Source organism: Haemorhous mexicanus, chromosome Z, assembly GCF_027477595.1.
Source record: "Haemorhous mexicanus isolate bHaeMex1 chromosome Z, bHaeMex1.pri, whole genome shotgun sequence".
In the NCBI taxonomy this organism is placed as follows: Eukaryota; Metazoa; Chordata; class Aves; order Passeriformes; family Fringillidae; genus Haemorhous; species Haemorhous mexicanus.
Window position 1 is genome coordinate 35,296,062 of NC_082381.1, and position 144,179 is coordinate 35,440,240.

Here is a 144,179-nt window from a genome sequence, read left to right on the forward strand (position 1 = left end):
GTTTGCATCCTAAGCAGCAAAAGTCTGACAGATGGAAACTTGATTTATAGTCATAACTTCTGAGAACAAAGAAGTTGAGAAAAAGATGTCTTTAATTCCCCTGTTATTTCAAAATTTAAAAACCAAAAATACCTGACTTTTTAAATCTGTTGTCTGAGAGGGAGGTTATGGTTTGTTTCAAAAGTAAATGCGTGAATTGGGATTTTTGAAAAATACATTCCTTTGACCTAATAGAGGACAAAATATTTTTTGCTCATTCCTAGTCATTTACCCTACTAGGGTAGATAGGATAATCAAAATACTATGTGCTGTAAGGAGAGGAGAGGCTTAGTGTTTTCTGCATAAAAAATTCTTTAAAGAGCATGTTTGGTAATAGAGTCTTTTCAAGACTCCCATGCTTGTCCTTTACCCTCCTATAAGAACACAACTATCCTTTGTATCGAAATACATGCTGGAGATCTTTTGGTTTTTCATTAGAATGCAGAGAATACTGGATCAGGGGTAAACAATCTCCACAGATAGCCATCTGAATATTTTAAGGGGTTGTGATTGTATGCGTGGAGCCTATAGGTGGTCCACATATTGCTGGGCAGTGCCAGCCTGTGCAGTGCTCAGTCAGGCTGCTGAGATAAGTCACTGGAGGAGACAGAGCTCAGCCAGCAGGCAGTGGAGCTTATGCTTTCCTTCAAGTAACAAGTAGCTAGGGCTATGTACTAGAAATTGTCCTGAAATGCAGTAGAAACAAGATTTTGGGGTTTTCTTTACAAAAATAGTTGCAGATGTGACATAGTCTCGAAGAGGAGTTGAAGAAGCTATGCTGTGAACTTCTGTTAAGTACCAAGATAACCTCTAGTGGCAGATTGCTAAAAGGCTCCTGTCACAGAGGTTTTCAGCATGGAAGTGGCATAGTTATTTTACCAGTAGAAATAACCTCAGAAAAAAGTGCTGAAAGTTTCCTTATGGCATTTAGTCTGCTGTGGAAAATATATGTGGAATATTTTAGTGCCAGTCTTGCAAGACAAGTCTTGTTGGGTATTCCAGAGAGTCTTTCTGAGGTTGGTGTGGCATTGACTTCTAGGATAACAATCTCTCTGTCAGTCTTTCCTTTAAAAATGTTGGGGACATTACTCTCAGCTTTACCTGGGGCTTGATTAGTCATAGACTATTTATTCTCTTTCCAGCATACAAAGCTAAAGCTTCAAATTCACTTCCTTCCTTCCTTCAGGATGTTACATTTAAAAAAAAGAAAAAAATTGGTCCTCTGGCTATTTTGTCATGTTACTTGGAATGCAAAATATAATGACTGTTGCCTTTTTCTCTAATGACTTCCTCTTGTATTAAGGATTTCTTTGAATTTCCTGGTGACATCAAACCAGCAACAGAACACTGGTTATGTAGCAATAGGCTTCCTAAGCCTATTCAATTTTTTCCCAATTTATGGCATGACCTCTTAAGCACACCAAAGACTAGGTCCTTGAAAAAAAAACAGATAAAAAGATACTTTAGGAAACTTCAGGAAAAATATTTTAGAAATAATTTAATTTATTACCCTAGTAGTACAAATCTTTTTAGTAGTAGCGCTTAAGCAGTGCTCTGTGCAATCTAATTTTAAATCCCAAGACCAGGATAACAAATTCCTCTTTTACTGCTGTATGACTTGGGAAATGCCCACCATCAGTTGTCACTCCTATGGTGCAATGCTTTGTTATATAAAGAAAAATAATTAATATGGGAATCTCCTCATATTTGAAGGGAAACTTCTGCCTATCAATGATATGCAGAAGCACGATAATTTTTCCATAGGTCACCTGTGCTTGAAGTCAGCTACAGTCTTCTCAGTTTCTGGAAATTAGTAGTAGTAGTCTATTAATAGACTATTAATGTCCTGAGGAAGAGGCACAACACTGAATGACGTAAGCTGTGGTTTGGGCCATCCTTTCAGAGATGCTGGAGCCTTGGAGCAGCACAGGACTCTTCTCCATCCTGAATCTTGCAATCTCTGCAGCTCTCAGACCTTCCTTGAGTTTTCTGTATGTGCCTTTCCAGTCATTCCCTACTCCAAGCAGCTGGATGCTTTTGTTTCTCCTCATTCCAAACCTGAGCTCTGCCTGGCTGCAGCCACTGCAGGGGCCCAGTTGTTGGCTGTGCTCACATTGCTCACAACTGGCATGAAGGTACAGAGAGAAGCAAACTACTCTGTGGGCAGCTTGAGCCTTTCTAGTAAACAAGGGGAGCAGAAGAAGGAGGTGCAAGATGTTAGCCATGTATGAATGTTTCATACAAAGGACTGCCTGCAAAGTGAGAAGTAGGTTGAAAACAGAAATGCTGGTAAAGATGCTGACAGCAGTTAAATTTATGAGGAGGAGAAGTCTGCATGAATGAGAGAGGGTATGGAGGAGAAGAGAGCAGGGTAGAGGTGACTCAGGCCTAAGCATGTGACTTAACCTGTGGGACAAGACAGATGAGGGCTCAGATAGTGTTTCCTCCTTTCTGCCTCCCTGTCTGAGTGCTGAGTCCTGAACTCTTTTCTGTAGCAGCTGCTAAGGAAATGACAGTGCAAAACAGAAACCTGAGTGCTTCTGAGTTTTGTTACAGCAGTACTCTTTTAAAAAGAGTGGAAGGAAAATGATAGAGAAATATGCTTTTTTTAGCAGTGTGCCTGGCTCTGAAGCCTGCACCCTATCTCAATATGTGTTTTATCAGACAGATATTTCAGGATCAGCAGCTCTTTCTTATTTTACTGTTAGATCAACTTTCTCCTAAGTTCTTGTTAAACTTGTCCTTTTGCTTTTTTTTCTTATTTGCCCCAGTTTGCCTCTGTTTCCCTATAAGGGAATATCTTAGAAATAAATGCTCTGTTTTACATGTAGCCATAGTAAATCTGCTTAGATGGAATTTGTGACTTCCTTTTCCTCTGTATAGAAATGGAAACTGTGCTGCTCCTTTCATAATAACCCATGGCCTTGTACTTGCATGCACTTTCAATTTACTATTGCTGATACAAGAAATCTTTCAGCTGCTTAACTGCTCAGGTTCCTCTGACTTTTCAACATATTTTCTCTGCACCTTATCAAGAAAAGTGTTTTTATTATCAGTAGCAAGGAAAACAATTTCATGCCTGTAGTCTTTTTAATGAACGGAATTTCTTATTCTTCTTTCACTATTTCTTGGGCTCCAGCCTGTTAAGTATTCCAGAACTATCCAGAAATAGCATTACTATTTTGAAATTAATATTTTATACCTTCCCAGTTTTTACAGATATGGAATTTGACTAAAGACATCAAAAATTTGAGACAAACATCAGAATATTTTCTTCGTTGATCTGTCTCTAGAATTCCCAGTTGTCTATGTGAGAATGAAGGCTGCATTGTTTTTAAAAAATAAATAAAGTGCCTTTATGTCCCATCCTCCTTTGTACTCCTTGTTTCTATGTGGTGAAGTCTTCTTAGCTCAGTAATTTTGCTCATTTACCTTTCTTAGATGTTTATATGTTCTCAGGGTTTAATCTTCTTTTAAAGTTGCCAAAAGTAAGTATCCTTAAGATCTTCATGGATATTCATAAGCATTTTCTATTGCTTATGGATTTAAACAAAACCTTAAAGAAATCTTATTCTACGGTAATACCAACAATTTGAGTAGTTTTGTTTCATCAGGAATCTGTTTCTCTACAGTGTTGTAGAGAAATTAATCCAGATCCGGAGTTCCAGGTAGGAACAAAACAATACAAGGTTTTTATAACAAAGCCATTAGGTGTGATATTGAATAGGATCGGTTTATGAGCTGCTGTGTTAGTAGACAAGATAAGAGTTACAGAGTTTTATAATAGGACCTTGTGGTGGTTTGTGGGCTGGTGTCATAAGCAAAGGAAATATTGGCTTACTAGGTCATCAAGGTGATGCTTCTAAGCATCTCTCTAAGAAAGTGTTTAAGTCTACACATGGGAAAAAAGGGCTGTAAGAACTGCAGGAAAACTCTGCTAGGCTCTATGTGAGCACTTTAAATAGCAAGACAACTTCTTTCAGAGATTTGTGCAATCCATGACAAAAAGTGGTGGTGTGGATAGGATGGAAAGAATTATATGTGCATAGATGTATGGCCTTAAAGTAATCAGTTAAACCAGATGACACGGCCAGGGCATGGAAAAACACTTTTTGTCACATTTGGCTTGTGAAACGGCAAATTTAAAGTGCAGTAAAATTTGACTTAGCCTGTTACTTAGCTAGACAGGGTCGGGGATAGGGAGTGTATGGGGCAGAAGGGGAGCTGAGCAAAAAGGAGAGTGACTTGGAATCAGTTGTAGCTTGAGTAACTGTCATCTCCAGTTGGCTGTGCCCTATGGCTAATACGAGTCCTCTCAGGCAAGTGTCCAACGCAAAGGGATGACCAAAGCCCTTCAGGAACACACAGGAACAGTTTTCAAGATCTTAAGTCATGGCTGCAGAGCCAGCTTGCACAAGTGAAGATCTGAATGTGTTGAAGACCTGTAAGCTTACAAGAGTAGGTGTTGAGCAGCATTAGTATACCTTTCAAATAAGCATCATGGACTGGGGGACCATCTGTCTCCTTCTGTGCTTCCCTCACACCTTTGAAGATGTGAATGGAAAAAGGAATAACTTTTCATTTTGGGTGCTAGGATATTTCTGATATGTTCATTTGATTGTTATGCACAAAGGTCAAGATGGCATCTCTCAGATCTTCCTGCAATCCCTCTATGACGGTTGAGCAATGAAGATGAAGACTAAAATTTCAGCACTTACGTGGTGGATCCTAAATTTTAGTGCTGCTGTTTCCTAACCTGTGCCTTATGGTGAGCTTTAAAGGAAATTCAACTATGTGGATAGAAATAATAATAATGTGGTACAAGATAAATAAAAGAAAAAGAAAAACTGTCTTTTGTTCTGGAGAGTCCTGCATCACCCACCTAGCCTCCTTCCTGAATGAATGAAGAGATAGGAAAAATAATTTTCTTTATTTCATGTTCATTGAACTATCAAAATGAAACTGTATCATAGTCATTTCTCCCAAAATGATGCACAATAATTTTAATAACTTATTGAATAAAGAAAAACAAAAAAAAAGTTGGCTCACAGAACTGTTCTGCAATTGAGTTATTTACTGTGATATAAAACAGAATAGAAGTCTTAGAGGTGCAATCAATTCTGTACTGAATACTTTGGAAAAGCTGGTTAGTATCACCTTCTGCAGTGCTTAGCTTGGTTTTCAAGTACTGACCAGTCCTGAGACTACTGACTATTCTATGAGACAAGATCAGTGGTACTGGTGACTTGGTTGCCATGAAAAGAAGAGTAACCCAGTAAGAGATGATAATGAAACATTGGAAAACAGAAAAAAAAAGTTTAAGCATTGTGAGAAAATTTCTAGAAGCACTAAACGAACACTTATAAGTGAAGCGACCTACTTAGAGCTGAATTATGCTGTGGGATTTGAATGGTGCTCATTTTCAGGCTACAGATGTGGGAAAACAGACATTTCAGGTACCTGAATTAGTATTTGCCTTCATGATACCTGAATTTACAGTATGTGGAGTGTCATAACATCCAAAGGCAAATTGTCATCAGAGAGGCTAAAAACTGTCATAAATAATCAGTATGCTGTAGGAAAAATCTAGAAATTCAGTGTTCTCTATGAAAAAAAATAACTGGGAACCATGTAATTATTCTTGTCTCTAGGTGACTGTCAGTTTCCAATTAGAGAGGAAAAAGTTTTCATGCAAAAATATTTTGTTATCTCCCTAACTAGAAAAAAATTAACTTTACATAGTCTACAACTACTGTTGTAAGTAGTGTGAAATGATAATTTACTGAGAACTTCTAATAAAAAGAGAGAATCTCCCCTGAGACTTCTGGAACATAGATTAAAGAGAGCAACAGAAGGACACAATCTCAAAGCTTAAAATAGCTGAAATAAAATGAGCACCACTGCTTAACCCTGGGGTAAAAGAGGAGATTGAAAAGTCTAGGATTTCACCAGGGAGCTAACACTCCTAAGAGCCAGGAACAAGTGTTGAGGGTGTTAAGAAGGTTGGCAGGACTATGCCTGCATCAGCCCACATACAAACCCATCACATCCCAACAAGAGAGTGATGTAGGGCTGGACAGAGTGATCAGGGATGGCCAAGGGGTCTGTGGTCACCACAGCTGCACCACGGAGGGGGATGCTCCCGGCACAGCCAGGAAGCCAAGCCAGCAAGTCGAAGACAGCCAGGGTCTGCCTAAGCTGTCAGGCAGCTCCCAAGCTAGGAAGGTAGAAGTGGTCAGTAAGTCATTGCACAGCTCACTCTTCTTTCTCTCTTGGAAAACTTTGCGTTTTCCCAACAGCTCCATTCAAGGTTGCACCATGGCAGGGATGACCTTGAATGCAGGCATCTAAACACTTGTGGCAGAGGGGGACAACATTTGAGACATTGACTTTAACAGTGCCAGGCCATAAAGTTGTGGTTACTTTCTCCTCAGTATAAATAACAATCTTGTGTTAACTAATGTTAAAGTAGAAGGCTCAAGAAAAAGTAATGGGTACAGTTACAAAACCAAAAATGAGTGGAGAGATATTTATTGAAGATGTTAGAGTTGTTTATCTCCCAATAACTTTGCATGTACTCCACATGGAACAGAATTTACTCATGAGTGTATGGTTCATTGCCTTACAAACATCTCTTCCATCTTTGACTGCTGCTTTCACAATTATAAATGATGAACCTTGGAAAATATTCCTCTGGCCTGAATGGCGTAACGTTCCTGTTCTTACACTTTCAAAGAAAGCGCCGACCCAAAATGCGGCTGCGATGCAAACATTGTTCTGACTGAAGCCCACTCTCTTGTGACCCTCTAAACAGCGGTCCAAGGTCCCTGTCAGCTCTCCTGGGACCAGCAATGTGGGACTCTCAGAGACAGCAAACCCTCAGGCTCTCTGTACTTGGAGGAGTGCTGAAACATGACCTGCCCTGGGTCAATACTCACTCCTCAAGGCCTGATCCTTCTCCTGCTGGGACATGCAAAAGCATCCAAAGAGAGAATTTCACTGACCTCTGAGGGGAATTTTTCACAGGTTACCTTGCCTGCAGTGTCTATTTCTGCCTGTGCACATGCCCCTGTGCATATGCTACAGCAAATCTGAGAGAAATGCTGCTTTCTTAGATGCTTAAGTACCGTGGATATCAAAGTAAGTTAGGCCTGTAAGTAAGGTTAAGTTCTAGTTATAAACTTACTTAAATTCTGCTAAGTGTTGGGTTTTTTTCTAAATTGTAAAGATAAGTTATAAGCCAAGCTAGATGCTGCTGAGTGTCCTTCTGTTAAGTTGCAAAGTTTGACACTGAAGTAATGGTTATAACTTAGGTTAAATGCTGTTAAGTGTTATTCCTCTGTTATATTGTTAAGCTAAAAATTAATTTAGAAGCTAACTTGGGTGTCTGTTAAGTGTTTTTGCTATGTTAAATTTCTTGGCTTAAGGTATAAATGAAGTTAAAGTACTGCTAGTTTGAGTGTTGTAAGCTTTTAGGCCATGTTCCTTTTTATCCTTGCCTGCTCTGTCTTTTGACACACATGCCCACACCCATACACACACTCCTAAAAACACACACCCACCCCCCTACATAGTTCTCAGTTCATTTCTGTTTGATTGCCTGGATGTTGTTTGGGTTATTGTTACTCACTTTCCCTTGTGCATTAGCTGTCCTGTAAGCAGCAAAATCAATCTTGCCAACAATCTTGTTGTGCTTTGTCACTTAAATATCAAATCTGCTGTTTGCTCGTGACCTTAGCAAAGATTTTTTAAGCAATCTCAAACATTCTAATCTGTAACAACTTTTAAGCCTAACTCTGGATTTATGCAGTCTAATATGGGAAAAGACAAATGTTTGGATATCAAGTCACCTCAGTTTTTAATATCTGAACATCTGGGAGGTCTATAAGCAATTCTAAACAATTTTTCAGGGCAGACTAGAAGCTGAACTGGGAAAAGATCAGCACTAGTCTCTGGATGGGGTGAATCTGTACCGGACAGTGCAGGCCAGGAAGCTGTTTATATAGAGGTGTGTGATAAGGACCTCAGCCTTGGGCTTGTTCCCTGTTAAATTGATGAAACTTAGCATGGGGCTTGCTTTTACCTGTCTCCTAGGGGATTTTGTTCTTAAAAGGCAATAGTAGTTTCTCATAGAAATAACAACGGTAAATAAAAGCAAAGGAGAAGAGATGGGAGTGTGCCAAAAAACAAGCAGAAACTATATTTATGGAGATGGAAAAAAGTGGGTCTGAGTTGGTTTTTAGTTTTGTTTTTCTTTTTCATTTGTTGTTTTTTCTGCTTTGTGTTTGGTCTTTTTTTTTTAATTTTTTTTTTTCCTGCTGGGGAAGAAGATGAATTGCGGCAGATTTCAAAGTTAAAGGCTATATCTTCAAGGAAAAAGATATATGTCTACCTTATTTGCACGTAGAAATCATTTCCCTACAAGCTTACAGGTGTCTGACTCCTTTTGGCATGTATTTCCACATGTGTTCTATTCTGACCACATATATATCCTCTCAGTGGTTCTGAGAGTTATTCCATGCATTATCCATGGAATCTGTAGAAAGTTATGGAAAATTGCCCCAGTAGTTTGCTGTCTGCAACCACATTCTACATGTGGCAGGTGAAGAAGAAAACAAAACCAAGACCAAACAAAAATACACAAACAATAACAACATCAAAACTACAATTTTAAAAATCTCTGGCTTTTATTTGTCTCCTTTTTTCAAAAGCATAAGTTGAGGGAGGGAAAAGTCATTAAAAAATGCTTGTTTCCTTCAGACTTTTGTGCTATATTCAACCACACTTTATTTGCATATTGAATAAACATTATCAGTAGTTTTTATTCTAGATGCTACTTATCTTGCATTTTTGAGACTTTTGGGACTAACTAAAGTGAGGAAAGGCAATGCTTTAAAGTAGTAGACTGATAGTATTTGATTTATTTCTGCAGCTTCTCAATTAACAGATGAAACAAAGATTCTCAGAATGAGTTTGTGAAGACTATATAACAAATGTGCTCGGCAATATTAAAAATCATGCTAATTTTATGGTTGCTATCTTGGCCTTTTGGGGGATTTTTTTGATGGATCTGATCTTGAATTTCTGAATTTGTATGAGGCTGAAATGTGCAGTCTCGAAAAATCCTCATGACTACTTGGAAACGCATTCAAGAAGCTAGTTTTTTAGCTATAAGTTTTTGAGTCAAAACCAATGCCAAAGTTACTTGCTCTGTAATCACTGTGATGCTTTAAAAACAGCTGCAGAGCAACTCTTTTTTATCAAAGAAAAATTAATAACTACTAGCCAGTCGTGGTCAATACAGCATGTGGAAGAGTTGATGGCAGTGTGCGGAAAGGCAGTTTTGGTTCATTTTTGCAGCGGTGTGGTGGGTACCTTTTAGAGCAATTCACTGAAAAGGCAGGTCAGAGTATGGTATGAGAGCAGATGAGATGATTTTGTTAAAGGAAAATGGGTATGATGGTATGGGAAGCAATATAGAAATGATCAAACTAAGGACAGCTTTCAATAACACTGGATAAGGTGTAGTAGTGACAGACCGCAGAATCCAGTGCTGCTGGCAGCTGGATTCCTGTCTATATAGATCAGATTTTGAAAGCAGAATCTTGCCCAAAAAATGTGAAAAATTTGAAATGTATGACGGAACTGGATTTTAACGTGTGCATTATTAAAAAAATATAATCCTTACAACTGTTTTCTTCTGGAATGCAAGCATGAGTGGTGTGTGGACAACTCATTGTTTATACATAAAGAGCTGCATTGTTTGAAAATTTAGCATTGTATGGTAAAAGTTTCTACTCCAGATGGAAATTGGAGTAATATAGAAAGTTTAATTTGAAAGATGAGATAGCTCAGAGTAGCTGCATTTATATGCCAGCAAATTGCAGAAATTTGTGTTTTCTAAAGTACAGTGCACATTTTTAATAAGCAAAAAATGGAATGTTTGCTATGCAAAAATCTTTTGCTACATAGTTCACATGCTAAAATGATACGTGTCAGCTTGCTTAAGAAACTTCCACCAATTGGTAATGTAATATTACATATTTCTTAAGATTTTTTTTTAGATTTTTAAATAAATAATTCCCACTATCTTAATACAGCAATTGGGGGAAAGAAGTGGAATGACAGTTTTCTATTCCTCCTATTCAGCAAAAAACCTATTTCTTCACACAACAAAAGGGCAAAGAAGCCATGTCCCAGATAACATTTGATTTTTCTCTTGTGCTATATGAAAATGAACAGCAAAGCAGCAAATGCCCGATCCAAGTCAACAGCCCTTGGAAAGTTCTCCAGATTAATCTAACTCTCCTTCCTAGACAAACCTCAGAAGCTGAAGAAATGAAAGTCCCCAAATGGGCACTTAATTCACTGGAATGATTGCAAGCATTTCTCATCGAGTGTTTTCAGAGATTTCTGACATGTTCTGAAAACAGAACTGAAATTACAATAATTTGATGCCTAGGGGCTGCAGTGCAGCAGAGCTGAACAAATATGTAAGAAGGAATACCCCTTCCCTGAAGCAGATATAATTTGTGAATTATACATCCTCCAATATGTCCTGATTTCTGTTTTTTAGCACCCCTGGGATCCCACGCAGACCGCACAAGATGATTGGCATGCGGTTTTACAGGGTGAGTGAGAAGATATATATGCTCTTCATGGATTTCCCCACCTGCCACCCCCATTCAAACATGAACAAATTCTGAGGGAATTCATCAGGCTTTCCTGCTTTATGCCCTGGCACTCTGGCTTAGCCTTGCGAAAGAAAACAGGCAGGGAGGGCAGGAGAGTGGCTGCTCAGGGCATTTGGGAGTGGGCAGCTCTGAAAGAAAGCAGAAAATCAACTGCAGAAGGGGTAGCATAGTGCATCCTCCAGATAAATTTGTGATACGAATACTTTATATGCCTCTGGTTCAAAAATTGTTTTGTTTTTATGACAGTCTTTGTCAGGGAGAACCTGCTGACAAAGGCAGGAAGAGGGAAATATGTATCTGCATGATGGCTCAAGCAATGACCAAGAAGCAGCACCCTGAGCTTTAATGTATCTCCCGAGCCAAGGGAGGAGGGGTGTTCCAAGAGTCATCACACAGCTCTTTCTCACAACAAAATTGTTAACACAGGAATTTCACCCAAGACTGCACTGTGGCAGAGCCAGCCATAGACATAGGCAACTAAACCCTGAAAAGCAGCATGGAAGATTGCAGTGTCCCCTTCTCACAGGGCCCTGGCATCCTACAGCATTTAAAAACATACTTGCCTCAGTTAACTCATAAATTTAAATAGCTCTAGGCTCATGGAACTATTAATATGATATTTCATGGGTTCTCTTTTATAATCGTCTTCCTACCAACTGGACTTCAGATTATGGACCAGGAAAACACTGCAAATAGCAATGTATCAAGCAAGATGTTAAAGTTGATTTCTTTCAAATGTTTAGTTAGAAGTAAGCAGAACAATCACGTGTTATGAAATTACATTCTCAAAAGAAAATTACTACTGTAACTGCAGAAAGTAAAAGTAATGGAAAACTCTTAACCTTGTCTTGGGTGACTGCCTTGATCCCAGTATAACATGCCACCAGTGGAGATCTGTGATTTCTTCTCCCCCTTCCTGTTGAGTCTGGTCTCCAGTTTCAAGAATTAATGTGGCAGCCACACAGTCTTCCTCCGAAACCTTCCCTTTCTTACCTCCTTCTGGCACTACTTATTCTAGCAAACCAAACAACAGAAAGGGATGAAACAGAGCAGCTGCAGTGATGGGGGTGGAGGCTCTATGGGGGTATGTGAAAGAGGCAACACTTTCTCTTGGCCCTAATGCTGTGCTATCATATCCACTCAGTTTGGTACCATGCGAGTTTGAGACACCTACATTGGCAGAAAAGTGCAGTATTGTGTGAACTGAGTGTGAAATGCTGTGAATTGTTCAGATGAGACATCTTGTAAATGGAGAAAACAGCTCTCAAGTTATACTCAAAGTATCTTGACAGTTCCCAAGGGTGAACTTGGGACCATCTTTTAGTTTCCTCTCTCCTCCCCTCCCTTTTCAACCTCATATAGTACCAAAATGACCAAGAAAGCAGAAAAGTCAGGGTTTAGAAGCACACTAAACTGACTGCTCTGAGTTTGAAGGGATGAATTCAGATTTGACCTGAACTGGTCAAGAACAAAATATGCCTCTTTTCCTTTACAAGTGTGCTGCCTATTACTATTTGGTTGTGGTTTTTTTAGCTTTGGGTTTTGTGGTGAAACAAGTTGGATTCCTTAGACCTGTAAAAGTGACATCTTCCCATAAATCCATCCAGGAGCAGATGCAGCTCTCATGTTGGTGAGCCAGCCCTCCTCCTGTCACGTGTGACAAAGGACAGGTGGGAGGCTGCCAGCATGGGTACAGACAGCAGGCCAACCTCTCCCCTGAGGAGTTCTGCAGGTCTAGTTGGGTGCCCTCCTTCTGGCTGGAGGGACAAAAAGGCTGGGGAGCTTATGAGAGTTGCAGGGAGGGAGCTAAGCACTCTCAAAGTGTTTCTGTGCCATCCGCTCCAATCGAGAGCTGCAGTTTTTACAAGCTGTAAAAGAGTAGAGGAAGGATTAATGCTGGAGTCATGGGGGCTGTGCAGACCTACAGCAGTTTGTTCATATTCCTTTTAAGTGCTGTCCTCTTGAACATACCAAACTGGGGTAAGGCCCAAAACTGCCAATTTGCCCTACCCAAATACAGCTAAACCAACTTTTACAAATATGGCAAAATTTGTGCAGCCCTTTTATGCTCACATGATTTTTTTTTTTCTGAACAAAAATTTGTTGCTTAGGCTATAGATGGCTTTATATTCTCTGGGTGTTTTTTTTTTTTTTAATAAGTTATACAGCTCCATTTGCTCTATATGTGCCAGGAGTTACAGAAGAGAGAAGCCATGTCAGATGAGCTAGCTAATGTTCAGAGTGAAACAGCTGCTCTTGGCTTGGTCTTCCTGAGATCTGGTGCAGTGTGTCTCTGCAGATGTCTTACTAAGGAGTTCTGACCTTCTTTCCTAATTCCTCCAGTTTAGATTTTGAACACTCTTTTGTAAAAGTGGATTACTTGCCAGTACTACAAAGCTAATATAATGTTTTATGAGTAAAAAATTCTCTATTTGTATTAATCACATATCTGAAAACTCCTGAAAAGTAATGCATGCTGTGATTCTGTGTGAATCTTTTGTGGCAGCAACCAGAAAAAAAAATGCTCAGAATCCAGCAATCCTTTTGAGAGGTTTATAGTTGCCTGTTTTCAACTCCTTGGGGAAAAGCAACATTTGGGGAATTTCTTGACTCTGTCCTCTGTAGCCTAGGGAATGGAATACAGGGTGGTTTAACTTGCATTGTAAGCAATCCTAGGTTTTTAAAAATAGATCAAGTGTTGTCTCCCTGATAGTTAGTTACTGGGTTGGTTGCTTCAGTCCCTTCCCAGTGAGAGGGATGTTATCAGGGCTTGAAAGTCTGGTGGGTTAGCAAGAAATCAAGAGATAAATGAGCTCTCTGACCCAGAAAGTTTTAAAAATTGCTTTGACCCTTGTATCAAGAGAATCCATTCTGGAGCCTGGAAAAAGCTCTCTGCAAGGAGCTGGCAGTTTAAAAACACCGAAGCCGAACTCCTCAGGCACAGCTGCTCATTACAGGCTATTTTGTTTCACAGTCTTGCCTCCAATACAGTTCAAGTTTCATGGTGATTTCAACAAGCCCTTACAAACAGCTGCTGCATTTTAACAGAAGACTCCTGCTTTCTTAGGCTGCTGAGCTTTCCCTCAGAGCAACTGACAGAATGGCTAATTAAAAAAAAAAAATACAACAAAAAAAACCAAAACCACAACATGGTGTTTCATCATTTCATTTTCCGAATATGAATTTGGGACCAGTCTAAGATAATTGAACTTCCTCTTATGACACTGGGATTGACAGTATTTATAGCAACCTAATTTGAGTTTTCCCTTCCCCAAATGGATATGCTGTTAATGCTAAGTTTAAAGAAGTACTTGGATCTCCCACCAGGCTCAGTTTTCTAGTCCAGAAGACTGTTGTAAGTGGTTTTCAGGAAGCTGCTGGAAGACAACCTTGTGCTCTCAGTAATAAGTTTGCTCATGTTCAACTGCTCATGGAATTTCAGACTATTGGCAGAAATTAATGTCTGCTGCAGGAATGTGGATTTGTGAAGTCAAAAGTTATTTTTAGGTGCTTCTCATGGCTGTGCTCTGAATAGCAGGAAAAGTTCTTGCACCTTATGATTATGAACATACCCTCACTTTTCATATCCACCTCTGCCTCCCCAAACTTCATGAAAAAAGAGTTAGGCTTCCTCAGTATAGGAATTTTCAGATTCCATGTTTGTATTCTCAAGTCTTTCATTGTATGCAACAAAAGACCTGCCTACAGGTATGAGAAAAGATAAAACAACACTTGGTCAACAGGATTTCCTGTCATAGGTTGAAGACAGTTCAGAAAATGGTCACAGTACCATCAGCTGGATTATTTTAATGAGCCTCTTCATCTCCCTTAGCTTTTCAACACCCCTTTACCTTCAGCTGTGACCATAGTTTCAGACAAATGAGTCATGATGACATTTGATGACCTCAATCATAAAACAGGAGATTTTCATGGATTCTTCCCAAACCTATAAAAGGCATTTTATATAGTAGTAAAGAAAAATAATTCCAGATTGTTCAGTATTTTGTGGGCAAAAAGACAGAATTTTATTAAAAAGATTAAATCTTTACAGCTCCTCAATTTTCTGACTGAAAGCAGCAGCCACGCTGTTTTATTCAATTTTCTTGAGTGTGTCCACATTCAAACAGGAGAGTGAAATGGCTGTTATCAATGGTTTAATGATAGCCAGCAAAATCTTGATACTCCAGAAAATTTCCACGAACTGTCCTGCCAGATGGTCCTTAATTCTACTTCTGTGGCTTTTCAGGGAAAGGATGCTGAGAGCTGTAGCCAAAACAAAACTTGAAGGTTTTGTCTAAGCTTCATGACATGGCCAGAGGAAAAGGATCAAGCTGTATTACTCACTCCTCTGATCGGTTATTTCGTTTATTTCTTTGTTGTTGATGTGAAGGCTGCAGCTTACACCAGTACAAGGCAGTTCACCCATGTGGAAGCCATGTTAATTAGATAACCCAAGCACCAGAATCTGTGCTGCTCAACAGGAGTATCCACTGAAATCCCACATCTGTGGAGAACTCCGGCAGTTTCCTATGAAGATGCTGCTCATGCCAGAAACACTGCTATTATGCAAGACAACAAAATCCAGTTAATTTGTCCCTCCCACACACCCAGCTGTTGTTGGGCACATGTCTGTAAGTGCACACAGTATTCCTGCAGACTGTTCAACATTGTCTTTCTGACAGCAATAAGTTTAAACCAAAGCCCTTACTTGCATCAGCCTCCGATCAGATCTCTAAAGAAGCAAGATAGAATTGCATAGGGCTGAGGCTGTATTTCTGCTTTGTGGTAAGAAAGAATTGACTCATTATGTGTTTCCTACTGTAGCTGCCTGCTGTGAAGCTGTGAAAGGCTTAACACTTAACATGGATCCTCCACTATTTAGTGGTACTGGGGAAAAAAAAAATCTAGTTTATGCCAGAAGACAGTTCCCAAAGGAGATCAGTGCCAGGGCAGCCAGAGATGAATTTTTATTCCAGTGTCATCATGGTGAGAAATATCATTGCTCAAAAAAATTTAGACTAAGTTAGTTATTTGTTTAGTAAGTTAGAATAGCATCCAGTAAAAAGTATCTATTTTAAAATACATGACCTTTGCACTAGTCTAAGAAATATAATATTTCTTACCCATACTTTTTGAGGTGCAATTTCAGAATTGTATGCTAAGATGAATCTCCTTTGGTTTTGCTCTATTCCTTTTCCTTGCCTCCTCCTTCTCCAAGGTCTCATATCTGAAAGCACTCAGTTACCTTTTTCTTCATTATCTCATATAGGAAGCACAGAGAAAAAAGAAGACCTCTTTAAAGATTTTGGTCCGTATCTCTTCTGAACCAAAGAGTTTAGGAGCTAAAAATACACTGCTTTTTATTTTTAATGGGATTCTCTTAAATTTAAAAGAAGTTTTTGGTTGAATTCTTGCAATTTTGAAAGAAATAAGTTTGGGATACCATATTCAATACTGGTGCCAGGCACTAAAGAGGACAAGTTGAGTGTCTCCAGAGATATGTGATACTGTCTGAAGCTGCCTGTGACACCAACATACCAGGGGATAGGAGGCCAAAAGAGAAACAAGCACACTTATTCCCTGGTTTTGTTTGCTATCACTGGATCTTCACATTAATTCTTGGTTGTAGTCAGCCTTGCATCTTGCTCTCCAGTTGCCAAAGTACAGCTTCGTATGAGAAGCAGAGGGCTGCTCTCTACAGGGGAGGCTGCACTTTATTTTGCAGTAGGATACTTGAATTTTTTTTTGCAATAGGATACTTAAAATTCTTGCTTAGTGTGTACATATTTTCCTTTTAGCATTAACATATTTAAAAAAATACCCCAATGATTCTGCAACACAAATGGATTTGATTATATCATCTTGGCTTTCAACCACATTTGAGAGAAACTCCATTTCACTGTCAGAGAATACAGTAATTATGGCCAAACTATTTATTTTCATGTCTAATTTCACCTTATCACTAAGGTCTGAATTTTTCCCTTTGTTTTCTGTTACTCTTCACTCAGGTGTTTACCTCCAAGATTCATCGAAGTGAGTGGAAGGATAGCTGATCTTTCCTCTTCCTGCAACTAATCTTGATAGCAGACAGAAGAAAGCTCCCATTTCAAGAGATCATGCAAGACAATGTCTGTCTTCCTTATGAACTGTAGTACTAAGCAACCCTGCCTCTTGCAGTGCTGGATGTCCTGGATATATTTTGGAGAAAAAAAATAACAACAAACCACCATCCACCCTATCCCTTCCTATTTTCTTTTCTACATCTCTATGAAGTGAGATGCATACAGTGCCTCAAGGAAAATGTAACATATTTAAGAGAATAGAGACTCAGTATCTGCAAACACAATAACAGATGATGCAATCACAGCCCCAATTTAGGTTTTTGGAGGGTGCAGTCAATTTTGTTGAAGCTGATCAAATTAGACAATGGTATTTTTGTTTACAAAATAGGCAGCAGTTTCACTTGTTCCCAAAACAAATATAATAATTAGTTTAAACAGGCAGTGTGTTCAGAATTCCGGGGGGGGGGGGGGGGGTGTTGGGGCTGTTTTTTTGTTTACAAATATTACTATAGGTGAAGTATCAGGAAGTTTGATCAAAGTTAATGCATTCTCGAAGCTCTAAAACTAAGCTGGCTATTTCTGTACTGGTGTATGGATTTAGGAACTATATCTGGAGTCTTTAAAGGCCGGAATAAAGAAGCTAATATTTCTCCTCAAACTTACACCAAGAAATGTGTAAACACATAACTGTGTACAAAGACTAATACTAACGTCTGCTAACAGCATTAAAAATTTGAAATTTATTTACGGTGTTTAGGAAAATCAAGGTGTACTATATATTCACCAAGAATTTGGTTTATGTATTGGCATCCCTCTAAAATTATTTTTTGCATACCATCATCCAGTGATTTTTTCTTTTTTCAATCCATGGCAAATAAAAGCTGGACAGGTGTTCAGCTTTAATGAACTGGGCTCTTTAGTAAAAGCTATTGTGGAAAGAAAGTCCTAAAGAGGAAACTTGAGAACTAATGTGCCAAAGTAATATTTAAAGGCTTATATTTCCAGTGAAGAAATAATGCTAACTCTTTTTGGAAGACAAATTTTGGTCTGTTTTAGTTGCTGCATGTATGAATGTAATGTACATCCTATGGATTGGAGTAACACATGATTAGTGACTAAGAACTGTGGACTTACTCTGCAAAATAGTAAGTCATGGGTATGACAGCCAATATGTGCAAAAAAGGTTGAGAATTAGTAGTAATACCTGTACATTTTTTTCAGTTATGTGTGTGCAATAAAATATCTGAATACATAGTTATTAAAGACATGTTTATTTAATATAAGTGTGTAGGAGGCAACTACTGTGGTGTGGGCTTTCTTCTCCTATGAAAGCAAAAATTTGGAGTTATCTGGTAGAGTGGAGATGAGGGGAGAAGAAATTAAAGTCTTTGCAATTGTTGTTGTTAGGCTAAAGACAGCTGCACAATTTATATCCCTTTCATTACCTAGCCTTCATATATTTTGTGATTCTGGGATCTCTAGGCAGGGTGGGTTGAGATGTTATACCATACCAGTGAGCATACACACACTGGAAAACAGAATGGATAGCTAATATCGCATTATATGGAGAAGAAATTAAAGCATCAGGGGCAAATGTGGGCTGAGAGGCTAAGGGCTTCTTTATTTGTACATGAACAAATGTTGGTTTACTTCTGTATTTAGGTGGCCAGGTAACTCTTGTCTGAAAAGCTGTATTATAAAGTATTCAGGGTCTGATGTATTCCAGATACTGTAGACTCCAGCTCCCAAGGAGCTGACAGTACTTTCTAAGTAGTTATGCATAAAGCACATATTAGAAATTTATAGGCATAAAATTTCCTTTTTTCACTTCTCCACCTGCACCTCCCAGCTGCCTCTGAAAAGTGAGCATGCACATCTTCACCACAGGTCAGCCAGGAGATTTAATTAGCAAATGTTTGTGTGTGGAAGGAGCCTTGGGGAGACCTCCATCTGAGGATTCTTTGCAGTTGTAGGGGGACCGTATTTTGTTACTCAGGCAACTACCAATAACTGCAACAGCAAACTAGCTAGCTAGTTTTGGTAGAGGTTGCTACCAATCTCTACCAAAGCACTTATATACTGTGTACAGTATATAAAGTGTTTAGAACTGGGTCTTTAAAGCAGGGAGGCGTGCAGGGTCATAAAATTATTCAGTCCCTCCTTTCTTCTTAAAAGTGTTGCCTAATTTCAGAAAAAAACCCTAATATTGTAGCAGAAAATTAAAACTAAATATTTTTTTAATGCTTCTAGGATCTTAGCAGCTGGACAAAGAGAGGATCTGTTACTACACTGCTTGTGGAAGAGCCATTGCAGTGGCAACACCCTTGCAAGAGCTGGATCATCAGAGAGTTTCTGTAGGGCAACCAATTTTATGGTTCCTCCACTCAAGGAAATCTGTCAGTATTTGTGAATTTTTTGGAGGGTGTTGAGTGATATGTTTGAAGAAAGGTAGATGGGTTGGATTTTGGGGTTTTGTAGAGGGTTTGGGATCTTTCCTCTCTCTCTCTCTCTCTCTTTTTTAATATTTTTTATTATTATTTAAGAAAACAGTGGGATCATCCTGACTGTTTTAGAATCTTGCACCAACTTTCTTGCAACAGAAGACATATTTTAGTCTTTTAGACCAGTTTGCAACAACCAAGCTAAAAACAACTCTTGAAGCTTGGTGAAGTTACCTGGTGTGCAGATCCAGCTATGCATGAGCTGAAAGAATTCTGAGGTTTAGAAGCATCTGTGAGAGCTCCCACTTGATTAAGCTGACATTCAGCATCTATTCATCTGCAAGACCCAGCTATGACCAGAAGTCTCCTTCTTTTTTTGTCTCAGAGCTATACTAAAACTTGCAAGTATTTGTAAGGAAGATCCAAACAGCACAAAAAGATTTTCCAATATCATTCTTGTCTAAATGGAAACATCATCACAGACTCCTCTCTTTCCTTTTCCACCTTCATCTGTTGCTACAAGCATTTTTGTATTTGCCTCTGTGGAATTCTCCACGGAAGTTTGCCACTTGTTTGGTCTCTGGCTGCCTTCTGTCAGGGGGAAATAACTGTGCAAGACTGTAAGGACTGAAGCTCCTTCAGTGAAACTTACCAAGCAAAGAGAGAAATTGCAGAAACTCTCAGGAATTTAGGAACAGAAGAAAAATAGTAAAGATTAAAAATTCTGGTAAATTCATTTTAGAAATACATTATTTTCATCTTAAATCTTGCAAACAACTTGTCTACAGCATTAGCTTTTTATTTAGCTTTCTTAATGCTCGATAGAAAACAGCCTTCAAATTTTTATGGTCTTTGCTACCCATCCAGGTCAGTTGCTGTGACCAAGAAAGTTATACTGGCTGCACAGAGAGACCTCAAACCTTGAAATAAATGTAATAAGGAAAGTGAAAGGAAAACTACATAAAGAGCAGCATAAAAATCCAAAGTCTTAATGAAAGTGTTCAGATTTTTTTGCACTATAACTTGATAGAGCTGCAGAAGATACTTTGCACAAAAGATATCATGGGCCAAAGGCAATATCTCAATATAATGTAAAAATTGTACTAATAAAACTAATACACTGGCTTAGCAACTTTTTTTAATAAACACACCCAACCCAACTCTGCCCCCACCTGCAAAAAAAAAAAACCCAAAAAAACCCCTCAAAACTCTGAAAATAAAAACAAGAAAGAAAGGCAGGAACTGTCATGACAAAAGCTTTGGTTATATGAGAGTTGTGCACTTCCTTGTTTATCCTCTGTGACCCTGACTGCCAAAGTTGTGTCAAGGATATGCAGGCAATGTATCTGAAAGGTTATGTCTTCTTGAAATGTGATATGCAGATTCCACATGCCTAGCAGACAGCTGCCAAAAGATTGCTGGTAGAAGTCCTGGTAGGGCAGCAGGGTGCCTGTGAACTTAGGGGTCCACTCTAGATTGAAACCTTGAAATTCCATGATAGTTTCACATGGCAAACTTGGTCGATGTGTTTCCCCCATGCTTTTAAACTTGTATGGACTGAAGTGCATTCGAGAGAGAGTAGGAATTGTCTCACTGTGTTTGGTGACACCCTAAACAGAAGACAACCCCAATCTTTTCTAACCAGAGTAAACTTATCTTGCCTCATTGTCATTACAGATCGACAATACTAGTAATAAAGAAATAAAGTATTAAAGAAAACAGAAAAGAGTGTATTGCACCTATTGATTTCAAGAGCCTGTTGCTTTAATATGCTGCCTTCTGTTTAATTCTCTGATGGATGTCACATAATTTGAAGCGGAGTGACCAAAGTAACCGCAAAGATGAACATATTTGTGTGAATAAACAAACAAAATCTGGATAAGTATTTGTTTGTGACTGAAGTGGAGGAAATACCTAATAAACACTTTACATTAAATAAAGAAAAAATATGTTAAGGGAAAAAAGTAAGTTGCACTTAAATATTAGAAAGCAAAAGCACAGAACTTGATGGGGCAAGTGGTGAAACTGCCAGACTTTAATTCTGGCTCCTTATGGGATTAGTCTCCCAAGTGCCGAATTATTCCATTATTTCTGGAAAAAAAAATTTTGTTCATTCTTTCTGTTATAGAAGAACTTTTAAAGTAATTATATTTTCCTTTCCTCTTCTAAAAATGCTGTAGGCTATTTTTTAACACCTCTTCCTTTCCCACAAAACCAGACTGGGGACAGGACAAGCTCAGGACTAACTTCACATGAGGTATTTAACAATGGCATTAGCTCTCAAACAGTGTCTGGCCCTTGCATCATTGACCTGCTCTCTGCCTGGTTTGCTTCCAAACCCCGCAAGAAACAGCTTCATGTTTTCTTGGTATTGTTACACTTGCACAGTGTTGCCTGATTGCAGAAGTTCAGACTGTCTCTGACTCACAGAGGAAGAAGCTATGCACCAAGCTGCCCAGGGTTCTTCCCAGACAATAAGGCAAGAAAGAGGCTGTAGGAAACTACACACTTATGGCTTTCAACAGGGAACTGAGCCCCGTTTTCCTGCTTTCTCAAGGAGAGCATCCTGTCACTGAAAGAATGAAGTTGACGAATGGATAGCTATTATAGCATGTATCTGTAAAGGAGCAGGAGAAGAAATTTGCTTGCTGGTACTTGCTCTAAGTGTCTTTATATTTCAATCCTCTGTGGACACAGAGAAAATTAGGCAACTAAACCTTCCAGAAATGAAAAGTATCTTTTTCCTACTAACGTCATTGCTACCCTGCTTTGGCACTAATTCAAATGTTCCTTCCCCCCTCAGCTGCCTGAAAAAAAAAGGAAATGTCTATTTACAGGTGGGCATGATGTACATCCATCCCTGATGGGTTAGAAATCAAATCTCAGTGAAAAGAGTGGCATTTCCAATAAATTACTTTGGATAAATAACTTCATTGTTCTCAGAGACTTCCAGTCCATATGAGAGTTCTCTAGCAGAAATGCCAGGGCTTACAACATAAACAATTTATTTCTATCTAGATTTTCTGACAAATAACTTCTTGGAAGTTATTTGGAGCAATAGTACACATGGAGGGAAGCTTCTGGCTCTCTTAAGTGAATTAAACAGAGTCATGGGAAAATGTTTCTTCATTCACAAAATCAAATCACCACACTCTTTGCTGGGCTCATTTGTGCAGCTGCTTTGTACCCAGCTATGCTGCTTGGCCTTTTGCATTTCTCATGCACTCAGTTGAACTGAACCAGAGCTGTTCAAAAAAGTGTGAAACTTGAGATGTGTGAGGTGTGCTACTCTGTAGCTCCTACAGAGCAAATCACATTAGTCACAGGGCGTAGAACTTCATACCCTGGATTGTTCATTCAAATACCTCCAGCGAGTCTCTGGCCACTTCATACACACATAAGAAATATTTTCTCCAATTTTTTTTTTTTTTGGTGTAGTCCATTATGAATATTGTATACTACAGCTGCAGATCTTTGAGCAGAAATCTGGGGAAGTAGAGGTTCACAGGAGTGAAATGTGGGGAACAAAGAGATGCGAGTCTCTGGCCACTTCATACACACATAAGAAATATTTTCTCCAATTTTTTTTTTTTTTGGTGTAGTCCATTATGAATATTGTATACTACAGCTGCAGATCTTTGAGCAGAAATCTGGGGAAGTAGAGGTTCACAGGACTGAAATGTGGGGAACAAAGAGATGCCCTTGTGCTGCTACCAGACACCAGACTCTTGCATGGTCTGCAGATGTGGCCTATTTCCTCTCCATGGCAGATGTGGGCACAACCTTCAAGGGACAATCCAGATGTATCCATAGCCCACTAACAGAGAGGCTGAGAATCAAACCCTCTCTGTCCTGTTTTTGCCTCTCTGAAATTCATTGCAAAAATTATTTGAAAAGCCTACCTGCTTTTCTGTCCATCTCCCTTCTGTTTCCCTGCAACTGAAAAGAGTGTCTGCAATTCTGGAAATGCATATATATTCATACTGCTGTATTACAGTAATTGCTTCAAATTGAACATAAGTACAGCTGAATTACTAAATGCATTTTAAAGGCTGGATAAAACAGGGTGTAAAGACAGGAAATATAACCCTGAATATATAGGCTCTGGAAAAGCAATCTCTTTCTTATGTTCAATTTTTGTGTTCATTTTTATGCACCTGATAACTGAAAAAATATGACCTAAATTCCTACTACTGTGCTTTTGATAACTGAACAGCTTCCTCCTTGTGTAGACTGCAACTGAAAAGTCTGAAAGGAAAGAAACTTCTCCAGCTGTTCTTCCATTATTTTCCAAAGTTGCTTGAGAAATCAAGAAAGGGCTTCTTCTCTGCACACCTGACTGGGGGTGATGTCCTGAGCTCAGTGTAAGGTGTTACAGTACGGCTGACCAGGTGAATTCAATGGTCAGAGATGTTTTCTGTCCAGTCTGTGGAACTGGCTGGGCAGCAGGGCCAGCTGAGTGGCCTCAAAACAGTGCAAGGGTCCTGAGCTCTGCAGCAAGAAGTGCTTTCAAGAATGTTGAAACATCCGGAATTGTGATGTGTTTGATCCACCACTACTAGCTACACTGACTGAAAGCTCTGTTTCAAAGAAAGCCAGTGAAACTAGGTGGCTTGCTAGCACATTTCAGCCTTGGGACTATTTTCTGAACTTGAGTGGTTAGGAGTCAATCTACAAGTCTTTTGTCTCATAATCATGCAGCACAGGTGAGATTGAACTCCAGCCAGCACAGATGGGGCTAACCGACATATCTTCTGCCATTTTATGCCTCTCTGTTGCGTTTTCGTTTGGTTGGTGTGGGATTTTTTATGGGTTTTTTTTTGTTGCTGTTGTTTTGGGGTCTTTTGGTTTCTTTTGTGTTTTTATTTTTTAATTATTTTTTAAAGTAGATTTAATTTTAACTAACTACTGAGAAGCCAAGATTACAAATCTCATTGCCAAGCCAGAACACTTTCTAATGTTTATTCCCCTTGAATTCTGATAACAGAAGCTGGCGGAGTGTTGTTGGTTTCTATCTTGAAAGCAGGTCATTGTCATACAGAGTTCCTGCTGAGTGCATTGTCCTTGCCCACAGTGGAGAAGCAGACCCTGTGCTTTCTTCACAGGGTAGCACAGCCTGTCACAATGAGTCACACCTTATCACGTTTAGAATGTGACAAGAAAAGGGTTTTTCAGTCCAGTAGACCATTTAAGAAACAGAAGAATACAGTGCTACAGTGGTGTGGGAGGAAGAGCAGAGGTTACACGCTGCTGCCCCACTGGGGGACCAAGGCCACCTCCAGGTTGGGTGCTGTTATCTGCTCTCTCCAGTAACAGGCACTGGGCCAGTGGCCTCTCAGGTGCCCCAGGGCCACCTCCTTTCAGATCAGTCTGGGCACTTTTGCACCAGGGACACGGAGAGAGGCAACCACAGTTCTCAGTGCACAGCAGCTGCAGGAGAAACAAGCACAGAGCAAAAGGCTGAGGATGTGCTACAACAACGGAGGGGGTGGCATGCAGCCTTCCGAGGCCTCTTACCCAAAGTGCATTCATCTGTGCTAAATGTTAGGGGGGAAAAAAAAAAAAATGGAGCTCTAATTGTTACTACTATACTACCTAGGGTGCCATACTATTTGAAGCTGCCAGTTAAATTAAAGAGTGGTTCCAAGATAGATTTCTTGTTCTCCTACATGCATGTCCTGTTCATGTGATTATCCTAACTCCTCCATCAGGAAAACTGATCTGCCACATTTCATTTTGTGCAGACTTGTGGTACTGAGCACAAGTGATATTTTGTAAGTTTCAAACTATTCCTGAGATATATTTTTTGTTTAATTTTTGCTTGAAACCATTTGAAACCTCATCTCTTGCAATTTAAATTAGCCTATGGAGGCTAGGAGCTTTTTAAGAGAATAGTCTAGCACAATCTCTTTCAGATCTCCACATTTCTATTAGAGTTCTTTGTTAAAAAAAAACTCCTGCTTTATTTCTGTATTTCTTTGTATTTATTTCTGTATTTTTGTGATGATCACTCTTGATATTACTCACATTTGGAGAACTTCTCCATATAAGGTGATAACCAGGTATTAAACACATACAATGTATCCCTATAGTTAATTTTCAGGAAATATAATTGCACAGTCACTTACACTTCATTGATCCCTATGAACTTCATACCTGGAGTGAGGCTTCACTCAATCCTTTTCTAAGCTCTGAATCCAACATTTTAACTCCATTATTATTGCTGGTGCTATATGATGGCTGGTCATTTATTTGGACTGAAGATGCTTTTTTGTTCAGAGACCTACTTTGCTGTAATCCACACAGGAGAATATGCATGTCCTCTTTAGACTCAAGGTACTTTGAAATTCAGGTTAGAAAGGGAACAGTAGGTCAGAATAGGCAAAGTCTTAAAGTAGAACCTTTTAATCTAACTAAAAGCTTGTAGCTCACTTCATGTATAATTGAAAACAGTATAGGTTATCCTCAATATTTGAAGACACTAATGGATTTAAGTGAATCAGAATGAAAGGGAAGTCAGCACAAAGCTTCAGTTCTCCATCTAATTTTGTTACTTGCCATGCTAATTTGCAACATGTTCAAGACTGTAGTTTATGTTTTTCTTTTCACTGACACTGTGTTGCATGTCCTTCAATGTGCAGCAAAGCTTTCCAATCCTCTGCAGAGGAATCTTCTTCACAAAAAGCCTGAAATTTATTTATCTATTAGATCTTCAGCTATATCACTGTAACAAAGTCTAATACATGGCAGTAGGGTGATGCTAATTCTGGTAACTGCCTCCATTTTAGGATGTCTACATACCCTAGTCCAGACCACACTGCCACCTGCTCCAACCATGTGCTGTACTGTCCAGCTGCAATTCTTGGCAGGGAACCAAGTGTCTGCATTGGGCTTGATGTTGTGGTAAGCTGTAAGTCTTGAGCAGAGTTGCATAAATTATCACAATCCTCCTCTCCTATTTAATATTATCATCTTGCACACCAGGCTGCTCTTGAGAGACAGGAATTATTTGCTCAGTGCTGTGCTAACTCCCTCTGTAGTGAGAGAAACCTAATTTTTCTGGAGTGAATAAAACCCTGTGGTTTCTGGACCAAAGTTGATGTGCAGTGAGGTACTCAGGCAAGTTGGAGCTAACCCTATGTGCTCCTGACTGCAAAGCATCTTCTAAGGATCTCTTTTCCTTTATTATCTCAGTCATGGAGAGAGACAAGATCTTACAGATACCCCTTAAAAGGGTTCAGAATAAAAAGGCTAATATACATTATAGCTTAGTTTTCTTTGAATTTGTGCCAACAGATCTAGGACCACATTTGCAAGCCCTAATTGACAGCTGTAGGTTAATTTTATTATGCACATGTAAGGTTCTGTGGACATTAATTTCCACACACACAAATGGCTGGCTTTGAGTGCGTGTAAGATCCACCCCAGAACTTCTCAGATATGGCAGTGCTCTTCCCAGGCTGGGGCAGGCTTGGACCTGGGTAGCCAGGAATGCTGACTAAAATTTGTGTCCATTTCTACCTGAGCATTTAGATACGCTGATGGAGAGGTGGAATTCTGAAAATATCATATATAAGAGTTAGCTCCTTTCTACCTTCCCCTCTATTTCACTGCTTGTGACCCCTTTATAATTATTTTGTCACCCCTTAATATTATTAATAAAAGAACAAAAAGACTTTAAGGACTTTGATTTTAAAAGAAGAATGGAAATGAACAAAAAGTTTGACAGATGGTAAGAACACACTTATTAATCAGAAAACCTTCTGTGGATAAAGCCTAGTAAGAATTTTTCATAACTGTTAGTTGGGGGAAAAGAGTTTACAAACAATTTTAACTTTTAGTATTGATAAGGGTTACAGATTTTATTCTGAATTTTAGACACATTGAACACCTTTTATTCTTTTATGCTTAGATATGCTCTTAATGTGTGGCATATCAGCTTGAATGTTTACATATGATCTGACATGGAAAGAGTCTTACAATTTGAAAAACAGTATACTTATCACTTATGTTTGCTCTAATGATGACAGTGATTCCAAACTCAGTCTGGGGAGCCATAGTTTTGAAAAAGCTCACAAGGTATGAACCTCCAGAAGGCATTTAGAGCTCCTAAGCTGGATGCCAAACTTTTAGATGGCAAATCTCTTTCCATATAAGATACATCCTTATGGAACAGCAGGAGGTAAAGAAAAGCTGAGTTGCACAAGTCTGTCTGGAAAGATATGCAGGCTTAAAATACATAATGATTTACAGAATAGAAAATTGCAGAGTATTTGCAAGCATAAAATATATGAACATACTATTGTGATTCTGCAAAAAATGTGAATATAAGTAAAAAGTACTATTTAAATCAATGCATTTAATTTCAAGCATGGTGAACAGGTCTATTTGTGACCTTACATCTCAGTCCTTCTGAGCAAGGTATCTCTGCTCGGTGTCTTTAAAAAAGCAGACTAGCAAAAAGACTCCCAAGAAACTTATAAATGGAATCAGTGTCTGGAATGTAGTGAAAAGGAGTTTAACAGCAACTGAAAGCAGAATTTTCCTACTGGTGAAACTAAGGCAAGAGGTGCATGAAGCTTTACAATTGTAATATGGTAAATATGCCATATGCTTTGAGAAAGACTCCTTGTCATTTGTAAACAATCTTTACAAGAAAAGTCTACATTTAAATACACAGTTTCCACGATCTGTCATAATGATATGTTTTCCTTTTGGTGATTATATATGTTGACAATGATAGAGCTAAAGCTTTGGAACTAAACATTCAGTAATGGAATTTGTGATACTACAAAAGTCAGACAAGGGAAGACTAAAAGGAGTCTAGTGTCAAGAGTAAGAAAATCAAACCAAGAGTGCTTTGTGCTCTCCTGAATAAAAGTTTATATCAGTCCTTTCATGTAGTGTATCCCCATGCAGCACCTTAGTGCTGAAATCAGATAGTACAAGAAAAAAATCATACATGCTGAAAATACAGATAAAATATCTGTAGTGATCTTGAAGGTATATTAAGATGTAGAACTGGAGTATAACATGGTGACATCATTTGCTTTAAAAAGAAAAGAAAGGAATCCAAAATAATTTGGCAGGTTGTTACAGAATGCTACTGATGGAAATAAACCTGATGAATCTCACCATTGCATAAAGCTGTGGCAATAATATTATGTTCAGGCCTCCGAGTCCTAGTGAGTAAAAGAAATGGAGAGGTCAAAGATTGACAGCTGCTCTTTCACAACAGAAATAGCCAGCACAATACTTGTAGCTGGATCTTAATTAAAATTGACAGATTGACAAAAATTTTCAAAGTGGAGCTACAGTTCTTTAAAAACCCAGTTGTGCAAAAAATGGGTGTTATACATATATTAAAAAGATGTAAACAATGAAAGAGCTAGTTCAAGCTGACAGGAGAAAAAGGAATGTATTCAAGCTACAGAAAGTGTATTTCACATTCAATGTCAAGAAGAATATTCTAAACTAAATGCAAAAAAAGATTTCTAAATCTTGACTATTAAATTCCAATATTATTAATCACTACTGGCCTTATGACCACTCATAATCTCATCTAGTTAAGGACTGCACTAGAAAAGTATTAGGACTATATAATATCTGTCTTTTCCTTTGAAAATGATCTCCATAAAAACAAAAGCAGAACTGCAAATACTATGCATACTGCTTGTTATTTCCAGTCACAAAATACCACAGTCTGTAAATAAGGCACGCCAAAGGCATGCAACTGTCCTGCTCTAGGGGGAAAAATACTGAAGTCATCATCTTTCTCAAGGACATAAAAAATTGGAGAAATTATTGACCTTTTAATAAGCATGCAATACTTCTGGATGTCACTTATACATTCATCATTTATACATTCGTAACACCAGAAAAGGAAGAACCTTTAATCTGAATAGGCTTAAAGTGTCTGCTGTTTTTCAGATTATGTATTTGGTTTAGGGAATTCTGATTATTGGAAAGCTCTTCTGTCTTGCACAGAAGGGCTCTGCTCTGACTTCCTGCATTACTCTTTCCTGCTTGTCCTTGCTGACCAGAAGTCACAGTGTTTCATGGAGCAATGTGCATTTCCTCACTTCCTTCAATGAGCAAGCTGGTTACCTCTAGGCAGACATAGAAACAGTCAGCCATGTCTACTTGTTTAGCTACAGATGTCACCCTTGGCTGTAAACTGGGGGAGAGGCAGACTGGACTGGCACATTTCGTAAATAGCAAGTACTAAAAAATGTCTCATAAAGTCCAATAATTTCCTGTTTATAACTAGGAATTGTTAAAGCAAGTTGCACGTACTGAGCATTTAAACTTACCTAGTTTTGCTATTCTGGATCATAAACTAGGAGAAATGTCAAAATCTTTTCACCAGTGCCTACTGGTGACTATGCTTTGTGATTTGTTTGGTTTTGGGTTGGTTTTTGGTTTTTTTTTTTTTTTTTTTTTGTTTTCCTTTGATAAAGTAGGAGACCTTATTTTTATGCATGAAAATAAAGATAGATACCCTTCTGTTGTAACTCCAGTCTACAGCTGGCTTTTTGCAGGAGATTTTGGAAATATTGCTAGAAGTGTTTTGCTAAGCTTGACTGCATAGCAGGAACCATGGGGATTGCCCAAAAAAACCGTATACAGAACACTGCGCTGCCATCACACAACCGTGTGTACTGTAAGTCTGTGTCTCAGTCATTCACTCCAGAAACACAAAGAAAGGAGTGGAGAAAGTAGCAACCTAACACTTTCAAAACCCAAATAGCATTATTAGGAGACTTCTGGGTGAAAGTGATGCTTTTGATCTGGACAAACATACCTGGCATTGTTATGAAACTCTGGAAGAGCAAACAGGACTTTGCCTGTGCTTTTTGCATGCCAGTAGCTTTACGAATAGTCAGTTTAAAAGATCATTGCTATGGGCATTGCATAAATAATTTTATATACATAAATACATATGTATATATCTATTATCTATGTGAGTGTGTGTGTGTACCAATGCATGTTAAATAAAAGCCCTAACAATATTTTAAAAACCCATAGCTTACTCTGAGACTTATTTTCTAGGATAAACTATATTTTTAATTAATCACTTCAGAAATCAAAGCCGTTCATGACCTTTTAAAATGACTATACATACACAGCACACTGTTAGATTAATATTGGTTTTTTTCCCCCTCCACTGCAAGCAAAGTTTGACAGTTAGCTTTCATATTTAGAAATAATTATTAAGCTTCAATTTAGTTTCTTAAAAGTTCATAATTAGGTCTTTTGATTGTGATCTTTTTTTTGGTAGTTAGGTCAAAGTAATCAAGTAACTATGTGCAGAAATTAACATTTTTATTATATTAGATTATGTATTGTAGTAGTAAAGCTTGTTTGAAGTGCATGAATAAAAAGTGAAATTACAGGAAGAACAATCTAATATAGCAATACTAGGTGCATTCACTGTGCATCTGAGAGGAGGAGGGGGGAAAAAAAGAAGAGTTTTCACTCATTTTGGCCTAAAATGTGTTCAGGTTTCCAGGATTCTGACATCAGAACCCAGATAACGCTGGCTAGAACCATAGGGCTTTACAATAAAAGCTAAAATATTGACCATATGATGGCAAAAAGTCTTTATTTTGCGGTTAACTTATTCTCTTCTAGCTACTCTCTGATGAAGTTGGTGGTGCTGTGGAGGATGATCTCCTTCTTCTTGACAAAGATCGTGATCGTTCAGCACTGTAGGCAACATGCTTATCGTAATTTTGGATCTGAGCCTCGAGGAATTCCCTCTGTTGCTGGCTGATTGTCTGGCTAATCAGTCCAGGAAGAGCTTGAATGCTACCAATTAAAGTTTCCAGTTTAGTTTCCAGAGTAACAATTCTCTTCTCAAAATCTTCACTTCTTTCATTTAAGTCAGAAATCATATCATACATGATGTTTTGAGTCTGAAAGTAAAAGGATGTAAGTAAAGGTTTAGAGAGACCTTACACGTATTGTAACAAGTAGCACAACTGTATAAGGATTTGTAAAACAGGATATGAGTATTATAACAATATCTAATTTTGTGAAATAATTTTCCCTGTAGATTAAGTTACAGTAGACTAAACTTTCTACTAGATTTTTTGAGCAGAAACAAATGGCTTTTAGTAGCACTTTAGATGTCGAAGTTGAAATCAATTAAAGACCAGGCCCTTTTTGGAAATTCAGATGTTTGGGAGTGTACCAGGCTAAGCTTTTTGAACAGTCAGTGTAAGCCACCAAGGGACTGAAGGCTCCACTGATGTATTCCATCCTTAATTGTTCTTGATTCTGGTTTAAAATACCTTCATTCTTCTAAGCAGAGCACAAATGTTGTTCACTGGCTTGCCCCTTAAACTTGGCAGATTTTCTTGAATTGGCAGTAAGAGGAGTTGAGTGGATTGTTTTTGAAAAGTATTCAAGGAGTAAAAGCTCAATTCTATGCTTTTTTTCTTTTGCACTCTTCAATCTATCTGGCCTTTACAAAACACTGCTGGAATACACCAAATATATAGAGTGTACTTTAAAATGACACAATGGTCAGTAAAAATGTAATCTGAAATGTGTTGTTTCATAGAGATGTGGTTAAAACATAATGGCTGAATCTCTGCCTCTTATAGATTGAGGCTTCAGATCATTTAAACTAGAGTCAAAACTGGATGTAATTCAGTAGAAAAATCAGTTGAAATTTCTGAACCATCCAAAGGAGAGGAAAATTAATTGACTGACTGCCTGCCAATTCAGTATCAAGTGTGTTATAACCTATTGCTCTGCCTCCTGTTTCAGGATGCTAGCATAACCCTTGAAAGCGAAGTAGTCTACGCAAAATAGTATATTAAAAGTCAGTATTAGTTGCCAGAAGCATTAGACTGAACTGTATTTTCACCTGAAGTTGTCACGTAGTTCTGTAAAGCAAGAGGGGAATGAACACTGAAGAGTTTAATCTTTGCTTTGATGCACTTGACATCAAGGAGGATTTTGAGGTAAATGAAGAGGTGTACAAGAAACCCTTAAGAAGAGCCCATCAATGATTCTAATGTAGCCTCAAATTAAGCTCACAGTTACTGTTAAATAATATTAAGTTCTAATGAGAAATCCAAAATGCTATCAGCTCAGACCTCTAGTTATTACATATTTATGAAAAATTCTAGCAACAATAAACAAGCAGCTCACAACTCTTTTACCTCAACTTGAATGGTTTAAAAAAGATTTGAAAATCCTTATGATATATTGGCAAAGTAGGCAGTTATTATTCATTATAAAAACTTAAATAAACGCAGAGCTAAATGTACTTGTCCAAAGTTACTGCTGCATAAGACAACAGGAACAGGAATCCAGAACTTCTAACTCCAGTCTAGAGGCTATTTACTATGGTCTGTCATGGCACAGTCACTGTCACCACATAATAAATTCTTCTTACTACACAGCACTACACCACTACAGCCCACTCACAGTTCAGCATTTGCCATGACCTCTGCAGTCAGCTCAGGAGCTCTCAGGATCAGCCTCTCAACTGTGAAGTCTTTTTCAAATGTACAAAAAAATAAATAAATATGGCACATTCAAACTTTTATCAGGATACTTTTTCAAGATGCAGGGGCTACCACAAAACACACACATAGTTTCATCTGCTATATGCAACACCTTATTAACAATATTTGCACATATAATGCATAACATTTTCACTTAAAAACTGTTCATTTTGAAAGGATGAATGTTGAAACAACAGTAACTGCCTACTAACCTTTGCCAGGTCCACCAAAGTGTTGGCTTGATCATTCAGTTTCCTTTGTTCCATTTTTACACTTCTTAATCTAAAAAGTGGAATTTTAAGTCAGATTTTTTTTTTTTTTGTGAGGTCATACTAGGATTTCTAGAGAGCATGCACAAAACTGACAAGAGCAAATAACTGCATGGACAATGCCTTGACTACTTTGTGTAGAGTCAGAATCTTTCATGTGCCTGCTACAATGAGAAGCATGCTTCTTCAACACCGCAAAAAAGGAAAGAGCAAGGAAATGTGATGTCCTTGAGAATACCATTTGCCATGGTCAAAGTTGAATTCAATAAAGAAGATAACAATTTATCCAGACTACATGAAAGAAAGCCAAAACATTCCTCAAAGCCTCAGTATCGTGACAAGTAGATATAGGAAGAAACACAGAACAACAGTTTTTTGTCATTATTGTTGTAGTAATCAAGAATCTTCCCATGCCTACATGACTAGATACAGGTATTAGCCCTGTTCTGTCGGAAATGGATTGGGTTAGCAGGTGTTGGAACCTGATGAACATACAGTGATAAGTGAGTTTCTCCTTACTTTAAACGGAACTTCCATCAGACCAGCAGCTAAATAAGCAACATGCTTGCCAATACATTTGGTTTTTTTGGATAATTTGTGAATCTAAATATGATGGCATTTTAAATTTACTATTTAAACTATAGCATTGAAAAACTATGAAAGAAGCAGCAAGGGTATATTTTTTTCTTTGATGTGTACCTATCTGCATTATTGTTGGTTATGCACATTTTTTTGCAAGACACATGACCCTTCTTATACATTCTCTGATACGAACCCATGTTTTCCGGATTGACTACGAGAGGAGTTGTTTGTAGATTTGATTTTCACAAACAGGCAATTTCTCCCTTAAGTATGATTCATTTGTTCCACATCTCATAATAGATCTATACCTGGATTCTCAATGACTTTTCTGGCTGTTCTAGAGCAGGAAATAGGGTTTTGCAAAACCAAGGTATCAATTTATAAACAATGTGCGATAAGATACCACTTCGGTCTACAGTGTGCCAAGGGCCAACCACAGTAACAATTTGGTTAGCTGTCAAATGGAAGTGAGTTTGGCAGCATTTCGTGACATGTGGGTTGCAAATGCATTCTCTGCTCATTTCTCACTGATGGTATTAATTAGAAAGGTAGTTTAAAGAAAACCCTCTTGAAGGTATTCCAAAACCAGAATGTTTCTTTCATCTCTTTAGTTGACAAGCATTTCCTTTCATATCTAGGCTAACCGGTATGAGAAAGTAAATTGTGCAGAGTGAAATATCATTTAAAAATATCTTTAAAATATAAATGGAAATAACTCTGTTAAGGTAGAAATGAACTGATCACATAAAACTGGCATTCCAGGAGCTTGTTACTGGAATGCCATATGCTCTTCTTCCCCTGAAAGCTTCTCTCAGAACACAACATAAATGCAGACGGTAGGAGTCATGTTTTCAGAGGCTACAAGGTGGAGTTTTTCTAAAGCAAAAAGGGAGTCTCCAAGGTACAGAATTGTATCATCACAATGTCAGAACAATTATTCAAAGGAAATTATTTCACTGGAGAAAGAAAACCCCAGAGGTTTGGTGACCATTCTTTCAAATAATGCGCAGAAGATGTGTTTTCTGCTTTTCTTAAGATTCATTGACTCATCTGTTTGACAATCAGTATTTTAGTTTTAAAATTCCAGGAAGTTCATTATTATTGTAGTATCAGTTGACGCCAACATGATAATTCTTCATAGTAACCAACCCAAAACCTACCACAGGCTGTAAGAATGTATAGATATGGCAAGTCTTTAGCTGCAGCAGCCAGATTTAAAGAAAACCAACAGACTTTCTTAGTATAATTCATTAAGATAAAATTTTGATTTTATGAACTTCACTTATCACAGAAAAAGATCATGATTCTGGATCGCATTTCCATGGCAGCAATCAGACCACTGAAATTCACAAATAAAAACTCTATTTTTTGCATGCAGACAGTGGTAAATTCTGCAAGTTTAGAAAGGAAGAGCTTATACAACTTACTTCCGAGCTCTATTTTCATTTTGTTGAAAAAAAGACAAAACAAAAGAAAACAAAGTGTAAAATATACTAAAACAACCAAATGAGCACAGTGGGCTCGATTCAGCAGGTGGAGAGTCCTAGGGAGCTGCTACTTTTGATCAGTAGCTGCCTGAGGAGGAGCCTACCTCGCATTTATGATGAAGGAATCTGACATATCTTCAAGCCTTCCCATTAAAATCTGTAGATTTTTTTATTCATACAATACATAACATGCCTTTTTATGATTTCATCTTCATCTTATCTAAAGTGTATGAGAAGCAGAACAGCCAGACCAGCTGAACACAGTTCAGAGCTATGACCATGACTGTTATCACGATCTGGTCTGGTTCCTTTTATGAAATTACTCCTGAAATACCACTCTTTTTATTTTTGTCTCCTGTGAAATGGTTGAAGGTGAAGGAGGGGGATCAAACAAAACTTAAGGCTCTGGAAAGATGGAAAACTGTAAGTCACTTGAGAAAAAGTGCAAAGATGGAAAGGGATGAAAAATTAATTTGCATCCATCTAATCAGCTACAGGAGGAAAGCAAACTGCTAGTGGAATATTTTTATTTATGGTGCCTTCTTCAGCATATTGGAAAAATTATGTTTGGCTTGTTTTTGTTGTTTTTTTTTTTTCCTGAATACAAAAGTTTTGGGGCTGTATGTGAAGTGGTAAAAGACAGAGAGAAATTATTAAGATAGTTGTGCAATCTAGCTGTCACACCTAGGAAAAAATTATGGATGCCACCTTCTTCCCTCCACCTGATTAATTAATTTTTAAGGGAGATGCAGAACACACTTTATATCCTGAAAAGTTCTTCTCGGCTTGAGTGATAAAAAAAGCTGGAGATCGAGCCTGCTGTGCTTTTTAGATTCTTTTCTGAACATATGTGCTCATACACACACAGACACACAAACACACACACACACACACACAATAAATAGTAAAGTTAAAATGTTAAGAAACAATCTTTGCAATCAAGGATTCAAGTCCAGTAAGGAGGCACATGACATGCTATCCTCTCCCCAGAACCCCTGTCACTCCACATCCCAATCCTTTAAGCTAAGCAGGATGGCCAAACTGCTATATAAAAATACACTTTTTATATTCACATAAAAATGCCTCAACTTCTGTGGTCATTTTAGTCCTCAAAATACCTCCACATGTATCTCCACAAATGACACAGTAACATTTAAACCTGCAATTTTGCTAAATGTAATACAGTAATCAAGATTTACAGAATATTTCATAGCTTAAGCTTAGCTACCTACTGCTTTAAAACATTGCTATGAAAGAGAGAATGATTGTTAGTCTAAATTTACTAATAGGAAATGAGTAAACCTGGCCTTTCCTTCCTGTCTTTCCTGTAAGATGCTACATAGATGTTCTTTTCATCATGGATGCTTCCCTCACATCTCTTCATTGGTTTCTCAGGCACAGGCCTAGACTCAGAAGTTATGAAGCCATCAGCTTGAAACTGAACTTAATTTGTCTACTTCTTCCCTGCAACTCACGGGAGCTATCTTCATAGGCTGGACAAGTTGCTGCCTCAGGCTGAATGGGGATAACAAATAGAACAAACAGACCTTGACCATTCCTCAAAATAATTCTGGTTCCTGAGGACAAAACTCTAAGGTTTTTTTCCCTCTCATGTAGTTCAGGAATAGTAACCATTGTGCAATTCTGCTCATTTTGATGGGCTTTATAACAAATACATACTGCAAATTTTAGATAAATACTTGTAGCTTGGCAATACCATGGCACAGCTTAATCCTACTACCAGTTTTAGGTCTCAGGCTTGTTTTCAGATTCTCAAGTAGAGGGGAAGAACTCATTTGAATAATGCCAGAGGTGCTCAGTGGTCTCAACTACTGGCATACACTCCCATTTTCTAGAACTGATGGCAAGGGTTATAGCTGACATACCAACATTACCAATATTTGATCATATGCACTGAGAATATACAGTGGAGAGAGGCAACTAAACACTGGTGTGCCATGAAATTACACTTGATGAATATCCTTTTCATTAAACACTACATATAAACTCTCTTCTATCATGTCATTGTGATTTTAAAATATTAAAACTTCTACAAAGAAAATGTTGTTTTTTTTTTTAATTTCCTTCTGTCTATTGTAGCTCACATCTTCCTACCAGGAAGAAAATGCATTAAAAAAAGATAGTCTCAATGGCATAGAACAAAAAACGTCTTAGATAACTCAAGAAGCATGGGAAACTTCCAAAAAACATGGACCAGTTTATATGGACATAAACTGCCAATGTACCATTTTATTATACTGTAAACAGATAATACAGTAAATGGTTATATTTGTCTTACTCTGAAAGAAAATCAACCTCCAGAACAATCTTCTATGAAGGGAAGGGAATGGTATGGGGAGAGGAGGGAGGGGGCGGGATGGCACTAAGAGTGACTGAGAGAGAAGGAAACTAACAGAAAACACCTTGGGAGGAAAAAGAAAGCAAAATAGTACTTACTGATGAATAGCTTGCAAGAATTTGCGTTGATGTTTCCTTACTTTTGCATGGTCTATTTTTTTAACCAGCTTTGTGTTTTTATAAATTAACCATGTTTCCCTGAGTACATTGGCCGCTGCATTTTTCACCTGTTTAATAAAAGAAAAACACCAAGCTGACAAAAGTAGTATTACATTATGTTTTTACTTTTCTGTTATTAATTCCTCCAAAAGCTTTTGAAATGCTGTCTTAACTGTGGGAAGTGAGTACCTCAGGAAGCTGAAGCACTGAGGGAAGAAAGCTACTGGATTAAGGGGATTGCTGAGCAGTTTCCTTTTTATATAGATGTGATGTTCAGATCAAATATTTTTGCATCCAGGAATAATTTTCCCTCTTCAAAGACCTGTAACACCTGTTTGGTGTTTATGGCAATATAAATTACAGTGAGGAAATACTAATGCATTATCTGTATGTGTATTCAATAGGACCATAACATTTCTCCCTTTCTTGTTCTATGGTTAGCACTTAATTCTTTTAGCAATTGAATTAACAGTCTTTTAAACTTCCAGAGCTGTTTGAGCACTTTGTCCATTTTTTTTTTTTTCTGGGGGTGGCATTTACTTCTTATACTTGTTTCTTTTTTAACATTCTCCAAGAAGATGAAAAAATATGTTGTCAATTAATGTGGGCAGAGTTCTATTTAAAAAGTGCTTTGACTCTTTTTTTAAATTCAGCTTTCTATAAAATATTAAGAGTACCTACAGTTTCCTTTTTAGACCCTCCAAAATTTTCAAGACTGCTTAAAAACATATGAATAATTTGAATGCAATGTTGATTAATGGCTGAATGACTACGTTACTTGGAAAGAAAAATTGTCCTAATTATTAAACTTTATTTTCTCTCCCTCCTGATTTACATCATGCCAGTAACTGCAGTGTCAGAGCTAAGTCAGTGGTTAAGACATTGCAGGAATGTCATGCAATAGCTTGGCCCAGCAACAGGCTCCCCCACCTTGCACCTGTAAGTGCTGGAGAACCTTTTCCTGTCTTCCCTGAAAGCACAACCATGGTTTAGAGACCTCCTCACAATCCCTAAGTAGCCCTCGCATTTCCAAAAGGTACGGCCATCATCAGGCTGTGAGTAAAGACCCCCAGCATCTGCATGATTTGTGATCTGATGTGCATCTTGGATTTGTTTGCTTGCCTCACTTTTCATGTGCTTTGAGCTTCATGAGCTTAAAGCTCTGAAAACATCACTTGAATAAAGTATTAGACTAACACTGAGATTTATATGAAGAATAGATGAACAAAATAAACTTCAAAAGGCATAAATAAAGACTAGACTCAAAATCTGGCCAATCTCTGAGACACATTTTGGGCTCGGCTGTCAGATAACACTAGAAAAGTAACTGTGTTATGGAAGGAGAAATTATTTCCTGTGGTCTAGTATCAACAACACCTTAACTGACTGCAATAGGAACGTAAATCCACAAGCTCAGAGAGACACCTCGTCAGACACCATTTATACCTATATAAGAACTCTCTTCCCACTCGTTCTTAGTCCTTCCCTGCTGTGACTCCTTAGAGGAGACACAGGTTGTTAGTGGTGAGCAGCACAGAAATGAGAGCCAGCAGAGCCAGAGCAGTGCTGAGAAACACAGCATGTGGGGACAGGACAGGGCTCTCTGCAGCAAAGGGAGCCTGCAGTGCTGCATGGAGCTGTGCTGCGGCAGCCATCCTCCTCCCGGCCTGGAGCAGAACTACTGTCTCCATCTCAGGCACTGACATCCCTCTGCACCCACCACTAAGGAGAAACTCTGCTGAGTTGTGATTATAAGCACCTTTGTCTTCACATTGGCTCTTCTCAATAATGAAGACTGAAGAAGTTGAGTGGACTGTACAGCTACTACTCATTTTCTTTTCCCCTCAACACTGACCTGTTTAATTTCAGCAAAGGATTTGTATTGCCTTGTTTGTTGCATTTTCTTTGATTTAAAATATTTCTGTCAATACCAATGATTACTATTTTGTAAAAAATAGTCTCTTCTAAAAATAACATATACAAATATCTTCCAGGGTCCTTCAGTGCTGTATGCCACTAAATAAACCATATGTTGTGTACAAAAAGCAGCTGGAAAGACTGCCTCATTGTTATTGTTCCTATGTTGTCAACATTTGAAAACATATGTTGTTTTCTTAAGAACATCTCTCATAACTTGAAATTTTTTGTTTTTATCTGTTATTTCACCTATTTTAGCTACAAAAAAATGTATTTTCATATGCCACACAAAACTTTTGGTTTAATACTATAGTAGAGTTTCACAGCATTTAACTGCTAATTAACACCAAATACCTTCCAGTCACAAGGGCCCTCTATACAATACTCTATACAAATTCTTAAAATTTGCTGACGACTTGCAGTTGCCCTCAATTTGAAGAAAAACTCGAGGCATCTCATTTCAAATCTTTCAAAATAATAGCCATGATTAAGTTCAGCAAGGACACCAAGCAGAAGACTACTTAAAAACCAATGCATAAATAAATTAATACACAGTATTCCTTTTCAGTTGTGAATATAAAGTGTGACTTACTCTTTTAGTTAGCTGGGTGTCCATCATGAAATTATGCACATGTTTTTCAGCTTTGGTAAGTTCTAACTTCCTTGCCACCACAGCTACCACCAGTGCAGTGCACCCAGCACCCTGAAAACAATAAAACAAACCCCCAAGATGTTAACTACTGCATTTTGCAGAGTTTTTAGAGGAAATGTCTCCTTTCCTGTAGAAGTATGGCAGGCATCAGGTGATTCATCCCAGGTAAATACAGTGAACATACTACAGCTGTTTCATTTCAGAGTATTATGACAAGTCAGTATTTACAGGCTGGTAAACTATTAAGGCACCAAAATAATTAGTGAGCACCATCACCCAAAAGTTCTGGTGTTTTGGTTTTTTTTTCTCTGCAGGGGTTGAACATTTCCCATTTCTAATGCATAAACAAAGGGGGTGATAAAAACAACTTTTAAAACCCAGTAACAGAGTACCCTGTTCTCAAAAATTTTCTCAAGGTTATAACAACTGCTAAAGAGGAAATAAGATTAGATTAGTATTTAGCACACACACACACACACAAAAGAGAAGTTTCTTAGGACTTTCTGCAGGGGCTAAAAATAATAGCAAAATTAGTATTTACTCACTTTAGTGTATTTTCCTCTTGTTCTGAGTCCTTAAGTGATCTTTTCCTATATTATTTCTGCTTATCTTATTACCACATAAAATAGAACACATACACAGGACTATATTTTCAAAACTTGGAAAGAGACAATACCAATTTTCTAATTCACGCTGTGTATATGCATGCACATGCATGTATACACACTGACATGCATGTGCACAACAGGCAAATTCCAGAAGGTGCCTGTCTCTTTGGAATGACAGCGGCTTTAGCAGCATAACAAACACAAATGCTTCTTTATGGGGCAGGTGAAAAAGAAAGGAGGTTAAAATGAGTCAGGTAATAAGCAGTGTCAGTTTTATACATCTAGAGGTATCATTACCTTTACACTATTTATAAATTCTGCTGCTTTAATATTTTGTTTTAATAAACAAATTCTTACATCTTCTTTTTTAAAAAAGTATAAACATCTCATTAAATATACAAGGCTACATTTAACTAGCAGGTTCATTCCAATCTAGCTCTTATTCACTTGTGTCAGTTACTCTTCAATATAAAGAAATCTCTCATTGCTTCTCTTTGAAGCTTAGCACATTTTGATTCACAGAGCTTTCTTCTACTCATTCTGTATTTCTCCCAAAAATTTATTCTCTATCCCCTGCATCTATAACTGCTTTATCCTCTCCAGAAAATCCAGAAGAAATCTCAGAATTTAGCTTTCAAAATACAAAATCCATTAATAAAAACATAGAGACTGCAAAATAATTTAACTCAATGGAAACCCTTTTTCCACACAGAGTCCTTAAAAAACTGGATCTTGTCTCTCTGTGTACTTACTGAGGCATACAATGAATTCTGTGAAAGCCTTGAATTAATAATTTTTCCATTTCCCTGGCAGACTGTTCCAAAAAACCCGCCCAATCCTCCTCTCATTTTCTCCAATTAGCTCTCGATTCCATCCTCAACAGCTCTCAGCATTCCTTCAAATGAGTCCCTCACAGTTTTGCTGCATTTCCTGCTTCCTTCCTGTCCTCGATATTAAGCCTTTGTTTTTCTCACCTCTGTTGTCTTGTGATGATGGAAGTTCATGGGAATTTACTTGAAGTTTTGCTCTCTCCATGAGTCAAAATGGTGCTAATAGTTCTCTTCCTTCTCTAGACCCCATTAACAGTTAAAAAGAGAGAATACAGCCCAAACAGCTTGAGGCTAAGCACTTCAGAAGGCCACTAAGCCTCCACTGGGAAGAGGACAAGGCAGAAGATGCTCTAACACATCCTACCCCCTCCAGAAAACAGACAGTTTTCTTTAGGTCTTCTTCCTGTCGAGGAAAATGCTAATATGCAGAAGACTACTCTGTAGGCAAATAAATTAATAAATTACCCCACCCAACAGCAAGGAAATGAAGATAAAAGCAGACATCTTTTGGTTCAGTATGTCAGGAAAACCAGGGCCAGCTGTTGATTTAATGACATAACCAGAGTTCTGCCTGCTCACAGCAAGAAAGCTAGAATGAAAATGAGCTTATCAATACAGACCCCACTGGCAAAGAAACAACTATTTAAGCCAATTTACTGGGGGAGAAAAATACTAGATGACTCTTTCCCAATCCCCCTCAAGAAGGTTAGAGGAATAGTAGCAGGCAAAAGAGCTTGCTTTAAAGCAAAATCATTCCAGCCTTTGTGATTAAGGCATTTTCAATGTGGCACAGCAGCTGCAAGGGCCAAATGATGTCAAAAGTAAAAGTTTTATGTCTCACATAAAATATACTGCCTGTGATGTCACAATACTGTAACTGGTGAGCTGTGACAACCACCTCTATGGTGTATATGCACTGCTATCTTCCTCATCTCCAGAACAGCTTATTGTGATGGCAAGGTACTCTAAATTCAGTTTAAGCCTCTTGGTTTTGTGATATATGATGGGATCTCAGGACATGAACATGAGCTCTTTTAGTGTTTCTTCAGAAGTATGAAGTATTATCCTATCTGCATGTTTACATTTCACAGTACTGTGAAGGAAAAACAATCACTCATAGCAGCTTACAACAATGACTAAAATTCCACTTAACCGACAACCTAATTATGCTAATTAATATTTTATGTTACAGCAACCTGCAGTATTACATGGCTCCCCCAAAGAGCTCAGCATCCTTAAAAATACTCATAAAGTGAGAATTATTTAAAATTGCAGAAATTAAATGGAGGAAATACAGTTGCTTTAAAAAATGGTAGCATTGCGTGCATGATACTTGACATGATTTTTGAATATGCTGACTCATAGGAAAATCAGTAGGTCAGTTTATACGTCCAGTTTGTTTTATCAGTACTACAGCAATGTATCAGCTACTTATTTATTAAAATTACTCAAACTTAGTAAGAGCACTAATAATTATTTCATCTGTAGGAGGGATTTTCTAGAGAATAAAATTCTACAAAGTCTTATATGTGATTACTGTATTAACTTTCAACATCATTATTTTTATCCAGTTTTGAAGTAAATAATAAAATAAATCATTGCTTCAAGCTCTTGTTAAGGAGAATTATATGTAAGATGAAGAAAATTTAAAAGGCAGGATGGTATATATTTTCAGGTATCAAAGCATTAATTGATTCTATCTGGAATTCACACTCCTTAATCAGCGGCCTGACCACCTCCTGCATTACAGAGTTATCACAGTGTGTTTTGCCTTGGTAAGCAGCCTGGTTTTAAGGGCACTCAGGACAGAAATTATTACAACACATGCAGTGTAAGCAAATTGATCAAGCCAAGGCTAAGGTCTGACTACATTGTTTATCTGCTCCACTTAGTGGAAACAGGTAATAACAGAATTAGCCACTCATTAATTTGATGGTGTTCAAGTACTCTATGATCAAATATTTGCCAGCAACCACCCGTTTTAAAAGCTGATTCTGATACCTGAATTCTTCTGTTTTCCAGAAAGCATGTACAAGCTGAATGAAATTATCTACTAAAGCGTGGGAAGCTCTTAAAGATCACAGATTGAAGAATAGGCAAGATTAGGACTCCGCTGATGAGCTGAGCAATGCCTATTTCCTGTTTGCAAGGATCAGAAGATGAAGCACATGAATTTAATCCTGAACACACATTATTTCTTGCTTGATATGAAGTGTAGCATATTTGTCTAAAGTAAAAGCAAGAAGTCTAAAAATAAAAAAATATCCACAGTCTTCCAGCTGAGCAAATCAACAAACTCAGGACTTCACAGTGGCATCAGATCTCTGATGGTGATGTAGAATTTGCACTTATGAGCAGTACAGCCTTTAGCATCAGGTTCACAATCATTTACACAGGACAGAACTTGCCTTGATTGTCAATCTATTTAGCTATTGTCCCTTATGAAAACAATTTGATGTGACTGCATCAACTTGAGGACATTTGTTGTATCTTTAATTCTAAATACGCTGCTCCTGTTAAGGACAAAGAATGGCACCTAAAGGTCAAATGCTCATGCAAGTCTGTGAAAGCCATTCTCCTCTCTAGCCCTCTTTGATGCCTAGAATCCAAAGTGAGTTTCCCTGATAGAAATGTAAGTAGAAGTGTACGTTAGCATTTTACTCATAAATGGTTAGGCAGTTTTTAAACACTAGTAGGATAATAATTTTCTGTTACATAAACCTAAATGATGACTGATACACCTAAAAAAATGAGTGGAAGGATGGATTAAATCGAGGGGGAAAAAATAATGTCATCAGGTATTAATGTCAAGCCCATGTTATTTGAAAAGGGAAAGAAAAGAAAAATGAAATTAATTGTATTTTAAATTATGCTTTAAATTTAGCAACTGAACATGACATAAATTTAGCTTAAACATGACTCTCAGAAGAAAGCATAACTATTACTTGGTGTTGCCTTTCATTTTACTTACATGCATCATAAATTGCAACTTTCCCTATTATCTGCACAGTCTCTCCTCTTGGCACTTAGTTCTGAATTATTGCAAGCCTCCTTTCAACTGCTTTAACAAAGCAAACTATGCCTTAGACACATCAGACATCGCTGCAATGGTTATTTTCTTTGCCTGTCATTCTAAAAATATTACTCTGCCCTGGGTTGATGTAGTCCCTTCTCTACGGCACCGTATACAGAACATTTGCCCTCAGTTGCAGTATTTTATGACTCCTCATGGATTTCAGTTCTAACAAGATCTTTCAGACAAGATTCTTTGCATCACCTATTTACTTAATAAAAGCTCCCAAGAAACATATAAATCTAATATATAGTTTTCTTTGAAAACCTTCCCCTTCTTTGTTTAGGATTTTATTTACTACGAAGCCTAGCAAAACCAGTGAAGGTACATCAGATTCTGGTATGCCAAGATGACTTCTACTATCCTACATAATTCCTCCTGGTTTCCCATTCTATTTGCTCTATGAGAATGCTAAACTTGTCAGTAATTTGGGCTATGTATTTCTATTCTCTTTAAACAGCACTGGTATCAATAGGATGAGTAGTCCTGAAGGGCTACAGGAACATAAATAAGAATTTAAAAAGGTGGTAGGCCTGTATTACCCAGTTACAGCATGTACATCATACTAGACCTGACTTTCCCTTTCTCTTCCTTGTCAAAGTCACTCATCAATACACTTACTACATGCCAGCTGAGATGCCTTTTGCAGTCCAACCACAACCCCCTGTCCTCTTCACTTTTGCAATCCACACTGAGCTTTCTGCTGATATCAGCAGAATCACCATATCAAAGCTGGCTAACTAGAAGTTACTACAGAGGATTTTGCATTACAGTAAACCACACCTGACACAGCCATTGCAGCTGGAGGGAAAAAGCTGGTGTTTCCCACAGCACAGAACAAAAATGTGGCTATGGAATCTGGATCAAGACCATGCCTTTACTACCACTCACAAGTGCTAAGACTGAAGGTTCACACTGCTGCAAGACAGTGATTGCAAAACTGCAGGGTTCAGAGTTCAAGGGCAGTCTAGCATGTACATTTAGCATTCTCATTAAGGCCCAGTTTTACTGACAGCCAGAGAAGTGCTTTCAACTCTTCAACCAAGGGTTTATCTAAGGCAAATAAAGCTTTGCACTGGCTGCATTTTCAGTTAGAACTGAAAGCAGCATTGGGTCAGTAAAGAAACCCTGTAGTCCTCTAAGTAAATCCCTCAGGCATTGTCACTTGGTTCTTTTTTTGATAAGGTTCCAAAATATCTTTACAAGACTACAGTGAATTGAGTCACTCCTGCAACCACCTGGAGGGTGCTGCTGGTGAGAAGGGAAGCAACACTGTGCATCAGTGTCTCTGTTGAAAGTCATCTGGCATCTTTGGTTTACTGGACTGGAAGTGAAGTGCAGTCTTAAGTGGTCACAAAAATGTCCTGCTATACTTGCCTGTAGCTGAAAGAAGGCAGTTGCCACATTTCTTGCTCACTTCTCTTGGGATCCACTGAGGGAGAGAGAAGGTGCGCTTTGCAGACATATGGTTCTGGTGGGAAATTTAGCTCTGCACCAGAAAAGGCACAACATTCCTCCTGCTGCTCTGCATAAAATGAAAATCCTGTAAGAATTTAAACAGGCATTTTGTTCATTTGGCTCTCTCAAAGGTGGACATACATGACCACCAGGGAAGGTGCAAAAAAATTTTTAAAAAATGTTGCTTGAAGTAAAAAAAAACCTCTCCAAAACAACACAGACAGAAGCTAGGGAAGTGGGACTGTATAAATGTGGGTTTGTATTTGTCATTGCTTACTGGGAGAGATGCATAACCTTGCAAGACTGAAATAAAATGAGTAATAGGACAATAACTACATTATGTCACCAAAGGGTGACCTAAAAAAACGTTCACATGATTTATACTTTCATGTATTCAATATTTGCCTGGCTACTATTGTCTTCAGTGGCTTTTGTCTGTATCACATCTAGAATTTTATTGCAGCATTTAAATTTCTGATCTATATAAGAGCAGATGAGGTTTGTTTACTTCTAATTAGTCCAAAGGTTTTTAGCAATGTTGTGAAAATAAAAATTATGAAGACCATTAAAATGTTATATATAAATGTGAAATTGATTAAATAGTGTCACACATAAGAATGGGTGAAGTAAACTTCTTGAGAAATGAAAGCTGGGTACTAGGAGAGACATCTGGCACAGCACAGGACATAATGATTTATAACATGAAGACAGTATTTCTTCTACAGGGGAACCTATAAAGGACTGTAGTGTAAATGCATGTAGTGTTAATGACTGTAGACTGTCAGAGAACCCTGACAATTGAATATACCCTGATGACTGGGCTTCTGATAAACCTTCAGTGGTCATAACAGCTAAAACATCCCTGGACAGATTATCCCAAAATGCATAAAAAACTTTTTGCTGGGCAGGGGAAGTCCAATTTCCTTAAATGAGCAGGATTAACAACCTATAAGGCTGATGGGAAACATCATTTCAATAATTCAGGATGAAAGCTACCAGTGATATTCTTGTTCCTCACCTGTTTTGTAAATACAAAAGTTTCATAATACGTGTAAAAGCATGCAAAAACTGCTGTATTAAATCTAAGGCTATTGCAAATGAAATTACATGTTCTCAGATCAAAGAAGTTTTGCTGCAATAGTCATCAGCTCAAGTCATACCTATGTAAACATTGACACCATGAGACAACTGCCTCTCACTCCAGCCAGGAACTAACTGCCTCTGAATTTACCGAAATGCATGAATAACTAGACCTTAGTGGGAAAAAGTTTCTGTGGCCTCTGACACTTCAAAAACTTCCCTGATCTACTGGTACAAACCAAAGACCTTCTGAAGAAATTTTTTCCCCTTAATTTTTCTAGTTATGAAAGATGGTAAAACCTTTCAAGAGGTGTTGTTTACTCAAATGGAGTAGAACCTCTGCCATTGATTCGCTTTTCAGATTAATGCCCTCTCAACCACTACTTCAGGGATAATGCTTTAAAGCTTTTCAACCTGATTTTGATAATTTATGATTCCATACTTCAGCTAAAAATTTCATTCCAACATGCCACGGACATAAAATAATCCCAAAATACCTTTCCCCCCTAAAGAAGTTACCATTTTTGTAATTTGTTGTGCTGGAACAACAATAGTAGAGGAGCCGACAAATTTCTCAGCAGCCCATCTTTTAATAGCTCCACCCCTTAGAACGCAGGTATCATTAACTGTCTTCTCATAAAATTGCTGCTCAATACATTGTCTCCTTAGGTTGTACTATCATAGAAGGAACAAACACAGTCTGTTCTAAATCCTGATGTCATATTTATTACTGAATTATCAGAATCTATTGAATTATATTCTAGCCTATATCTGAGACATGGACCCAAGAGGCTATCAATTCACATGAAAACTTTTCATATTTTCTGTACTCTCAGAGTAGTAAAAACTGAACAGTGTTCTAGATGTTTGAGATATCTTCTTATCCACAGAATGATGCACCACAGTGCTTTAACTTGAATTGATCATACCTTTTCAGCTTTTTAAGTGTAATTCAATACATTTCTATATTTTATAAACCATTGTTTCTCTGACACACTACACAATTAAACAATGTGAACAAAAGTTTTCATAAAATCACACATTTTAGACATTATTATGCACAATTATTTATGACCTTTTTGTACACTATCCATAAACTTCAATAAAATAATTTCCATATTTCCTCAAATCTTATGTTCACCTTCCTTTTTTCTCTTTTTCAGGACTCATCCCAGAAGACATGCAGACAATGTAAACTCTGCAGTTAGAATCTACTTGTTTATCACCTCTTTTTTCTTACAATCTAACAAATTATAATTTTAAAAAAGAATACAGTTCAGATTTTGCTACCAACAAAAATAAGGCAGTTAGAAACTGCTACTCGAAGTGCCATGTTCCTATTTTAGATAGTTCTCTATATTTGTTGGTAAGACTAAGCCATCTACAATTACCATTTGCACAAACATCACAATTAAGCCTTAGATGAAGAGTCCTCTGTTCTTAAACCAGAAACACTTCATCCTCATCACTTTTTTCATGACTCATAGCAAAGAAACCGTGATTGTTTAGAAGTAAATGCAGACTTCCAAAGGACATTAAAACCTTCATAATGAGAAGATTTAAAATGAGATCTTATTAAATTTTGATTCACCATTTGGAACTACAGAAACTATTGTTCTTAAAGCCAGATTGTACACCCTGACTTCATTGCAACTCCTCTAATGAGAATACTTATCTACATGAGTGGTCTTCAAATACTGCAGCTAAAATTTGCCACTTAAAATTTTCACAAGGAAAAACTCAAATCTTGTCCACAGCTATTGCATACATTTAAGAAACTTTCCTTATTTATTTGGTTCTTTCCTAGGCCTAACAATCTCCTTGAAGTCCATTTCAACAAGAGAAGCAATTAAAATATAATTTCCATATTAGCAAAGCAGACACCTGGAGCAACATCTATTTCATTTAAAGGCAACTTCATTGAGCTGCACCCAACCAACTGCATCCTGCAACAGGACAATTGCAATTCATCCATTTTATTTGCAGCAACATAGGTTCGGCCTACGTGTCTTCTTCTAACTGTTGGTGGTTGGCTTTGCAGGAAGATTCTGCATCATAAACTTTGAATCATACAATAAAAGCATCACCTCACCACATATTGCTGGATCTAAAAGGGAAAATGTCCTTCTTAAAACTCGCAACAGGTCCTTGTATTTGCAGTCAGAAGAATTGATTGCCATTGTTTTATCTTGTGTAACTGTAAAAGCTTAGAAGAGTCTGCTAAAGTTTTCCATCTCACAGTCCATAATCATGCATCTTTCCATATCTTCTCATACTCCTCCTCACCAATTTCTACAGACCTTCTTTAAATTTTTGCTATCATTAATCTCCTTATAAAGCAGGGAAAATTTTGCAAACCTCTCCAAGGCCCTAGATGCAAGAAGCCATTAAGAAAGTGGAAGTGCTGCCTACACAAGCAGTTCCACTTAGAAGCCAGACGAGGAAAGTGTTCCACTGTAGCTGAGATCACCTTGCTGATGAGCACCTGAGAGATCTGCCTGGGTGGGTATTGACAACCAGGCATGGCAGCTTCAGTATGCACAAAACACATGCAAATACAGTACACCATCAAGCTGCATGGCATGGCAAAGATGCCACAGGTCTCCCTATTTCCCCTCTATCCTGTTCTGAGAACAGTGACAGCATCTGTATGTGTATCCATCCAAGACACTCTTCCAGACCTACCTAACGTACACAGGGGGCAGAGGAATCATGTGCTCTCGATTTATAGCCCACTTGGCCCACAGTCTGCCACTGCTCCCTAGTAAAGTCTCATTGGAAAAATACAGATTGGCAATAGAGTTGAGGCATCCAGTTCAGTTTCACTTGCTTGACTGTAAAAGATCTCACATTGACTTCTTTTCGTAACATGCTTTATCAGTATTTTTATGAAAGTTTCATATATTTAAGAGCTTTGCAAGATCAAAATGTAATTTTTTTTTTTTTTTATTGTTTGCCTTTTTTATTCATAGGGGTTTTTGTGGTTTTTTTTTTTTTTTTTTTTGTGGGTCTTTTTTTTTCCCAATTTCTCTAATACAATAATCAAACTTCTTTGCTATCTTACTCTCAACAATTCTCAAGACATTTTTCCTTTTGGTATAATCTGAACATGTGTAAAGATTTTCCTATTTTTCAGCAGTGTGCATCTGTAGAGTCTAAAAGATGTCACTTTACATCAGTGACCTAAGAAGGCAGTAGTTACAATGTCAATCACCAACACAACTTGGTGCCGCCAGCAGATTGCACAAAGTCCACTTCTAAGGCAGGAGTACAAGGCAGGGCTCAGCCTGAGCTCTCCCATTTCCATTGTACAGAAAGCAAATCATGAGGCAGAAGTAGGACGATAGACATGGCACCAGGGTTTTTCCTTCACAGGGATCAAGACACCAAAGTAGGTTTCCCTGGGCTACCAGTTCCACAAAGCCAATATTAATTCTTCAGTGGTCTGTTTAACTACTCTTATATTCACAAGTATTTCTATTTTTTCCCCCTTACATCCATTTTAATAGGTAACTTACCCAAAAGCAAACACTCCGCAGTACTTGGCATTGGTCACACTAACCCAATGCATTTGCTGCTGCAGTTGCTAGGGAATTATACTTTACCTCTTAAAACCAATGTGTTTTTATTTTACTACATCCATTCAACAATTACTTTTGTGTCTTTCAATTAGATCATCAATTGCTGCTATTGAAATAAAAATCACTAGGTGTTTATTTAGGATTTTAAATTTTCCACAACAAACATTAATTAGTTACTATACAAGTTTCAGAAGAGTAATTGGTTTTAAAGAATGATATTCAAGACCTGTAAGCTTTTTGGTATTACAGGTTAGGCTAGAAGAGAGTTCATTATTATATTTACTGTACCATACTTGATACTCTTCAGGTCCTTTATAAAAACAAAACAAAACAAAACAAAATGCAAGTCCCAAAAAACTCAGGGTAATTCCAGCATCCGACCTTTTCTCATTGCTCCATGTTTTTTAATCTCAAAGATTACTTTAATGTAATTGTGGTTAGGCTTTCTATTGTTTTACCTAACACAACACAGCAGCTACTTGGCTCGTTTTTTTTGTTAAGAATGCTTTCTGTCTCTGCAGATGTTTACCCTGAATTCATTACCACGACAACCTGATTGGAGTCTTTGCTCTTCCAAAGCTGCTGCAGAACTTATAATCACTAAATAAACCCAATAAGAGACATGAAGGTATCATCCATACATTTTACAAGTCTCCCAGTAGTGAAAAAGAGATGCCAATTTGTGAAAATGGTATCTATAAATCCATACTTGAGTTTTCCATGGAAGCAGTGGAAGTGACTTTGGATGAGGATTCTACCCTCATTCTGCAATCCCTGCCCTGCAAGGTGGCAATAAACACTGCTTCTCCATCCCTTTTCCAAGTAAATTTGTGACCACATTTCATTCTCTCTGGCATCAATATCCAACACAGAAAGGAGCAAAGGCAAACACCCCAGAAGATGGCAGATTTGAACTCAGCCAACAGCCTTTAAAAAAGCTCTGTGAGTCCTTCCTCTGCTTTTAGCCTGTACTTTCCACTTCACTGCAAACTCTGTATTTATGGAGATATGCATTTACCACATTTTGCAAAGTATACCAGAAATCTTTATCAATCTTTACCAATAAAGGTCAATGAACTGAAACCTATCAGTTTTTTTAAAACATTTTTTTGAAGCATTTGTAAAAAGAAATCCTTCAACCTTACAAAAAAAAAAAAAAAGGCTTTTTTTCTCGCTGGACATAAAACGTACACTTATTATAAACGAATATTCTATCAACATATCTGCTCAAAAGGGGCAGTGCTTTGATACCATTTGCTTTCAGCCATAATCCCAATATAGCTGTTTCAACGGACGCAGATTACTTATATATGCATTACTTATAATCAATGGCAAAAATTCAGAAGCAAGTATGTATCTTATTGTTGCATACTGTAGATCCATGACAATCATTCAGCCTTTCTCATCCACAGGGACATTTACACAGAAGTTGGTACAAATAAGGGTGGCAGAGTCCAGAACCTGTTTACATCTAATTTACTGTAGATACGTGTAAATTTTCCCACCATTACAATACATTGCCTTACTCCCTGCCCAACTTTGACTAAATGGTGCAGTACAAAAAATTAAAACCAGACATGAAATACACTTAACAAATATGTATTGAGCATGCATAACCTAACAATTGCTGTATGGTATCTATGGTAGTAAAAGGTATTACTGTGCAAATTATATAACATAATTCCCCTTAAAGCAATGGACTGCTATGAATAATATGTTATTAGACTTGTAAGAAATAGAGTAGAAAACTATGCTTAAACAAAAGAATTTTAAGAATTTAGCCACCATTATGGCTTTTTGTGATTAATTTTAGGAAACTAAATTTATAACTGAAGAGACATTATTAGTACTGGTCCAATTACACATGCCCAAAGATGATCAAAGATGATATAATACCTTAACATTTAATGAAGGACTTTACTGAGATTTCTGAAGCCATGAATTATGTCAGGGCGCAATTTGTTTCTCTGTATTTCATTATACAGCTACTAAAGTTTTGGTTAAAGAAGTAGAAAACTCCATTTTATTACTAGGAATGAGAGACTATGGGTATGGTCTGATTAAGTATACACTCTACAAGACAGCAGATAAATATTTCTTTATGACTACCAAAAGTGTTGGGCTTAATTTCAAAATAATTAAAAGCAAACACAATCTCATATCCAATTAACAAATTCACTCACCATGATTCCAGTAAGTAAACAGACCCCTTTTCCACAGTATGTATTTGGTACCATATCCCCATATCCAATGGATAGAAAAGTTATTGAAATCAACCACATTGCTCCAAGGAAATTGCTAGTAACATCCTGTTGGTCATGGTATCTGAAAAGAAGAAGAAAACAATTTCTTTATCATGAAAACATTTGTTAAACTATTGTGCTCTCAAAAAAAAAAAAATGCATTAACTGGTCCACACAACAATTTTTGTATACAATCTCATTTTAAAAGCAGCTGTAAGGAATTAAATATAACTCAAATTCAACTACATGAGCAGTAATGAATCAGAATATATAAAAATAACACCAGTAGTAGAAATGGTTTATAATTCAGTATTTGGTTATTACTGTAAAGCAGCAGAAATCTCTTTGTTTTTAACATAATCTCTTCACCAGGGGTACAAGCCCTGGTAATACTCTGCAGTAGCATAAGACACCAGAATACCACAGTTGCTGCAGTCTGAGGCAAATATGAAAGTCAGAAAGGGTTGCGTGCACAACCAGACAGCAGAGTACATCTTCATCTCCTTGGCCTGAATGCAACTCTTATGATCAGAAATCCAATCCTAAAAGAACACATAAATGCTGATTTAGACAACCTATGGTCTTCCCTCTCCTTCTACAAGTTCAAGGCAAATAAAAAAGTATGCCATTGTATTTCTCACCATTAAAAGATGTTTACCCTAAATATAGCAAAAACTCCCTTTAGTGTTTAGTCAGCTATTATGTGAAATTTCACGATGTGCTGTTTCTTGACTTAGTTTCAATATTACAGTAGAATATGTTCATTTTTCCCTTCCAAAACCTGCCAAGTTCAGATTAATAATCTTGTCTTCACATGACATATAGACCAAATAGAAAGTGAAGATACATTTTACGTTTAAAAACCTGTTGTCACCACTCACTCTGTGGTGGGAAAAAAAATGCCTAATAGCCTAAAGTAGGGTGGAATTTTGCTTCCTGGACAGGGCAGCTCTGCCGTAGAGACTATCTGCAGCAGCCACTGCAGACTCAAGGTTGCAATCACCCCTGCAGCTGCTGTGTAGCCTCAGGTTAACTAAATGCTGCTAGATTTCCCAAGGGTATTATTTTAGCCAGTCCCTAAATCCGTGTCTCACAGGGGGCCACAGAGGGCCATTTATTTAATTAGCTCACAAATCCGTAAACAACCTGCTTCCCACAACTGAAATAACTCCTTCTGTTTCCTTCCTTTCCGGACTGCAGTCTCCGTGACGGACCAAGAATGCAGAGCAAGCACACAGGCACACTCAGGAAATTCCCTGTTCTCACTCTTGTAAGATATTCACCATAAATGTCTGCAAAATACTGTCTTCAAAGTCCCACCTATGGTCTGATGATTACAACAACATAAAAGCTCTTTGACTGCCAGAGACCACAGCAATCACTCCAATCAAGTCTGTTCCACACTTCACCTGGATTTTCCTCTCTCCTGATGTGTGGTCTCTCACATACTTTATGCAAGTTTTTCTGTTTTGCCTAGAACAAAACCTAGAAAAATGTAGTAAAAGCCCACATTTTGAGGTCCTAAGGACTTCAGCAATGATAACCACAACAGCAAAAAGAGTTAAAAAAAAGAACGGCAGATTTAATTCATGACCACAGAGCTTTGCATATAGAAAACCACAATAGGACATTATTTTTTTTTCTAGACTGCACTAAATGTTAGGGATTTTAGTCTCCACTTAACAAATGTAGCAAGTAACATCTGTGAAATAAATATATTGATACAGAGAGAGAAACACATTTGTCCCATCCAGGAGGCAAGAAGAAAGCCTGTGTACCCATCATGCTAATCCCTACAGAGTATCAAGTAAGAGATACGACCCATAGGGTCTGGATGAGCTTCACAGAAGGGTACTAAAGCTACAATACATTCTAAAGTTAGCAATTCAGGAAAATATTAAGAAATGCCCACATAAATATTTATAATACATTTCTTTAATGCCTCTCTTTGGATTTTGAACCTGGTAATTTCCATGCTTCATATGACTGAAAACAGAACATTCAAAGACAACTCACTAAGTTCCAGAAAGAACCCATAAGGAATATCAAGTCTTGAACAACATGGGGAAGAGATAATGGGAGTCTTCATCCACTTATCTTCCTTTATCCATATCAGAAAACACACAAGCCAACCACACATAGGTTCTTTAAAAAAGATGACATAAATTTTAAAAGGTACATCGTAAGTTTTTCAACTTTCATTGGAGATGAGACAATTAAGGCTCACTAGATGAACTAATCATTAAAGCTATCTACATCAATATTTGTTAACACAAGTCAAGGACCTGTTTAAATGTTTCCATTTTGTTAAGTCAGGCGTCCTGGATTTCCTACTCAGAGTATTTCACCTAGTTATGATTTTAAGGCTATAGTTCAGCAATCAAATGTTGCAGGCTTAATTTAAAAATCATCACCAGTACTTATTAATGAATTTACTGTGATTAAGAAACAAAGGCTATGGGAGGAGATGAAATAGTTGCAGTTATTGCTGCAACTGCTCAAGCACAGTAAAGCATGCAAATGACATAATTCGCCTAATTTATATTTCAAAAAAAATGAAACACTTTTTCTCTTGCAACTGTACATGGAAAGTTGAAGGTCTTACTCCTCAAGTTAAAAATGTGTAGGTAAAATTGAGATAGTATAAAAGGGTATCACACTCATGATAATGCTGTCATTTCTTTGACATTTTTAAGAAGGTGGTTTAATCTTGTCTTCTTTATTTTGTAACCTCACTTAAGATTTTTGAATCTCTGGTTAGCAGTTCTGGTACATGTCTACATGCTTTGGATTTTCATAAGATTACAGCTGTGTCAGCAGAGATTTTCAAGCACCGCTATCACTCAGGACTCAAGCCTGAACCAGCAAAGCCAGGACAATCTTCTGCTACCCTGTGTCCACAATCAGGTACAAAAAATATTACTATATCTGTATCAAAGCAGGAAAAGCAATATCTTAAGAAAACAGTATTGCAGAATCTTTATTTGTATGGTCGTGGAAATGGCTAAAAATTAACACCAGAGGCATTTAAACTACTTGGTTTTGAGGAAGGGCAAAGAAATCAACCCACTGCCTTTAGACTTGTTTTTGAAGTTATCCCAGCGTCAAAGAGTGAACTTGTCCATTTATGCAGGGAACAGCAAAGTGGTCACAGCAGAAGTTAAACTTTCTCATGTTTTGCTATAAGAGTATCTCGAATGTGTGGCTCTGGAAGTCACCAGAAGACCTCATAAAAGCCATTCCTACATCTGCATCTTTCACGACACCATTGAGATTATCCCCAGTACAGCCAATTCCAGTGGACGTTACAGAGAGCAGAAAAGCCGACTACACCAGCACTGAGCAGAGCTGTCTTGCTCTCTGTCAGTAATCACAAGCCACTACTAACATCTCCTCATTCCAGCTGGACTGTGAAAGATAGCATGGGTGTAACACATTCCAATATTCAACTTCAGTTTTCCCAAAGTATCCATTCACTCTACATCCAATACTTCTGAAATCCAACAGGAAAACACTTTACCATGAAAAGCTAAGAAATCTGAAAGCTCAGAATTAAAGAAATAGAAACAAAGATTTCCTTTCAGTGAAGAGTTTCACACAAAGCAGAATCTTGTCATCACCAACCAAATTCAAAACCAGATTTTTTGTCATTAATTCTTATTTATATAAAGGTTTTTATTTTTATATTTTTTATTTTTCAAATTAGTCATGGCAAATATATTCATATAAATATTTAAAGCCCATTATTCTTAATCAATAAAAAGCTGCACAAGAAAGACTGTGAATCGCTTGAAGATAAGAACTAGTATTTAATTGTATTAAAACTGCATCTATATACAGTTTGATTTTCTTGATTACACCCAGCCTCACACAGCTGCAGAATAAAGGGTCATTTAGAAAAACTATGTATTCCTGCAGTGTACAAAAATTATTGGCTGCAGTCACACAGGCATAAGAATTATTTATCACACTTCTTCTCTAATAAGGGATATGTCAGCAGGCAGGGAGTGCTGCAGCTGGAACACACTATTCACCAGGCAATCATCATCCTGTGAAACACTACTATCCAGTATCTCACCAATCAGCATATATAAGTCTTGACACCACTCTAATTTAAACCAAAAATAGCTGAATGATTATATTTGTGAAAAAATAGCAAGGCTCAATTCCTTTTCAAGCCAAACTGAGTGGGAGTTTTACAACTCATCTCAGAAAAATATAAATACATTCCTCAGGCGACAATACTGCAGTGGCTTTGTCTGTCAAAGAAGTATTTCAAATTCTTTATCAAACAGCAGTCTCCTTCTGCTTTCACTGTTGGTGTCATGATTTTCAGTACTGCTTCCCTTCCCTGTTTGTATGTGATGAAGTTTCATTGAATTGGTAGAACATCTGCTTTTTAGCTGCACATAATTAACACACATTCATATCTGGACATCTAAGACACATTCATCTTAAAAAGAGATTAACAAGAAGTAATCAAGTATAACATTAACCTTGACCACTGGTGCATTAATTCACACTCAGCGGTTTCAATTCAGTTATTCTTACCTCCATGAACAGCCTCTGATAACTTCGATATTTTTGGTTTTGCCTCCTTGAACCAGTCAAGGAAAGAACTAAAAATTATTGAAAAGATGACCATTTCTGTAGGGAAGAAGGTGGACTGCTTTTACCATAATCAAGAAGAAAGTCCTGGCAATGGCAATTCAGGCTGAGTTTTTTGTCAAATGCTAAAATCTTTTAGACTATTAGCAGCTGGAAACAGGCTTATCCCAGTAAATCAGAAACTTGCCAAGGCTCTGCTGAGAAACTGATTGATCTAACCACCTATTAGAGCTCCCCCATAGTATCAGACCATTCTGTTACTGTCTTTTTAGTCTTAGTTAGGTGGTTAGTACCGGCAGCATTTTATCTGTGATGATAGCAGAGATGTCTCTGCATTCCTTCTCCCTTTCTCCTCTTTAAAAGAAGGAAGAAATCCATAATGGCACATGGAAGGAACAGTGGGGATGACTCCAAATCTGACAAAGTCAATGTAAGAAATTTTCCCTGCCTTGATGGGCTTAGGATCAGAAGGGCAGCTTAGAAAAATGTATGCCATTCCTTATCTTTTTCCTAACACTGCTGTTGATATCCCTCAAACAATTACGAAGAGCAGCAAAAATGTTCTTGTCACCGTAACTGCTTCATGAAAGTGCAAAACACCACAACAAATGCCTGCATTTCAAACAGACTGACTCACAACATTAGCAGTTGTGAACCCAATAAAAAGTAATGGGTAAGAGTCAATTGACTGGATTGCTTCTACCACAGCCAAAAATGTTCCTGATTTTTCTGCTAAGAGCATTTTCAGGATATTTACAAAAAGCCAATAAAACCAAGAAAGGTGAAGTATTCTATGTAATTAGCATGTTATTTGCTAAGATGAATGAAAAATATAATCTAAAAGAAAACAAAAGGAGATTGTTTTTCCTAGGGGAGAAAAATCAAGACAAAATCAGATGGGTGAGATAGTATGTTTTAAGAAATTTTTCCATTATTTTTAATATAAGCTATAGTTTAAATGTAAGGGTAAAAACCATAAGATTACCCCTAGCCTCCATCAGATACCCACCCATCAATGTCTGAGCAACAGAAAACCCACCAGTACAGAAATACGGATTAAATACCATTTTTACTAAGGATGCCAAGCCTTTATTTGTCCTCCACTGGTTCCAGCCTTGTCTTCAATGGTGATGTAGAGAGCTAATGCTGAGCTAAATAACTACACCTGTAGTAGATGGGAATATTTTCCATCTTTCCAAGAGAAGCCATTCAGTTACAAGCAAAAAAGCTGCTGAAGCTCCTTAAAAGTACCTGATCATTTTTTTTTTAAATGTACTTTCAAAAATAGTGCTAAGAATGTTAAAGAGAATCTATTGTGTCAGTTCTGTAACTATTGGGAAATTGGGAAAGGTTTAAATTTGTGACAGACAGCAGTCCACTAGAAAGAACAGAATTAACTATAGGAGAGCTCAGTATCAATGTATCAAAAAGTAATCCTGCAAATTAAGTGGTGACTACTGCTTCAGAAGGTCTTGACAATGTGAAAAAAATAATGTGTCTTATCAAAGTTTCTAGGCAGTTTAAGGAGAATTTTTTCTTGTCTCAATTAAGAAACACACCCACCTCTCCTCAAGCCCCAGTTTTGCTATTTATCCCCCAGTACAGGCATATTCTTACTCCCACTGTGTTCTTTCCAGCAGCTTCAAGCTATTTTGTTCCTGCAGTGGCATAACTGAAATTGTGATTTGTTGTGACTCAGCAGAATAAAGAATACACCTAAAGCTCTTGGAAAGCTGTGCAAAAAGTCCTGAGCTTTGCCTACAGATGTGTTTTTTAAACATATAATCTGACTGTTTTGAAAAACTATTAGATTCACTGTGCCTAAACATGGCTCATTTTAATAAAGTTAAATGTGCACAATGGAACAGAATGTAAGGCATGTAGGAATGCCTCTGTGCCTCCAATAGGTGAGAGCTGGGACTAACAGTAGCAGGTGTCACAAAGGTTCTATGACTGATTCCTCTCATTTCAAAAAGTTAAAATAATTATTCTGTGTACAAAATTCTGCCTAATCTTAATTAATTGGACTAACACATTTTATTATACTCAGACTGTCTTCCTTCAGAAAGATCTATCTTCTTCATGTTGTAGAGCAGGCTCAGGAATTCAGCTTTTCTCAGATCTGCTTCTATTTGATAATATTCTGTCACCAATAAAATTTGGTAATATTCTGTCACCAATAAAAAGAGTTTGCACATTTCAAAGGAATGCCTTTAGATTTTAAAAACTCAACTCTCTAGACTTTCCCATTTTTTATATACACACCCAGACTCTGCAGAATAACCAAGCATGCTTCACATAACTCAAGCTTTAAGAGGCAAAATCAGACTCTAATGGTTGATATTAGTTGTTGGATCAGGAATAGCAATCAGCACCAAAACAGTAAGGTATGAAAAAATATCCTTACTCATGGACTTTGGCACATGTATTACAATGTGCTCCACAATTCCATAATCACATGTGACTTTTTGGTCTTCACAAAAAAAACCCACTAGTATATTTTCCAATGAAAAGCACAACTTGTCACAGCATAAAATACCTTACTGGCATAGCATTTTTAGCCTCATTTTTTTGGAAATGAAATATCACATTTTAATTTTTCATAGCTCTCTGACAGACTCTTTGGATGAAGTTAACTTTTTTTTACAGCTGATGATTATTTTGGTGGCCTTCACTTTGCGAGCTCTCAGGTCCCAACTTCCCAGTTTGATTATTTCCCTGTATGCCCAAAGCTCTGCCTAAAACCCAATGAACTCAAAGTCCTCTATAATGACACACACATTTAAAAATAATTCTCTTAAATTAGACATAAAAAACCTGCATAACAGTGAAATTCTTCATTTTCCCAAAAATAGTGGCATGTCCCAAAGAGGCAAAATAGCCTCTTAAATGCATCAGTACCCATACATGAAACAACATGGAAAAAATTCTTAGTGAACAAGAAATACAAAGGTCTTCCACAAAGCACGGGAAAAATGAGTAGTTGACACCCTTTTGTTACTTTAGCAGCTTAGTGAGGAGAACACTGACCATGGGGAGTGAACTTGTTGTCAAGATCTTCTTAAGCACAAAGCTGATTTACATGAGCATCTTCATCTTACTGTTCTACCTGTTGGTACACAGGCTGTCAAAGTATCTAAGAATATGTTTTTGAAGCTATTCGAATTTAAAATCAAATTTAAAATGAATCTTTAATCCAGTGGAGAGACATACAGTCTGAAAAGCTTGAGACAGAAGCTGATAAAAGGAACGTGTATGTTAAAATCCTTGATAAGCCACACTTTGAGTAAACATTAACTCTGCTTTGAAAACAAAATTCAACAAGTAATCCAGAAAGGACAGTGACTGGAAACACACTGAATATTAGAAATAATATCTGAAATATCCAAGAGCAGCTCTGTCAGTGGTTCTGTATATTATCTTTATCATAAGTTGTTCTGTAAATTAAGCTACTATAAATATGCAGTTAATGTGATATTAAAATATATGAAAATGAAAGAAGGAAACTGAAGTGAGCTAAGCAAGCTTGAGGGGAAACTCCTGTTTTCCAGTACTTTTTAATCTTATTTTAAAAGATATGCCTGCATATTTATTTACACCCATATTTTTCACAAAGTATAATCACTAAAATTTGTCAATTCAATAAGAAGGAATTTTATTTTTAAAGTTTGCTTTCCTTTAACTTTTTGTGGTCCACAAAAGCACTGGCTAAAGCTGTGTTGTGACAGAAATATGAATCATTCAAAATCAAAGAGTTTCTTAATGAGCTCTACTGTGAATCATTCATTATATTCACTGGCAACTAATTCTAACCCTTCTAAAATTTTCCCTTATCTTGCATTTTGCATTTCCTCTGGAGATACCCTGTTACTATTTTATACCTAAACCCCCCTCAGAAGGAGGAAAGATTTTTTTTTTCAATTGAGATTATCAGAATCAACTGATATCTAAAGATCCTGAGTTCGTTTTCTGAAGAAAAACTTTAGAAATAAAGTTTTAGAAAGTAGAAATAGAATTAATCACAACAGACTTTAAATGAAACATACCTTTTTTTTCTGACATAAAACAGCAGAACGAGGTAAAAGTTAGCCTTTTATGGGGGGAGAAAATAGGAGGCGGTGAAATTATATAGCAAAGATTATGATGAGTTTTTAAAAAAGATCTTCTGACAAACAGAGCATTCTGAATGCATTTTTCTCTAATAGAACTAATTTACCATCACAAAATTTATTAGTTCTGTAGCTGACGTATTACCTTCTATAAAAAGAATTGAAGTTCTAGCTCATGGTCATAAAGCCTGCTGGTTTGGGGTTTTTTGTCCAAATTTCATTAGGATATCAACAATTTTACCAACATATGCAAGTACTCTAATGTAATGGATATTGAGAACAGATAAATAAAAAATAAAATAAAATAAAATAAAATAAAATAAAATAAAATAAAATAAAATAAAATAAAATAAAATAAAATAAAATAAAATAAAATGCTAATTCCCTTTCCTTTAGAATTGAAAACAGAATACTGGATTCATCAAAATGTATGTTCTGAATAAATTGCAGAATAAAACTGATTTAAAGAGGACAGCAACTTACAAATAAACATTTAAAAAATCTAGACAGAAATTATTTTGTTTAGATCAGAGCAGAAGCCTGCAGTCAGTGCAAGTTTCATTGAGTTACTCAGAACTGGAGACCAGTTTAATACTCTGTATCAGAAACACTGCTGCAGCTATATGCTTAATTTAAATCAGCTGAATTGAATTTATGGTTGATTATTTTTTAATTTCTTTTATAAAATGGAATGACTGTATTTACACTTCAGCTTCTGTAAGTCACTGCTTGAAACTAAACAGATTTTACTGAATATTTCTAAAGACAACTCCAAACCCAAAGTCTGTATACTTTTGAAAGTCAGCTGAAAGTTGTACCAGGTCCCACTAACAGTTCATAAGTAAAGCACTAGAGACTACACCTTTAATGTTAAGCATAAAGTATAAAAAAATTACTATGGATTGCTGTATGGAAGAAGAGACAAAGAAAGCACTTGTAACAAATATTTCCTACTTACTTTTTACATAAGAAACTTCAACATGAGATTGTAAATATTTAAGAAAAAAAACCCCAGGGTTCTCTCTTTTGAAATTTTGTTCTCTTTGTCAAACCAACCAGAAGGCTAGGAAAATACTTTGGAGTAAATTTTTGTGATTAATGCAGAGATGTTCATTTACAGGGATTGAGAAAGGTTATCTACACAGAAGACATTCCTGTGACTCTTTCACCATGTCTTCCAGCAGACTGAGTTTACACGGACCAGCTACAGGATGGACTTCTGCCACAAGGTCCTCAAGGCAAATGCAAGTTGAGAGAATACCATAATTTCAGATAGGCTAGAAAAAATGTAACAGGGCTACATGTAGTACTTTACTCTGGCGTGGTAATAAAGGAACATCATCCTCATTTGCTTATACAGACCTCTGCAGTGTCACATTTGAAGACAGATGTGTTGCCCACCTAAATGCAACCAAAAAGAAAAGGCTTAAGAGACCTTCACCATAACATATTAAATATGCAATTATGGTTTTCTTTGCTCTGTTTTAGGCCTTGACATGTTGTCACAAAATCCTGTCCTACTCTCAGTGTGAGATTATATGTAGTCTGAACCTTGCACTTTTCTCCCCCCCTTTAGTCATTAAAGAGAGTAAAATTTGATGTTTTGCTTGTCAGGCAAAAAAACTTGCATTTTCAGTTTGTTTGCCATTTGCTTTCAGTAGAGAATAACTTTTGTAGTGATCATCTTCACTTTAATGATAAACATTTACCAAAAACAAAGGATCTTGTACTATTTTCTCTGAAGACTATGAACATGACAGAACACTTTCTAACGATATATTTTTTTTTACCAAAACCATTGTGTTGCCTGATATCTTGGCCTTCATTTAAGACTTTCTGACTGCATTTTAAGTGCTTTCAATGAAGCACTGAAGAAAGAATGAAATTCTGTGCACCAAAGGAACTTGAGCAGATGACATTTTCAGAAAAAAAAAAATCTACATATTTTCACATATTTTTTAATGAAATCACTTTTTTTTTTTTTAATGGAGGGGAGTACTCTGGTTGGTGTGGCAACAGAACTTACCTTTTGCACTATCTACACTTGAAGCATGTGTTTTAGAGTCTATATGTAAAACAAGTTGGAAGAGTCCTTTAATAAACCAGAAATTATTTGTTTACACCATTGGCAAATTCTATGGAAATCATACAGTAGCTATGTGAGTTATCTATGTGACTTTCATGCTTCAACTCAGTTCCTTGGTCAAGATTTAGACAGGCAAGCACATAATCAGAGGTTATGCTTAACTAAGAATGTACACAGTGGGAACATTCAACTTTGGGACTGCTGTCTGTAAGTATACTGGCTTGTTAGGAAAACTAGATTTAATTTTAACTGTTAATAATTATCCATTTTTCAGAGTTTTGAATGCTTCATAAAGGCTGTCAACATAATTAGCATTAAATTATAAAAACACACTGGAAGATGAGATGCTAAATAAACTTGAAATCTAATTTACAGTGCTCTCTTAGCCCCAGAGATGAGATGAGTTCACTGATGGGACAAATAGAGAGAAAGTGTAATATGCACAAGCAGGTCTTTTTCTAGCAAGAATGGTGCTCTTAGGGAGCTATTAAGCCTCCTCTACTCACTTGTTTGACTTGCAAGATTTACAAATACAAGAAAAACTCAATCCAGTTGAAAAAAGAATTCCAAGCATTTTTAAGAGCTCCAAATGTACCTGGAGAGCTACAGCTTTTATGGTATTTTAACTGTTTCACCTGCCCTGCTTCATAAAAAGCATCTGGAATTATAACTTGAAAGCAGTGCAAAAAGTAACAAAGAGATATTTATTTGGGGCTTTCTTACTCCTTCATTTTAAATGAGTAATGAAAACTTTCTTGCAGGTCAAAGACACTTTATTCCGTTAGCAGAAGTCCATGACATTAAAGAATAAACAAGTCTAAGATCTCACCATATTTGTTTTGGAAAAGAAAAACTAGACACTGAACTGTAGATGTTTGTCTCATTTGAGTAGAGTACGGGCCAGTTATACCAAAGCTGAATCTCTGAAGCTACAAAACTTTCACTTGAAAAATGTATAAACAAGCATATGTTGTATATAGATAGGTGGGTAGATAGATAGATGATAGATAGATAATAGGTAGATAGGTAGGTAGGTAGATAGATAGATAGATAGATAGATAGATAGATAGATAGATAGATAGATAGATAGATGTAAACACAGAAAAATTTTCCTGTAAGAATTAAACAACATTTGAGTATTACCTTTTAGAGAAAATCATGATGTGACTAAAAGAAAAATTATCTTTCATGTTTAGAAGAAAAACCCCTTGATTTTTTCTAGACACAACCTTTGAGTTCCAAAAATTCAGTTGTGACTCCCTTAAAGGGGGATAGGAATAAGAATTCCAACTATATGTATTAAAGATCCCAGGAAAATACACGAGATCTATAGTCTGCCTTTTCCATGATGTACAGCTTCAGTCAATTTGTCCTCCAGATTCTGTAGTCCTGACTAGAGAAGTATGTGTGGAGCACTGGTATGGCCACAAGGACTTCAGCAGGGAATGGCTCGCCTATTCTGAATATCCTACCCAAAAGCATGAGAAAAAAAAATATAAGTATGCAGAATTAACAACATTTCCTCTATTTTCATACCTCTCACCTGGTTTCCCAGAATGAGTATATCTAGATTGCATCTCTACCTGTATAATAATTTGAAACAATATAAAACATCAGCACTGCAATCACACTTTAGTAGAATCTTTTGCTCACTAAGCTCAAATAAATTTTGTTATTCAGAACAGGGACATCAGACCAAGCAATAGCAGTAAACACGAGTCTATGCATGACGTAGCCACAAAGAGCTTAAATGACTTTGGTCAAGGTCACAACAGAACGGTAGCTCGGATTCTCTAGCTCATGCTATTTTCAACTAACAGAACAACGTTTTTGTCAGTAAACAATACAGTTTGTCACAAAAAAAATATTCACTGTTTATTGCTTTTGTGACTTTACACATTATTTGTATATTTACCATACTATTGTTGGTATAATAAAACCTTCACTCCAGTGTTCTATACTACCAAAAATGCTACTGGCACTTACCTCAGTAATGGAAGAGAGCTAGGGTTGATCCTACTAAAACCAAGCTAACATTATTGCAGTCTAAATTTTTGTTTTCCTTTGGAAAAAAAAAAAAAGAAAATAAACCAATAGAATGTGTAATTCCTGGTACAGATATGTTTTCCAGATCTCCTGGAAATACTAGTTCAGGCCAGAGCATCTGCTTCTTGGCCTATTATCTGTGCAAGACATGATTTTTTTCTAAAAATCAAGAGAAATCATAGTCCACACCAGAAATACAATCACTGAAGGACAGTGGTGTCCTGCTGAGGTACACTGACTGCGTCAGCAGGTCTTCTGCCTCCCAGCACATGCAGAGCAGGGAAGGCAACTGATGTGATCTGCTTGCAAGGAGAAAATACCACTCTAAAAGCAGTATTATTAAGAATTATCATGCACATTTTTTTGTTAAATCCTTGTAGGCTTGGGAAAAGATGAAAATTAATGCAGAAGGTATTACTGAGAGCTGACAAGTATCAAGGTGTTCAATTAACTAAATGTAACATATAATTTGCCTTTAAACGCCTTGGAAAGAATCTACTGAGAAAGACTGCAATTTAACATCAAAGTTTAAACAGTCAGGGTTACAATTTTAGAAGCTCATTAGTCTGAAGGTGTATCATGATTTTCTGAAAAGATGAATGATTAAAAACATAGTTAAAAGAAAAGACATTTGGGCATGAATACTTGATCTGAAATCTCTGTTCAATTTTAGGGAATGTTGTATCTCTGATTTCAGACTGTGAGAAGCTTTGCAAATGACATCCACTGCATTCTTTTTAGTACAAAATAATTAGAACATCAAGTATCTTCTTTCTGAAATGCAGTGAAAAGATACATTGTTTTTATTAGAAGACTATTACTTACTGTAAATCTTTAGCAAGATCGTTTTCCACATGTAGTACTGCCTGCCCAAAAAATGCGTAGTCCAGCTCCTGAACTGACACTAAGGTCCACGTATATATTCTGGACAATTATCAGGTCAAGTCAACTAAACTAGAGCGTCTATAAACTGGTAAATTCAACAAAAACAAAGAGTGCAGTGACTGAAGAACATGGAACAAAGATGAATGTCATCCTTCTGTAGCTACCAATAGCAAGCCTGAAGCTTGATGGCTGCACTTCCAAACAGCACCTGCCCTAGAGTACACTCCACATTCTCCTACCCCACTGCAAGCCCAGCAGCTGGTGAGGCACATGTTACAAACCCACGGCTGGGTTCCTCCCTCAGGAGCACTGCAGACAACTACTGAATTCAACACAAAGCAACTGACCCCACTGGCACAACTGATTATAACCAAAACACCTTCGATGCTCTGCTGTACTTTTTTCCAGAGCTTACCAAGAAAGCAGCTTCTCTTCTCTAGAACTCATGTCCTACATCCACTCTGTATATAGAAAGGTGACAGGCAAAAAAGGGAAACATGCTCAGCCAAAATTCTCTTCTCTCCTCAAGCAGCATTAAGTTGCAATAAGACTAAAGTACTGTTTCTTGCTTCTACATAAAATTCTTCAATTTAACTTTCATATAGCAGCTGAGGAAACAATGTATTTTGACTCTTTGATGCTTTTTTTCCTTAAAAAAATATCCAGATCTTATGGGACAGCTAAAACACAGACTGTCTCATAGGTCTTTCTGTAAACTAAGACAAGGTACTCCTTCTAGATGTCTCATGTATTTATTAAAAAGATAATAGATTTTACAAATAATAATTAGGCACTGGTTAAAGTCTTATTTAAAAAAATGACACTTCCATATCACAGAACTGTTAACTCCTAAATAATTTATCAAGAGTTATTCAATCAGCACCCCTTCCTGAACATGGATATTTCACAGCAGGAGCTAACTTATGAGATCACCAGGTTACAGGTTGAACCATATAGGTTTTGACAGCTGAGTCCCAAACTTTTAAAGATTTTTAATCACATTTCTGTTTAACTGTTTGCTTTACTGTGCAATGACCAGACGCTCACTACTTTAAAACCATGTCCTTTGTATCCAACAGCAGACTAGGAAGGATGTTTCCTATGAAAGAAAAACCCAACCAAACATAAAAGGATTTAAAGATAACAGAAATAAAACCCAAGTTCAGCTGCTGTGCTCAAGCAGCAAGATACAAGTGTTTCATCATATTATAAAATGGATATGCATGTGTTAGCAATACCTTGGGTAACAGTCACTAATTTTTGCTTTAACTAAAAGGAAGGAACTGTATCAGCTCTTCTTGAAATGTATGGTCTACAGCTCAAGGATTCAAGGTCATTCCCAATGTGGAAAGGTAAAGTCCTCGAGAAAAGAAAAAAAAAACCCAAAAAACCAAAAAAACCCCCAAACAAACAAACAAACAAACAAAAAAAAAAAAAAAAAAAAAAGAGGGCCAGCCAAGCTGGTTGGTCCCACTGGCAGCTGGGAAGATCATCCATCCATATCTGGAGAAAACATATCTTTACAAAAATACCATAGCAGCATGGCAAGAGGCGGGCATGCAGCGGCACAAAGGAAGCTGTGGAGAACAGACCTTTACTGCCTATCTCACTCCTGCACGGCCAGCAAAAGCTCTTTTGGTTTCTCACTGGGCTAGTGAGTATCCTAATGTTTAGTCTAGTAGTCCATTAAATTCCAACTTAAGCTTTTGGATATTTTACTTCAAGTAAGTAAAAATTGCTTTGCAGTTTCAAGCTCCGTATGCCTTGCTTGCAGGGTCTCTTTGCACCTGCTGAAGATTCACGAATAACCTTCTGCAAAAGAGGAATGGCAGCACTACAGGCAAGGAAACTGAAGCACATGCGTAGTAAGTGAAATCCCTTGGATTGCAGAACTGCTTGTGGAAAACCTGAGTTTTAGTACTCCAGACTTATAAAAAATCCTGATCTTTGAAAAATTAACTTCACTTATCCAGTCCTACACATAACTTTCAAGCCCCAGGTTTTTAAAATCCTTCTGCCTCATACTCCAAAACTGCCTATAACCCAAGATATTTTTAATGCAGCCAGTGGAATAGACAAAACAAATGCTATGGAACTGCATTTGTATCTACTCAGTTTTAAAAGTATTGAGATATTCTTTAACATGACCAATGTCCTACTTTATAATGTCATCAAACAAAATAAGCACTGGTAAACGATGTACCATTGCCCTCCTATGCCTGGGATACACAATCTTGAAGTCTGGCATACCTGAAATATGAATCCCATTCACTTCATATTAAGTGAATACTTTTTTTACACTTTCAGCTGACCATAGAAGACTAGAAGACATAGAAGTTTGTCATAGAAGACTACATTAACACTAATATTAATAAAAATCTTCTGTTCTGCAGTTACACATTTAATAATTCTTGTTTATATATTAGAATAGGTTTTATTGTTTTAAAGACAGCATACACTGGCTTTTACTGCTATTTTCACATTTTAAGTAGTCTTTTGCAAGTCAAAGTTATTAGTAAATATTTAGTTAATTAATGGAATAAATAAAATTTTTAAAAACAACTGCTTCCACAAACAAAAAAACCAAAACATTGCAAAACCAATTTGCAGGCCTATTTAAAATTCTTGACACTAATACTTAAGTTTGGACCCAAGGCTCATACCAACAATTTGGCATGACTTGCTTGCATGATTACCCAGGCAGATGCAATCAGTTTAGCCCCATCATTAAGCTAATGCAAGCCCACTGGCTACCACAGAGTCTGCACCAAGTTTCAAACCAGGCTGTAGCCCCACAGCACTGACAAGTTCTATTTCTGTGTGTTCTTAACCTATCCAGGTACCTGCTGCTCTGGAACATCTGGAGTACTTTTTACCTTCACTGCTCGTTCCCAGTGATTAGGGACTGATCTCTTTGCTGTCAGACTTGGCAACAGAAGACACCCTTCAGCCCTGAGTCACAAGCACCATATACAAAGTACAGTACAGAGACTTCTCTTTTAGTGCCAGGCTGTTCCAAGGCAGCCTGAGGTGAGACCGCAGCACTGAGCACGGAGCCTGCACACGCCTGGCAGGAGCGCAGCTTCACTGACCAGACAGGAGACTTGGAGGTCCCACCACCAAACCAACATAAACAGACTCCCCTCTGCAAGGGAGACCACAGAGGCTCTTGCCTCAGGCTTCTCCACTTGAGGCTGGGAGTACACAGGGAAAAGAAGCCAGCTAGCAGGGCATAATTCCTGCCTGGGCAGTGCTCTCAGCACAAGCTGTCAGCACAGTCAGCATTCACCAAAACTGAACAGTTCAGCTTAAACTCTTCTATCAACACATCTGCTTCATCTGAACACCACCAGCCTTCAGAAGTGTTTAGCTCCCCCTTTTCCTCACTAGAAATTACTACATTTATTAGTACTGCAGTATCATATATGTAAGTGTTATTCTTGGACACCGCTGTTCTGAGCAGCATGCAAACACAGTTCAAAGACAAGCCCTGACCCAGAAACTTGCAACCTAAATAATCCAAGACACTTGTCCAATTCACATTGCACTGATGCCTTCAATACTCAATTAATATACTTCAATTCAGTGAATCACTCTTGTGGAAAGCCACAGGAACTTTGTCAGTGGATTTCATTTATCACAAAAAAAGGCTAAAAAATAAATATTGGATATCAATCTGGTTTAGAGAAAAAAACAACAGCAAGTAGAGTGATGTTCTGTTGTCTCAGTGAGAAATGTTCTAGATTGATCAGCCTGAGCTCTGAACTAGTATAATATCACTGTTTTGGGGAACACAAGTGTAAATGAGGACACACACCAATACTTACTACTTCTAAGTGATGTTGCAAATCACTTACTATCTCAAGACCAGCTGTAGTAAAAACCATAGCTGATTTTGAACTTCTAGAGAAAAAAAAACTACCCAAGCAAGAAAAATCTGCTATTGAGACAACAAATTAAAAGGGTAAAATCACAGAAAAGGAAAATAAAGAACAAACAAAATATTGAAAAAGCACCTCCTCAGGTTTCCCACCATAAAATCACTAATTTTCTTGAACTGCACAATTTCGCAACACTATCTATATCCTCGTATTGACCTCATAAATTTGAATTTTTAGGGCTGAGTTGTAAAATCCCAATAGAACCCACTCTTCAATATCTAAGGCTAGAGTTCAGTCAGCACATTGGAAACTTATTCACAGTGACGTGATAACCATGGCCTATAGTCCTCACTTTGCCCAAGAAGAAAAATAAAACCAGTAGAAAAGTTTATATTGACATTTCAGGGTGCACTTTTCAAAGATGTCAAACTGTTAGAGCAAAAAATTCTATTTTGAAGGGACAAGACATTGCTTTTTGCTTCAGTATGACCCTATTTTATAAGGATTGCTTTTGGGGTACTATGGCAAATAGCTTTTACTCATTTTGAAGAAAAATATTCTGAATAGTTTAAAAGGCTGGCCAAAAGAGGGAGGAAAAATTCAATTATCACATCTAAAAATATGAGGACCAGAATATATAACTTTGGACCCAGTAATGAAATAATGATAAAAAAAATTCCATAAATTGCTTTCTTATCTGAAAGAATTTGGAGCGCGTTCAACCATTCTTACTGACCAGAACAAAGACTGCTCTCTTAATTATGTTTTATAGATTCAAGATTAATTAAAAAAAATATTTTCATCCTTGAAAGAAGGTAAGTATTGCCCTGTAATTATTTTCATTCTTTTCTGCTTAGAAAAATAGTTTTCACTTTACTCACTATTTTTGAATTATACATGAGTTTTTCCACTTCATTCTATCTACAACTGATATACATTTAAGTCCTTTGTACATAAAAGGGAATTTAACCTAAGAAAAGTTTTCATGCTCTAGTTAGAAAGACAGGTATTTTTTTCTTTAATTAAGGAAGTAGATTTTTTTTTGCTTGTTTTTTAACTTTTTTTGTCTTTTGCACTCACTTCCTCAAAGTTGGGTCTGCTGTTTTCTGACTACAGAAACACTGATCTCCTTTGCCTTGATATATTTTTGTGAAGGGATGACTATATCCAGTGACACTTCATCAGTTATTGCTACTTTCCATATTTATAAGGAAAATTCTAATAACCTAAACCAACTGAAGAGTATTCTTATATTCCCAAAGTTATTTTGCTGAGAATACACAAACAGCATTTTCAAAGAGAAGGAAAATATGAATTAAAAAATAGCAAACTCTAAAAATGCATTAGAACAGGTGCATCTGCTTCCCCCTTAAATATACATAACTGTTTTGTTTTTATGCAACAAAAGAATGCATTATTTAGATATTAATCCTTCTGGATACACCTAGAAAAGGAATATTTTGTTTAGATTGATTGCTCTTTTTTGGATCTGGGTTATGCATGTCAGACATTTACCAATGTACTTCTGTGAATAGATTCCCTTGTTGCCTTCATTGTATGATAAAATAATGGATCTGATAGTTTATTTGTAACTTTGCAGCAAAAATGCAACTGGTTACATGTGGTTTTAGTTATTAATTGCTTTGAGATGTAAATATTATAAAACAGTAACCTACCATTTAAAGTTAAGCTACACTCAGTGTGCAAAACCAGGAATTAAGACAAGTAGGCAGAGAACCATTCATTCACAGCACAGGTGCAAGTCAGGATGATGACAGGACATCATTCCTTATGGTTGTTTTGAATATTTAACTTTTAATGTTTGCTTGCACAGAAGAAACCTGGCTGCCAGTAGCACATTCTAGTTTCAGTGAGCTGTGACCCAAGAGAAGGTAAAGAACCATGGTAAACAGCCAGCTCTGTCCACACACAAACACTATGTGATCTGTTGACAGTCATGAGACTGAAAAAAATGAAAATCATGTCATTGCTTCTGACCTTCTGAGCCTAAAAATAGCCTTAAAATTAAATATCCAGGCTTGGTTTGTTGTTGGTGGGTTTTGTTTCCTTGTTTGTTGGGGTTTTTTGGTCGCTTTTTTTTAAACTAAGAACAAGAATCTTCACACTGGCACTGCATAGAATGCAAAAAGCACTTTCCAATAGAAGGTGGCCTTGTGAATATGCATGCAATGTACAACATCAGATAAGGTCCTCAATACAAGTAAAGAACTGAAATACATACTGAGAGGAAATTAGATAGCTAAGAAACATTTTTTCCTTCATGAATTACAACTGAAGTGTCAGTGTATCCACTAGCTTGTATCAAATGAATCCTTAACATTTGCCTCCCAGTTGTCATGTGTGAGCTGCTTACTGGAAACTTTGTAATGGTATCATATTTCCAAGAAATAGGACAGACATTTATTTGTAGAAAACAAAAATGAGCTGAAAGCAGAAAAAGATTTCACCATCACACACAGATGGGATTTTGCATATGTGTGTGTTTTTGAGTTTGTTTTTGTTAAAACAAGGAGAGAATACAGAGCAGAAACTGACAAGAGGGAGAAATGCTGACTAAAACAAACTGCTCAAGCTGAACTGACTTCATCGCCAGAAGTCAAAGAGATGAACAAATAGAACAACAAATGGTGCCAAAAGTGTGCTCTCTGTAGAAGAAGAAAATCCAGTTCTGTTCTCAGTTCTCCTCTGCAAATCCACAGAAATGCCAGGCATGTGATATGATCTGCTCTGGACATACAACAGTGTAATGTGGGCATTTGTGGTTCATACTGCTTGGTACACAGGCACATTATATCCATGTGTGTATTCAGAAGACAATAATTTTTCTTCCTTCCTATAAAAAAACCCAGATCATAAAGAGTGGCTACCTTCCACACAACCCAGAAAAGCAGCCCACTTCTCACAGAAGAGACACCCATTCTGCAGAAGAGTAGAATTCTTCTACTCAGATTCTTCTTCTAGTCAGATTCTTCAATGACTTAGTGCTAAACATACTGACTTTCTTTTTCTTGAGAAACCAAACTTTTCTGTTTTCACTGAAATAAACAACTGATGCCCATGCACAAATCTATTTTCAGTAACAACATATGTATGGGAAACTGCAAAAATTAATCTGCTTGTAGGGCTTATAATTCAAATGTGAAAGTAATAATACTCAAAAGTGTTCTAGATCACGCGCCTCAGAGATGTTATAAACACAAACATCTTTTGAGTTAGACCCAATAAAAAATTTAGATTTTCATTATGAAACCTACATGTGAAAAACAGCAATATACTGCTACTGGCAATGAGAAGGCAGATGAAACCTCTGCAATGCAATCTTCCCCTCAAAACAGACATTATGTGTACAGCAACACTTGATGCTTTCCCCACCTTTACCTTCCAAATTCCCTCATCTAGACTGCTCTGCAGCCCTAGCAACCTGTTTATACTCAGCTGGCTGTCCACCACCATTATCTGTACCACGTTCTGCCCTCATACACGACCTTAAACTCCAATCGTGGAAAATACCTTGCTCACCAATCCAAAGTGTCACTTGCTATAATTAGCATTCTGGGAGCTAACTATGCAGTCATTAAGGCAGTGAGAAAAACACATGTCCTGTCTTAGTTCAGTGTATATCAAGTGATCAGTCAGATGACCATTAATGCACTGAAGTCTTTATTCAGACAGCCAACCTGCCTGGCTCAACCCATGACCTGTCTCCACAGGTTATCTTTCGAGAGATGGATAATGATGCTTTTTCATGTTACTTTCCTATGAAATGTGGGGCTTCCAATCTCCCTTCCTATTCCCAGGACTGTCTGCAATAATAAAAACCTAACTTTGAATAGAAGAACAATCTGAACACCAGGCTATCATTCAGCAGCAAAGCTTTTGCTGAGCACACAAACTCCACCATAAAGGACAGCACCTACTCTGACTTCCCTTCTCCCTGAGAACATGGAACAGAATGAGAATCTTTCCTGTCCATTCCCAAATCTTAATATTTTAATCTATTATGTCTTATCACCATCATTTTGTTCCAATTTGGATGGTCAGTTAAATGATTTAACACACCAAAGAAATACTGCTAATGCAAACTCATGTAATGCTACTATATAAAAGAAATTAGAGCATGGTGCTAGAGTGATGCAAAGAAACAGTTAACACCATCAAATTTTATTAATATAAATCACCCCTTATCAAACCAAAGCTACCAGGTTTCTGCCTAATTCCTAATTTCTGTAAGATGTAATAAAATTCATTATGTTTTCATATATAGTGGCAAATGGAAGACAAAACACTCCTAATGATAGAATTTCTTTTCAGAATAATTTTTTTTCACAAAAAATAGTCTACTTAAAATTAAAAAAAGGTTCTCTTGAGTTAAAACTAAGAAAAAAGTCAAGAGTGGTTGGGAAAAAGTGTACCTCATTTGTGTAAACTAAACTTTTAACATCTAAGCAATTCAAAGCCATAAAGACCTTGGGAGACATCTTCTGAGGACTATGATTTCTACACGGAACAGAAATTATTCAGTGGCCATATCTGTCCTTTCTCATGACAAATGGCTACTGTATCTGCCTCCAAACATGCAGAAAAAGGGATTTTTAACTTCAGATGGCAGAATATTAGGAGCACTCCAATGTATGGGGTTTTGAGGTTTTCTTCAGAGAACTTTTTCTTACCACATACTTCTATAAGGACTTAAATGGTATTTATGGGCTAACTACTAACTGGAATCTAGGGTCAGTATCATTTGTTTGGCAAAATATTTAAATATTCCCTCAAGGGAAAACTGGAAGCAAAACACAAAAAACTGGCTATGCAAGCATGAATGACATAAGTATCTAATTCAAAAGCCAAAATATATTCTTTTTAATGTTTCTGAAACATTAAACTATTTTTTTCCTTTTTTTAATATGAATCATAGACTGGGATCCAATGACAGAAGGCAATTATGCTAGAGATATATTACCTAGTACTAACTTTTATATTTAACTTGCTTTTAGTTGTGTTGTCCTGTGTTTCAGTTTTAGAGTAGTCTGTGGCCACTCAGCCTACTGTCCAAACTATTTCAGTCAATTCAAAGACAGCAACTGCAAATTAAAATGTGAAAAAATCCATTACTAACTTAGCAGAGAGTTGAAGAAAATTCAGCTTTTTATAACCCTGACTTCAGTGTATGTAACCAAATAAATAATCTTCTTCCCAGAACCACAGTGATGCAGAAGTGTATCACTTTCTAAATATAAATAAGCAAACTAAGAGAATCAAAACTTTATGTGAGTGTTGCCTTCACTCCCCCTGACCGAAAAATCACTGACGTCGTCTTAAGTTTCTTTTATTTTCAGTGTTATTTAATACTATACATTCTTGTCCTGCAATCTGTATACTAACAAATAAATATGTTTTACAGACACGGATCAGACAGTAGCAAATATTTTTCAGTAATTTTCACTGAGTTGTACTAGCTTATTTTGAAAGCTCATGTATAAAAAAGTTAATAAAAAATTATTATTTCGTCATCTTTACCATCATCATCATTATCATCAAGCAGTTATATGTAATGATGATAGCAATGGATGCTGAAGTTATTCAGAGCCACTTCAAAAAAACAGTTTGGGAAATACCTGAGTAGACACTCAAGAATTCCTGAGCAGCAATTGTATTGAAAGAAAACTGGTGGGAAGAGAAATTGAGAATATGAGATAAAGAGGAGAGACTTTGCAGAAGTCAGTTACACCTGAAACAAGAACATGCTTATGAAAATACAGCTACTACAGACTGAGTCAAAATCTAGGGTACTCCTTCGCTGCAACTATGGGGAATATTCTGAAACAGTAATATGTCATTATGTCTTAACATCATATGTTCAAAATATTCTTAAACTATTAGTTTAGCTGTAATATGAGGAAACTATATTGATACAAAGAAATTTTAACAATTAAACTGCAAAACCATGATTCCTACAGTCATTTTACAAGATCAGGTACTTTTCCTCATAGCAAGTTGAAAAGGAATGCAAGGAGTAACTTAAAAATTCACAACAGTGCTTGATTTAACTACTGGCTTGAATAATTTAGCTGTCACAATTAACTCCCCCAAACTGATTCTAAAATGGACAGACATGAAAAGGAATAGGAAAAACAAAATGGTCAACAAACAGAAGAAGCAGAAATGCCTTAAATATGTTGATGATTTTTCAGCTTAAGGAAGGAGAAATCAATTCCAGGATCTAAGAGCTGACCAAGGCATTAAATCTTCTGTAGAAAATCATTCTAATTGTCTTCTTAGAGTTAACCTATCTCATATTTCTAAGCAAGCCTATCCAATCAGAAGCCCATTTCTTTTTTTTCTTAAAGCATGTTTGAGAAATTCAATTTCAAGTTGTCAGCACTGATAGCCATTTATTCTGCCCCTACACTGAAGTCTGTGGTAAAGGGAGGTTGAAAAACTAGCTGAAATTGAAAGTCATACTCTCAAATGCACTTCTGATCTTCATTGGAAGAAGGAGTTATATTACTATAAGTGTTCTGCCTGTTCTCCTTTACTGATCTTGCCAACTACTCAACTGCATTTTGCACTCTCTTTCTTATTTCAGCACAACCCTCAAATTACACATCCCCCCGTAAGCATTTTCCCTGGCTATATTTCTATCTTATCCTCACTGCATTTATGTTACAAAGAAAATAAATGAAAATTGGTATTAATGCAAAATATTAACAACTACTCTTAAAGGCATTTTGTGGTATCTGTCCAGTGTGTTAAATATGTCAACACATTGAAATGTAATTGTAGTGCTACAAGTAAACAGTGGGGCACAGATCTCTTTGCAGAAGTCCATCAGATTAAGAGGCAAATCACTCCTGACAATGTCTGTCACAGAATACAATGCAACCAACACTCAAATTTTCAAGGACTAGGGAGCTCCATTCTAACAATGTTTAGGTCCCCTGAATTCAAAATTTAAGAGACAAAACAGGAGTGAAAAATAGAAAGACAAACAGAAAGAACTGAAAAAAAAAAAATCAACCTTACCTTTCACAAGCTCGGACAGTCCATGCAGCAATTATCCATAATGAGATACTAAAAACCAACAGTACAGTTCCTGGACATATTGTCATTAGAGTCTTCATAACAAAACGGGTATTGAAGTTTATCTTATTTAATGCTCCAATGCTTCTAGATGAGGCATCAGTGAAAAGTTTGCTATGCAAAAGCATAACTCTGGCAATAAGATAAAGTCTTAAGAACATTGGTATAGATAAAATAATATCCACATCAGCTGTTGTTGTGGATGGAGCGTAAGAAAAGGCGAGCCGGGCTGTCCATGTGAATGTGTAATTCCCAGGTATGGGATGTATAGCACACACCAGTATTTCCAAGCAGATAAAGAAAATACGCTCATAAGTCATGGCTATTCTCCAGTCATCTGCTCCGTTGTCCACCATGAACAACTGAAATAATAAAATATAAGGTTAGCTTTAGTACGTCATTTAAAAAAACTGTTATAATTCCATTTTAAATTACCACAGTTTTCTATGCTTCCAAACACCACTAAAAAAATTTTAAAAAATGCTATTTCAGAAATTGAAATTATTACATGACCATGAAAGGAAATATAAGTCTGGTTAAAACAAAAAGAATTTTTAATAAACTATTTTTAAAACTGCACATGAAACTGAATTTTCATTCATTCGTTATTAAATCAGAATTCCTCATATTTTTAAAATTGTAATATTTTATTTTAAAAATGTCTGTGCCCCTTGTCCATTCAAAATCAATTGTTTACTCAAAGTTCATAAAATTGTGAACCATTTAGCTGTTTTCTGAATAGATAACTAAATTGCAAAGTAAAAATATTTCTTAAGATTCTTAAGCTTCAGCCAAGGTGATATTACAGCTTCTGTAGAAGTACCCAAGCTTTCTTCAAGGCACCAATAATAATCAATAACAATCAATGTAAGATACAAAACTACATGAGAAACTGCACAAAGACTCAAAAAGATATCTCATGTTGAAAATCTGAAATATAATAGCCAGCAAATATCAGAGTGGCCCAGGCAGCCAGGTATGTCCAGCAGCTGAAAATTAAATGGATGTGTTGGCTGTTGCACAATCAAGGCCTTTAACTTGTCACCCAGGAACAAAGGTACTAAAACATTTCACACTGTTTAGCAAATTATGTGCCTGATGATTTAAGACATAAATAGTTAATCAAGCATTACTTGTCAGTAGGTGAGAGTAGAGATATGCAAGACCTTGCAAACAGACTTCTTTTAGAGAGGAACATAGCACATATGTACAAAGAAGATACAATTTCAGACAGAAGACCTTCCCATCACTTCAACTATTGTTTGAATCTAAACAAGGCTGCTCAGTAAACAGGTAAGAGGGAAAAAATGCTTCTGCAGAATTTTTAAAATTAGATTATTCAAAAACAATGTGTGAGAATACAAAGCACATCAAGTATTCCCTAATGTAAGAAAGGCATTTTTGGCATCCTAAACCCTATATACACACCAAAAACCCATTCATCTGCACTGGTCTTTGGCCCTTTTCTTCTTTCAAAAGTTTAAAAAATACAAGCTTGATTTCCTGTATGTCTTTTTTAGTGATCAAAAAAACACTCTAGATCCTCCTCACAATACCTTCAGTCTGTCTGTCATAAAAGTGCTCCACTGAAACAGTTTAGAAATGTGAAAGTCACTAATTAACTTCATTGTAGTTGATCTGATACTAAAAGAAATAAAGAAGTTAACCACAGTAAGGAACACAACAAACCAAAATAAATTTCTTTCTTTAAGGATCCGGTTTTTATTCCTTATGTTCTTCCTCTCCATCTTATTACACTGGGTGTGGGTGACAAGGTTTTGGCTCTGGGGATGGCTGCAGGGCTGATGTCAGAGTTGCTCTGCAATGTACCCACTGCAGGACACAGCTGAGTTCACCAGCGAAGGAGGTGGTGCTCCTGTGAAAGCACAGCTAAGAAAGGGCAAAAAATGGCCCAGGCAGCGAAGAGTAAAAGTAAAAATGTGAGAAAGACCACTAGAAATTCTAAGGTCAGAAAAGAAGAGGGAGTAGGTGCTCCAGGCACTAGGAATCTACGGAAAAGAAGGACGCTGATAAAGGAGGCAATTCCCTCCTTTGATGACCACTCTAGAGAAAGCTGGATATTTGCTGAAGAAACGCTCACTTGCAGAGAGCTCACACTGCAGCAGATTCTCCTTAGAAGAACTAATGCCCACATAAGTCCCATGCTGGAGCAGATTTATCCTGAAGGGCTGCAGACCATGGAGAGGACCCACATAGCAGCACAAAAAAAGTGTGAGAAGAAATGCGTGCAAGAGAGGAACCGTCATGGACACCCTGTCATTCCTCATGCCCTCTGTACCACTCATGGAGGAGAAGATACAGGAGTTGGGAATTAAGATGTTGAGCCTGAGGAAAGGGGAATGGGGCAGCATGTTTTTTGCCATTCTATTCTGCATTTAAGTATCAATAAAATAAATGATTTTCCCCAAGTTCTGCCTATTTTGCCAGTGCCAGTAACTGGCAATGGATCTCCACATCTTTATTTCAACTTGCAAACTGTTTCATCTTATTTTCTCTCCTTGTGTTGTTGAAGAGGGAGAGCAAAAGCATGGCTGGGTGGGGGTCTCACAGATGTCCAAGGCGAATCCACCACATTTACATATAGGTCTTACCTCCACTGCAGTATTGAAGACAAAGTCATACACTGGTGAATTAAGCTAAAGAAACACTCTGTGATTTCAATGTATGCACCGTGAGCACATACCATTTCTTTTACCTGTGGTCACTCTGCAAGCTACAGATATTAGATATGTGAATTGATACTGGAAGGCCAATTTATGTCTGTCTGTATGTCTGTATCCTGACAAGCAACATAGAGAAAAATTTCTCTGCAGATCTCAGTGGAATGGATTATGCTTATGGACACAGAAGATCCTTATCAACCTCCCATGCCCTTAGCTGTGACAATTTATTCTAAGAAAACTAATATATATATTTTAAAGCAATAATACCTTAAGCTGTCATATAATGAGATTTAGGAGGTAAAAACATGAAAGGCAGAAAACACCGGTAGTCATAAAGACACAGATACAGTAAAACATTTCTATTTCTTAACAATATTAACATTTCAAAATCACAGTTATGAGGATGACTTTTTTATAGTTCTTTGCCTAGGTTTAAACTATGATGGACATCAAACACTGTAGAACACTAACAGGCCTCAACCACATGCTGTGAATAACAATTAAGGTCAGACATAATAAAATGACACAGAAACTAGTACAGGATTTCATGTACATTTTATACACTTGCAATTATGAAATCTACTTAATGCAAACTTCACTTCTAATTTGGAAGATACAGAGGTATTTGTGCATGCCTATGTGCTTGGCTATGTACATTTCCACTCCAGAAAGTGAGGAACATAAATGAAGGAGAAGGGAGAGGACAGCTGAACAGCACAATTCAAAGGGTATGTATGCACACTCTTGGCTGATTTCAGACAATCTGGTTGTAATAACCATGCATTGATTTTAAGATACCACTCCTCATCTGAATGAAGACTGATGCTAGCAATAAAAAGAGAATTTAACAAAAGAGTGATCAAGCTTTCTGTACATTTGAGTCCTGCACTTCACAGAGAAGGACAAACTTTGGTCAAGGTCACACATGTTCTGCCTATTCATAGTTTTCAAATTTTTTGTAATTATTCAGAGTTAAAATCTAACGCAAGTATTTCAACAGTGTCCTGCAAGGTTTTCCAAATAGAACTCTCACATACTTTTACTGCATCTCCACTTTGTGTAAAAAAATTCTGAAGTTATTTTCACCTGGAATTATGTAATGTATTTCTAGCATGTTCTATGTGAATGTAAGACACAGAATCAATGCCCACTTTAAAAACAAAAAATGACAGATATTTATATAGATAGGTATGTGTATATTTACATAACACTTGTGAGTTACACAGTTACATTCATATAACACCAGATTAAAAAAAACAGAAAGGCATTCTAAACAGATTGCACACAATGACAAATTGGATCAGAGACTCCCTAAAGAGGAGAAACAAAAGGAGAGAAGTTAATTTTCTAAATGTTGGTGAATGCAAAGAAAAAGGAAACTAGTCATGTTTTAAAAATGCCTTTACAGGCAAAAGAAGAAATCTGAGAACTGTATCACTACCCTGCTGTAATACTGAGGGGATACAATAATACAGGAGTAAAAGGGAAGCAATAAACAGTGATAAAGCGGCATCAGCAGTAGTGCTGGAAGCAATCCTTGGAGAAAGGAAATCAACTTTACTTACAAGCAAATTGTTGCAATTGTTTAATTTCAGAACCCAAATTAAAAATGGTTTAATATTGGAGTCACTTAATTCTTGCAAAAGAACTATAGGACTATGATTAAGAGTAGCAAAATATAGCCTCTGTGACGGATGACTTCCCAGAGTTTTTGACCCAGTATTTCTCTATAGTGTGTATTACACAAAGTATCATTCACACAACCAAAAAAATAAAAACATTATGGTAGACAAAGAAGATACTCGTTTTGTCTCACTATTCCAAAAAGACAAGTTACTGTCCCACAGCACCTCATGAAGTAAAAGTTATTAAAGCCATTTTCAAGTCATGACAGGAGATTGCCATCTTAAGCCTTTAGCACGGTCGCCTCTAACTAGGAGATGGAAATTGCTTTCTTACATCATCGGAAGGCATGTAATCAAATGGTCTGTAAGTTACTCAAATGCCTGCTGACCTTGGAGAGCCTACAGGAGTTTCTGGAAGCTGCTGTATTCTCATCCTAAGTACAATGCCCCAGATCAGACATGTTAGTGGGTTTAATACATATGTAAAGTCATGAGGCATCTAACTCTCTCTGCACATACAAAGCACAGAAGGCAAATAATACATTTTTTTCACAAAATGACATGAGGGACTGGCTGTTATGTATTTTCCAGAATGTTTTCCATATCCAGAATCAAAAAAGCACATTCTAGTAGGTCACTAGAAACTAATCCACAATGAAACATGCTTAGTTCATTCAAATGAGGAAGCCAGACTGCTCTATTACTTATACATGTACGCATGCATGCACATACATATTCCCCTCCCAGCTATAAACATCCCAGTTTAAAGAGAATATCTTAAAAGTCTTGTACTTAGTTTCAGCCCAAAAATTATTATTTGCGTAGTACATTAAAATTTGACATCTCTGTGCCAAATTGGTTTTTTACAATGATTAATATTTTGCTATAAATAAAGCATGTATGTAAAGCAAACTTCATGTTAATGATTCCTGATGGCTAAACAGGCCCCCCTCTCAAATACTGCATTTAAAGGATGGGGAAAAGAGGCTCAGAGAATTTATAGTCTTTGTGAATTATATTCTCAAAAGTGCAGTACCAAAAATTTCACATTAAAATACATCTGAACAGTACATCTTGGTTACTCTTACAGGTCACTAATAACCACAATCATTTCAAAATAACAGTTGTGTTAAAAAGTGCTTTTAACCAGGTTTGTCTGTGTCTTTTTTTAATATCTACCCCTCAGATCATTATTCAAAAAAAGGTAGAGTTTTTAGAAAGAAAGGAATCTAGAATCAATGAACAACATAGGGTTAAACGCTGCATGAGCACATGTAGTTAAATTCCACCTACCCATATTTCCCTTCTGGTTTAATCCACATGCTAACAGTATTCTTTTTAGCTTTTTCTCTCTAAAGATATTCAGAAGCATTCCTCAATATTCTTAAATGGTACTGTACAGATTTTCAGCTGTACTTTTCATCCCAAACTATGAAATAGCTTTACACCCCCTCTTCCCCCCCAACAGCCTACAATGCCAAAAGACCATTATAGCACTAGCAATTGCTGGGAAATACATAATTTCTTTTCATATAGGTCTCTCCATATACATATATGTGCTTTAGGCACTCAAAGAAGGTGAGACACTCCTGATAATGTCCTTACTTTCTATGCAGTATTAAGAATCTAAATCCAAGGACTACAAAAAAAAAAAAAATAGAAAAGACATTCCATGATATCAGGATTCTCTCCCAATGTTACAGAGCAGAACTCCCTGAGAAAAGCATAATTATGGATTGAGCTAAGAAGTCATCAAAAGCTCATAAATATATTAAAAAATCAAAGTAATTAGATAATGAGCTTACTATTAATAATAGATTGTAAACAAAATTAATACAAAAACAGGGGTTTTTCACTTTCATTATTAAACAGATATTTCAGAAGACAATTTCCTAGTATAGTTTTGTTTGGAGTCTTGCTTGAACAATCACAGCTGAGCTTCCTCAGATCTGTAATCAACAGAGGGATATTTAGCTACATGAATTTTTATAAACCTTTGAACAAATCAGAGCTCCATAAATAAAAGCCCACCACTCAGGGTGAGTATATTCCTTTGAGATATTCAGCAGAATACACACTATGTGACTCAATTGAATTGACTGAAACAGGAGTCTCTACTTGTCAATGTCTATGAAAGGTATTCCTTCATTTTAACATTATTAATTGTTAAAATTAATAGCTATTTCATTATGCCAACATTTCAGATCCTACCCCCTGTGCTGCATAAAACAACCAAAACAAGCACCTAAGTTACCACATGAAGAAGGCTTCCATCCAGCATCAGAAATTTCCAAAAACCCTTGTGGCCTGGCTTGGAGAATCAATAATATCCTCCAGGCAGACAGAGAAGCAGCGTGGTTTATCAAAGCTCTGAACATCACTAAAGTGCAAGAACAATAAGACAGAAGGAAAAAAACTGGGGGAGTGGCTGATACACCTGAAGGCTGTGCTGCCATTCAGGAGGATCGGTGCAGCCTATCAGTGGGATCTTGATAGGCTGTAGAGTTGGCCAGGGAAACTTCATGAGGCAAGTGTAGGGTGTGTTGCACCTGAGGAGGAATAACCCCAACTACCAGCACAGGCTGGGGGCTGACCTGCTGGAGAGCAGCTCTGTGGAGAGGCACCTGGGAGTCTTTGCGGATGACAAGCTGACCATGAGCTGGCAGTGCCTTTTGTGGCCAGGAGGGCCCGTGGTGTCCTGGGGTGCATCAGGAAGTGTGTGGCAGCAGCGCAGGGAGGTGATGAATGGTTAAATACTGGAATATGCCCCTCTACTCGGTCCTAGGGAGACCACACCTGGAGTGCTGTGTCCAGTTCCAGGCTCCTCAGTACAACAGAGACAAGCAGCTACTGGAGAAGGTCCAGAGAAGGCCACAAAGAGCTGAGGGATCAGGAGCATCTCTAAGGACTGAGCAAGGCTATTTGGATGCAGCCAGTCATTAAGAAACCTATCAGTAACCTAAGCTAGCCAGACCACGCCTTGTTCTGAGTTCAGCTTCCATCAGCTGCCAACTTGCACTGCCCTGCGCTTTTGCTGGCCTACTCTGGCAAACTCTCCCTGCTAAAAGAGCACACAAAAATTGTGCCACTTCTATCACATCTAAAAGGGAAAGTTGCAAAGTAAATGGATTGTTTAGGTCTACTTTCACAGATTTAAAAACAATTACCACACTGAAAAAACAACCATGCTAAAAAAATAATCTCTAAGAACAATAACAAAAAAAAACTCTTCAAAAATTTCTTCTGGTCTTTTAGGTCTGCTTCAACTACTACAATCAACTTGGTAGTACAAGGATGGAAAACTTGATATCAAAGTAAGGGATGATTTTAGCTTTGCACTGGAGCAGCAGTTACAAAACTTTGTACATGAAGAACAAAGCACATCTTCATACAAAGTAACTGTGCTCTATTTTGCAGAACTAATTTTAAAAATGTATATCAAAAAAAAGTAGCAGTTTGTGATATGTTTTTCTCCATTTCAAGTACCTGAGAAATGTAGATTTCTTCCAAGAGACTTTTGCATCTACAAGAAGAATGTAGATGCAAAAGTCACTCGGAAGAAATCTACATTTCAATACATTTATGTTATTAATTTTATATAATTATTTTACAATTCTTCATTTAGGATTTGTTTTTCTTCATTCAGAACTAAAAATAATTTGTTCTATGGATTGCTGCACGAAAAAAACGCCACCTCCCAAAACGACTGCCATCTGCCACTGTGAGAGAAGGCTCACTCTCTTCAGGGATGATCAGCTTCATTACTACTAGGAAAACTGGAATCAATTTAGAAAAAGGACATATTTTCTGAAGAAACTGGCAATATTTTTGCAGGGGAGACAGGAGTTAAAGGAAGAAACACTGAATCTGAGGCTAAATAAGATGAGCTAACTGATTCATTCTGCCAAAGGAGCACAACAGTGACTCCAAAATAGGAACTTGTTTTTAGGAAATGATGAGTACCAACACATCATATACACAAGAATCTGTCTTCTCAGTTCCTCCTGTAGTGTTTACTTATTACATAAATACTTCAGGTATGTGAGAAAGTTTGAATGCTGGGGTTGTTTTATACTAATCACATTTTTATTTACATGACAGTGGGTGAGTACACATCAGCACCACAGGAATCATGAAGCCTCCATAAGTGTTTTTACTGTCTTGGAAACACAGTTTAACCCAGAATTTCATTCAAGTGTATGTTAAAAACAACTACAAATATAGAAATATAAAATCCAAGTATTAACCTAAAGCATGACTACTAAAATAAGGGAAAGTATATTGAGCAGAAGGAAAAGCAGAATGGAGCTAAAAGTACTCATGTATTTAAAAATCCTAATAAGCATAATTATGAACTAACTTCAAGAGTTTAGAGGCATTTGGTCTTATTCAAATGTCTCTGTAATACATCCTGGTGAAAAAAAAATTGATATTTTGCAATAAAGAAGGTATGTACTTAATATCTTGTCATCTTAAAGGCTTTAAGTGGGCTTCTGGCTAAACCATGTAGCAGATGAAGTCTTCAAACTGCTTCAAAGGGCAACCTAAAATGTCTTTAAGTAGAGCAGTTTTCAACATCAGGGTAAATAAACATAGGCACAAGTTTCTTTTCAGGTATTTACTAGTATTTGTTAATAGGTAAAATACCATTTTACTTGATCACTACTAATTATGAGTGCACCTACTTCCTCAGGGAAAAGAATTGTCTCAGCCTACGTCTCCGTACACAAAGTCCTTTTTGCTGCCCAGTAATTATTTGAATGTTACAGCTTCATCAAATCTGTCTGGTTTACAGCATCTCTCAGGTAAAGGATGCTCTGTTCCAAAGAAACATGCTTTTTTAATATCTCTGGAAATGAAATACATCAAACATGCTTGCACTGATTGCAGTCAACCCCTTAATCATCCACAATTTAAAAATAAAATTGCTGTTCAAAATGTTTTAGGAATCTTTATTTTCACAACCGTTATGCTCAATGGGACATACTAAGCAGCAAAAATTTTGATGTCCAGCAGCTGGCATAGGATGTTCCCAGCCACAACATACATACAAAAGCCACTGGTGAAATGCAAGGTCTATTCATTTTGGCTGTATACAAAAAAAAATCCTGTCCCCTCTTTTCCTTTCCAGTGCCAAATGGTGGGGGAGAAGAATGGCCTGCCAGCTGACAGTCACACTGTTAAATTTCTCATCTGACTCCATTACATCCTATTCTGTTGCTGGGAGGTAGACAAATGTCTGTTCATGTACAACTGCTCATAAAGAGAACCATTTTCCTATCTGACAAATGAATCTGAAAATCAGACTGACCATGGATAGTCTTATATCAATATCTTTTCAAAACACTGCGCCATTAAACTGTCTTAAAACTATACTAAAACTGAACTGGCAATACATCAGGTCTAGCACTCGTCTATCATACCACATGAAGTTTAAATTATTCTAAACTATCATACCGCAAAAGTTACAGCAGAATGCAAATTATTGGCTTTTACAATGAAGCCTAATCCTGAATAAGGGCAAAATAATGGAGTGCTCCAAGTGTGAACCCATGTTACCCGTGACACCATTCAGAAAAGGATCTTGCTCTGTAGCAGCTGCCATAGGGTACCTTTTCAGTTATCCTTGAATTTGGATGGATGAGAATTTCTGCTCTAGCAGTCCATTTCTTATGCAGTGCCCAGGAAAAATTCATGGGTAGTAAACTATGAAGGAATTTACAAAAAAAAAGAACCCACTACAATCTCACTATAGTAGCTGAATGGTCAAAACTAAATTTTATTGCTACTGCAGAGAAATGGCCAAGGTGAAGTCAGTTAAGAGAACTTTAGCATATTCATAAATCAGTGTCTGTTCAAGAGTTTTCAAATCCTGCTGAAAAAAATTTTTAATAATAACAAAGGTGTTGAGGATCAAATCACTGACACATAATAAAGTAGCTCTAAACTGAAATGCTCTAAAGATCCTACTAATTTAGATACTCCAAAATACAGATCCACTTCTGAAGTCAATTGTGCATGACTGGTGTAAAAGTGCTAACTAGTACTTGTATCAGAAACACAGTGAGAATAACTTTGATGAAAATGTCATTGAACTTTAGCACTGAGGTGCTATCAGTGAACGCTCAGCATCATTATTTCTAATAATTTTTTAAATATGTTTAGCTAGGAGGTAATTTATTTTGTGCTGTCAAGACACCCCTGAATATTAAGTCTTTCTCCAGGTTCCCAGACTGAATTCAGATTTCTTATGCATGTGGATTTTTATTTATTCATTTATTTATATTGTGGATGTAATGGTGCAGACTGAATCAAAGTTACTGTGCCCTTTTATTTTTAATTAAAGACATGCCTTATTCTCTGGCTGTAAGAGACCATATTCTTAAAAGCTATTGACAGCTATTAACAACTGTCACAAAACAAGAAATACCATTCACCAACTAGAACAAATCTTTGCTTTGCTAAGTGACTGAAATGAAGCATTGCTTCATAATGCATTACTCTAGTGAAAGACTCTACCATAAGAGGTCAGTTATAGGGCACGTGCAAATGACTGTGTATACCTTTAGTAAGCTACAGAACTTGCAGAGCTATGAAAGATGGAATAAAACTTTCAATAGGAATAAAATGCTTCATAAAAATAGTATCTCATTAGAACATATTGTGGAGCACTGCATTAATTTTATATTGCAGGTTTTGGGACATCTGCTAAAGTAGGCATATAATTCTTGAAAATTATAGTCATAGATGGATGGCAATTACAATACCTTATTTACATGACAAATGACTGATCTGAGCATAAGACTACAAGATAGTCAAGCCTGAGCTTCAAGTTTAGCTATGAAGCCATCCCCAGATTTTTCCACTTGAACTCTTCATCTCAGTGTTCCCTTTCGTAAAAACATCCTCTATGCGACAAAAAAAAAAAAAAGTGAGGAATTGTCCAGATAATTGCCTTTTACAATTAAATACTTTTACAATATAAATACTTGCTAGAAAAGTTTTTCCTTCTTTTCAGACTATCTTACACCTTCTCATCGAACCACAGAACTGACATATAACTGTTTAGGGAAGACACACAGTTGCATAATTTTTTGCAGAATACAGATAAAGGTCACAAAGCTCTTTATACACAGGTGAAAATAAAATCTGTAGATACAAGCTCACATATATTTACTTCTCAGTTATTTTTTACTTCAATATAGTCTTTCACAAGCAGGGGTTTTGAAGACAAGCTATACTTAAGAAGTTACACTATACAGCCTCTTAACTCTGTTTTTGACCCTCACAGTTCCTGCAGCCTTCAGAAATTTTTTGATTGCACTCAATTAGAATTCCATAAACAGTTCTGATGGTCAGTCATATAATAGAGAACACAGCTCTCCCCTGTACATCAAGATAACTCTATAGTATTAGTATAGATAAAATTTCAGAAGCTGCCACTTTGACACAAGGTTTTGTCCTAATATGTTTCTGTAGGGGAAAAAAAAAAACAAACAAACCCAGAGCACATTACTCTTGAAAAGATTAAGAGCAGGACTTTAAAATATAAAGTTATTTGAGGCCTATCGTTTTGCTTTACTTTATATGGAACACATAAGAGTGTTTCCATCCATCATGAAAAGGTTTAGAATTTCCTCAAAAGAAATTTAATTTCCAAAGATTGGTCAGTCTACAACAAAATGAAAGAGATAAGAAAGCACCTTAGAAGACACAGCCATTGCTCTTCAGAACCCAATTCTCTCACTCCTTCATGGAATATATAATACTCATGCCCTTCTATAAAATGTCAGTATAAAACTATGATTATTAACAACTTTCACACAGATGAAGGGCACAATTGCAGGGACTGATCAAGGGGGAAGAAGTGAATGAATCAGTTAGTTACAAATGTGTGATACTCTGCAACTATGAAAATATTTAGGCATGATATTAACTGAACACTTTTGTTTGAAAAAATCTAGGTTCAGACACATCAGTTTAACATATAGGATGTTCATATTTGACTGCTGCCTTTACAAAAGAATTATTTCTAAGCTGTAAAGTGTGTCCTCATGACAGTTTCTTCTGATCATCTGAGAGACACAGGAAGGAATCTCTTAATGTGGCTTTCATTAAAACAATGGGACAAGGTCAATTTACACAACTGAATCAAGAATACATTGTAATATTTCTCTATGAAGAATAATCACACTAAGGGAACTATATCTGTGAATATCTAAATTAACTGAATCTTTAGAGCATTTCAATTTAGAGCACTCATTATATGTTAAGGATTTGATCTGTATTTCTCACATCACTTTTATTGAACAGAAGTTTTCCCATTCATATTTTCAACATAATGTCATTTAAGTTATTAAATTTTAAAAAAGGCATGAGAAAAATTGAATTCCATTTGTGTGTGTTATCATGACATGCAACTTTTCTCTTTTCCATAGAAAAAAAGTTGTGAAAACTTTGTCCCAAAATCCCTGAACACGTTTTTAAATTAAATTTTTTACAGTGATCAGTATTTCCAGCTTACCTGAATGCTAGTTACAAGATCAGTTACAGCCTCTTCTTTTAGTAGTAATTTACATCTTAAAAGGAGCTTTCTAGTCTCAGAGCAATATTTTGCCCTCTGCTAAGGAAAGGTGACAACTTTCATCATCAATGGTGAAAACAGCTGATTGAAAGAGAACCTTTTAATTCTCCAGAGTCCTAAACAGCAGCCATTCCTGTTCTGATCTTCACTCAAAACAGATGCCAAATACATCTCGAATCAAACTCAAAGCCCAAGATACTACATTTAGTAGATCACACACAAACCAGAACCAAAACCAAAAAGGCATTTATGTACACTTGTCAGTTCTGGCACACTTTCACTTAAAGTCAGGCAAAAAAGAGCTGTAGTCAAGTACCTGATAGAATTTCCTAATCTGAAGGTCCCACAGCTGAAAGATCTGACACGTACCATGGTTTCACATTAAGATGGACATGCAGAATGCCTCTAACACTGCAGACAAGAGCATCTGTTCATTTAAGCTAAGCTACACAATTTATACAAATCCAGAATCTGATCTCTGGTTACAAATGTTCTCAATGCTCTCTCTCCTGCAATAGTGACAATGACATACCTTCTCACACCACATCATGCATTGTTATGTCTTGAAAAACTTCTAATAGCCTCATTAAAAAATGGTTGGAACAACACCAGATATAAATAAATAGGTATGGCTAGACCAGCTACTCAGTGTACTGACCACCACGTACTACCTCCTTCTACAATCTAATGAAGCCTGTTAGAAACAGAGGCATAATATTTGTTTAACCTTATTGCCCCTTCCAAGGCTGATCACCATGAGAGGATTTTCAAGCCTGCTTTCATGCCATATGCATTCCAGTGCTGCTTCTCCAAGACAACGGGCACCTGCAGTGTTTCCTACATCAACAGGATCTGTGCATAAAACTATCAAAAGTGTACAGAACAGAATTGAAACTTAGTGTTTTCACAAAAATACTCTACAGTGTTAACTTGACAGATATGCTGTTAATTTGTCAAATACGGTGACATTGGATTCCTGTGTGATTTTCTGTTGTTCATTACAGAAATGAAATGCGTATTAAATTTAATTGGTAAAGGGAAGTTTTAGAATCTGCACATGAAGTTGCCATATCCTTGATCAACTGCCACACAGTGAGTTTGTTGTTGCTTGACTCAAACTCTATTAGAATAATTAGGAAAAAAAAATCACTAATTCTCAAGAGACCTCAGATCATGCTAAGTAACACTCTTTATTTCTTGATTTGCAGCAGTTTTTCATCAGACTTGCTCTCTGTGCTCTTAGTCTAACTCATTCATTTCTTAAGCTGAAGATTTACAGTCTGTATGACCAATCCCCGATGTTTCAATACATCTAAGCAAAGACAAGTTGAACTCCACACAAAGTCAAAAGATTGCCAGCAAGACAACAAAATACACATGTACCGCTCCAGTGAAGGCGAAACAATGACATGGATAGAAACAAATAAATAACACATAAATAAAAAATAAATAAGTTTGTCTGTAGACGAAGCATTACTTCTTATGACAAAAAACTGTAAGGGATTTAATTGTTCATAACTGCACATTTTTACCTTAAAACTTTCCACTGATGCCAGTAAAATAATGAAACTCCCATGAAGTGTGCTTATTATCATCATGCACAATGGGATGTATTCCCATAATGAACAGGTATTATGTATTTATTACCATTGTTTTCTGTTACCTGATACTGCTTGTTCAATTTTTTCAGGTTTTCAGGCCCAGGGAAAAGAAGATTCTTGATTCTTCAGCAAGACATTTGGGCTCTCAGCTGTGGTAATTTTATAGAAAGGTAATGACAACTGAAAATGCTTCACCCCGAATGTATCAGTAGCACGTTATTTTCCCACCACTTCAGAACCATTGGGACTGACGTTGCTTTTCCCCTGCAGCTCTGTGAGGCTCTGCTATGCAAGCAATAACTTAACCTTAACCTTGGAGTTTGCAAGCCTTTCCACGGGTGTCCTATCAAAGTATGAACTAGCAATACATTTCAAAAGTCGTTAGAAACTTCAGCTGATACACACACACACACACACACACACACATATACACACAAAATTTCTTTTTGCTTTAACAAATACCAACAACTTTCATGTTTCTGCATGAGGACAGCATCTTTATCAGGGAAAAGAAAATGAAGCTCAGATGCTGTCTGAGATAGCACAGGTTAGCAATACTCAGGTTACTATTATTCAGGGCAGGCAGTAAGTGTATTTACAGAAAGGGTGCACTAAGCAGTCCAGCATTAAAGAAGTGTTCCAGGGGATATATTCTTCCAATGACCACCACCTCTCAAGAGATACTTGGCTGTGGTGGAATGCCCAACAAAAGACATTAAAGACCTCCGAATGGCAGTCTCACAGACTTCTGATTTAATCGTTTTGTTCTTCGTCATACAAGAAAGTATTAGTCAGTACTAGATCAGGGGTGCATAGTTAAAAAGCATTTCTATCTCTTACCATATTAGAGATAGGCAGAGAGGTCCATTTTTAAATAAAATTAGAAAAACCACAGATTTACCTTGTAAACTGCCACTCAAAACATTCTTAAATTCCATTTTATTTATGGATTGAATTCCACTAGAGAAAGTGGAATGGAACAGTAAGTCTAAAGAATACAATTTTAATTATGTTACATACTGCCTCTGCTTTAATTATGTAAAATAGTATTAAGTAACAAACTGTTTATGCATGAAGTGGATAATTAATACATCAACAATTATTATGATAATTGGGTAATGTTATCTTTTTACCTCTTCTCTCTTTCACCTCTTCAAGCTCTCAACCAGAGTAACAGTCAGAGAAATACCTGTTCTAGGCTGGGATAATGATGAATTACATTTTTTCCCATTGATCTTTCAAACACAAAGCACTTGTTCTAAAGAACTGAATCAACAACCACACAGGCCTGGAGAGAGAGCGATGCATATTTCATTATTTTCCAAGTGTAATGTTTTTAACAGCATTATAGGCACAACAAAAGTGGAAAAAAAGTGAACACAGATTTTGGCGTTATCACTAGCCTCAACTCCAACTCTGTTACTGCTGCTCATTTGGATTTTTTCTAGAAGGGGGAAGGATGTGAAGCAAACTTGGTCACAATTTTTATCCTCTTTTTGGGAAATGATAAAGTAAGCTATGAATTAACATTTGAACCCAACTGTTTTCAACTGACTCTGATTGCATTCTTAACACTAACTCACATTTATTAAAATTCATAACAGCTCACATTTTTACTCCTGGAGTAAGGCTAGTACAGTGCCATCACTGAAAACGTATTTGTGGAAAATGTTTAAACAGTTCCACTATTTCATAAAGACATCACAGCATCCCCACAGTTAGCCTTGTCTAAACACTGCAGTTACCATCCTTCTGAAGATTTTGGTCAGCCAGATGCAGAGCAATGTGTAAGTTCTTGGGAAGCCCCGGACAAAGCCGTGCAGGTACCAGGTTTCAATCGCCCGAGCCGGGCGCTCCGCGCGGAGCTGTCTGCGGTGCTGAACCGGCGGCTGCGACACCGCCCCAGCCGCACCCGAGCTGCTCCAGCACCCCACCGCACACACACCACGGTCTGACAGCGGGAAAAGATGAAAACTCAGTTGTCTTAGGCTGCTGTACCACTTCTCGGCTTGGCAAGAATATTGGCAAACCCTTATAAACTTCCATCCCAACTCCCTTAAAAAAAGCAGCAAGTCTGGGGCAGGCAAACTCTGGAGACTGGTTTAACTGGCTGACTTTTCAAAACAAAACATAGAAGCAATGTCACTTCAAGAGAAGACTAAAGCCACCTGCTGTGCTGCTAGGCACTGTACCATGGACATCCTTGAAGCATGACTGTTTGATCTTCCTACTAATAAATCAAGGTCAAAGACTACTGAAAAGAATGAAAAAGCTGACTTCCACTCGCCAGCATTCTAGGTCAACAAGAGTTTCTCAGTCAGTACTCATCCTGCGCTCAGTAATAATTATTAAACTCTCAGCTCCTTATTTCCCAACATGTTTTTTTGCCTCATGCTTTGTAGAAAAATCCACTTATGCAAAGGTTGGTTTGCTCCCACCAGAGTATGAAAGACACCACAGCTGCAAGCTGAATACAGCCACCTTCTTCTGTTCTATGGAACAAATTTTCCTCTCTCAATGAATTCCTGCTTATTTACACTATAACAAATATTTAAGTATGTTTCAGATAATAATCAGAAAATAATGTTTCAACGGGAACAGGACTGACAAATAGCTGGTGCAAAAAGTCTTCCAGGACACAATCAACCAACTGCGGGCTCTGTTCTACAAACCTTATTCATTCTTCTGCACAGAGCAGAATGTTTGCTTGAATTAATGACACATCTGCCTTCAGAAAACAGTCTGCTTTAAAGCTTATTTAAAAAGCATCACATTATCAGGTTTACGCAGTATCTTCTTGTGCCTGGAGAACATGATGTATATTATGAACTTAGCCAAGGGATTTTAAAGGTACCTTTTTCCCCCCAGGTGTCTTGTGCAACATAGATTTTATTAGCATAGAATTGACATAGCCTTTGTCCTGCACTTTCATCATGTTTTTCAAAAGTCAAGTGTGTGCAGAAAAACATACTATGCTTAAATTCAAAAGTGAGTAGATATATAACAGCTACAGAGGGTACTATATCCTTTCCTTCTAATAAACTCCTTGAAACAGAGAACTTCTCTTCACTTTTGATGTGAATGAGAGAACCCCTTGAAGCTGCAGCTCCTCCAAGCACTGTCATGACTACTGCTGTTTCTGGTGTTGCTCATTCTGAAACATGGGGTATGGCTGTTTTACAGGCAGGTATACTTGTGCTCTGTCCGGCAGCACAGAAAACTCCATTAACCGTGATTAAGCCATATGATTGCACAACTTCTGCCATGGAGTTGCATATATGAGGAAGTTGGTTAAAAAAAAACAACCAAAAAGGAATTACAATTTTTAAAAAATATTTCTTTTCTGATCCATAAGGGATCTGATTCCTAAGACAATGAAAATTTTTAATTCCTTGCCTGAAAAAACCCAACAAACAACTGAATCTTGGAGTAACTATTCAGTATAAGCTGGGGTACCTGCACAGACCTACAACTATTTCATTTTCATTCAACTATTTCATTCAACTATTTATCTTCTATAAAATTCTTCACTTAAAGTTCCTGAAAAATACATAGAATATTTTAAACATTTAGAGAGGGCTTCTTCCAAGCTTTGCTTTTCATGCCTGAAGAAACATTTGTGGGAAGATACACCAGATAAGGCTCCCACGCTGCAGAAGTGCTACTTATTTATTTTTATACTGATAAAGAAATCTGTTCATCAGTAGTCCTGTAGTTTATAAATTTGCTCTCTCTCCAGAACATTTGTTTATTCAATACAATATCATTAAACAGCTTTCAATATCTTTGACATTAATGCAGAAAAACTGGGTTCTGAGCCAGGCAAAGAAGTTTTGCATGTAAAAAGACTGTACAACTGGATTCAATTTGGCAAAAAGTCTTCAGTGACATAATACTTTTCAAAAACTACCCTAAGTAGGAGACTGTACCATTTCATGTTGAAACAAAAGAAGAATTGTACTATACAATGCTTAATTTTTTATTTTTTATTTAACTGACTGGTACCAGTGGAAAAGTCTTCATTGCCCTTGAAACCTGACATTTCAGTCTTCAGCTCAAGGAGTCTCTGGAAAAGCAAAAGCACTGTATCTATGAGTAAGGTATTTTTCCCTTCAAAACTTTGAATCCTGTCTGTTGTACAGTTTGGTTGAGCTGAAATGCTACATTTTAATTTCTTTGTCAAAAAAATTGCAACTGAAACTAGGACTAAGTCACCTGGACAGAACCTGCGACAGTATCTGTGAGATTTATTCTACAGCTTTGACCATTATGTTCCTCCTTCCTTTAGCCCTATCCTTCCCAACACTTTTCTCTGGTCACATTCCTAGACACTATAGCATTAAATAAAACAAGTAAAATATCAGTTTTTCCCCTCCTTTTAAACACTGTCCTTGAGTATACTCCTATTTCAGACAGCTCACTGAGGATTACATACCTTGCACAGTGAAGACCATTAACCTTACCATCAAGAGAAAACGCACAGTATGAAATTTAGTCACTGAAAAATAAAAGACTATTGCTGCGCATCTGCTGCAGGAGACGACAGGCACATCACCTAGAAAGCAGGTTATAACCTTAAGACTAGGCAATCCTATAGCACAACTGCAGTCAGACTGTCCCTAGCAGGCAGAATTCCCTAGCAGGCAAAGCTTCCTGGCTGCTCTCTGCCCATCGTTTGGTGCCCGTCTCCAGGGCTGAAGTCCATTCACCAACTTCGGCAGGCTTGCAGAGACCAGGCTTGCTTTCTGAAGTGGCAGGACGTGCCCCGTACTTACCAGCACAGCTCCCCTGGACAAACCACCTCGCACCCCCCACCTAAGCCAGCAACGCGCCCTGGACCAAAGAAGGAAACGTTACCTGGATTTCTCTTGCGTGGTACACGATGATGAGCCCGAGCAGGATAATCGTGGAGAGGCTAATAAGGCATTTCAGAGCGAGGGAATACAGAGACTCCTGCAAGAGAAAGACACAGCCCTTCCTCAGAGAACCCATGCGCGGGGGCCGCTCCGCCCCACCGCCACCCCGGCCCGAGGAGGCGGCCGGAGGCACCGCGCCACCGGAGAGCGGGGACACCACGGGACGGGGACGAGGCGGGGGCCGCGGGCGGTGGGACCGGCTGCCGCCCGAGCTGGTACCTTGGTGTAGGCGCCCCAGGAGAGTTCGGTCTCGATGACCATGACGACGATGCCAAACATGCCGAAGATGAGCGCGTAGTCGCTGAGGCGCTTACGCTTCTCGAAGAGAGCCCGACGGTGTCCCAGCTTGTAGCCGATGTTCTGGTTCTTTTTCTTGCTGGACTTGCCCCCGCCGTTGTTGGAGCTTCCCGTGCCGGGGCCGGGGCCGGAGGAGCTGTACAGCGCCAGGTTGTTGGAGTTGTTGTGTTCGGGCTTGGAGACCACGATCTCCGGGGCGGCGGGGCTGCCGGCGGCGGGGGCTGAGCCGGCGGCGGCGGGGCTGGCGAGCGGCGCCTGGAGCGGTTGCGACTCAGAGTCCAGATCGTGCAGGTTCCTGCGGGACGAGCTCAGGTTGCTGAGCGGCCGCATGACGCCGCCGTTGTACCTGCAGCTGCTCATGGCTATTTCGGTGAAGGGGTTGCTCTCCCGGCGCTGCTGCTGGTGATGGTGGTGGTGGTGGTGATGGTGATGATGATGGTGAGTGCTGCTGCTGCTGACACTGCTGCTGGGGCTGGCTGCCTGCTGCTGCTGCAGGCTATGGCACTGGTGGTACTGGGAATATTGGTGAGGCTGTCTGGACGCGCCAGCATGGCTGGACGGGGTGAACTCGCTGACGTTCAGCTGGCTGCCGTGCCGGGAGGAGGCGGCGGAAGACAGCGGCGAGGAGTGCGTCCGAAAGGCGCCCGAAAGCGGCGAGGAGGCGCGGAGCAGCAGGGGCAGGTTATCCCCGGCGGCTGCCGCAGCAGCCCCGTAGTAGGCGCAGTTGTTGCACTGGAGGCACGGGCTCTGCTGCTGCTGCTGCTGCTGCTGCTGCTGCTGCTGCTGCTGCTGCTGCTGCTGCTGCTGGAGGCTCTGCTTGTCCTGGCCGTGCGGCTGGCAGTGCAGCGGCGCCGGCAGGCGCTGCTGCTGCTGCTGTTGCTGGTGCTGCTGCTCGGGGCCGAAGCCCGCCGGGAAGTGGCGCGGCGGGTCCATGCCGGGGCCGTTAAAGCCGCAGGAGGACCGGGCGGTGGTGCACCCTGCGCAATGCGTGACGGTCGGCAGGGGAGCGTCCTGCTGCCGCCACGACGGGCCCATCCCGGCTCCCGTAGAATCCAGCCGCCGCGTCCGATTGGTCGGGCGCACCAAAACAACGGGCATCACGTCACCTGGCAGGGGCGGAGCGGCCGCGCCGTCAGCGGGGGGAGCGGGGCCCCCGCCCGCGGGGATCCCGCCTCCCGCCTCCCGCCCCCCGCAGGTGAGGGCTGCCCTCGCCCCCCGCCCGCCCCGCCCGCGCCGCGGAAACCCGGGGCTTCCCGGGGGCGGGGAGCGCGCTCGCTCCCGGGATCTCCCCCGCCTGTCGGCGAAGGGGCTCCGCCGCGGTTCTCCCCAGCGGCTCTCCCCGGCTTCCCACTCACATCTGCGCCGTCTCCGGAACATGGGCGCCGCGTCGCGCTCCGGAGCTGTCCAGCAGCGCCGCCGCCGCCGCCGCCCTGCAAAACACAGCGTCGGGCTCGCTCGCCGCCCGCCGCTCCGGGCCGCAGAGAGCTGGAAGGGGCCGTGGCCGTGGCCGCGGCCCGGAGCGGGGGGCCCTCCCGGCACATCCCGGGCCTGTCACGAAGGACGGGTGGGGGGACGCACGGCTTCTGCCGGCTGCTCCTTCTTCCCTCAGGCGGAGGAGGGAGAGGCGCAGCCGGGGCGTGAGGCCAGCAGCAGCCGGGGGTGGTTCGAGGGCTGGAGACCTGCTCCGCCGGGTCGGCAGGAGCTGTACCGTGAAACGGCACCGGTGTCACTGAGTAGCTCCCCTCCACCTCCGGCTCCCTGCCATGCACTGCCTGCATAGTCCTGAAGTTGGTTGTCTACTGCCATTTTGCCTTTTCCCCTTTCTTTGCCTCCCAAGCCCCCACTGAGTAATCTGCTCTGGCAGCTCCGTTAGGCAGAGCCATGTCTATCTACATCAGGTAAAGTCTGCTTTCTGCGTTTTTTTAAGGAAAGATTTTTTAAGGAAATAATTATGAAAATGAGAAGTGATTTATCTTGTTAGAGCTGTGTCATTCCTGTCTACTGTCAACTAGGCAAGACTATATATAAAAGGGAGTTTCCTTTTTTTTTCTTTTTTTTTTTTTTTTTTGATGCCATGGAAGATCCAAGGAAGATTTTCCTTACATCTTTAATTTCTCAGCAATGTTAAAGACAAAATCCACCAAGCCTTTCTAGGATAAAAGCCTGCATCCTTGTAATTTCTGTGTCTCCTGTGACATTCAGTTTCCCTTGAAATCCTTAGATGAGTTGTAGGTTAGATGAGTGAGGCAGTGTCATTAGCAACGTTTTTAAATATGCTCTGTTATAAAATTTTAAACTTAATTCCTAATCAAGATGTAGCTTTTAAAGCGAGCACATGTATCACCGCACAATAAAACAACCCTCCCTAATGTAGTAAATATCATGGATTGCAATATAGATAAATTATTTAGAGACAGACCAAAATTTAGTCATGTTTACGTAGTATGTTATTTTGAAAAAGCACTCATAAGTGGGAATATATATGATACACAAAGTCATAATGTCTTGTGATAAATAAAAATTTTCCTTACAACCAAGTTCTGAATAAAAATCCACACACATTTCATTACACAAATGATAAAGTACTTTAGTTTTTAAGTTACACTGAGGTGTATCTGGATGCTCAATATTGCACTAATTTCCCTGAACACCAATGGCCAAGATAAAAGGTGCTTTTATTCTTAAGAGTGAATAGGCTGTTTAGCACAGCGTCAGATATTCCATTTTCTTTGAAAAAAGGTGGTGCTAGAATTCTGTCTTACTTGTCCCATTTTGCCTGTTTTTTGAAACACACATGAATCTCAGGAATCTTTGGAAATTAAAATCCCAGGAAACCTGGGCTTCTACTGTTCTGTAATTCTACTATTCTACTATTCTGCTTCAGTCTTGCTGAAGCATGCTTTCAAAATACATGTTTTATGAACTGGCTAAAAATTAGGTAGGCAAGGTTCCATCTTTCCTTTTCTGTTCATGCTGTGTCCTTAATTTTGCTTAAAGGTACTTTCTTTTAAGCTTACATTTTACCAGGATATAAATTCTCATGACCAAGTTTACCTTGAAAAGCCTTTTAAGAAATTTGTAATCTCCGTGTTTTGTTTAGAAGTTACCAAGGCTCTGTCCTGTAACTTCATCTATAGAATCTTACAGTAGAATTTTGAAGAAGAAGAAAAAAATATTTTTAAGGCCTTGTTATACTAAAATATCTGCTATCTTTATGCTGGGGAAATGATTGCATTTTTTTTTCTAATTCCTATATAGAAGTCACGAGTCCCAAATGTTGTACCTCTTGCTATCCTGTTTATTTGTTGAAATGCAAGGACAGTGTTGTTACAAGCTTTTAGATATGTAGTCTACTGTCTTGGTTGTTTCATTGTGTGAATAAAAAAAAATGAATATTCCCATGTCTAACACAAGAGGTCATACTCATCACACAGCTTGCTAGAAAACTGATAAACCAGGTTTTCACTTTAGTCTCATTGTGCAGTCTGGGATATTTTATCACAATTTTAAGGTATAAACTAAGAATTGTGGAGACTTTTCATTTTCAGAGCTAATAAACCTTCCCTTCTGTGGCATGATTAATGAGAAAGAACAGAAATTAGCTATTTGTTTTATCTTTCATTGCTAACTAATTTTGAAGTTCATTTTAAAGAATGAATGTACTTGTTTTCAGAAAAAAAAAATCTATTCTTCATTCAAACTTAATTGTTACATTCTTTTGTACCTCACATTAATTACTGTGGCAGCTCAGGATTGCCCAGTCATGCTAACATGGCAACAGTGAATGCCTATGAAAGAAACATTATCTGTTTGGGATAAAACTTTGGGGTTTTTCCTACCTTTTCATTATATACTGGGTGGGACTGCTCTTACTGATTGTCATAAGGCCTGTATCTGCTGTGCCAAAAAGCTTGATTTTACATGAGTATGTCTACATGCATGTGCATGCACACCTGAATATAAAGAGAGAAACAGTTACTGCAGATCTCACTTGATAATTATGATTAATGGAAATATTCAGAAAACAGATTTTTCTTTTCCTAACCTCTCTAATTGGAACAACAAGATAAATACTGCCAAGCAGTATTGAGCTAAACTGTATTAACAACAGGACTGGCAACACCACAGACACAAGAAAAATTATTTTTTTGGGAGGATAAAAACCATTATGAAATATTTGAAGTGACATGGATCAGCTGGTCATTTGAAAAGCTCACATAGCAACATACAACGGAGATACAACAAATACAGACTACAATAAAAGATATTAGAAAGCTACTTTGGCTGTTACCCTGTTGCCCCTACAAATGCCAAGCTCCTGTTAAAATAACTGAGAATTCTGAACTCATAATAGGCTCAAAAATATAGAAGGACAGTAAATAGAAGGAAACAGAGAGAAAAAAAAAAGCCTAGGAAAATTCCATTCTCGAAGCATAATCTGTACAACACCTAGAGTTTTTAAGAAAGCAGCAAAGGAAAAAGCCTTGTCCAATGAAAAAAAAAAAAAAACAACAAATAGGCATTGCAGAGCTCAATATTAGACTGAAAGGTGTCATTCAGTGAAGGCAGAGTCACATTAATAAAAACAGAGATAACACCAGGGTGATATAAGGTAATATAAGATCATTCAAGTGTATCTATACATCAATAAAAGTGCTCTTGAGACCATACCAAATAACTGCAAGTATAGCTGCTGAGATGATGGGCATGGAAACTAACTGCATGAACCACATGTGTAAATTACCTTTTCCATACCATCTAGCAGGGCTTTTGCCCACCAGACCCCTCTAACCTTCACCCCAGCAATGTCTGGTGTCATGTAATTATATACCCTAATTGGAATACCACCTCTGCTGTACCTATGCTTATTTCCAAGACCCTTTGATAATGTTCCACATTAAAGGGACAAGGAAAATACTATGACTCCATACAGATAATACAATTACATATTAGGAGGATGCTTGCTTTGCTGTTTCTACTTTTGATTTTCTACATGACTAATTTTCTGCACTTTCTTCTACTTCTCCAGCAACACCACCAATGGAAATGCAAGTCCGGTCCAGTTTGAAACCTTCTTTTGTATTTTGGGATGTGTAGGATGTGGCACATAAGGGCACTGGATTGATGATAGCTCTAAAACAGTAACAAAAGTTTTCAAGGCTGGGGATGTCTTCATTCATAGGAATGTAGCTTAAGAAATATCTAGAATTGCTGCATGCCCTTTCTCTAGTTAAGGGGCATTAAGGCATGGGGGTTTATTTTTTTTTTACTAAAAGCAGTTTTTATTTTTATTATACATATTGAAAATATTGAATGTGGTCCAGAAAATACCTGGTAAAAGTATTTCTTCACTTAATTCACTTTTCATCCTTTCTTGAAGGTCACACAAACCTAATGACTTCTTTTCTTTCCTTTGCTTTTTTTTCATTATCAAGGCATACTGCCGCCTTTAAAGAATTTCATAGCTAGCTAAATGCATCAACATGAATACTGTTTTAGCCAGCTGATTCAGGTGCTTAGCAGGTGCCTCAAATTATGTTTAATCAGACTGCCTTTTATTATGCTCACAAATTGTTGCCGTTTTGTAATGGAACTCAGATAACTCAGTACAATTATTGAAATGCTAATTTAATGGTAGTTTTTTCTATTTCAGCCTGTATAAGAGCACAGAGTGACTTTCAGCATATATGGGATTATCAAGTGTAAGAATTTACTTTTAACTGTGCAGGATGTCATTTTTGCAACATTTTGACCTGTTAAATACAGTGAGACAGCACTTACATCTAAATATAAGATTATACCTTGCAGAGGTGGATGTTAGCCATGCTTTTTCTCTCTGTAAAATATGTCATCTGTGATTCATGTAGCAATTGGTTCAAAATAATTAAATTTGCCCATGATTTAAAGATAAGGTTGTTGGGTTTTTTTCCCCCATAGATACTTTATCATCAGTGCTCTGTTTAGCTTTAAGAACAGAATTGCTATAGATTTGCATTTTCTTTGTTTTTTTTGGAAAGTTCCTTCAAGGTTACTTAATAACAAGTTCCCTTATTAGGCTGTAAAATGTGAAAGATGGGCATTGCTTTAATCAGGTGTTTATGAGTGCTTTCAAGTCTTTAATGGTAGGTTCTTCCAGCCCATAGCCCTCAGAATTCAAAACACATATAAAATGTAAGGTTGCTTCTTTGTGTTTATTGGGAGATTTTCTATTTGTTTCTGCATTCCTGATACCCTGAAAGACTGCAATTTCTGCAGCACATTCAAATCTCTTGTGACAAAAATCTGTTTGTTTAGTGCTGTCATCATCACATCTAGAGTTTTATGGATGTGCTCATAGTACACAAATATCAATGTACGTTGTGGTCCTGCTTACAGAAATTATTTCTTTAACAAGTCTGGAAAGTTTATGCACTTTCAGAACAAATGGAAGCAGGGAAAAGATGAAAGCAAATGTTCAATTTTATGTTACCTGCAGTTACACTTCCTACTAAATATACAGTTGATTGTATTTATGTGCTTTTTTTTCTAATTTATGAAATGGCTGGTTTGAGAAATGAGTTTGGAAAGAGCATCTCCTTCCTTCCAAGTTAGCTATGTCTGCAGTACTTTATTTTTACCCTCCTCTACCTTTCACATTTCCCTTTCTTCTCACCCTTACCTGCTGCAGAGGAAACAGTACACTCATGTTACTTGAAAGCACTTCTGAGGTGGTAGAAGACAGGGAAGCATTTATTAAAGTAGGGAGTTACTCAAACAGCTTCTGCTTCAAGCTGGCTCTGGCTGGGTAAGCTGTACAGCTAAACTATTTGAAGTGATATTCCAGAACTTGATGGGAAGTTTTATAAAATTTTCATTCCCTGAAGTATAATTCTTCTCACTTCTCTGGTTTCAATATTACTCAACCAAAAGTTTGCTGGTTTTTTGAGGAAAAGACTAGACAGTATTAGTTATCAAAACTAATTTTGAAGTGAAAGGAACAGAAAAAAACAAAAATACATTTGTGCTGTTTTCAGCTGTGGAAGAGTTAATTTTCTTCACAGTGTCTGTGTTTTGGACATGTGCTGAATACAGGGTTGATAATACAGAGATGTTTTTGTTATTGCTCAGCAGGGCTTACACAGATCCAAGGCCTTTTCTGCTGTTTGTTCTTGCATGCTGGTGAGGAAGCTGGGAGTGCATGAGAGGTTGGGAGGAGACACAGCTGGGACCAGTGACCCCAGCTGACCAAAGGGATTTCCAGACCATGTGAGGTCATGCTCAGTACATAAAGGTGGGGGGAAGAAAGAGGAAGGGGGAGCATTTGTAGAGATGGCATTTGTCTTTCCAAGCAAGCACCACACATGATGGGGCCCTGCTTTCCTGGAGATGGCTGAACACCTGCCTGCCCATGGGAAGCAGTGAAATAATTTCTTGTCTTGCTTCACTTGAGTGTATGGATTTTGTTTTCCCTATTAAACTGTCTTTATCTCAACTCGTGAGTATTCTGGCTTTTACCCTTCCCATTCTCTTCCTAATCTCTCTGGTGGGGTACTGAGCAAGCAGCTTCCTGGGGTTTGTTGGCTGGCTGGAGTTAAACTACAACTTCTCACATGAAATCCTACCCTATTCAGAACATAGAATTTCTACAGAATTACAATTAATTCCTTCCAGATGGGTAAAGAAATCTTTGCAACCCAATATATGAGATTAGTAGCTATTGTATTAGCGAAGTGGCTTTTAAAATACATAGAGCACTGCAGACTGCTTTAAAGAGTTTGGATAACCAGACAATTTCTCAACAGAACAACTACTTTTTAAAAAATATTGTTCTTAAATTAAAAAGTTATTATTCTTCACACATTCAAAATATAATCTACATTAGAGTAGTCTGATGCAAGCATTCAAAATATATAGACAGTGTGGTTTCTTCACCCTGACTAGTATTTTAGATTATTTATCTTTTCAGAAGATCAAAACCAAATTCAAATTGGAAAAGATCTTCCTATTTAAATTATGAAATCTCTGCTGTTACTGTTACAAAGTATGGCCTGAATGTTCTTAGAAAATTTTACTAATATCGAAAATTTATTAGTGTTGAAGCTGGTCTGAATAAAACTAGCTTTTTCTGTCTCAAAGAAGCCTGTCTTCTGGAATGGAAAGCCTTTCATAGTAGGAATCCATTTTCCCGTTTGTAATAATTACTGCAGAATGATCAAGGCACATAGGTAAAAGATCTTCCAGTTCTGTCTCAGGAAATAGCAGTGCAGGTGGCAGTGTTGAAAGCAACAAGTCTTTGAAGTGTTACACACTACTTTACAATGAAAAGTCTTTTCAAAAACATAATTCCAGTATTCAGCAAGACATGTTCTCTGATGGGTGGAGTGTCAACAACTACATGCACCTCCATGTACCTTGTTTCTAGGCCCTTGGTCTGCACTCTGGAGTTCGGGGATGTGGATTACAGGGTTTAGCAAGCCAGTGTGCAGAGCTTCAGCTAGCCAGAAGTGTGAACAGAGGACAAGGACACAATTACAAATCCAACACTTAATCAATGGTTCTATTCAGAACTCTCTCCAGATGGGGTAGAAGCATAATATTTTCCTTTAAATATCATCAGCTATTGTGTTCGCCTCTTAAATCTAAGATATATGTATCTGGATGTTCTTCGCTCAAACATGCTAAGAAAGAAAAGGTTATTTTCTTTTCTGCCACCCTGGATGAACTCCATCTCAGAGAGCAGGTCCTAAAAATCAAGCTGTATTTTAAGGGAAGAAACAACCAATCTCCTCCCTTATGAGGAACAGATTGGTTATGTCTGCTTATGACATTTGAGATGATTCATCAGGTCACTGAGCAGGAAGGTACCCAAGTCACATGTCTAAACAAAAATCAGTCACTCTCATCAGAATAGGAACAGGACCCCACCCCCACAGGAAAGGGCAGAGAGGCTCTTTAGCAGGCAGCTCTCCAAAAGCAGTGTGCATATACTCACCAAACAGCAGCAGCATCTAGTGCTGTCCCCTTTGGATGAGCCAAAGGAACCAGTTGGTCATTTCCAGACTTTTTCATAATCAGGCTTCTATGTCTGCTTCAGTGCAGTATCAATATCTGAATGTTCAGGGAAACACACAACTCTTTGAACTCCAGATCCTAAAGCTACTTTCAGAATTGCCCTGGAATTTTGAGACTTGTATGGTATTTGCTAGAAATTTCTGACAATCTCTGGGAGTTTAATCTGACATTCAAGGATTGCTTATACTTTAAAACATGACAACCTGTAGTCACCTGTAGTGACCTGTAGTCACTGTTATTCTTGCATGTTAAATTCAGCGTGTCATCTGTCCTAGGAATGTTAGGTATGTGGGAAAAGGAGGATTCACTACAAGCTAAATGCCATCAAATTCATTTGTCATTGAGCTAATATATGTGTCAGTTTGGATAAGTTTTCGCCCTATTGCCCTTCTCATGCACATGCTACATAACTGACAGGACAGTTTTTCCAAGAGGTGGAGCTGCTATATTTCTGCTAGTTTAAAATAATTTTTTTTAAGTCTCTGTATGCACTCTTTACTTACTCTGAAGAGCCACTTCAGCTTCAATAATTTCTTTTTCAACTTCACCAGGATTTTTATGAATTGTTCTTTATGAGCACATTTTGCATAACAGAAAAAGGAAAGAAAAACATTCTATTTGACTCAAATATCCACAAATTTTATTTACAAAGTGAAATGGGGCATTAATTAAAAAAACCTATATTATAAAATGTTTGTCTATGTTTATTCACAAAAATAAATCAATAAAGCCCACTTCCACTTTCTCAAACAATCAACTGTAAGCAGTGCTTCCATGTCATGCCCTTTTCCTGTTCCCTTCTATGCATGAGGGATTAGAACAGAGCATTTTGCTTATCCTTTTATGAGGGTGTTAAATTTAATGTTAAACAGGAAAATCAAAAAATACATTCATGCCTTTGAGGTCTGGCAGCTGAGACTTGCAGGTGAACACTGTCCTTTCTGCTTCTGCACTGATGAATTGCTATCTATCCAATGCACATAAATACCAAAAGGGTGGCACAAGAATGTCTCTGCTCAGACCACTTTGTGCTGCCCTGTGGGGCTGGATCTCCCAGACAAATGCAGAAGTTTGCAAGGTTCTAGGTGGCTTAGTCTAGCAGTAGGATTATGGAATATGGAAGAGAATAATGGCATCTACTATAAAAATATGTGTTAATCTATTTTCTATTTTTTACAACCGCAAAACCTCTTTCAGTTTCTAGTTTCATCAGAGTTTAAAAAGAAGTCCTTAATCTATTTTGATGTAAACCTGAATTACCTAATTACTCTGTGGAAAATAATCCGTTTTATTCCTTCTACTATAGTTCAACTGTTTTAATGCCTACATTTCTACAAGCAAGCATTTACACAGATCAAATGTATGTGCCAGCTAACATTTGCTCATGTCCTTCTACGGAAGTGTCTCTTTGCACAAGTAAACATGTGTTTTGTAGACACAGTCCAAAGCCTTACTTTTGAAAACTGTCCTTGTAATTGCAGATTCTAGGTGAGGATGATAGAGCTGCAGCAATTGAAATACAGGACACACTAGAAGGCATTAATAAAAAGACAAACAATTATAGATGTCATTTTCTAATGAAATGTAGTGATTTACATTTGCAGAAGAGTGGCTGCTTTTGGTAGGCACAAACTCTGCCAATATGTTTATTTCTACTTTTGTACTTATGTAATAACAGGGCTGCAGACAGGCTGGGAAGGTGGGCGCTAAAGCACTGGAAGTGACTGCACTGTCACACACAGGAGGAAAGAGGGTAATTTCTGTTTATTATGATGCAAAGTGTGAACTTGCATGAAAATGCCCCCTAGTATGCTCATAAACAATTTCCTTGTAAGCAGGTAAAAGCCATTTAAGTAGAACAGTATTGCTTACTGGTCTCTCTGGTCTGTAATGTGAAACTGACTCATGGCAGCAGAGTTAAAAACGAAAACAAGACAGCTAGTCACTGTGAAGGAATAGTGGAACTACAGAGATGAATTATGTGAGGTGGAAAGAATGGTAATGAGAGATAAAAAAAGCTGCAATTCCTAAATTGATGTGACAGCAGATGTTTAAAAAATATCTGAGACAATGTTTGAAAAGTGTGGTTAAAAGGAGAAGTGATGTTTTGGCCAGAAATACAACACATACACAAAAAAATTGTCTCAATTTGAGTGTCACCATGTCTGAATTTCTTAAAATGCAAGAATGCCTGTAATTAAATGCCAGTTTTAAATTCTGGGAACATATTTAATCTATGTAAAATAAAAATACCATTTTAGACTAACTCCTGAACAGTAAAAACTGGCTTACTGGTGTAAAGTACTTGCTCTTTGTCATTTTTACAAGCTTGATCTAAGTCCTTAGCAGATGATGGAGATGGCTGACATGTCCTTCCTCTCAGCTACAGAAAGCAGATAAGGCCTGTGAGCACCAGGGCTGCCCCTCTTTGCAATCTGTGAGGAGAAGACAGTGTCTAGACCCCAAGTTTAGAAGAGTATCCTATCTCTGATGGAAGTTGATCCAACATTTGGTATATGGATGGTGCTCAGGACTTGGCAGTAAACAAGGGGACAACCCATTCCCCTTGCTAGGGCATGTGTTCAGCATGACTTTGAATGCTGTGGGTGACAAAAGCCTGGTGATTGATGTGGCTGGATCAATGTGGAGCAAGGAAGCAGCTCTGCTTCTGGCGGGAGTCCCTTTCTAGTGCATCTCCAGTATGCAGCAGGCTGACAGGATCTGCAGACCTGTCTGGTCTCAGATGTGCCCTGTAACAGTTTTGGCAGTGACTGCTATGAGATAATAGGTTGGATCCCTCCTACAAGGTCTCTTATTTGAAACACTAGTTATAAATCTAAATTGATACCCTATCCACTTTCTAATCTTTCTGACGTTAGAGATCAAACTCCCAAGATAATAATTTGTAAAGGTTCAGGAAAAATTTTAGGGAAAAAAACCCAATCCCATTGTAAATTTTGAATAATTTTGTGTCTAATATTTCATTTATTTTTTATTTTAAAAAACTATTTTAATAACATTATGTTTTACAAGAGAAGGCCACTCAAAAAGTTAAGAAGTGAGAAGTCCATGTAGTTTTTTCTCTCAAGAGTGTTTTCTATACCTGGCCAATGTATATTATCCATTTCTTAGTCACACTTAGAACTGAAACACCTCCTTGAGAAGGAATGTCCAGGGCAACTTTTCAGAGCAGAACGCTTACTGACGTGTCCTGAAAGTTTTTAAGCTATTCTTGTTATTCTTCATCCTGTTATTTTATATGGATCTTTATCTCTGACAGCATACTGAAGCTGTTCACTGAGTTACCTGCAGTGATGTCTAATATTCCTACCTCAGGTGACTTTGTAAAAGAACATTAAAAATTCTTCATTTGTGGCTACATTAAAGCAGTTGTTTCCTACTTTTATGTCATTTGTTGAAACCAAGCTTATCTCCAAAGTCCAAGCAAAGAACACAGGATTAGTAATGATGAGCTCATTCTTAACATCCTCTATCCTGTTAAGGCATGAGCAAAGATTAACCCAGTTTACTTTTCAGGAGGCTTATGAATGTCCACATTTTTAAAAATACTTGTCACAGAGCACTGCAATCAAGGGGACAGATTTGGTTCTGTTATACCTGTGAAGAATATGGCTCAGGTACTCTGCAAATTATGTCAAACTCTTGGAGGTGGTATGACAGATCTTTTGGAACTTCTTGACTGACATATTTTGCTGAATTGACAATTATATCAGGTGCTTAGGAATTCTGAAAATGAAGACAATTACTATTGTGCTACCTGATTTGGTATTCTTTCTTATTTCTAGTATGAGACTTTATTTTTAAGTACAAGGCAGAAGAAGAGTATTCCAGCCTGAGTTCAGGTTATTCCCCTGAGTGTAAATAATATCAATAAGATACATTAAAAGTAAACTATTGGAATTAGGCTAATTTGGGAAAAAAGAAAATATATGAAAACGGGCATTTAATAGTTAAATCAGATGCCCTGGAAAACTGGAGTACATTCTCAGTAACAATATCACAGTGGACAAAAATAAGCCATGTAGATGAGAAGAACTTTCAAGGAGAAATATGAAGAACTCTGCACAATATTACTGAGTTTGTCCAGCTGCTGTAGTACTCTTGTATTTCTGTGTAAAGAGATTGCGTAAATGTATTTATTGTGTGAACATGTTCATGAATGAAACAGGCAAGGAGACTCAAAGCGTAAGATTTTGTCTACTTCTTACAGGAAGCAAATCCTTAGTTTTGGCTTGTATAGTTGCCTGACACAATATAGCTTTCTAGTAATGTCCCGGAACAGAATATTATTACCTGATAACAATTTTGTGTAATTCTAGAAATTTCTTATGCTAAAGTCATCCCTTTAAATCTGTTTTACTAAGGAGAGTCCTGTTCATTTTGACAAACTAAAGAATATGGAGGAATGAGATCACTGATGAACCTCAGAATATGAAAGAATGAGATCACAAAATGAAAACAACAATAGGCATTTAACTCTAAATAAGGAGTTAATAAATAAGCATGAATTAACTGTTTGTATTTTTCTCCACAGCTCCTGCATGTAGAAATGATATTTATTGCGATAGCATTTCCAGTTGATCATGGAGGTAAAGATACATATTTTACATTAATATAAGTAGAACTTTCTTATTTGGCTCAGACAATATCAGCCTTTTTATAACTTGATAAAAAATCCTCTTACATTGTCTTAGTTTTCTCTGAATCCCTGTGTGCCTGGAATACCTTGAAAGTGAAGTGTTTAAGGGATGATTTTTAGCCACTAAATTGCCTGTCTCCTGTTAGTTTTTTTCAGTGAGCCAAAGGAGCACTAATGTATGACCAAACTGGGATAAAGTTGTAATAATAATCCAGATACTTGAGAAATTATAGAAGATCAGTGAAGCACACAAGACCACTGGCAAAAAAATGAACTATTAGAAGAGAATACAAAATATGGTTAGTTTGCAATCTTTTCTTTGTAAATGTATTTTCTCAATTTCAGAATTTAATTTGAAAAGGTGCTCATTTAAGGTAGGCAATTATTACGTATCCTAGAACACCTTTCTCATTTCAGGCTTTGCGTTTCTGAATAACTGCTCAGAAGCTTGCATGCTGTAAATTTCTGCTTCCTGAAAATTTCCTAGTAGATGAATTTCTTAATCATGGTTTACACTGTCTCTCACCCAAGTGTATCTTGATAATAATTTACATAATTTCATAAAATTATGAAATCTATTATTCTAGGACATAAGTGATACTTAAAATTGTTAACCAGTGAAACTCTTCATTTGTGAATACAGACCTTGCTCCACAGAACATCACTTGACCTCTTTGACCTGAATTAGAGGTTCAAAAGCTGTGCACCACATCAGCAGTGGTTGTAAATGCTGCATTTCTTAGCACTATGACTGTTCTTGGGTATCTAGCTACTAATATAATAAGGACCCATTACCTGCTGATTACAATTTGAAACTTTACCTAACATACTTGAAGAGTTAATCACCTAACTGTAAAATAGAAAAGCAACACCTGAGCTTAAGCTAGCCAGGAGGCAACTGCTTTGTGAAGGATGATGGCACGTCAGGGAAATGAGATACTACCACACAATACCCAGGAGAGATCCCACGTCCAAACTTTCCTGGGGCACAGAATTCATCACTGCTCCCTGCAAAAATGGAGAGGAGATGAAGAAAGGACAAACAGGATGCAGGAGTGCCCATGCAATGTTTCACCTGCCCAGCATATGCCCAAGTTGCAGAACAAATAGGGTCAATATTTCCTTCTGCTTGATGAGTTTTAATGTGCGTCTCCTAGCTCTATGCTTTAGCCACTAACCTAAAGGGTTTTCTGAAAAAAACCACTTAATAGAATGAACTTTAAACACTCATTAGTACAGGGATTGGAATCCAGGTTTCCAAGTCCCAAATTACTTCCTCAGCCATTAGTCTGAAGAGCATTGCAGTGGCTATTTAATTATTCTATTCTACAGTAAGAATAATTGAAAAAACCTTACCTTATATTCTGGCAATTAGAGATCCGGTTCAGCAGGATTTAAAATTTTATCACATAGAAGGGATCTACAGCATGGTCTCTCACATGCTAGAGGACACTTCTATATTCTAAGATTATTAAATAAGTGAGTTTGTTGAAACAGGTAGCAACACTCCTGTTTTGAAGAGAGCAGTAAGGGAAGATAAATTATATAGCAAGTTGCAAAAATGTCCAATGGAGTTGATCCTGATGGTGAGACAGGTAGAAAAAATACTTAAAATCAGTTTTAGGCAGATACAGACATGAGCTGGGTACTTAGCTGATCATTACAAGTAAGATTTTAGTCCTGGGCATTCCCAAAAACAAATGACATGAGAATTTAGCTACTAGAAGGGAAAACATCTATACAGTCAAATAGTAGGTATGATAAAGACCTCAAAGCCTTGAGCCCTGATCTTACATCTTTCACCTAGTACCCCACAAAGAAGAAAAAGATGGGTGGTTTGAATACCTATCCTATATTATTTTTGCAGTAAAAGAGGATATAGTAAAAAGAAATAATAGGGGAAAATATCAGCCAGTGTTTATAAATGCATTTGAAGATGAAATATCTGAATTGCTAACTGCAGAATATATAACCTCTTGCTAAAGACTACATCAACACCAGACAGCTGGCAAATGGCTACTACAGTGTGAAGGTTCCTGGGGTGATAAGTGAAACTATAGACCAGTAAACCTGATGTTAGAACTGCAAAAATTAGTAAGAACTATATTACAAGATAATTGTAATACATACTTTGATAGATATGAGTTTGAGAAAGATTTAAATCCTTTTTTCTTCCCCACAGCAGATGTCCTGCCTAAAATTTCAATGGATTTCCTTGATGAAGTCAACACAATGGCGTTAACAAGGGACAACCATTTAATACATTTGGATTTTCAAAATCTGTAGAGGACTCTGAAGCAAAGTTGTCTTTTCAGTAATGTCTTGGGATGATTACCAATTTTTACCCAATCATAAAATTTTTATTTAATGCTAAAGTAGACTTCCATGTGGCAAGAGCACAAGACTAAAATTTACTTAGTCATTTAGTGAAGCAGATAACCAAGTCATTTTATCAAAGAATTTCAAACCCATTGATTTCAACAGCTGGATTTTTTTTCTCTGTATAAACACTTTCAGATTTTATCTGTAATTACTAAGATGATGCATAGCACTCCAGGCAATTTTACTGCTATTCCATCAAGGCCCTACTGTAAATAAATAAAACAAAATTGCAGCTGAACGTGAAAAAATTTGCAGTAAAATACAGCATATTTTTTCTTGTTCCTGTTTTTAGAGTTTGAGTCATGTGGCAGGAATACCCCTGCTAAGGTGACTAGCTCACTAGTCAATGGAAAAACTGACAGATTCCTCCAGCAAACCATCCAGGTAAATAAATACTGAAAAAGCTTTTTTTTTTTGCTTGGATTTAGAGGAAGACTTTTCACATGACTGAATTAGCTGGATAATGGAACAATTCTATTTTAAAGTGAAATGTATATAGCTTATCAAAAGTGATATTTTCATCAAGGATGAGACACATAAAGGTTTCTCCTCCTCTTTGTATAGCTTTATTCAAGCTATAATTGTGGCTTGAGGTTTATACCTAGCTATATGCAATTGCAGACTGATTTAATTAGAAAAATCCCAAGGCAATGGAGGTCAGAGGGACTAGGGTCCTTGAATCACCTTTTTGCTGACAGCTGGTCAATAATTTTTATGCAACATTTTACTTCACCTTTCCAAAAAAATACTATGCCTAGTAAGTTTTTGTCATGAGGAGAAAAAAAATTCAAATTTTAAGATTTAATTACTATTCCATTGCACTCTATCACTCCTCTTCATTGAACAGAATTTAAGAAGCAGTTTTAGCAGACAATATTGATTTCAATTATATGAAAGGGAAAGATACAGAAGGATTCTTGAAAGAGAAAGAACAGCATTGAGAAATGCTGATCTTACAGAAAGAGAAGCTCCTCTGTAGAAAAGATATTAAGTTAATGGAAGAAGTCAAATCTTCTTTGTATAATTATTTCTCCTTTGAATTCTCTGTCTTCCATCTAACAGGAGTAGCATTAGCAATCTACATAAAAATAATGTTACTTATCTCATAGCCTTCAAGATGTAATAAAACTAAAGAAGAACTGTAGAAACTGAACTTCTGCATTTGCAGCTGGACTATATATAACCAATCTATAAATATATAGGACATTGTTTTTCACTCACTTTGTTTTATTGTACTTCCTCATATGGCTAAGTCAAAGAGAAAAAAAAAATCTATTTTAGACTTAGTTACAGCTTTTGCAGTATACAGTATTGTGAAAAGTTGTCTTTATACTTCAAAATTGCTTTGCATAGTATTTGTACTTTGCAGATGAATTACAAATGATTTGATTTTAACTTAGGGGAAAATGATTGAAAAATACTGAGGCACCAAAGAGCTGAATAATTATTCTAGCTGTCTACTTCATAAAGGAAATTGGAATCTGGATAACACAGTATGGGGGGTGGTGGGGGTGGTTATCCCATGTATATGCATACCTTATATTCATTTGCTGAATTCATCAGTATCCTTCCTCATAAGTGCTTTGCTAAAGCACCTAATTTTTCTGTATCTTTTGAAAGAATTTATTTCTTTCAGATGTGAGCATAAAAGCTGGCTCCATTAATTCTTGACATATATACTTGACACTTTAGGCAGTGTCTTGGTCTTCAGAAGTTGCTGAAAATCCAGTCTCAAGTATCACACATTGAAAATATTTGAAATCACCAAAAGTAGTGTTTCCAAAGTCATTGCAAGCCTGTGAAATTCTTGGACTTTTACCTGTTCTATGCAACTGCTGCTGATGCAAGGAGAAATACCTGTATAAATCCCTGTATAAAATCCCTTTTAGAACTGTGTTTGAGCCTTCTTTTTAGTTCTCTGTTTTCTGAAGTATAAAAGACAAATTCCTCACATGAAAGTCAAATATTCAGTAGGATCAAATGCCTCTAAGGGTAAGTAAAAGGGTATTAATTTCAACAGATGATGAAACAAACCTCTGGGTAGAGTGGTATCAGCTGTCACATTTAGCTGCCACATCAGAGTGTACCACTCTGTCACATTTAGTGTGCAACGTCAGTAAAGCCACTCTAGTGTCACTGTTCTGAGCATTGCAAAAACTTTGCTTTGAGGCCGGGGAATTAATCTTAAGCACTTAGGCTTCCTGCACAGATACTGTTTCCCAAAGAGGAATTATAGGAGCTGGCTAATAGGTAAACATAAGTGTAAAAAAGATACAATATATATGTCCTGTTCCCCAGGTTACGAAGCAGAAGCAAATAGCTCTCTCCGCGTAAAAACTGAAAACCTCTCTTGAACCTGTCATTGTAGAAGACAGCCAGAAACAGCATCTTCCCTCCTGCACCATAGTCTTCAAATTAAAAATTCATCTCCTACCTTTTGGAAACCCTCCCAGAATAATATTTTACTGTCTGTATGTCTCTCGTGCCAAAGCATTAAATAGTCTTTGAGAAAGAAAAAGGTAAGGAGCTGACTATCCAGCCTATTCAGTATTCAGTGGGACAGGGATTCCTGCTGTTCAAGACTCTGATATTTGTCCAGTCCAGAACATCACCTCCATTACCACTTCCAGCCATGCTTGGAAGACAGTGGTTATTACACTTCATGCCTGTGGTTACTACATTTCATGAAAACTGCAATCCTCTAGATTTTGTACAGTGTTTGCTGTACGAAACCCTACCAGATCACTGCCTCAAAGAGGCTGATGTGTTAACATCTAATTTCTGTGTCAAAGTGAGATTATGTGTTAACAAAGGTACAACAGTGTTTTCTGGTGCAGGAAACTAGTTTTAGAGGATGAAGCTAAAATAATTATAGATTTGGTCATGTAGATTAGAATTTAACAGATCCCCAGAAGGCCTCCCAGATGAAAGTGAATGTTTATGAATATTTATCATACTTTCATTATTGCTTTCAGGTGGACAAGGAGAAGAGGGGATATAAAAAATTCCCTCATCTCATGTGCCTATGTATCCTGTCTATGAACACAGCAGCAAAGCACAGCTGCAATCTTGAGCTCCCTTGTGTTACCACTCCTTGGCATGCCCACGTTGTTCTAGTGATTCAGAGTCTGCCTACATTTCCCTTGTGATGGGTCCCTAATAAGGAAGAAAAACACAAAATATCCATGGTTCATTTGAGGTCTCTTATCTGTAATTCATTAACAAAAGCTTTAGGGTTTTGTAAAATGTGTTTATTAGACTCAGATGAGATGGCTAACAGCAAAAATGATTCTGTCTTTGTTTATGTAATATTCCCTGGGTTGAATTTTAGTTATTTATATGTGTTTGAGAATATTCAGCCTATTTTTTTTTTTCCTCACTAGAGTTTTGTATCTGTTAATGTGATAGATACAAATTGTATAAGTGAAATTTTTGAGAGCACATTACTTTGACCTAGGGAAAGCAAATTTTTCTATCCAGTCAATTCAGGAATGCCCGCTTGTTTCTTGTACTTGTGGTCTAAAGGTGAGTGGCAGAAAAAAACCTAACCCAAGGCTGTCTTACCCCATTAGTGCTAAAATGCCCAGAGTCTCTTTGCTCTCCAAGGCTTCTGTCTCAGTCAAGGATTGTTTTCCAGCCATGATAATTACGCTACAATTTGTAAAGAAAACAAAATTCACTGCATCCCCAATAAATTGAGAATTTGGGGAGGAAAGTCAGGAAGGGGGAGGGGGGGTTGGTATTGGGTTTTTTCTTTTTTTAGTAGACAATTGCAGAAATACATTTTAAATTTTCAGTAAATAAATAATACCAACTTGAATACATAAATTATCAATTATTGAAATTGAATGTATATAAATATACATTATATGTTAGTTCTAGAAATTACTTTTTCATTTCAGTAAAATAATTGAACCTTATTATTATCACCAAATTAATAAACTATGTTTTCTGTTTTCTTTTCTATAAAGCTTTGGTGTCTTCTGATGTTTAGCCACAGATGTGTCACTGCTAGAGGCAGATATGAATAAGTATAAATATGTGAAGGACAGAGAAAATGTTTACTTAATATAACTTTATGAACAGAGAGAAGTACTTAAAAAGTTAGAGCATCATTAATCTGAATAATTTATTTGTTTGGTGCTTTGGAAGAAACAAATTGCAGTACCTGTTAATAGAGCTGCATAACAAAGGCTGGAAATGTAGACTTTCACTTTCAATGCATGGAAATTGCTGTTACAGCAGAGACTTGCACAACATTGAAGTGATTCAGCTAGAGAAATTTGGTAGACTCTGGGACAGACTCTGATGAAGTGAATTTGTGCTTCTTTATTCTGTGATATTTCAGCACTTCTCTCTATGACATGTCTCTTAGAGAAGCCCTTGCCTCAGCACACAGCCAGAGCACAGGATGGTGTGTAGTTGGTGTGCCCTAACCAATGATCCTCACCTGGTATTTCACACAGAAATACAGCTTTCTTCTCAGCCATGTCGACCCTCAGTTCATGAAAATAGAAGTGTTTTTGCATCCTCTGTGAGGATGTTGTAATTTCCGTTTTTCCTTTAGCTGCATTAGCGCAGACAGACATTTTTCTGCCTGTGAGCCCTCCCACCTCACCTTCCTATAACATTATTGTTTGCAGTCTGTAAACTGCAAAAGCAATGCAGCTACATTGTTGTCTCAAGACCTGGGCGGTTTGTCCCTAGTGCAACATACAGTCTTCCCACAGGAGAAAACAGAGCTTAGCTACACCAGTATGTGAACAGTCCACTCCCTCTTCTTCATCTACAGTAAGATCACTAGAACAACAAACTGGTTTGAGGTCAGGAAGACACTTTTCAGCCTGAAAAGATCCTGGGGATTTTTGTTATTGCCATGAGTTCGTATTTTGTTACGTTAGCAAGGATGCTATTATGTGATTAATCACGTTATGAGCTAAACTTTGAGATGGGCTGAACACTTGAAAGTATGATTCACTACATCTTGTTAAAATCAGTATGTTTAGTATTCATTGATGTAAATGATAGAATTCAGAACATTTCATGAATAAAGCTGAATTTGACCTGAGATATTTACTCCTGAAAATAAAGCCAAATGTAAACAGATTAAACTAAGTATCATCCAACTGTAGAGCCCAAGACAGATAAATATTTAAAGATTGCAATTGTGTTCAACCATTTCCCTGAGCCATTACAGTTCGATAAAAATGAAACATTTTTGCCCCTCAATTAATTCTTGTAAACTGAAAATAAACTAAAACAGTTTGGAATTTAATTTGACAACATAGTGTAAAGAATAAATATTTGTATAAACAAATAAACACAGGACTCTAACACCATCATTCCAACAAAATCATACTGTTTCTGATTAAAAGCAAAGTGTCAGGACTTCTTTACATAGGAAGCTCCCTTCTGCAAGCAGATGGGCTTATGTAAAGCTTTCATACCATCCCTGAGTTGTTTGTGCATTTTTTACAATTAAAGACTTCATTTTTTTAGCCATAGCATTCTGTTTTCTCAGATTTTTGTTGCTTCTGCATTTATATTACCTTGGTCTCAGATTTCATTATTTATTACTCTACAGTCATTAGCCTTCTATTCAGGCAAATGAAGCATTTCATGCAGGTACACATGAAGGAAGGTAAAAAATTCTTCATATTATCTGCTGATAAATAAATGAGATAAGTATTTACCCTGGAATGGAACTATGATCATAATCAGCAGCCTTATTAAATGACTATATGTAGCCATCCTAGAATGAGGATTCAAATTATTTTACATTTACTGCCCTTCAATGGTATTTTGAGAATTTTTTCAAGTAGGTGCACTTTTTAAAGTATAGTAGGTAATATATCTGGAAAGAGAAAGAAAGAAAAAGAAAGAAAGTAAGAAAGAAAGAAAGTAAGAAAGAAAGAAAGAAAGAAAGAAAGAAAGAAAAGAAAACCAAAACCAAACAAAACAAAACAATAGAAAAACACAAAGAAGTCCCCCAAAACACAGCTATTATATGACGAGTTTGTCTTGGTGGATCATACGGGAAACTCTCATCCAGAGAGGGCAACCAACTGCACACTTGTTACTGTAAGATTCTGGAGGAATCTTGTCACATCTCCCATCTTATGACTACAGAAGTGGATTGGAGTTTTCATTTACTATTGATCCAGACTGAATATTTATGTCTACACACCCCCCCCCACACACACACCCCCCTTACTCACCCGCTCCTTTTTAACAACATAATACCAGTTGGTACTAGGCTTGAGAGGGATTAACACATGAAGCTTGTTCTGATATCCTTAGACTTGAATTATTTTCTAGAATGGAATTGATGAAGTCATGGATTGATTTCAAATTCACAAAACTGTAAGCTAAAGAGTCTACTAGGATGTATTTAATCTCAAATGTTTCTTCACCTTCTATGAAACTGCCTATTTTATATAAGTTTAAGGACAGTAAAATCTTCTCATTTCACATAAGATTCCTGGAGGTGGTTATTTGGTTTTCAGAATTTTGCAGTATCTGACAAATGTTTTGGAAACCAAGTGAAGCCGTGGGACATTTTGTCCATTGTTACAGGTGTATTTTTAGGCAGATAATGCAGTCTTTCCAGAGGTGATAACTCACAGCAGATCTTAGCTTTCACAATGATTTCACACAGTGAATAAAAGGTGTGTGGCATTCTCTAATACCCTGAGGAAAAGACTGGAAAAATCTGTGTCTCTAGCTCAAGTCTGGAACACAGTCGAAATATTTCAGTGAGCAAGAGTTTCACTTAGCTGGATATAGGCATTTCATATTAGATTACAATTTGATTAAGGGCATAAATGAGAATAGATTCAGACCTAGCTATAACCCTGAATATTTTAATAGGCTTGGGTATACCCCTTTGTATTTTCAACATGTTAAGCTGCTTTTGTAAGTTACATTCCTTGTGGTAACAGCTCAAACTAGAAGCATAACAGCCTGCATCTCTCAATAGGAGTGAAAAAGGCATCACTCACTTTTGGAGAAAACTGCCTTATATCTTCCCAGCAGTGAAACAAACCTATGTGGCTCCTGATTAAATTACTATCTGCACAAGAGTAGTGAAACGCCTAATGCATTTCTTAAAAAATTAATAATAAGATCATGGTGTCCCTTACCTTATAAACAAAATTTTTCATTTAGTACAAAAAGAATTTAATACATTTCTATATTTGGGAAGAGTAGGTTTGCTTACTCTTTTGTTTGAGAAGAAAAAAAATGGAGAAAAAGGCAGAAATATGCAACTTTTTATAAAAAATTGGTATAAAGTCATTCACAATGAGTTCACTTATTTGCCAGTACTTGTGCAGATAATCCCAAGTATTCAAATGCTTACATCTCTAGCTCGAATATTTTTGTACATGTGTTTGCATGTACAGAAGAAAGGATGAGAATTTACAAATTGTTTTACAACTCAAACATCCATCTATTTTAGTATAGCAGACAGTCTAATTTTTAAGACTAATCATTGAGGTAGTTAGGCAAACTTAACATATCAACCATGAAAAAACCCCATTGGAAATAACAGAAAAAACCCAGCTTCTTAAGGTAGTGCCAGAATAACCACTAAGTCAAAACAAAATGTCTCACTATGTCATTTGTTAGTTACAGCAGAAAATAACATATTCTACAACTCATATTTACTGAGGCATAAAAATTACCATATTGCCCCCAGAAGAAACAGACAAATTATATTTCTTACCGAAAGAAGAAACCAGGGTTGACAAGTACATGATTTAGAAAATACTCAGCATTCAGAAGTGGCATACCTGCACTAGTTTCTTCCTCTGCCTATCTTCTCTGCAATCCAGTCTTTCTGTCTAAGCCTCCTGGGAGTATTAAGACAACAGTCATGTAGTTTCTATGTGCACTTGTTAAAAGTGTTTGTGCAGTGGAAAACATGGAAACGAGGTGTCAAACTTCACTACCTGTACAATACAAGAACCGGATTAAAACAAAAGGTGCATTTTTATATAACTACTACTTGATCAAAAACTGAATTTTGGTAAAGACAAACGTCTAGGTTCTAAGCTGTGTGCATTAAACACTATGAAGCTCTTGCGCTGTCAGGATAGTAATGACAAGAAGACTAGGTGGCTACAAACCATTATTGGAGCTGGAAACAACTCTGACATAAACAAAAAGTAATAATACACAGTTAAAATGGAAAACAAAACATTTTTATCCCCTCTGTACTCCTTTCCCGTACAGTTACAGAGAAAAGCAGTTACTATGTCTCCTTTCAATGCACCTTGAAGCATTTCTCTTTAAAGTATGGTTCACAATTCTCCCCTTCCACCCATTGTTCCTTCTGAACTGGTGGTGCAGAGTTGTGTCACAACGCTGCTTTGCAAAGAGACAGGTGGACACAAGCTTGGGTCTGTCGTGGATGTGCCAATGGTTCCTGCAACTCCATGGACTCTGCTTTAAACTCCACTAGTTTCAAAACTTCATAGTCAAAGTGCTTCAAACTTATTGGTGGCTTTGCAAGTAGAAAATGACAGCAGAGCAGAGAGGAGTCCAGTGCAAACTGGCTAGTTATTTTTGTTGGTGAAGCACAAAATATACAACTACAAAGATACGTAAGGAGAGATTCCACTAACATTTTACTTTGGGCTCAATCCTTAATTAAGGATGAGTTGTATACCTGAATAACAACTCCACTTCAAATATATTTATCCCTAACAACCCAGTATATCTTTGTTCCAGATCTTTCTTGGAGCACGTATAATTGAGTTTTATGTGATAAGTCTCTGGAGGCTGCATTCATCAGGCTTATATAAAGCTAGCAGAGTGCCAAAGAACAATCTAGTCAGCAATGTCTTTCTATCACAGAAAATTGGGATGAAATAGACCTGAAGATATCATGTACTCAATTCTGTTAGGCAATTCCCTTCTGGCATTCCTGACACCAGTTTCTCTAACCTAAAAACTACAGGTAGAGGGAAAATACATTGCCTTCTAAGATAATCTCCTCAAGGGCAAAAAAAGTCTTTGAAAGCTTTGTAGACAGGCAAAAGAGAGTAGATGCAATATCTCTTACTTTAGGGAAGGTTTTGTCTGTCTCTGATGACCTTTCCAGAATTTTACTGCAGCAATGCAGTTCAGGTGGGAGCTGCCATGAACCAGATATAGAATTGATTAAGAAATAATAGTCAGAGTAGTCCTTATTTCTTCACCATCAAACTGCAAAAATTTATCAGTTTTTACATTAATCTTTCTGAACCCTTGAGTAGACTATGCACTTAATATGTTTGTGTGTGTCTGAAGTGGAAAAGATTGCAACACTTTGACAGAAAGAAGTCATGCAAAATTTTCTCGACAAGTCAAGGAGATAATATGTGCATAATGCTATGTTTCTGTGAGAATAATGAACTGCGCAAGTTTAACTGGAAAAACATCTGTGAAGCAGCTTTGCAGGAAAGGAGATGGGGAATAGAATGACTCAGATCAAAGAGGCCTTAACAACTCATACTTTTCCAATATGGCATCATCTGAGTTATTTGCAGGACTACCAACAGTGAAACTGACGAACGACCAACATGAGTAAAAGCCTTACCAATGGAAATACTCTGCTCTAAGCACCACAGTTTAGAACTCTTGTATTAAGGGAAAGCTTTCAGAGGAGAGCAACAGCAACTGGTAACAAAATTTCAGGGTATTGGGGTAATAAGGAATGGCTGGATATTCATTTAGTCGAGACACAATTAAAAGAATTAATAAGTATTTCCATATGTCTCCTGGATGTAGAACAAGAGCAATAATCCTGAATTGCATATAGATAAGATATCTATGATGGTATGGACAGTTAACAGAGAGAACTTATTATGCAAGAAAGAATATAGAATCTTCTAGAAAAAAACTCTTTTGCCAGGAAAATTTCTGGAAGAGTTCCTGTGATTGGGAATGAACTAGATAATCTAAAGAGGTCCCTTCTAGCTGTATCCTTTGTTGCTGTGCCTAGGAGAGCCAGCAACAAAGAATACATTCATCTCCTCTGCTGAACTAGTTTTAGAAAAGTTCATTACATATTCTTGGCCAATGTGTATAGTGGCTCACAAGTTTAGGTCATTAATTTTCTGCTGTGAGCATAATCTACATGATGCATGTCATTCTTACCACCATCAGTACTGCTGTCTCTCACTTGCCTCTCCAGCACAGCACTGATTTTTTAGAAAAACCCATGTTTCCTGACCTACCTTGTGTTTTTCTCCCTGACACGTTACTAGATGGATGACTTCTTTTCCAAACTCATAGTTGTTTCACTTTTAATTAAGATTTATTAAAAAAAAAAAAAATCCAGTATTGTTCTGCTTTAGTCTTTTTTCATCAGCTGCTCTGTGGGGGTGACATAATTGAAAGTTCCATTTAATAGCACATATGACATAATTTTAAATTCCATTTACAGGCACACAAGGACAGATAGTTCTCAGTAGTCAATGTTTCAGGACTGTGGTGTTTTACCAATGTCATATGATGCAAAGTGAACATTGTGTTTGCATGCCTATTGGAGCACAACGTGCAGTGCAGCACAATGCAGCATGTGTCAGCTTTTGTCTGCTGATGGCAATGACCCCTTGAGCCAAATTCATCAATGTCTCAGAACAATAGATTTCTTTCTCTTTGATGCTTCTAATTTGGAGTAACAAATTGTTTTATTTATTTCAGCTGTAGTTAGTTCTAGTAATAGACTTGGACTGATACCCACAGGAAACAAAGCTGTGTGTTCACCCTTTCTTCTCTATTCCTACAGAAAAGCCTTAAGTTGAAAATACTTCAAATATGGCATAGGTAATCTCTCTGTTTAAACCCACTAAAATTCTCTTCCCTCCCTGCTATCATCACAAAATTATCTTAGTTTATATTTTTTCCCACTCCTCCATTGTAAATGGCATAACATTTACAGAAATGATCCATAGTTTGGCTGAGGAAATGACACTACTTACTTCTGGCAAACTTCTTTCAAATTTCAGGCTTGTAATTCTGTCTGACTTTTGTTGCAATACTCACTAACAGAAGTTTCTCTAGTTACTGCTGAATCTAAAATCTTACATCTTCAAAAAAGCATTAAAAAATTAAAGGAAACTGAGTTGAGAGAGCTGAGCCTTCAGCATGGAGAGGCCAGGCAAGTCTGGAATAATAGATATCTGAGGATGGTTACATAAAAACTTAGTGGACCATGATCTTATATGCACCTCAAATTGTCTTAATTACCAAAAATGAATGAACAGACCACTAAATCAAGACAACTGCTTCTTTAAATCTCCAGCTCCCTAGACACTACAACTACCCAAAGAGCAACCTGTCTGCAGCAATCTTGCTACGTATCTTCTTCATCCAGGACTGTGGTAAATCTTGAATGTGAAAAGCATACACATCTATGAATGAATAAAAATTTACAAAGAGTTTTGTTACCATGTGACATGTCAAAACCTGTTTCAGTTTGTCCTTGTGAGGCTCTAGTTTGTTTTCACTGCAGGTTTTCATGCTCCAGAGGAACATCCATCTCCAAGAGTGCTCTAAGACTGTTACCAGATGAACTGTTTGCACACTTGGTGGGTTAACACAATGCTTATTCTTCAAAAACCACCAGCCCATGGAACCACACAACGCTTATGCTGTAGGATCAGGTTAAACAGTAACCAAGAAGAAGAATGGGAGGGTAACCAGCCTACTTATGCCAACTTTCCTCCTAACTTTGAAAGAAGCAGTTCATCCGGCTGTCAGGTATGGCTCTGGGGTCCCCAACCACCAGGGACCACCAAAGACATGCCCAGGACAGAAGAACATGTGCACAAGGGGAGTGAAGAAAGGGATTTTGAAGAAATTATTATCATATGCATGTTCATTCCAGGAAAACAAATGAAAAAATATGTGAAATATAGCATTTAAACAGGAGCCTTTTCCATACTCAGCATGTACAGAATTTCAGTGCCTATATCCCCTTCTGAATCTGGCTGAGTAAAGAATGTCCTCTTCTTAATGTTACATTGATATTAAAGAGTTTTACTTCACCAATTTTTGGTATCAAGACCTCTGCATTCTTCTGGAGTGAGGCAAAGCCCACAAGTGAAGCAAGTGTAAAGTAGAGAGAAAAGCACTCTCTTTGAGGCCCTCATGGGATGCATTTCCAACAGATGTCATTTCATCTTTGCCATGCTGCAGAATTTTCCCTGTAGAAGGTCTCCTGAAATAACCACATAAGGGGAAAAGAAATAGATGTGTGCTATGCACTCTCTCCCTCACAAAGGTTGTTCTGTACAAACATGGAAGAAAACATTTATGTTTCTTGCAATCCACCAGACATACTTGACCTGTAAATCCAGTTTGCTAGGGTATTGCCTAGGAGAGAATTGTTTTGAAAGTTTTTAGTGCGGAATAACACTCTGGGCCACCATTTATTCAGTAATTCAAAACCAAATCTTGAACATATTCCATTGTTCCTGACCCATTGTTACTCTCTTGCAAACTGCATAATCTATGAATACATTGGCATGCAAAAGTGTGTGTTAATTAATAGATGCTTATCACAATGTGATACACATCATCAAATTTTTTCATTGTCTTTGATCCAACAGTCACTGGCAGTATTACAATGCAGAGCAACTATTCTATCATATTATTATCCTCCTATGCATTTTAAAAATCTGCATAGCTGCAAAGCATTAATTTTGCTCACAGTTGGGGTTTCTGCACACTGATGTCTCATTTGAGCAGTTTAAAGCAAGAATTGAAATCTTTCTGCCAAAACTTTTTTTCATTAATTTTCTACACCCTTGAGTCACAATTCAGCTGCCTTGGAAACTATTCCTCTTTGTATATAGCAGTAGGCATTGCTGCTTTTGGAAGCTAATTCCTCACAATACTTGAAGGAAACTGAAAAGAAAGATGTATAGAGACTTTTTATAAGAGCATGTAGTGACAGGAAAAAGGGGAATGGTTTCCAAATTGAGAGTAGTTTAGGTTAGATACTAGGAAGAAATTCTTTACTATGAGGGACTGGAACAGATAGCCCAGAGAAGTTGCAGGTGGTGCATTTCTGGAAGTGCTCAAGACTAGGCTGCTTGGAGCTTTGAATAAGTGCCTAGTGAAAGGTTTCTCTGTCCACAACAGAAGGGTTGGAACTAGATGTTCTTTGAGGTCTCTTCCAACCCAAACCATTCCATGATTCTATCATTCCCATAAATAGAATATTTTGATTAATTATTAGCCTGCATCAGCCTGCAACAAAAGTAGAAAATAAAATGCCAATACATCTTCATATCCTATGAAAGGAATTCCATATAAAAACAAATAGCATTTGCAGCTTTTCTGTATGAGAGGTAAGAGCTTGATTTTTTCCTACTGTTATGGAAAAAGCACCTCCATCCACAGGCCCTCTTAATAACAAAAATTAGAGGCAATGCCCGAGAAAACTCTGTCATCATTATACACGTCACAGAGAGTTTCTGTTTTTCTCCTGACTTAGATGTATACATTCTTTTAAGAAGACTAAGGCAGACAGAGATTCCTGGAGGTGGGAAAAGAGAGGGCTTTGTTTATCTGCCTGGACCTTCTCAACCTCCTGCGTCATCTCAAGGGTAAGCTGCACCAGCAACACCATCATTTCACTGACAAGTCAGAGGTGGACTGCAAGTCTTATACAGACAATTTTTACTTCTGTTCTGCCCTAATTTGTTGGTTGGTGTTTTCTTTATTTTAAAAGAATGACCCTTCTGGTGTTTTGAATGAAAACCAGGATTTTTGGATTATAAAAATCTTTTTGTCTTTGAAGAGGAGTTCACTGTAAGGAGAATATTTGAGCAGATCCATGTCAGAGTTTGCACCAGCTTAGCTTTCTATCCAACTGTCTATAAAGCAACATCTCTTCAGTATTGGCTGCAGTCATATAATACTTCCACATCATCTTGAAATTTAATACAAAAAATGAACCTTGAACAATGACATGGTCATGTGTAATCTGACCATGGTGAATGGCAGGTGCTCAAAAGAGAGCCAGTGCAAATTGAAGACAATAACAGCAATTAAAAAAAGATGCATGTAAAAAACTAAATGAGATGTGGAATGAAGTCAAGGGACAGGTATTTGTTCCTAGGAGCTATAGAAAAAGGATTTATTTAGGCACTCTCTACTTTGTTTTTTCCTTTTGACAGTTTTTAAAAGAGGAAAATTTTATTAAATCAACCCCAAATCTGAATCTTATGATCAAGAATGTGTTTACATATCACACATACTTTTGTTTTGGTTCTGGCCTGCATCTGCAACTGCAGTGGTGAGGTGCTGGAACAGGTTGCTCAGAGAGGCCTTGGGTGCCCCATCCCTGAATGCACTCAAGGCCAGGCTGGATGGAGCTTTGAGCAACTTGATGTAGTGAAAGGTGTCCCTGCCCTTGGCAGATGAATTGGAACTAGGTGATTTTTAAGGTCCTTTCCAACCCAAACCATTCCATGGTTTCATAATGAGTCTGCAATAAGCAGAAATAGGAAGAAATCACCCTATCTTACTGAAGTTTTCAAATCAGTATCTGGTCCAAATCAGATCACAAAATACATGTTTCCTTCAAAGAGGAAGTTCCCTCTAAAGTTTCAGAGGTGAAATAAGCAAATTTTTAAAGATTGCTAGCACAGCCCAAATCCAAGCAAAAAAAAAATTTTTTTTTCTTTATATGTTTGCTCTTATTGCATTCAGAGAGAAAATGAAGCTTAAAACCATTTACCAGTATATGAAAAAGGATATCTGAATAACAAATTGAAAATATCTTTCAGCTTTTTCTCATGTTTCTATAAAGGCAAGATGATAAACAGAGACAGATGCTAACTGAGTCATTCAGTACAATGGTTAAAATCCTATTGCCTAAAATGAGAGTTCAGTTCCTAATCCAGAAGCTCTGGGAATCATGCTCAGTCTCCTTTTCAGAGTGACCTCTACATCCCGGTAATGTCAATACGGTCCTCATTGTCCTGAGGGTAATAATGAACACTGGAAAGATCCTCTTCATCCCTTTGTTTTAAGTTCTGGCAAAGAGCTGTAGCAAACAATCCAAGGAAAATAGCTTTTTAATCCACCACATTTCTGAAGTGAACATCTAAGAGAGACTTGATAATTTTTTTACTGTTTTAATCCTGCCACCTTAATTATGAAAACACAACAACTTAGAGGAAGTTTAACACCGTACTAGTGAAACATTGCAGATTAATCCTTTTGCTTTTCCTTTTTTCTCACAGACTGCTGCAAAGCAATGCAGGTCCACTCAGGGTTATGGGTTCCTTTCGTGTTTGGTAACTCACCCAAAGCTTAACTTAGCACAAATGCTGAAAGATGTTGCACTAACAACAAATGAGATTTATTGGTCCAGACTTTGCAGCATACAAACTCCTTTCTTTAGTGAACATGAAAGAGTGGGTTTGAGAAAGCCAAAGGTCTAGGCTAGAACTTCAATTGAACAAGTAGCAGCAGTCCATGCCAGCTGAAGCTAACAAACCATACAGTGGTTGTTACTCTCCTGCTTCTGAAGAGAAAGAGGATGTTTCAAATTTTCTAGGGGCATATGGCTATGAGCTGCACAGTTTGTATCCCATTACTCATTTTAGTCTAAGTACCAGAAGCCCTGTGCTTCTTTACATTACAAAAATGGAGAACCAGGGAGCCAAACCCACCTCTCAGATGCTGCTCTCCATCAGTGTGGCAGAGAATGGGAATAAGGAGATTTTATCCCCTTTACTCGGGGTTCTTTTGTGATATGGCAGAACAGCATAAAAATATCCAATTCCTTTAGTGCTCCAAGGAGCACCATGTAGAGTGACAAAGGTTTGTGGAGACTACACTGTATACAAGGAAGAAGCCAAATCATAAATCTTATTTTGACACCACTGCTAAGATATATTTATTTGTAAGTACTGCTAAGTATCTGACTTAATTGAACTGGGCATGAATAAAAATCCTAACAGGACAAGACAAAAAATGGGGAAAAGGGAGCTGTATTACTGTGTATAGAGTTTAGTGTCTGTACATGGACCCTTCAAATAAGGTGTTTCCCAATGTCCTTCTAGAGCTGCGACCACCTGCTGGAAAACTTTTGGGCATATCTTACACCTAAATGTCCAGCTGGAAGTGGAGGAACTTGACTCCTGCCACATGGTCACATCACAACTTAAACCATGGCTGATTTAATATATGCGATGGCCACTGAATGCCTAGTTTATTTAGCTTCATCCTTGGAAAAAAGGAAATGCTTCATTGCATAAAAGTAATGAAAAAATGTATCTCACGAAAAAATGTCTAGTGATCGCTAGACAACTAAAAATAATGTCAATATGTTTATCCAGCAGCTAGCAAAAGTCTGCTAAGTTTTCTTTGATTTTTTCCGGTAAGCAGGTAAAAATCCTGGACCATGTGACACCTGGCAACAAATGATACGTTAGTCTAGTCTTTGCAAAAAAGCCTGGTAGGTTTCCTGTTCATTTTGTACCGGGTTTTTTTTGTTACCTAGAGTTTTATTTCCAGGATAGTAAAGCTATGGCGCAGCCCAAAGTCTGCCACAGTTTGCCAGAAAGCACATCAGCAGCCTAAGATGAGCACAAAGATGCCTGAAGGCACCCTGTAGAAGTAAAACTTTTCCCAAGACAATTGCAAGACAAATGTCTGGAGTTTTGTTTATCTTTTAGAAGCCACCAAGTTTAAGTAGTCAAATATATGAGAGGAAAAGAGATGAAATTTACAAGTAAATCCCTTACAGCAACACAGTAGGAGCTGAAAGACATTCTGAGAGCACAGGGAATTATTACTAGACAGAGAGGGGAAAAAAATCCCATTTAACAGATCCTCATATTCCTCTCCTTTCCTTTTTTCTATATTGACACATTAATTTAGGCTTCAGTATTTTCTGAAGAAAGTTGGATGCACTTTTAAGTCCAGCAGCCTTAAATAGTGGCAGAGCAATTAAATTGGCAAATTGTGACAGCCCCTGCAAGGCTGCAGAAACTGTAGTGCTTAGGCTGGTGCCTTACAAGCCAACAAATGTGGAAAATTTACAATGGCAATTATCTCCTATAGAAAGAGCAAAGTTTCTCTCTTCTTACTGACCAAGAACTCTCAGTGTCCTTTGCAAAGTAAGTTAAATTAAAATCTCCTCACAGATTGCATCAGACAACAGTGAAAACTCCTGTAGATCCAGGATTAATTTTATATCACATATACATTCATCTGAAGAAGTTCTTGCATTTGTCTGTAATATTGGAAACTGTCCAGAACTCAATGGTAGTGGTAGAGACTGCACTTGAATCAGGGCTATGTTTAGTTGTTGTGAGTTTCTTTCACATTACCTACCCTGCTGAGCTATGCCAGACAACTGTGGTAGAAGCAGGGGAGTGTGATGAAAAGGCTTTGATTTCTTCCCATTCCAAGCATACTTCTATGTACAAAAAATTTTTTTCTCCAAAGAGCTCAGAGGGCAAATTGTCCCACATATTTTCAGGAGGAAAAAAGATAGCCAGAACTCAAACTTTTTTTTTTCCCCTTGATTTCCCAATTCATTAAGAAAGAGATTGTAAAGAAGCCATTCCCATTCACAAACATTTTCTCCTTACTCATAAAATTAGCAAAAATAAATATATAATAAATATATATATAAAAAACATAGTAGTAAAATATTATATATATATATATATATATATATGTATATGTATATGTATATGTATATGTATATATATGTATGTATGTATAAACCAGTGTGTCAGACTCCCTGCAAGACAACCAAGAAAAACTACCATGTTTACACTTCAAAAATGTCCTAGATTTTAGGAATCATAGAGGAAAAAAATCACTGGGACTTTTATTCACCTTTTATGGCCTCAAAATTTTTATTATATCTGCAGCACCCTCCACATAAATGACCTTTTTTTACTCTCCCTGAAAGTCTCAGATCACCATCTGCGGTATGCTGCAGTAAAACATGATAGTAAAGCGTGGGCCTACGACCCTTGTGAGGTATGGAAGCATAAGAAAATATGTATTTGTTTTAACTGCCTGCTCTATGATGAATGATGATCAATTGTAAAAGAAAAGTAGGGCTCTTGTGTCTCATTTGACCACATCAGAAACAATAAAATACAGGGTTCTTCATGCCATAATAGCAGGTCATCCACAGACTGTACCTGATAGCTACTTGGAAACTGATAAGCAGATGATCCCTCGAGACTGAATTCATCAGTAAAACCTACCAAAGAAGAAAAAAACCCACAAGAGGTTACTGAATGCCCAAATATTTGCTCATACACTGCAAAAGCAGGTGGGGCAAATTGTGAACTGGTCCCTTGATGGTTATCAGCTGCAATAAGTAATATAATCTGGCCCAAAGATTTAGGGCTTGACAAAGATTAAATAATACACCTTGGCCTTCAGGGCTGAAATCTCTAACTCTTTAACATTTCTGCATATTTCTGCTTCTTGTATTACAGTGCTGACCATGGCATATATAATAGCTTTCAAGTATTTTGACTATTACAATTTTACATTTAGAAAAACCTAGAAAATTCCAAAATGAGGTGCAGTTTTTCCCACATAGCTGATGAAATACACCTAAAAGAAGGTATGAAACAAGTGGTGGAAATGAAGAGCAGAATCACTTATTCTCAGAGGTACCTGCAGTGTCAGGAGGGAAACAGCACGAAATCATACTTTCTTTGGGTTCTAGTTTCTATTGTTTATAACTTCGTGTAATAGATGAACAAGAGAAGTTTGCTAGTAATCAAAACCAGTGTTATTTTAAAATATAAGACCAATACTATTGTTTTGTTCTTCGTGACAATTACGACTTGGCAAGACTACAATTTTCTGATGTTCATGATGTAAAACTTCAAGGCAAGGTGATTTTTGGGAGGAGGAATTGTATCTGTCACTAGGAATATAGTTCAGAGAGAATGGATTACATAAAACAGACTGGATGCAATAGGTATCCTCTTGATAATGTGGCAGGTCTCAATAAAGAGAGTGACAATTTCACTGAAGTATGTGACATAGAACTAGAGAGTTGTATTTTGCATTCAAGTCCTAGGCCATTAGTATATTTGGGATGTGCTCATAGTACCTCTTGTATTATCTAATCTCTTGCCATCGGAAAAAAAGATAAAATTTCTTTAGCAAAGGGCAGTACTGATTCTTTATGCAGCCCAAAGTCTATTTTCAGTGAAGCTGCCAGAAGAAACAGAGGCACATTACTCCTGTGGGGATAAATTTCAAAAGATGTGGCTCTCAGCAAACATTTTGCTTTAACATATGACCACCTTTTTGAAGGTAGCAGATTTTCCAAGTGTTTTGAGAAAACACAGCAAAATCACTACTTGCAACAGTTTTGAGTTATGCTCCTTCAGAAAAGAAAGAAATTGCCATTGGCTTATAGAAATTTTTCCAATACAGATGCTTTTCCTGGAGCTTTGACAGCAGAGCTATGCCTCTGAATTGTAAACATAGCTGCTGCTTTGGCCATCAGAAATTTGGTTCAGAAATAGAAATACTTTTGAATAAGATAGTCTTGAATTTTAATACCCTATGAATTATTGGAAAAGATGCAGACACAATTGGAATCCATTCTTTTACATATGCCCAGGAACCACAGCAACATAATTTTTTTTCCCCTCAAATGCTTTTAAACTCACTCCAGCCATTGTTAAGCAATTTGTAGGCTGTGATTAAAAAAAAAAAAAAAAAAAAGCAGATGGTGTGCTTTGACCATTGCATATTTTTCCAACCAATTTTATTTCACTATTGATTTATATCCTTTCTCCTGCTTGTTGCATCTTTCCAGAGGTTATTCTATAGCAATTTTCCAGGGCAGGGAAAATTTCTGTCTTATGTGTGGGTGGTGTCAAACACTGGGTGGCTATACCCCTAATGCAGGCAGAAGTTAGACACTAAGCAATCTTTTGGTGCCATGTGCTGTTTTCAGTCACTTGAGGTGTACCTTCAAGTTTTAACCACTGTAATTTTTCCCAATTTAGACACTTAGTAGACAGATTTCGTTTGGCTTGATGGATTTCAGGAGAAGGTGCCTAAGGTGCAGCAGGAATAGACTGAGAGATGGTCCACATAGCTCACCCCTGGGAAAGAAAAAGTGAAAGGACATGGGCAAAGCAATGAAAACTGTTGACCATCCCCTCAATGGTACAAGAAGTAAGAAGTGGCACTGAGGGGCTGCATACATTTGCTTCAGTATCTGATTCTCTGTAAGCCAATAGATATCAGAAGTCCTCTAGCCTCATTGTTCTCTAGCCTCTCTATTGTTCTAGTGAAAATGCTGTGACTTGCTCTGAAATAGATTCAAAGGAACAGAGAAACACATCCCAGCTACCATCCTGGTGCAATTCAAGCCTTTGACTACAGAGACTGTTGTGATTTGAATTGGTTCACCCACAGAAAATAAGGTAAGAGTACTAAATGATAACACCACAGTTCAGCTTCCAAACTGTGGAAACAATTTCATAATTTCTGGTTTATAGTTTCTCCTAAGCAAAATTTTCCTGAGAAATCAGATAATGACTTTTTAAAATGTCCCTGATTTATACTTCAGCTCTCTTTTCCTGGTACTTTCCAATACAATTTAAGAATTGGTACACAGACACAGAAAAGCTGCTTCCTTTTGATTAATCTTAATGCAAGACATTTACTTATAAGCAAAACAAACAAACAACTGAGCCTCCCCCAAATAAAAAGGTTCCAACAGCATTTACACCATACTCCCCCACAGAACACCTTAATCTTTAGGTCCTCATTTTCTGCTGTATGGTCTCTGTATCAGCAACACCACATCATCGTGATAATTGCTGTCATAGGGACCAGCTGTTCCATTTTTACATTCTAAATAAAGAAAATGGACCCTTCTAAGTTGCTATTTAAAATGTAAACTTTTGTTGAAACTACTGAATGAAATGAGCTGAATCTGCAGATGGAATTGTCCTGTGTCTGCTGAGGTACTTGCTGTGGCATTACTACTCCATGAATAAGTACAAATGCTTCAGTTCCCTTGCCCTGCAGCCTGGAGATTGTCACATATGCATATCCGACCTGGCAGTGTGTTGCTACTTTGCCCTTTTATGAGGAACTAGTTCAAGGAGAAATGTCCATCATGTTTTGCAGTAGCAGCACAGCAGTCCGGTGGGTGAAAAATGATAGAAGCAGCTAAAGCAGCAACAGCTGCCCTGTGAGGAACAAAAGTCACAGCTGTAAGCCAAAGAAAGTCACCACAGGTCTCCCACTCAGTAGGAGCCAAGATTAGATGGTGCCACCTGACACAAGTGCACAAGCACCCACAGTGCTTCAGAGGATGAAAAATCAAGGTACAGGCCAGATGGCAAATCCAACCAAGAGAAACCACAGCAAAAGCTACCCAAGCTGTCAGCAGCCAACACAAAAACTCTGCTTGTAAGCTGTCTCTCTTTCCACACCTTTTACATTGACTCTTTAATGTTCAGAGCTAGCATAACAAAGTCTCATCTTCAGTTTCTCAAAGACATGTCTGACAGCAGCAAGAAGAGTGACAAAGGGCCTTCTTACTGCTAAGTAACTCTGTTAAGTGAAAACTAGCAAAGACTATAATAGAAGAAGTTACTAGTGAAGCTTCAGGCAAGGAAGGCTGAATTAACCATGATCTCAACAGAAGGAATATCAACTACAGTGTAATACAAGCAGGAATACCAGCAATTAGTTGAAATTTGAACACATCCTTTGGAAGGATCTCAGACACCTGTCCAAGCCCAGTGAGTCTGTGCTTATGTGCTCACATATGCAAAACTGCCGTCCCAACATTTACTCCAAGGTACTCTGAGGCAGATGGAGCATCTGCTGTAGGCTGGGGATTGAGGGAGCATCTTCGTAGGCATGAACCAGAACAGTCCTACCAGAAAGTACATTATAATTTAGGAGGCAAAGCAGCATGGCAGGAGGTGTGGGGTCAAATCACTTCATGGGTAAACAAAAGATTATCCACACAGAGATGCTTCTAGGGAGAAGGCTACTAGCTTCCTTTATGATTGTTTTTGAAGAGACTGATGTAAGAAGCATCCAAAGGTGTTTAAGCAAAGGAGGGATACTTCTGAATGCTGACTGCAGAAAAATTCCGCTGCTGAAGAATGATAGCGGCTTCGGAGCTTGCAGACTAAGATGAAACTGAACAGAAAACTTTTGAATATCTAATTTTGGGCCTAGAGACTTCTAAAGAAAGCTCAGCACATAAATCCTTTTTTAAACATAGCCTTCTTTGTGAAGAAAAGACGTCACTGTAAGCATTCAATCAGATTTTGTGACGGTTTTAGAGTTTACTTTTGGTATGTGGTACAGAATTTAAGCTGGACAAAACTCCACAAAGAGCAGAATGCACTAGTGTAAAAATAAATGAGATCAAAATCTGCCCCACAACCAGAAATACTTGTGGAGATTGAATATTCTTTGACACATTATGTAACACATTGCAGCAAGAGATTCAGTTGCTTCCAGGACTCTAAACAGTATGAAAATGGAGCTACTTTTTAAAAAGATGAAGAGATATTTTTTTATTAATTTGTAGAGTAAATCTTTATCCATCTGGCTACTTGTATATGGAAGTGCCTTATTCAAAGTAGAACTGGGTCACTTTATCTTTTGTTTCAAAATAAATGTCCTTTAATTTTTTTTCTGTGGAGGATATAAGGGTGGGATAAGGGGAAGATGAAAAATTAACACCAACTCTTTGAAATGTAAATTGCCTAATAAAAGATTATCAGTGATAACTGTTGATTTGTAGTGTGTAATGGTGCATCATAGAGATGGGTTTTGAAATGCTGATGCACACAAGCCTCTAAAATGGGTTTTTATTTCTATAGCACATCCAACAGATTTTGTCTTCCCTTCACTTTTCAAGTTTTTTTAATTTCAGTGCATGCAAAAATTGGCAATTTATTCAGTGTGAAAAATTAATTACTTTGAAAGAATAGGTAGATGATAGAGAGGCACGGCTTCTACAGTAAAGAGTAAAAAAAACTAACATTGTTCTCTGGATTTTGATTTGTAAACATTCTAAGCGCTAAAACAAATTTTCTTAAGTTCCTGTAAATTTTTGGAGATTTCAGATTATGCTCGCTCTGCAGGGTTTCAGACATAAATTAAAGTGGTTTAAGTAGAAAATGAAGGAAGGAATGGCTTGCAAGAAACTGTTTTCAGATGAATGCCAGCCTTTGCAATAACACCACTGTTCATATCAAATGTTACCAGTATGACCTGTTTTTGTTATTAAAGTGTCTTACAATGATAGCAAGAGATGAAACACTAATTAAAAAAAGTCAGTATTGATTTCCATGTTATTGAAAATTTTAGATATTTGTCATTTTATTTATATGCATTGTATAGCCACACAGTGTTACTTCTGTCTTTGGGATTAAGTGCATTTTTTGTGTTTGCTTAGACAATTTTTACACATTCTTCCAACTACCCCAGTGCAATTCCCCAATTGTGTTACAATAAAATCAGATCTGGATGAGACTGAGCAGTAACATCACAGGCTGGAGGGTTGGTGGGAGCAGTGGAGGTCCCTGAGGACCACCCAGGACCATTCTGCTGTCCCAGCCACAGTGCTCAGGTGTCCTGCTGTGCAGGACAAGCCTTCTGTGCAGCCAGCTACTTGTCAAAAACCCCGTCTGGGCCTCACAATAACACCGATGCAGAGCCCCAACTCATTCATGGTGAAGTCAAGACACAGGTGATGTCCCTTCATCTCATCCACATCAGCCCTTGCAGTCTGCTTCGGAGGAGTTTTATCTCAGAAATGTATACAAGCAGGAAGAGAAGAACCTTTCCATATCTTAAGGAGCAAACATAAACTGAGTTTTCCTCCAACCAAGCTTCTGGGATTGCACCCTTTAGGTGTCTTCAGAGTGGACAGCAAGCTGGAGCTTTGCAATACTGAGAGTCAGTGCGCCTGGGCTTTTCAGAGGCACTGAAACTGACGCTGTTTTCATATTTAACACCTTTGGAAAGAGGGAGGGAAGAGCCTACTGATGATAAACAGACCCCAGCTAGTTCATTTGTCAGGTCTGGTGGCAGTAGTAGCAGACAGAGAAATAGCTTGGTTTGGGCATACTGTAACAATGATAAAGTGAGAGACAAGGTCACAGCAGAAGCAGCTGCACAGCAGGCTCCCAGACCAGGGTCCTGGACCAGACACCTTGAAGTGAAGCTCTCTCAGAGCTGGATCCCTGCCTTAAAGGGAGATCCTACAGTATGGGAAGGGGACTAGTTAGGGTTATATGGGGACTGAGAAGGAAAAGAACATGGACAGAGAAGGAGCTACCTTTTCCCGTGATAGTAGAGCTGATTTGGTCCACAACAGACATGGGATTCTTAGTGACAGAAAATTGCACAGAAATAACCTCTTCAGCAATTTCTATTGATCTGCTAAAACAACCACTCTAAAGCCATATTAGTGCAAAAATCTACAACTTGGAAATTTCTCGGTGAAGTCTGCTGGGGTCCAGAAGTACAAAAGATATAAGGGACATGGTGAGCATTTACAGCAGTACCCTCCTAAAAATCCTTATTTTCTTCCCCAAACTACCGTATTGTGTATTTCTAGTGCTGAACTCCCTAGTTTGAATCTGTCGGAAGCAGATTAAACAGGTTCACTTCCATCCTAAAGTGAAGGAATTCTGGTAGACTTTGTGCATTTACCTCAAGGTTCCTTTGATCAATGGAATATGTAACCAAGTGCTTAACATGTCAGAGAGTTCTCTTCTGTGTCCTGCTTAGAGGAAGGTGCTACTGCTAGTCAGTAGCTACAGAAAACAAGATGGAAGTAGTGCAGAAACTCTCCAGTCTTCCACATATCACCCACAGTAACCAAAAAATGAAGAAATAAGCAACAAAAATTAACACACAATTAAAAAAAAAATCCTGCCAAAATTGAGACTTCTGAATAGGTACTACATGTACCTGACACTTCAAATAACTTCAAATTACTGGGCAAAGTGCTACATATTAAATAAACATTTCTAAGACAACTTCTGACTAAATGTTGATTCTACATTTTTAAAAAAGGGTCATGATTGGCTTGCATCCACACTGAACTTTTGAGTTCATGAAAGTTTCAAGATGGAGAATTTAGTGTACGTTCATTAAAGAAAGGAAGTATTTTTCCTATCTACATGTCACTATGTCACTTCTTCAATCGCCTAAACCTCTCTTTTCATATTCTTAAAACTGTCTTCTTTATATTTGAGTCATTTATGCGCTTTACCACAAAGGGTTTCTTAATTAGAAAGAAAAGCCCAGAATTCCTGTTATTCCTATTTAATGAATTACAGAGGTTATTCTGCAACACAAAGAATAAATAAACCCATTTTGGATAAACAAATTTTACCTGATTTTTTTTCTTTGCTTTCTTCTGCTGTGATATGACAGATACTTTGACAGAATTTCTGTTACAGAAATTTGGTTTTTGGTATTTTCTGTAAGTTCACCTAGCTTTGCTCCACTCACTCAGGCACAATGTTATTGTCACTGGATGTTTTGGTGATCTCTTTCTCACAAGGCAAATCTTGCCTCACTCTTGATACCAAGAGGACATTCATTTAGGAGAGACAGAAAAGAGGCCTGTGTGGTCAGGTCCAGAGGAGGTCCATTAAAATAATGAGAGGGTGAAACTTCCTTGTGAGGCTGAGAGTGTGGGAATTGTTCATCCTAGACAAGACAAGGCTCTGGGGAGACCTTCTGTTTCTGCCTTTCAGTATATAAAGAAGACTTAAATGAAGGTGAAATAAACCTTTTGCTGATGCCCGTAGACAGGACAATGAGTAATGATGCTCAGCTGAAAGAGGGTAGATTGAGATTGGACATATTGCTATATTTTTATGATGAGAATGCTTAGGCACTGAAACAGGTTGCACAGACAGCATTGTGTGGATGTCCCCTCCCTGGAAGTGTTCAAGGCCAGGTTGGATGGGCCGTGAAGTAACCTGGTCTAGTGGTAGGTTCTCCTGCCCATGGCAGAATGTTTGGATGAGATGACCTTTAATGGTCCCTTCCGAGCCAAACTGTCATTCTATAACTTCCCAATAGACTTAAATCATACAATATAACATTTTCCTACAGAGACTGCTCTGCATGAGGAATCAGAAAGGTAAGAGCCAGGTTTGTGTATCTCCTTTCACATTCTTTTGCTCTGTAGTGCATACCTTCTCTCCCATGGTGCTTCCAGTCTTCTTGTGTCTCCTCCAAAGACACAAGAATTCCAAGGCTGTCTCAAATGTTATTTCTTCTCTGCAATCCTGTCCTTTTACTGATCTTTCATTCCAGCCCTTAGTTCACTGCCTTTTCCAAGCAATCTTGTGTGCCATACTTCTCCCCTGATCCATTAAGCCGCTGTCCCACAAAATGCTCAATTCAGATATCCAGCTTGGAGCATGATAAATACGGTGTAGTTCAGCCTCTATGAATATATACACTGCTTATATGCTCAAAGTGTGCATATATTTCCAGGTTTGGCAGCCACAGTCAGTCCCATAAAGACTTATTCCCATCTTTCATGGAAACTACAAAGAGCTCAGAGGAGTTTCTCCACTTTTAGTAAACCTAATCTGAAACTTGGAGTTGGTTTTAAAGTTACTTCATCAACCATTCTGCTCGCTACAGACTTATGGCTAAGAACAATGTGTCGAACCAGCTACCTCAGGAGGCTGGATATTGCAGCTTGTTATCCTCATTGAAAGGCTTTCAGGTGCCTTGAAATCTGCAGCCCAACATGAAGCCAAGAAAAAGTCTTTTCTCCTTTTTTGTAAATACTCTCAATGCAGTAAGTCTACATTAAACCTTCTCACTTCCCAGGTGGTTATTTTCCCCTGTTTTAAGTGATTTTTTTTTTCATTTATTTAAACAGGATGCTAAATAACCAACCTAAAGTAGGTATTAGACAGTTAATCTGCAGCAATAGTGGTTGTGGTATGAAGAAAAGTTCATGGCTTACAAGCCCTTCACTTTTCTATTTCAGTAGCAAATTACGGCATCATAGTTGATGGTTAAACTGCAGCAGTACTAATTGTGGTATCAAAAAGAGTTCAGATCTTATAAGCCCTTTATTTTGCTGCTTCCATGCAGATAATGGCATCTTAGCCCACTTCTAAATGACACATTAGAAAATAAATGGCATCTTTATTCAGCATTGCTACAATGAACTGATGAATTCTCAAAAAGAAATGCTACCTTAATAGGTGTCTAAGTAATCATTATAGCGAGGCCAGCTTGTTAAGGATTTCCACCTAAAGGCATTTTCAGCATCAGTTTTTCTCTATTAGTAAATGCTGACTTTTTAATGAGATCATTGCTGCACTCTCTGGTGGTGCTATTTTGGTTTGCCTCTAATTATAAACTCAGTAGGTCACAACACAGCCCGAGGGGAACGCCCCTCCCCCCCCCCCCCCCCAAAAAAAAAAACAAACAAAAAAACCCACAAAGAAACAACCAAAATCAAAATGAATAAGAAAAAAATCTGCAGAGAACTAATTTTATCAACAGTCCCATTTAAAAATAACAAATACAAGCTCAGTGCTGAAGGAGAAACCAGCAGGCACAGTTTCATGATTTCCATTTTATGCAGAAAGAAATACTAATATGTCCCTAGATTTATTATATTTAATCTTTGCACCCCTGTGTGTTTCACTTGCAGAAATACTGTGCCATCACCTCAAATCTGCAGCACAGGAGTTCCAGTCTTAGGAAAATCCCTACCAATCTTCCACAGTGAGGAGGAATGAGGAGGGATATATTAACATTGTAGGCCAGATGGAGAGTGTGTTTCTGAAAAGAATTTACCAATTTCTTTTACATGCATTGGTTCATGCCAAGGAGCAGGCTCAGACCAGAACAGCTATCTTCCTTCTGGAGGATGCTGGGAAGTTAAATGCTTCCCACAGAATGACCTAGCGCCTTCCAGCCACTGGTAGGCATTGAGGTCAGAGGATGAGACCAGTGCTGCTTTGAGACAACTTCACCACCACCTCCAAAAAATGTCAGCGTGCCAACACCAGTACCATGGCAACAACCTTGTCAGCTTCTCAGTCACGCTGCTTAGGAGCACAGACTGAGCTGAGGTGTAACACGACCACAAACAACTGCAGCTCTGATAGCATAAGTACAGCACTGGAAATGTTTCCCTTGACCTAAGCAGTTTTTCTATTCCTCTGGGAAGTGCTCGGAACTTTTAAAACCCAATTCATTAACAGAGCTTCCTTACAGAAGTAATAGTTCTCCTCATAGTCACAGAGTTGGCAATAACAGTGAAAGAGGAAAGAAAGATTACAGGAAATTATCAGTGAAAAACTCAAGAGCACTGTTTTGCCTAAACCAAAAGTCAGGAGGAGAGGGAGAAAGAGCAGAACAAATTGACTGAATATATTTAGATTGTAAATACAAAAAAGATATGTAACTCAAAAAGGAGTCAGAAACTGAAAGCATCCCAGAAGTTGCTCTTATCACAATTTCTACCCAGTTCACCTGTGGAGTTTGATCATGTTTTTAAAGGGATTACAGAAATAACTGTCTGCAAATGCAGAAAATTGGACTATATGTTCCAGTAAGTCTCTTTAACTTATTTTCTTCTAAGCTTGCCTGAGAGAGATGTGCTGTGGGCTATGAGGGATGCACTCACTGTGAATATCATGAAGGAAAAAGATTTCTTCCCACCTGGATCTTTTGTTATCACTGCCTCAGCAGGTGAGAATCAGCACAGTTCCTTCTCATCAAAGACTCCTTTGAGGCCTGGGAAGGAAGGACAAGACAGTCTAAGCAAGCTTATAGGTCCCCACTGTTTTTCATGTAGCTCTTTTCAACTCCTGTCAATACAACAATAGATGCTTATGTTAAAAGCATCTCTTTTTATGGAGTTTTTATGGAAGTTTTTATGGAAGATTGGCAACAAAAATTATGGTATTTTAGCATATATATGCAGAGGATTACATGGTTATTAATCTTAATATAATAAGATACTAATATTTACATAAAAACTCTTCTATTTAATGTGGCAAGCAACACTGCTGATCTAGCAGCCAGAAATGTCTGCTGATAGACATTTCTGAAGCCCTCACTATCTGCTGATAGTGAAGGCTTACAAAGATAGATGTAGCTGTTTGAAATTCACAATTTCCCACTCTATTCAAAGAGCTGGAAAATGTTTCACAAAAGGGAAAGCCTACACTATTTTCTTATTTGAAATGTAGAGACAAGTGAGAGGATCATGCTCCTTCACTCTTACTGCAGAATTAATAGTGTGCTACTCTGGAGATGGGAGTTTCATTTCCCTGAGGTATGGCCAGGCCCAACACTGTCCTGTCCAAAGTCACAGAGCAAACTGATGGCATCAGAAACCTCACTGTTACCCTCAAGTAGACAGCTTTCCACATACTTTACCTCCCTGCATTGATTCCTTTTTAGTTCATCTAACACTCTCTCTGATTACTTACCACCAATCCTTTATCACAGGTCTTTCTTTAGCAATGTCAGGCATTCAACTTGGCTAGTGCTCCGTAGGAAACAGTTCCAGGTCATGTCAGGCAGGACAAGTGGGGCAGGTGGACCATCCTTAAGTAACAAAAAACAGAAGGCTGCAAACTCATCATCATTGGGAAAAGGTTTGACACAGCAGGACAGAGGCTCCTGAACAAAATACATTTGAGATCATCTTGTACATTTTGTAATCTTTGTTCTGTAAACACTGGTCATGAAAATGATTTGTGCTTGGATGCATCCTGAAGTAAAAGTTTCTTTTATTTTAAATGCCTCAAAGACATATTTTCTTTTTTCAAGAAGGGAAATATTCTTAAAAAAAAAAAAAAATTGAAATCTTGTTAGCACTATATAAATGGGATGAGAAGTAAAAACTCATTTGTGGAAATGCCTTTCAGACTTCATATTTAGACACCAGGCACTTTACCAGAAAATTTCTTACTGGCAAACATGCACTCATTGCAAACAGAAGCAACATGAGAAATGGTTGAGAAGGGAGAAAAGATGTCACTTCAGACTTTAGCAAATCCAGCACTAACTTCTGCTAATGACACCATCCATTTAATTGAAGCCAGATCACAGGCTAAGACCATATTCATCATTTGCACCTGGGAATGAACTGAGACGATAAGATGCAAACCAAAAATCAGTGGAAATTTTATCTTATCTCTCAGTACAAATCCAGAAAAATACCAAGTGACTTGGGTTTCAAGATGCCCACAGATTCTGAGAGGCTCATACTGTTTAGAGTTATCACAGAGGCAATCCTTTCTCTATCCAGAGAAAATGCCTCAATACCCACAATAACAAAAAAGTGTATATATAAACACTTTATTTCATTTTTGACACAGGGTGTTTGAAGAACACAGTTTTATGGAGACATAAACCTTTCTAGCTATATTAAGATTCATCACTCTTAAGGAGACTATAAAAAATAGTTTCAGACTTACCTTTAATTTAACCATTCAGAGCTCCCGCTTAGATCTCCAAATACATTCTCTCAGTGAAAACTTTACAAGCTTAAGGACAGAGGGAGAGATTTTTTTTCCTTCCTCCTTTTCTACTAAAG

At 37.6% G+C, this 144,179-nt stretch overlaps 1 protein-coding gene and 1 long non-coding RNA gene across 4 annotated transcripts; one reads left to right on the plus strand and one right to left on the minus strand.

Moving 5' to 3' along the window:
* The first annotated feature begins 6,958 nt into the window (after window positions 1-6,958).
* Window positions 6,959-17,249, plus strand: LOC132341853 (uncharacterized). Its single transcript, XR_009490336.1, has 3 exons — window positions 6,959-7,179; window positions 10,616-10,670; window positions 16,742-17,249. It is a non-coding gene; the product is annotated as an uncharacterized LOC132341853 (long non-coding RNA).
* A 9,815-nt stretch (window positions 17,250-27,064) lies between these two features.
* Window positions 27,065-98,577, minus strand: KCNN2 (potassium calcium-activated channel subfamily N member 2). Of its 3 annotated transcripts, XM_059874154.1 has the most exons (8): window positions 97,402-98,577; window positions 97,124-97,219; window positions 77,716-78,134; window positions 52,997-53,138; window positions 40,124-40,234; window positions 37,555-37,682; window positions 32,972-33,041; window positions 27,065-31,154 (listed from the first exon to the last, which is right to left on the minus strand). In XM_059874154.1, exons 1-8 carry the CDS (start codon window positions 98,575-98,577, stop codon window positions 30,867-30,869), a joined length of 2,430 nt encoding a protein of 809 aa, XP_059730137.1. In that variant the 3' UTR covers window positions 27,065-30,866. The 3 variants fall into 3 exon arrangements, with proteins under 3 accessions (XP_059730137.1, XP_059730138.1, XP_059730139.1); XM_059874155.1 differs by lacking the exon at window positions 40,124-40,234; XM_059874156.1 differs by lacking the exon at window positions 32,972-33,041 and having other exon boundaries at window positions 30,980-31,154.
* Between the last annotated feature and the right edge of the window lie 45,602 nt (window positions 98,578-144,179).

What these genes read in the sequence shown, in the direction of transcription:
- KCNN2 (XM_059874154.1), bottom strand. Translation starts at nt 98,577, where the DNA reads ATGCCCGTTGTTTTGGTGCGCCCGACCAATCGGACGCGGCGGCTGGAT. An exon ending in CCTGGGGCGCCTACACCAAG is followed by an intron (nt 97,220 to 97,401) that starts GTACCAGCTCGG and finishes TTTCTCTTGCAG; the next exon opens with GAGTCTCTGTATTCCCTCGC. An exon ending in ACCACGCAAGAGAAATCCAG is followed by an intron (nt 78,135 to 97,123) that starts GTAACGTTTCCT and finishes TTATTATTTCAG; the next exon opens with TTGTTCATGGTGGACAACGG.